Raw genomic sequence first — 128602 nt, forward strand, 5'->3', positions numbered from 1 at the left:
CCCACGAGACTTGCAACCAGGAGAGCAGCAGGCAGGAGCAGTTCATCCCAGGCTAAATCCCTGACTGCCTCCAAGGACCCTTCTTTTGCCTCTGCAACTTGTTCCCTGAGTCCACATAGCCCACCTGGCTCACTTCTTCTGTTTCTGCGACTTTCTTTTTAAAAGTAAAGACAGGTCTCTGAAACCCTGCTTGTTTCTTCTCTTCAAGTATACTTTTGCTTTGTATGCTAAATAAACTTCCTCTTTTAAAAATTGTTTTTATTTATTGATTAGAAAGAGAGAGATTTGGTGTTCTATCTATTTATGCATTCATTGCTTGCTTCTTGTACGTGCCTTGACTGGGGATTGAACTAACCAACTGAGCTGCCCAGCCAGGGCTTAATAAACATCCTCTTGCTCTAGAATTCTTGGCTTTGAATTCTTTCTTTGTCAAACTCAAAAATCAAGAGCCAACATTGCCAGTAACAGCTTTAATTCTGCATTTACCACTAACAATCCCAAGTCCCAGTAAAAAATTTTGGTGCCTGGTCCCTGCCTCAGTTTCCTGAGGTTCAGGTCACACATCGCATTTTGGATTTCATATTTTGAGGGGCTGGTGAGAAACAATGTCCCTGAAGTTGTTTGTTTCTTCAGAAAATGTAGTCCAGTTATGGAAGAGAAGGTCCCTACTTTTAAACAAAACAATAGAACAGGAGTGTTTTATCTTGCTTTCAACTTGTAGAATCGTCATGGGGGAAAAAACACAAAAAGAAAATATGAGAAATTATTGACTAAGTGATGTCAGTCCAATAAATGCATACTTTTTTTTAAAGCAGCTGTTTCTAACCTTTTCATTTGGGTTTCAGTCATTAACTTTCTTCATTTGGTATATTCCTCTCCCTTTTGCATTTAAGAGGGAAACAAAAGTAAAATGGTCACTGAACATTTTCTTTTCATCTTTTCTCAGGCATTTAAAATTCCACTGTTGAATCTACAACACTCTTCTGTGACCGAAACCCTATTATGAATGAATAAACTGGACTGTCTTCCTGAGAAGCCTCAGGAAGCCCTTCTGCTTTTTGATTCCTCGCAGAACAATGTAAACATCTCTCAAGTGAAACCCTCAATGAAAGCTCTTTATTGATTTTCATGAATCCATGTGGTTTTACAGGCAGTTAACTGGCAGTGGTTCTTTTAAAACCAATCACCTTTGAAGAGAGCCTACTTCAAAGAATGCTCGAATAAAATGAATTTAAAAGAAACATACAGAGTTCAATCCCTGGTCAGGGCACATATCAACCAATGAATGCACGAATAAGTGGAATAACAAATTGGTTTCCCTCTCTCTTTCCACTCTCCCCCTTATTCTCTCTCCATAAAATCAATAAAATCATTAAGTCAATCAATCAATCAATCAGTAAAATCAATAAGAAATAAAAAAACCCTGTAGGGGTAGTCTCTTCATACACATATTAAAAATATAAGACAACACAAAGTGCTCTTATTTGAAGAAATGAGCTCACGCCTTGCATTTCCCCTCAGGAAGTTAATTAAAATGGATTAACCAGGGAAACTGAAAAGGGTACCTGTTCTCTTTTGTATTTCTTTCTCCTTCTCCCCACCGCAAGCCTTTCTGAATGTGTTTACTTGAAATCAGGATATGAAAGGATTTTTGGGATCACGTTTTGAAACTGAAGTCAGAATAATTTTTCTTGGTGTGCACAAGTACAGAAATGAGCTGTTTTCAGAAATGTTTTTTAAAGTTCATAATAAAATTGAATAATAGTTACTGTAATGGTTATTTGCCTGATTTACCCAAATATTTATTTCTAAGAGAAGAAAATGAAGACTTTCAAATATCTCCTCAAAGACTATTGCATATTTTAATTAAGTTTGAGAGGCAAAACCTTTCTAATCATTTCCACTAAGTTTTCTTAACAGAAAGGTTAACTCAAAATATGAGTGTACATGATACAACTCAGGATGGAGGTGGAGGGGGGAATATATATCTTAGTATCAATTTTATATATTCTTGTGGAATATATATATATATATATATATATATATATATATTTCCTTTGATTCTAAGACTAGGCCTTTAATCCAAGAGGACTTAAAAAATTAATTTGTTCCCAGAAGGGTTGACTAATGATGAAAACCCTGTTGAATATTCCTCTAGTCTCTTCATTAATTTGGAATTTGTGTTCCCTGGGGTGTTATAAAGGAGTATTTTCCTTTGCATTGTGGGAGCTAAAAAATGTTAATACTTTTCCTTCTATCTTCTAAATTTTTCTAGGCTGGACTAATAACCAAATTAATAGAGACAGATTAACAGGGGAAAATCAAAGTTGAATACTGCCCATGAGGAATTCACATAGGCGTGACAAATTTCAGGAAAATTCCAAAGTCAGTGAGGCAACATTGGATATATAAGAAAGGTAGATAACGAGGTATTTAGATTTCACAAGGGAGAATGGGTTATTTACAGGTAGTTGAAGAAGAGCAGAACACACATGGCAGGAAAATTCTTTTTTTAAAAAAGAGTTTATCTTTAGGCACAGGGAAAGGAAGGGAGAAAGAGAACTAAGAAATATCAATGTGTGGTTGCCTCTTGTGTACCCCCAACTGGGAATCTGGCCACAACCCAGGCATGTGCCCTGACTGGGAATCAAACCAGTGACCCTTCGGTTCACAGGCCAGCGCCCAATCCACTGAGCCACACCAGCCAGGGCAGCAGGGAAATTCTTGCTAGGCAACTCAGAAACAATGCGACATGGAGTATCTAGCTAATAGGCATCTACTGCCTAAAGCCTTCTCATTTACCATTCTTAATTCAAATTAGGCTAAGGGGACATCTTAAGATCTTCCAGGTTTCTCTCTGAATCTTGTGGTCAGGAAAGTGGGGTGGGGGGGTGGAGTTAAAGTTTCTTTCTGGGTCTTGTTGCTTAATAAACAACTCAAAATCAATGATCACAAAAAGGCAGTTTCAGGGTGGCAAAACTTTGGTCCCTTCAGCATTATCTATACTCAAAGGACTTGACAAGTAAATTAATACTGTGAAATGGATTAGAGGGGGAATCTTTAAAATACTGAGGCCATATGGTTAAAGCACCATTTGAATGCTGAAGAATCATTAGCTTTTTGTACTTACAGAAGAACTGGTGATCATTACAAAAGATTTCTCCAGTTTTCTAAAGAGTATTTCCTTAAAAAATCTTAACCAGGTAATACATTATTAGCTTATTTGCAGTCATTAGGTAAATTTGGAAAAATAAGAGTACATTTCTTTAAAAATTCCCCTCAATAGGAATTAGTAGAATAATATTTAATTTTTTTGCCTTTGGATAAAGAGATAAAAAGGAAATTATTTTAAGGAGGAGTTATTACTCCAGTCCAAAATAAGAGGAGCAGGAGGGTGGAGGCAGCAGCTCCCTCCCTCCCATCCCCCGCCAAGGCAGATAATCAGTGGCTTGGAGGGGCATCAGCCAGCCAGAGAGGGTTATGGAGAGTGAAGCACCAACATTTGTTTTCTAAGTAGTTTTACTAAGGGAAAGAAAGGGGGAAAGGGTGATAGCTTAGTCAAAGAGAGGTTTTCATTTGTTGCTTAATTTAGGAGAAATTTGACCATGTTTGTAGCTTGAGAATGATTTAATAGAAAGTGAGGGGCCCTGGCTGGTAGTTCAGTTGGTTAGAGTGTAGTCCCAATACCCCAAGGTTTTGCGTTCAATCCCCAGTCAGGGCACATGTAAGAATCAACCAATGAATGCATAAATAAGTGCCATAACAAATCAGTTTCTCTCTCGCTCTTCCTTTCTCTCTCTCTCTCTAATAATAATAATAATAATAATAATAATAATAATAAAAGAATTGTATTGGAAAGTGAGGGGGAGCCAAGTTTTCCACCCCATAATATATTTTTAAGGATATTATTTTAAGCTGGTTATTTTTAAGAAACAAGAGACTCAAGAAGCTTTTTACTCCCCCCTTACTGGTCTAAAGGAAAATAGAAAAGAAAAAAAACTACTCCAGGAAGGCAGCTGTCACTCTAGCACAATATGAACTAAGTGTGGCAGACAGGGCAGAACCGAACAAATTCGTTTTGTTAGACTTGTCTCCGTGTCCCATTGTTTCTGGGTGGCCCAGGGAGAGTTCGTTCACCAAATGTTTATTCCTTTTTGGGTGTCTATGAAGTGACCTTCCCTCCTGCCCTTCTTTTTTTTTAAAGATTTTATGTATTTATTTTTTTAATAAGAGGGGAAGGGAGAGAGAAAGACAGGGAGAGAAACATCAATCAGTTGCCTGTCACTTGCCCCCAATCAGGGACCTGGCCTGCACCCCAGGCATGTGCCCTGACCAGGAGTCGAACTGAGGATGCTTCAGTTCTCAGGCCAGGGCTCAATCCACAGGGCCACATCAGCCGATGCTGCTCTCTCTCCCTCTGAAGTCCAAACCACCACCCACCCCTTTCTTCTTAGCTGAAGGTGACATATAAGCCTGAACTGCCCCATTTGCCTTTGGGTCCCATATTCTTATGGAACCCCCATGTGTACATAATAAATCCCCCTGTTAATCTGTCTCATGTCTATTTGACTGTTAGGTCAGCCAGAAGAACTAAGAGGGAAAAATTTCCCCTCCCCTTTAAAAGGAGAGATTGAAAATGTTTGGGAGACAGAAAATCAAGGCAACAGCATGTGAGTAGAAATAGACCTAGGATGAGGCACAATGGAAGGATTAGTGTTAAAAAGGAAGATGAGTAATTTTTAAATTGGCATCTCAAGGAAGGTCACTATAGGGCTAAGAGAAGGGGTCCTAGAGTCTGGAAGCTGCTGATGTGCTCACCAAAAGTAGCAGGTAAAGGGAGAAAGAGGACTCCAGAAGGCCAGATATCCAACAGAAGAGAGCGGTGAGGGGGTCTGCCAGGATGGCAGCGGTGCCGCACTGCCTGCAGGGATCCAGGCCGGAGCAGTTTGGAGAGCTCTGGCAGACAGGGAGGACTCTTCGGAAAATGGAATCGATAGATTATGTGACCGGGCTGATTATGCAGGGAAAAGAATTATGACAGGCTGAAAGGCAAATGGAGAAAATTCAAGATTAGGTACACAGCTAACCATGCAAATAGAACATAACACCTAAGATTTAACACATGTTAGGTGCTTTCATATATGTATAATTTATTAATCCCCCTCATTTTATAGAAGAGGAAACTGAAGTGCAGAGAGATGAAGTCACATCCTCAAAATCACAGACCTAGTAAGTGGCAAAGCAAAGATCTGATCCCAAGGTCTGACTCCAAGGACCCTACCCCTAACCACTTGAATATACTGCCTATAGTAGACTATCCTGTGTGGCATGGGCCCAGCTCCCACTTGGAGATGCACAGGACCCACGCCCACAGATAAATACTCCTGTGGGTAATCAGGCCTGCAATGTACCTAAGCCACTATGAGTCTTGCTTTTTGATCCCTCACCCTGAATTGAGGACATTTATTGCAAAGCAACTTCCTAAAAACCATGCTAAACCTTCCAAGGATGAGTGTAACCAGTCCAACTACTTTTGCCTTTTCAATTGCAAAATCCCTCTTCTGTGATGTGATTAGCAGCATTGGCTCCTTTATTTTCTATAAAAGGTAACCAACCACCTAAAGCGAACCTGGACCACCATGTAATGAGCAGAGAAACTCAATAAAGGCCTATCATGGTGGAGGCTGAGGCTTTTGCTCCCCTTGAGAGAAAAACCATGCTGTCCCTTTTCCTCCACCAGACTCAGTAGTCTGTGTGAATGTCTCATTTCATTCATAATGACGTGGACACTGTGGGCTAGTGTCTGCATCACTGCCTCTCTAGGAAAGAGGGATGGGACTGAAAATCAAAAGTTGTTAAGAAAGGAAATGCTGTCATTATGATGGGAAAATTCAAGAATTAGGAAATTTTAGTTTTAAATTATAGTTAATAAGCTTGGTCATGAATACTTATAAAGAGCTATTGCTTCGGGAACTTACCATATAACCCATGCTGACTCCAGAAGACCACAAGCAATTCCACCTTTGTGCCCAGGAGGACTGCAAGCAATCCAGGCGGTGCCTGAGTCATTGTGGCCCAGGGTGAGACATCACAGGACACAGGACACAGATAAAGAGAATTGCCCAGGACACAGATGCCTAGGACACAGATAAAGCCTCACTGGCTAAGAGATGAAAGGACATTAGGGAAATTGCTGGATGGCAGCTTTTATCTGATTAACATTTTTTCCTGAGTTCCAAATCCCTCACCTACACGTTTTTTTGCCCCTGAAATCCAAACCCTTACCTACACACTTTTTATATAATAAAAAAGGCTGGCTTGAAAGAAAATGTAAATGGTCTTTTAGGGTATATAACCCTCTGTCTTCTCAGCTCGCCAGCCATCTGAATAAAACATCCAATCCCTGTCTTTGCTTATTGGGTCTGGAGGTGGCAGGCAGCACCAATGCCGACTTCCCTGGTTTTATTCAAATGCTGTGTGGTTATGCAACAGTTAAGTTTTACTAGCCATAATTACAAAAATGCTGACTGTTAATTTTATGAAAGCTGTGATATAGATTGGCAAGATGGCAGGTGGGAGTGCTCAGTGGAATAAGCTTTCAGCCCACACGGAACATAACATAAAAGCTAATACACAGTAAACAGAGTCAACTGATCAGGAAAACACAGTATAAGAATACGATTTGAAAATATGAAAGAAAAACTGCCAAAATAATTGATAATGTTGCCTCTGGGGAGGGGACTGTAAGGTAGGTTGTAGAGAAGGGATATGCTATTTTTCATTTTACATTTTGTAAAGTTTTTTATATTTAAAAACATTGTGTATATATTAATTTAATAGAAATACAGAAGAATTCAGTAACCAGCAGGAGTGGAGTGGGGGCTCTATTGGGCTGTTTGTTGTTGTTTTGCCTGGGGCCCAAATTTATAGCTATTCATTTCTAAATGAATTCTTTGTTGTTTACTTGTAATTGAAATTAATTAAACTTCCACTACTAGATTGAAGTCTATAGAGACTTTATAAGTGAGCATTAGAGAAATTTCTTCTTTTATATTTAAAAACCAACAGAACATATCACTAGGCTTTTTTTAAAGTTGAGATTTCAGGAAAGTAGAATAATTAATTTTATTTGCTTTTAAGCCATTCTTGAATGGGAAATTAAATTTGTAATTAAGTTTTCTAAATTTGCTAAAGATAAAAATAAAGTGGGTATCTACGGTTATGTTTTTTTCTTTAACAACATATGTATACCCCTGTTGTTTTCTATTCAAGGTGTTGTGTTTTTAAATTCAACATTGAACTCTCCTTCCTGAAAAGGAAAAACCAAAAAACATCTTCAAATTAAGGAGGGGAAATAGCAAATTATAAGATGGTTATTTCTAATATGTCATATATGCATATATAATTACATTGTATAAAAGGAGCTAATTCAGTTAATTTAGGAAAAATTTTGTGGGGGAAATATTTCACATGGTCTGCCAAGAGCTATAGTCTTATTAAAATAGGTCTATTACTGATTGTTCCTGAAAAATCCACATCAAAAGAGATGAACTGAGAAATTACCTGCATGTTAAGAACACTATGTACAAGAGTCTTACTTGAAAAAGTCTGCAGAATACTGGCTCCAAAAGCTCAGGCTTCCATCACAATTTTCTTTTTTAAAAGATTTTACTTATTTATTTTTAGAGAAAGGGAGGGAGAAAGAGGAGAGAAACATCAATGTGTGGTTACCTCTCGTGCCCCGCCCCCACTCCCGCCCCACTGAGGACCTGACCTGGCCCACAACCTAGGGCATGTGCCCTGACTAGGAATCAAACCAGGGATCCTTTGGTTCACGGGCCAGCACTCAATCCACTGAACCACATCAGCCAGGGCCCCATTACTGCTTTTCTTATAACTTGGGGCAGAGTCTTGAAATCCCCAGGTTATGAAGACTTGTGTTCTCTTTCTATGCAAGGCTAACATTGACATAGTCACAGAATTCTCCCACACTGGCATTGATTTGGCCAACAGAGCCCAGGATTCAGGATCAGCAGGCCTGAATCGTACTACCAGCTCTACCTCTAGCTCAGTGTTCACTGGTGAGGTTCTCCACCTTCCTGGACCCCAGTTTCTGTCCAAGGCTATGAGGCTTTAGAGTCGCAGCCTGCTCAAACACATGCAGATTTCATACCTTCCCTTCCCAGGAAGTTGCCTGGCTCTTCTCATGCATGGGATAGAAACTCTAGGTGCCCAGTTAGTCTCCTCAGCTGAGAAGTTAGGCCAAAGTGACTGCAGTAGCCAACAGTGGAGCTCACTGAAATCCTGGGAAGATCTTTGCCTTTTCATGAGTCAGAGGCTGCCACCATGCAGGTGGCTACACTGGCCTGATACTATTTATGCTGTTTAAAAATTGTTATTGAATAAAAATTTTAGAGCCAACTCTCTTCATTACTATGACTCTGACTAGGGTCTGCTCCATTATTTCTCTTCCTCTAATTGCCTTTCCTTAGTCTCCACCTCCTAAACTGCCCAACCAATCGCATCCTTGCCAAAAGCTTTGTCTGAAAGTCACCCAAGATCAAGCCTTGAGCTAAGTGCCAGGGGATCAAACAGGTGGATTCCACTCCCAGTTTTGCTCCTTCAGTTTTGCTGTGAAGCTATGGGCAAATTATTTGACCTGACTGGGCTTCAGTTGCCTTATTTCTAAAATGGGTACAGTAATGCTGATTTTAAAAGTGTGGGAGAGGATAAGGGTCTCATGGTCTGGGTGGTTCTTTACTGAATGCTATTCTTGTTAAATGTTAAAATATAGCACAGTATTTTTGCAGACAGTAGCTGTAACAGGATGAGCAAGACAAGAACCCAACCCCATAAGTGTAACCAACTGCAATGAAGAAATCAACACGTAATTAACCAAATAGCACATATAAGCAATGGCTAAGCCTCCCTTTGGGGAGACAAGAGCAGAGCTTTGGATTTTTATTCCCTATCTCCTCTACTTGCTGCAAGTAAATAAAACTACCTAAGCACAACCATGACTAGTTCTTGAAAAGAACACTCCAAGCCGCGAACTCAAGTGGTCCGGTAACAAAAGGGATTGGGGCGAAGTGCCTTTAGTTGGAAATTTCTCTTCTTAGGGAAGTGGCTCTAAGATCATATTTGTGTAGGGAGAAAAACTACGGGCACGCTCTCTGCTTTCTGAGTGTAAGAAGGAATTATTAGGGACCCTATTTGTAGTGAGTTCGGGTGATAGAAAGCAGGGATGTAAACAGAGTCCCTGCGCCAAGACGCGTTCTCAGGTGGATAGGGGAGGCGAGGTTGGAAAATAGATGAATGTAGAGGGACAGAAGCAAAGGGCTCTCACTGGATCCCCCAAAGTGCCTTGGAAATCAGGGCTTAACAGCCTAGTGCCTGGGGACCCGAGGGAGCTCAGGCAGAGGGGACTTTCCCAAAAGTTGTTAAGTTTTCTTGGCAGCTGTGGAAGGAAAAGAGATGGGACTGGGACCCATGGATATCGCTGTAGGCACGAGGCAGAGCGCAGACCAACACCTGGCGGTCCCCTCAGCGCAGGCTGAATACAGGACACTGGAGAATCGCTCCACTAAGGCTCCAAGCTTTATTGGAGTCGACAGCCAGCATTTTCTCTGGGGCTAGGAAACCGGAGCACAGCCAAGCCTGCTCGGGAGCCTGGGAGAGTCGTACTGGCCTCTTACTGAGCGGCCTTCGGAGGCCGGTGCCGCACCGGGAAGTGATCGCCACTTGCAGCCGCCTGACGCCAGCGGAAGTACTAGCCTAGGGGGAGCCTGCTCCGCCGCCCGGCGCGGGTGGAAGGGGCGAGCGTGGGGTGGGGCTGTGGGCGGGCGAGGCTGGTGGGGGCGGGGCCTGCGGCGGTGGGGCGGGTTTTGGATAGGGCTGTTTTCGCCCGGGCGGTAGTACCTGGCGCTTAGCTGGGGCTGCCTGTCGTGGAGATTTGAGCTGGTGCAGGGAGGGGCGCTCGAGGCCTTAGGGAGCACGGCGAGTCGGAGGGGAGCTGGGAGCAAACGAGTGCGCCTGTGGTCCTCCGCCGCCGCGATGTCAGCGCAGTGCTGTGCGGGCCAGGTGAGCGAGGCTGGGTGCCACGCGGGAGCGAGGGATAGGGCGACGGGTCCGGGAGCCTAGGCACCACTGGGGCTTCACTGGGTGTGCTCCCCAGCTCGCGGACGAAAGTGGAGCAGGCGGTGGGTCGTTCGGCGTAGATCCCGCGCCCTCCGCGTCACTGCCTCGGGCCCTAGCACGGCGCTGGGCAATTGGGGAAATCCAGTGCGGCAGGCGAACGGGAAGGGACACGGGAAAGCCCGAGAGGCTACCCCGAGGTCTTCCCGTCCGACCTTAAGGACTTCGCTGGGGCAGGGTGGGCAGGACTTGGGCGGAAGATCCAGAGAGCCTGTCATCTCCCAGGGCACGAATTTTTTCCCCAGGGGTAGTGCTGAGCTCCGTATCCCACCCGGCTTTGCATACCGAATGAACCCAGCAAGAGACGAGGGTTTAGGCATCAGCTACTTTCCTGTGCTCTGAACAAAATTCGGGTCTTATGGCCCAAGCAGGTTGCCCTTGGCATTTCACAAGGCTAGAGCATTGGCTCTGTCCCTTCGGGAACGTCTCGAAGCCCGGTTTCCAAATTACAGTGCTCAGGTCGGGACGTAGGGAAGACAGCCCTACTTCCTGCGTTTCCCGACCCAGCCCTGGCGGGGCAGAAACACGACTGCCTGGGTAGTGTGCGAGCCTCCGTATCCCAGGTTTAAACTGAACTTGCCCGAACCTGTTTTGCAACTCTCGCCTGTTAAAACTTGTGGTATCTTAAAACATATATGTACATCAGGAATAGGAGTCTCCTACCGGTGAGTAGTGCATCAAGGCAGAATTTAACCCTTTAGTGCTAATTTCTCACTCCTTGTAGGGTTAGACAAAACGAAATACTGTAGCTAAAGCCTTCCGGACGTCCACCTTCCTCCCTGTTGTACTAATTATCAGCACGGTGTGTTCTCACAAATGAATTTAACTCCAGGGGCATTCAGGATCAGAGATGTTCTTGCTTCCTAATACATTCAACCTTTGACAACCGAGACCAGTTCCTAAATGATGTAGAAGTTAAATTTTAGGAGTTGCTGAAACTTGATGATTTTACTGGCGGGTAATTGGCAGATAATCCGACGTCCTTGGAGTGGCCTTTGGGGTTACCGCTTCTTGTTTGAGGTCTCATAGTGTACTTGGCATGTATTCATGCTGCCCTTTTCAGAGATGAGGAAATTGAGGTTTTTAACTTGAGGTGTAATAACTTGCCTTAAGTCAGGCAGAAAAGAGAGGATGCTTCCCACCTTTCCAGGGCTTCGAAAACCAACATGTACCCGGAAAAGTTATTTTCTGAATGGTCTGAATCTTAAGAAAGTTTTTCAAATATTTTATTGTTGTTTTGAGATACTTTTTAATTTGATGCAGCACTTTTCATTAATAGTAATTACAATACAGATATTTTGGGTCATCTCCAGTTCTTTGAAAGTCCCTTGAGGCTTTCTGTCACTCCATATAACTAATTTAGGAGTCTGAAAATTATCACCAGTACTCAAGTGGGTCTTATAAAAGAGTTATTGGTACAACTGATATTTTGGTAGGGTTTAATGACTTGTTTCTAAAACCCCCCTCTCTGGACTTTGGAAAGAACCCAATCCTGCCTATTCATCACAGAAAATTTAACTTCTGCTTTTCGGAACTGCTTCAGACATCATTGTGGTGGGTCTCAAGGCAATGAGTGGGTGATGACACTATGACTTCATATGGAGGGGCCCATGAGCTTGCATTAAAAAAACTCAGAGACCAGCAGAAGCTATCTGAGTCTTTTTTGTTTGCTTGAGCAAACAAAATTGAGCACCTACGAAATGTTCTTTACTCACAGCACTTCTGAATTGAAATGTATGAGCTACCACCTCCCACCCCAGCCAACCAATTACCCAACTCTGGACACAAACTGGATGTCCAGCAATTCATTTCAATTCTGACACTAACCACCTGGAGTTAGGAATAGTATCCCTCAGTGTAAGGGCTAGTCCCACAGGACTGGACTCTTCTCCCCTGCCCGCATTTCAGCTGCCATTCACAAGTCCTAGTCCTCCCATATGGGGGATGAAGATCAAACATAATTTCTTTTTATATCACAACAGGACAGCACCAGCTATGTGCCAGGAGCTGGAGATATGGCAGTGAGCCAGATAAACATCATCTCTCCCTGAAGTGGTCATTCCAGTTGCTTCTGGTTGCAGGGTGTGGGAATGAGATTCTGTTTTTGGCCTGAGCTACGGGATAGGTGATGGTGCCATTTATGGAGGTGACGCAAGAGGCTGGTAGGGAAAAGGACATTTGGCAAGAAAAACCCTTAGTTTTCTTTTGACTCTGCTACATTTGAGATGATGATTAATAATTAAATATCCTAGTCACTAGTTGGATATTTAAATTGGGAGAAGTTTGAGTTGGGAGATAGAAATTTGGGAGACTTTGCAGACCATTGGGAACAGTGTGTAACCTAGAAGGGAGCCTGGACTGTGGCTCATGTCTGGGTTAGATTTGGGAAATTTGGACAAGGGTTGGTGTGACCGCACATGTTACTCTCTGTTAACCTCAGTTTTTCTCAGCTGTAGAATGGGTATGATAATGTTTCCTGTGGCTCTGAAGATTGCATGTGATAACAGACAATCTCTAGTACAGGATTTGGCACAGTAAGGAACTCCCCAAATCTTAGTGGCCATTATCCATCAGTACCTGGATAGTCTTCAGGTCATCTTATTTAATTTATTTTTTCTTCTTATTTTATTTTTGCACTAACTGTGATAGACACTTAGGTTTTGATTAGGCTTTCAGCTGATGGATGCTGATGGAAGCAGAACTGAGAGGAGAGGGGTCAGTCCACACTGTTTGGGTACCCAGCACCATGGGAGGCCTCAGGGAACTGGGTGTTGAACCAAGACCTTCCTTGCTCCTTTGGAACTTCAGGGGTAATTGGGGAATGGAAGTGTGGGGAAAGCTAGCTATGAAAAATGACAGTACATACTGTCAGAGGGGAAATGAGAGGTATAATAAAATCTAGACAGTCCTTCCAAGGCAACTCAAGAATATGGCTTGGCAGGTTTTACTCCAGGTAAGTGTAAGCAGTAATGATAATAAGAATGATAGCTTAAGCTTATTTCATGCCTGCATGTGCTGTCTGTTTTTATCTCCATTGTATCGTTCATTCTTCACTACACTCCTATGGAGTGGGTAATATTCTTTTTTTTAATTGATTTTAGAAAGGAAGGGAGAAAGAGAGAAATATCCAATTTGTTGTTCCACTTAGTTATGCATTCATTGGTTGATTCTTGTATGTGCCTTGACTGGGGATCGAAACTGCAACCTTGGCAGATCGAGATGCTCTAACCAACAGAGCTACCCAGCCAGGACTCCGGGGTGTGTAATGTCCAAATTGGCCTCATTTTGCAGGTGAGGCAACTGAAGTACAGACAGATAAATGAACTGATTTTTGGTGGGGGAGCCCAGCCTTGAACACTAGTCCACTGACTCAAGTTGGGGCACTTGACTACTATCCTGATTATTTTTATTACAATATGAGTAAATGATAATAACACTTATTTGCTATTGTTGCTTATAGTGGACCTAAGTCATTTTTTAAGATGTTTTTTAAACCCTCACCTGAGAATATGCTTACTGGTTTTAGAGAGGGGGGAGAGAGAGAGAAACATCGATGTGAAAAATACTGATCTATTGCCTCCTTAATATGCCTTGACCAGGGATCAAACCCATGACCTAGGTATGTGCCATGACTGGGGATTGAACTCTCAACCTTTTGGTATACAGGACAATGATCCAACCAACTGAGCTGCCTGGTCAGGGCTGGACCTAAGTCAGTTTTCAATACACATTATTACACTGTTTTGTTAGATATGGGTAGTTGCCAGTAGTTATGGATAGATAAAGTTAGCTTCTTCCTCATCACCTGCTCAGGTTATAAAGAAAGCAAGACTCAGGTCAAATTCTGCCACACATGCAGACATAATTGGCAGGCAGCAGTTTGATCTGAGACTTCATTAAGTTCCAGCTCTTTGCCCCTCTTGGTGCACGGACACACACTTGCATGTTTACCTGACACAGATGGATCAACATTCTATTAGTTGGTAGAACTTGAGTGAGACTGCCAGACCAATCACATGGATGGATTGAGTCAATAGTGCCATTTTCAGAGTGAGGACTCGCTCTGCCCTGACAGCCAGCTCATGTAAGGGCAGGAATGCCCAGGCCAAGGTGTTTCCTGCTGGCTCATATTACTTGATCACTAGATTTTCCCCAATGAAAGCCTACTTCTGATGTCTGTTATGTTAATTACCAAAGCTATGAATGCCACTTGGGACTATCCACTGTCAAAGATAAATAAAGCCAGGCATTAGTTGAGGCACTGAAAACAGATTTTGCTCAGTAGCCACTGACTGTAGGGGGAAAAGCCTAGCTCCATTTTTATCTGCCTGATGGTGACTGAGAGTTTCAAAGAGAGAATGAGGTAATAGAGAATGAGGGAGGATAAGCCAGTGGGGGTCCAAGTAGTGTTCGGGAAGTGCGAAGTTACCAAGGGTTGTTGAGTGTACATGTTGCTAGGTCAGCTGTGTCTGCTAGCGGGCAAGTTAGGCTTCTCCCCTTCCACGGAGACTGGGAGACAGGTCCTATCCTCTTGATTACATTTCATAGGAACGGCTTTTGGGTCCTTGAGAAAGACACTCCTGCATTGTAGGAAATAGATTTAGTATCTGTTAAAGAGATGGGGTGGACTCACAATTGCAAGCCCCTTTGGATAAAGGCTCAGAGAAATGGAGGCCCACCTCATGTATTTACTAGAACAAACAGTAAATTTCTTGTGACAGCCCTGAACTTTTCCAGACAGGAGTCCGAAAGGCAAAAGATGATTGGGTTATCATCCCCAGGATGCAGTTCTGGGCTGCTAGAGGCCGTTATTAAAGCCTGGTCAAGTCTCCTTTCGCAGGGGTTTGGGCAGAGTTACTGTGTGCCAAGAGTTCTTGCAGTTCTCATGGGTTAACAAAACCTGGGGTCATCCATGTTGGAGGTACCTGAAGCCCATGCAGGAGACGACTTTGAGTGTGGCCTCTGAGTTAATGTTAAATGTTTGTTGGAAGGGGTTTTCCTTCTCAGGGCAACTGACCACCTCTGGACTGTAGCGTAAAATAGACACATGCACGTGTCTATTTTAAAGAAGTCCCTGGAGACTTCTTTAAAGATTGAAAATGACACGTCACGTAAGAATGATTTCCCTGAAATGTCTTTCCTCCTCAATAAAACCCAAATCTCTAGGTCAACCTCAAGAAGAACTTCCTCAGTATTGATCTTGGCTTTGCTTTGGCAGTTCTCTTGGAACTTGCACTCGGCCCTATCCACACCGCTCAGCACTTGTTACCTGAAACACTGGCATTGTTTCCTGGTCACTGCATTTGTATTTTCCTCTCTCAGACAGAGTATGTGGTACGGCCCAGTGGAAGGCCTTGTGGAAGGCCCTGTTGAGTGCTCTTGGTTACAAAGTGCTTTTTCCCTACAGATCTTTGTTTATAGTGATTGGTAATATGAGGTCCTCAGCATATCACGTGTTGCTTCTGTTCTTGGAAGGAGTCCAGGGTGGATACCACAACAAGTTCACTCTTTCCATGAGTGATACTTTTGTGAACAATTTAGGGAATTTATGAAGCACATAGGAAAAAAAAGTCACACATCACCCACAGAACCATATTTTGATATTTTATAATGCAGTCATGTATTTTTTAAAGCTTTTTTCGCAAAGACGAATATTTGTTGATTGATTGATTGATTTAGAGAGACAGAGAGAAAGACATCGATTTGTTGTTCCACTTACTGATGCATTCATTGGTGACTTCCTGTATGGGCCCTGATCAGGGAACGAACCTGCAACCTTGGCATATAGGGACTGTGCTGTAACTAATAGCTATCTGACCGGGGCAATCATATTTAATATATAAGATCACACTTTACAAAACTGGGATTATGTTGTAGATGCTATCTTCGATCCTAGTCTTTTTACTGAATTTTTATGGGGTGATCAAGGATGTTTTTAACATGCACTAGCTTATACTTTGCACCCATTAGTGTTTTCTGGGCTTGTGTTCAGGGAGTCCCTCTATCTTTGACCATGACCAGTTTCATCAGAGGTGTTAAATAAACTCAAATGTGTGAAAGTCAGTTTATAGGTTTATGTGTTAATAGGTTTGTCTGTTTTGTTTCCCAAAAGGCTAAAAGTAATGAAGAAAATCCCTAATTATACCTGCTTTTTAAAAAATGTAAGCCTTTGTTTTTATAGCAGTTTTAGGTTTACAGAAGAATTGAGCACAGAAGTACCACAGAGTTCCCATAGAGCTCCTCTCCCCGCCCCCCAGCACACAGTTTCCCGTCACCCTCTTGCTTCCGTGTGGTGTGTTTGTTACAGTGGGTGAAGCAATGTCGATATATTCTTATTAACTATATAAAGTCCATAGTTTATGTCAGGGATACTCTTTTTAACTTTAACATTTTTTGGCCCATTACAAGTTGACGTTCAATATTATTTTTTATTAGTTCAGGTGTACAGCATAGTGGTTAGACATTTATATAATTTATTTCACTGCTTTCAGGTGCCATCATTGGCAATATATTTCAACCATTTTCAAAATTATTTTTTTACCTTTGACCTTTTTCTTTTTTAATATTTAAAAAAGATTTTATTTATTTATTTTTAGAGAGGGGGAAGGGAGGGAGACAGGAGGGGAATATCAATGAGTGGTTGCCTCTTGTGCACCCCCTTACTGGAGACCTGGCCCACAACCCAGGCATGTGCCCTGCCTGGGAACTGAACCGGCAAACCTCACAGGCGGGCACTCAGTCCACTGAGCCTCACCAGCTGAGGCTTTTTTTTTTTTTTTTAAGATTTATGTATCTTTTAGAGAGAGAAGAATAGAGGGAGAAAGAGAGGGAAAGAAACATTGATGTGTGAGGGAAACATCAATCAGTTGCCTCTTGTATGCCCCCAATTGGCGACCTAGCCCACAACCCAGGCATTGTGCCCTGACCTGGAATCAAACTGGTGACCCTTTGGTTTGCGGGACAGCACTGAACCCACTGAGCCACACCAGTCAGGGCTGATCTTTTTCTTTATGGTTAAACAGATAGTATCTGTCTAGATGGTATTAGAGTCACTGTTTTTTTTTAGTAGGAAGGTGCCCATTTCTGTTTCAGTTACATTAAGTGTGAGTTCTGTGCTTTGCATCACTAGTATTGGCACTTCTATTTTTCTATTCATTTTTATAAAACAGTCAAAATGCAGTAAAATATGCACATAATTAGTTTCCCACACTTATGAAGGTGCGGATTCAGCTGGTGTTGTGCTGTTGAACTGGTGAGATAATGAAGAGTGGTTTGCAGATGTTTTTGTGTAGTTAGTAGTCAACTTCCAGTTGTTGGAAAGATGAGTCTCTCACTTACCTTAAACAGAGAGTGAGAGTTGCACTGTTAGGCAGAGAGTTTGCACGAAGGGTGCTCTTTCAGGTTTCTTTTCTTGGGCTGCTTTGTGGCTGCCCGGGGGAAGCTGACAAATAGCTCTGGGCTACAGCAAGTCGGAGTGGACTGACTTTGCTGGCAGGGCCCAGTAGGGTCAACCTGTAGGGAGTGGAAGGCAGCCCCTGACTCATCTCTGTTAATGAGCTAGAAGGCAACACCCCCTCCCCCACTGTTCGCTTTCATCCGTTTTCTGTGCAATGTCACCTGCAGATTTCCCACAGATAGGGAATATCTAGGAGTGAGTGCATCCTGAGACATGCAGGCATTTTAGTTTCCCAGGTGTTTTCATGTAAATCCCATTTGGAAGCCTCAGATTGTGTAGAGCTGTAATGATGGCATGGTCTCTTTATAGAGTAGTACATGGCCAATTCATCTATGATAATTTGGCGATAAAAAGGAAGCCTTCAAACCCTGGCTGGCGTAGCTCATTGGATTGAGCGCGGGCTGGGAACCAAAGTGTCCCAGGTTCAATTCCCAGTCAGGGTACATGCCTGGGTTGTAGGCCATAACCCCCAGCAACCACACATTGATGTTTCTCTCTCTATCTCCCTCCCTTCCCTCTCTAAAAATAAATAAATAAGATCTTAAAAAAAAAAAAGGAAGCCTTCATATAACTAAAACTAGCCATTGGATGCAATCCATTTTATCCTTTGACTAAGCAATTTTCAGTATTTTAAATTGCAATTATAAAGATCCTGTGTTCTCTTAGTGTCCTGAGCGGCATTGTTAGTAAATTTTCATTACATATTGTTATTATCAGTTAAATTTAGGGTTGAGATTAGATGCTGAGAGCAGTATTGATCAAGTTACTGAGCTAAACCACAGATTGTTCCTCACGATAGGTTTTTCCAGGTAGTCCAAAGTAAACCTTTGTGACTAGTTAAAATGTATTAAAATATTTCCAGTGGGGATATCCTTTTATCTTTTAGCCTATGTATTAATGATATTTTTTAAAATTTTAGAACATAATCTGAGAGTCAGTGGTGTAGTGCGTGCGTAGGAAATTCAAATACTGGATTGGTTTGATTACATAAAACATCTGTTTGAATTTTAAAGGAAACAGGATTTTACTTTTGGTTTTTCTTATGTAGTTTGCCTTGTGAGATTAAAGTTGAGCTAATGTTTAAGGAAAGCAGCTGTTGTGGAAAAACTTACAGTGGGTTTTTATCACAGAATAAATTTCAAAACAATTTGTGGGTTTGAAGTCCGTTTACACTGTATGGTGATTAGACAGTATGCCCCACCCCTTCCATGCAAACTTGTCTAGTCAAAACAAAAGGAGGAAAACTACATACACAAATCTGTGCAAAGATAACTAGGAGAGATGGAAAATCAGACTTCTGTTTACCGCTTTTAAGTAAACTGGCCAACTTCAGTTTGAAACAAAAGCCCACAAGATTTTTATGGGATTTATTGTCCATTTTTTTGTTCTCATTGTATTGCAGTAATGTTATGGAGGGCTGAGTCTCTTAATGCCCTGATCCTTGGCATGTGTGGTTCACCAAAATGGGGGAAGAATCCAGCCTTTGTTCCCCACGCCATGCCCATTGATCTCTTCCAGTAATGGTCTCAGAAACAATGGCAGTGTTTTGTAACCATAGTAATGAAACTGTTTTCTGCAGTAGCATTCTCTAACAATATGAATGTTTTTGGTTTGGTAGCATTATTCATAAGGATCCTAAGACATTGTTGACTTATTTCATTTGCTGTTTGGGGGAAAAAAATCATCGAACTACTGCTAAAGTGATAATGTCAATGGATAAATATTCATTGGGTACCTAGCATAATAGAATCCAAAGGGTGACTTTGATGCTTGAGAGCAACTAGTGAATTGATGCTGAATTTCCTTAGTATAAAATTTTTCCTGGGGCAGAGCTTCTTGGCAGACTCCATTGAATTTTATGTACCTCAGCTTTGAATCTTTTATGCCTGGGAAAGGGATGGAAGTGGAGTGTCTCTCGGGGGACATTCTCCTGGGAGTAAATGAACCTACTCAGAGGGGAATGTGGAGAGCTGGGTCCCCAGGAGTTCCACGCAGCCCTGCAGTTACACACACAGTTGTGTCTGGGTGTATTCTGAACACCTTTCTCTGGAAGAAGGTCCTTAACCATTTTTCAGCTTCTCAAAGAAATAGTATGACTGCAGGAATAAACCTGATACAAAACAAATTAAAACAAACCCCAATATAGAATGAGAAGGGAAGGATGAACAGTGGAGACATATTCATATGAAAGGCAGACAGTACCCCTTGCAAAGAAAGAAAGAGAAAATTGAGTGAGGGTACAGCTTGCCAGGAGAGAGAGAGCGAGCCTGCGGGGTAGGAGGTGGGGGAGGGATGTTGGCTTTGTGGACAAGGAGAAGTTAGTAAGAGGGAGACTAAATTCTGGGGGGTTGAGTAGGGGTGGTGGGGTTGAGTTGGGGTGGTGGTGGTTTGGCAGCCTTGGTTTCCAGGGTACAGAAGCTACAGTGCTCTGGGTTGGGGGCTACTGGGGAGCTGAGGAACTGAAGCCAGGGAGTGTATGTTATTATCTTTTAAGACTGTGACAATGGAGGGGAAGACCATTAACTAGCAGGAGATGGAGGGTTTTTGTGGAATGTGGTTTGGGGTTGATTTCAGGGAGGGATCTGTACAGGCTGCCAAAGTGAAGGAGGAACAGGTTACAGCCTGAGCAAGTTTGGGGCTGGCCCTTGTTGGGTTTTGGAGAATAGGCTTGGATACTTTTATTTATTTTTTCATTAGTCATTTATTTTTTTTAGAGAGAGGGGAAGGGAGGAAGAGACAGAGAGAAACAACAATGTGTAGTTGACTCTCACTCGCCCACCACCAGGGACCGGGTCTGCAACCCAGGCATGTGCCCTGACTAGAAATCAAAACCGGTGACCCTTTGGCTTACAGGCCGGCACTCAATCCGCTGAGCCACACAAGTCAGGGCTGCTTTAAGTCTGTTGAAGCCACTGGGATTTTATTTTTCTTTGGAAAATTCTGGAAAGGCATAACTAGTTCTGGAGAGATCCAGGTTTTGCTGTTTGTGTAGAAATTGTTGAGGCAGATTGTGGAATCAGAGAAACTTCTGGAAGAGACTTTTAAAAGCATCTCTTTTAACTCCTCATCTGAAGTTTAGATATCTTTTTTTCTTTTTTAACATCCCTCCTAAGTGTACATCAGATGTGTTAGAACCTCTCCAGGGTGGGGAGCCCACTACTGTTCCCAGTCTTAACTTTTCTGAGCTTTGGTTTCTTTGTTCATTGAAAGGGGGAGATTGTGTTTTGCCTACCTTATGTGGTTGTTGAAAGGGGCAATCCTAAATTACTATTCTTGTTATCTGTAAAGTGGGGTTAACAGAAGAGAAGCTGTAATAAAAACCAAAAGTATTTATTTGAGTAAAGGAGTTGTTGCATCCTGAGAGGGACACATTCAGGTAGCAACCTAAATTGTGCTCTTAGAGAACAAAGAAAAACAAGGTTTAGAAAGGCAAAAACAACAACTTCAGTTCATCCATGCAAATGAAGGATTGCTGGCTAGATACAGGCACTGTTTAGTTCCAATATGCACGTGAGAGAGGTGAAAACTACAAGGAAGGAAGTAAAGTCCATTTATGTCCACGCAATAGTTGTTCCAGGATGTTCATGGCTTAGCCTTGAGGTGAGTTTAACAACAGGCTAGCAATTTAATAGCAGCCCTGAGAACTGAGGCACAAGATGTTTCCAGGCCTCACTCTTAGTAGCCTCCCAGCTCTATCTTGATTGCCTTAGTAGTGCTTATTCCATTTTATTTTCTCCATTATCACTGGTGATGCAGGTGTGTGAGGGTTCCAGTGCAGGACACTGAGACCACTCTAGGTATTTTAAGCAAGAGGGGATTTAGTGTAGGGAATTAGCTGTTTCCTGGAGGTAGACACCACAGCAGGAGGGCGGTCCTCATCTTTTATTTCTCCTACCAAATATTGTGAGTGTTATGAATTGTCAGAATCCTAACAGCTAAGAGTCTGGGAAATGTGGTTTCACTTTCCAGAGTCTTCAGTACTGGAAGACTCATAGAAGGTAGGGATGGAGGCGGAGTGAGACAGTTGTCCATGTGGACCACAAGCTGTGAGAACTAGTATGATAAGCTCTACCTTCGTGAATACTGTACTTCTGGCCCGTTGTGGCTTCACCAAAGGGAAAATGACAGCCTCAGAAGGTAAGGCCCGGGTGCTGAGGGTTGACTTAGAGGCAGGAAGATGGAAATGTGCATCTTACACACTGGTTTTCCTCCCTCTAGTCCCTTCACTGCATGATCATTTTTCCACACCACCAGGCTGATCTTTTTGCTCAAGGATAGTTCAATAGTGTCATCCTCTGCCTGATTTTTCAACCCCTGATTGGAGTTAATGAATGGATTTTCTAAATGTAAGTCCTTTGTGGGAATCTGTTAGGGGTTTGTATGAAGATTACACATTCTAAACAGTGTAATACCTGTCCCCCAGTCAGACCTGATATCCATAACCTGTGTTCTTTTTTTAATTGACTGTAGCTAGGAGTTTATCAATTTTATTAATTTTGTGAAAGAAACAATTTTTAGTTGTCGGTTTGTCTTCTACCCTTTATTTCCCCCTTTTTACTTTCTTTGCATTTAATCAGTCCTATTGATTTTTAAGGCAGAAGCTGAGACCATTATTTTAAATCTTTCTTTTTAAAATAAGTATTTAAAGCCACATTTTACTTCCCATACATTGTGATATGTTTTATTTTTATTATTTAGTTCAAAGTATTTTCTAATTTTCCTTGTGATTTCTTTGACTTATGGGTTATTTAGAATGTATTGTTATTTTCCAAATCTTTGAGGATTTTTCAGGAATATTTTTGTTGTTAATTTCTAATTTACTTTAGTGGTGATCATAGAATATGTTCTGTATATATTCATTTCTTTAAAATCTATTTTTTATAAATATAGGTTTATATTGAGTATTGAATCACTCATTGAATATTTTTCAGCATTCTGTCTTCTCTACTGCCTTTTTATTTCTTAAAACGTAAGGATTACAGCGTGTAACATCTCAGAGAAAGGATAAGCATCAGAATTTCACCATCAGTGGTGGAAGCCCGTGATAAATTAAGTAACATTACGTGAAAACCGATTTTAAAAGTGTGTTCTGCTTTATAAAAGTAATTTATAGTTACATAAAATTTGGAAAATACAGAAAAGTATAAAAAAACAGAGATCATTGGTAATCCCACAGAGAACAAACCCTGTTAACACTGTTTTATTGCATCTCATTCATGTTAAAAATAAATTAGACCATACTCTGTGTACTGCTTTATATCCTAACTTATTTTCATGTAACAACATGAACAGTTTTACATATAAGAATTCTTAAAAGCAAACATTTTAGTGGTTTTATTACATTTAATTGATCATATCAACATTTATTTCACTGTTTTTCTTTTATTAGAAATTTAGTGTATTTCTTTTAAAAATAATCATAAATAACTCTTATGTAATCTTTCTCTATGTACATGCCTCTTACTTTAGGCAGGAATCTTGGAAATAGCCCTGCTATATAACACAGCATGAATACGTGTCCTAAAAATCGAACTATGCAAAATCACATGATATAAACCCCAGGCATTATTATGGGAAACATGGGGTTGGAGCACAGCTTTTAAAAACTTTGTCAGTGACATTTCTTTGAAAAGGAACCTGGTAAAAAATAGTATTATAGTTTTACATAAAAGATTGGCACTTGACCTTGAAAAAGACCCGAAGTTTGTTTGTGGACATGGACACTAGGAGGGTTGCAGCTTGTGAGTTGAGAAGTAGGGGAAGGATGGTCTCTCAGACTGGGTGGACAGCTGTAACGCCAGGTGCACCTCAGTGTGACTCACACAGAACGCGCATGTTGAGCTGAGGTTTGTGCATTTGTATATTCCTACGCAGCTCTGCTCAGCTGAGCTCAGTCTTCCACCATCAGTTACTGTTCCTCACAGACAAAACTGCACATCCTGTTATGCTTCAATTGTCCCCTGACGTGGTAGGGAGAGGAGACAGTTGTCCTTGACCCTCTTGGGGTCTCTGGCTTTGTTTGAAAATTAAACTGACAAGGACAGATCAACAGGAGAAAAGCATAAACATTTAGTTAATGTATGAGTTTTATGCGCTTTGGACACCCTCATAAGGGAATGAAGATCCAAAAGAAATGGTGAAACCTACTTGTTCTTATATGAGGTCAAACAAAGAAGCCGTTGTGGAAAAGTGACTAAACTATGTGGGGAGGTGAAAAGGGAAGATAAATATTATTTTAACAAGGTCTGTTTGTACAGAAGTCTCTCGGTGTCAACTTTTGTCCTTGATTATGTCTTTCTTTCTGATACAGGGAGGACTCCTTTCACATGGGAGTTTTATCTCTTGCTTTCAGGAAGAAAAAGGGAGGTCAGAGTGCCCTTCTTGCACCTGCTGTTTCTCAAGTGCCTTTAAGTCAAAATAATCAATTTGCGAAAGTGGCATATTTTGGGGTGAGATGCACTGAACTCTTTCAATGTCAATCCTGTTGAAACAAATTTACTCGTATGTTTTCAGAGCAAGTCCTGTATAGCAAAACCAACTATAGAATGAATAGCTCGGAAGCCTTAGACGTCCCAGACCTCCTTCAGAAAGGCTGACTGTTGCACACTCCTGTTAGCTGAGGGAGGCGCTGTTCCCCCCTCCTTTGGACCAACTCCCAGAAAGTTGTTGCTAGAAGTGGCTGGAAGGGTCTTCTGCCCCTGCTACTCAGTTGTGCTCAGATTTCTTGAACCATAATAATCGAACAACTCCAGAGACAGGTACTCCCTATCTTCAAAATCAGCTCTAAGCTCTACTTAGACTTTTCTGCCCTTGTCTTGGAGAGGGATACCATAGTTTGGTGTGGTAGTTAGAAGAGGCAGGCAGCCTCCCAGGTGGCTGGGGGCTGTGGCACCTGGGCCATCGAGGACCACCGTTGGGTTGAGGCTGCTGCTCCTGGTTGTGGGGATCACTAGCATCTACCTAAACGTACACTGAAAATTAAGACGTGCTGACAGAAACATTGTGCCTCTGGGATGAGAAAGGTCAGTTGGAAGCCCAAGTCTTAGAACTTTCAGTGTACTCAAATTGTCAGGCTGTTTGAAATGAAATCATCTTGGGAAGTTCTTGGTTGGGAGCAAGCCAGAGAAAGTCTCACTGCTGACTGTGAGGTTTCTGATGGGAACAATACCTCACTCCTGGTCGTGGGTTACCGTGATGGCTATGTGAGAGTGTGCAAACTCACACCGTGGTCTTCCGGAGCTAGAAGGATCCTCAAGAAAGCAGGATACCCACCTTCTGTTACTGGCGGGGAGGCAGGCCCCAGAGTCAGGGTCTCTTCTAAGACCACACAGCTAATCAGCCTCCAGCAGGGGTTGCCACCCTGCTCCCCCGGCCTGTGCGGTGTGCCCCAGTGCTTGGTACATGGCTGACTCTTGATAAATGTCAGGAGAGTGAATGGGTAGATATTGTGTTTTTTTGTGTTTTTTTTTGTTTTTGGTTTTTTTTTTTCGGAAGATACCTGCTATCTTTGCAGAGCAGTTCAACAAAAGAGCTCATGGCTGCAGATTTTAAACCTCATCTTATAATGGGAATCTCATTGTTTCCTTTTTTTACACTGTATTTTGCTGTCATACAATCAATGTAAACCTTCTGTCTCTGTAAACTCCCAAGCAATTGTTTAAAAATTTTTTTCCAGAAAGTTTTGCTCTGCTTGTGGATCATATGATTTAACCAAAAGCAGTTTTAAAGAATGTGCTTTCTTACCAAGTGAAGTAGTTTGTAAAAGTTGCAGGTTGCTGAGTAAGGGGTATTAGGCTATTTAGAACAAGCTAGTTAACCAATGAGCCGATCTATGCAAATTGTCATGCCCAGCATTGGCTTCTGGCTGCAGGCTTTGGGAAGCACGAAGCAGTAAATTATTTCCTTATGATGTGGGGAGAGGAGGGATGAGGGTTGTCATGGGATTGCATTTTCTTGGAAACAAGAGGTTCAGCAGAACTGAGTCTCTGCCTTTTTCTTGCTATGGTGTGGCAGAGAGAAAGCCCTGTTTGTTCAGAGTGCTGGAGAAGGCTGATGCCTTCGTTCCATTTGCCCTTCATTATGAGGAGTCTGAGGGTATTCCCTGATTTTTAGAGAGATGCCCCCTTCTCTCTTCTACTCAATATTGATTGCCCTTCCAGGTGTTTGTAAGACTTTGAGAGTAATAAAAATCAGATACTTTAAACAAAACACAGAGCTTCTGATCAAAAAGTAAAGCTACAAGCTTGTTCAGCGTGGCATTTGGGAGGCAGGAGTCCCAGGGGCAGTGCTGTTGGTGTTTTGGGTGCGGCAGCTCCTCCTCTTGAAGGAGTCCTGGGAGAGCTGATATTTAGCACGCTCGATAACCTCCAAATGTCAGTAGCACTCACAGGCCTTTGTGCAAACACTGCCCCCACCTTTGTGATCCCTGGTTCCACAAGGTTCCAGGGGATGGGCTGCCGCTGCCTAGACTGGGACCCCTGAGTCCTGTGGGATTGATAGTGCTTTCATTCATTTAGAACTCCTGCGAGATGGGCCGAATCCTACTTCTGGTAGTGCATAGCCAGAGAGATGAGAAAGGACACAAATAAGCAAAGTAGACGATTCCACCACGGCACCACCTTGACACGTACAACGTGCTTCCAAAACTTGACACAATGATGTAGGCTGTGCTTTCCACATAGTTTACTGTAAATGCTGTTCACAAGTATCACTAAGATTTTAGTGCTGACTGAGCTAAAGTTATGTGTTTGAAGGGAAAGAAAAAAACATGCTTCATAGAGAATTCATTTAGACATAGCTCTGATATGCATTCTTAGGGTTTTTTGTTTATGTTTTGGTTGTTATTGATAGTGTTGATGTAAGAAATATCCAAACCTGTAGAGAATTATTATGAGAGTTTATCTGAGCTAAACTGATGACTTATACTGGAGATTGAGATCTCAAATGCTCAGAGAATTACAGTTTTGCAGCTTTTATGCATTTGAAATTAAGGAGGCAACAAGGAAGATTAGATGGAGGTGGGGATTGGATTACAGGCTATTTAACAACATTATGTGCTCTCTTGAGGGTTAATACCCTCTTCTAGGGATATTACGTCTGGTATCTCAAGGGTGTGTTTACCTAGGTGCCCAAGAACAATGGACAAGGCTGGCTTAAAACTTTTTACTAAAGAAGTTACAGGCTTGGGGGGTGACTCTCCACCATGCCCTGCCCAGCTAGGGATTTATGATTGTTCACCTGCTGAGGTTACTTTCCACAGAACCCCTTTTTTCCATCCACCATCACATAGAAGCAGGGTAGTTGAGTAGTTAAGAGCTGGTTCTGGTGATGGGCAGCTAGAGTAGCCTCTGCCCTTTACCAGTAGTGTGCCTTCGATCTGTCTTTTACTTTTCTCATCCATAAAATGGGGTAATTACTAGCATCTTCTTAGGATTTTTCACCTGGAACAGTAGCTGCTGGCCCAGAATATGGAGGCATTCATGTTAGTTGTTATGGGGAGGGCTGGTACTGTGCCTTGGGTTAGCAGTGCCCACAGTGTAAGTTGTGAAGAAACTTCTTTTGAGGTTTGATCCATGCCCTTTACTTTAAAATAATGTGTAGCACTAATATTTAACAGCATTAAAATGGGTTAAACGTGGTCTATAAAAAGGATTATTGAGTTGGCCAAAGAGTCTGTTTAATTTTTTCCATAAAATAAAAAACATTTTTCATTTTCACCAATAACTTTGTTGATTTGGGTGTTTTGAGTATGTTGGCCCTTTCCTGCTATTGGCTTCTAGTGGGTAAAGACCACCAGAAGATGTTGCTAATCATTTTTCCAACGCATAAAACAGCCCCACAGAGAAGAATTATTTGGCCAAAAAGTCAATGATGCCAAGAAACTTCGCAAACCACTTTTGACATGTTCCATCAGTCACAGAACCTTCTCCATATACTGCACAGATCTTTCTTTGCATTTCAATTACACTTTTACCTTTTTTGAAATAATAAAGCATGATACACTGAAAATGTTGCCTGTTTTCTTCCGTGTTTAATATTAAAATGGCTGCACAAAAATTCACCAATTTTGATAAGGTTTTTAAAAAATGCACACTGATATGACAGCGGTCACAATTTAATCTAACAGAACTGTTCAAATGAAGTTAAAGACAGCTAAGTGTTACTAGAGCCATCATGGAAAGAATGTAATGAGCTTAACAGAAGGTATGAGTGAAAATTTTAAATAATTTGCAATGGCCAAGGTTTTTCTAATTGTGATGGAAGATGGGTAAGCCAAATTAATGAATTTGAATGCATAAAAGTTAGAAACTTGTCTGTAAGAAAATATAAACAAAATCAAAACACAAAGGATTCACAGCGATTCATAGGGCAGAACTATTTTTCTTAATTTACAAAAGGTGTTCTTATAAATCAACAGAAAAGGACACAATAAAAAAATGGACAAATGTCAGGGATGGATAGTTTAGGGGGGAAATGCAAATGGCCAATAAACACATGAGAGGATGCTTATGTAGTCCTACTCATAATTTAAAAATATGATTCAAAATGAGATATTTCTCATTAATCAGATTGGCAAAGTTGAAAAGTATAAAACCTAGAGTTGACAAGGTGATAGAAAAATCTGCCTTTGTGGATTCATGGTTTATCACCCTTCTAGGAGTATTTAACTCAGCATACTCTCTTTGAATCATAATTAAATATGTTTGTGGTCTTGGATCTAGCAATCTTACTATTTTTTGTATTAGAAGTAAATGCAAAATATCTTTATTGATCATTGATAGTGGAGACTATTTAAAATAAATCACTAGCCTTCTATACAATGGAGTACTATGTCATCATTAAAAAGAATGAAGAAAATTTGTGTGTGCAGAGGAGCGATTCCAATATACTGCATAGTGTTGAGTAGGGATTAAAGAACAGCATGAACCTATGTATAGCTTTCAGGAGGAATAGCCACATGTTGTATATGAAGATGCTTGTATATGCACAGATATCCAAGAGTTTTTAAGATATACTAGAAACTGTCAACAATGGCTGCTGTAGTGGAATAAGAACAGGAGACTGGGGGATGATGTTGGTGGCATTTGCTTTTCATTTGAAACCTTGCTGTGCTGTTTGAATTTATCATGAGCATGTGTTGGCTACTTCTTTTAAAAATTTCAAGCTTGTTTTAGTGAGCTTTAGGTTTTAACAAACCTGAATGTGTGAACTATACGTTATATAACTGCATTTTCTGGCACTGTGTTCGTTTTGATGTTACCCTGACAGAGGGGGAGGGGAAGAGGGAAGTGGTGGTGTGTGTGTGTGTTTTGTATTTAGGAAGTGGCTTTAGAGATAACAGATTTAACCCATTTTTGCATTAAGACAGGAAGCTGAGGTTATCATTTTGTTTGCACAGCTGATAGGTATTTGTGGTGTAATTTATTTTTATCTTTGTTATCCATAATTTACATATGTAAATGAAATTTTTTTTAGCTGAAGTGTACAGAACTGAATAGAACTAGAAAAAAGAGTGTGCCATCCATACAAGTGAGGGCTAAGATGATCAGTCTTTGTCAGAGGACTCCAGTGGGCTATAGACGGGGATTAGCAGGTATTAAACGGGCTGCTTCCGTACAGACAAGAACACGATTAGAGAAATGGTAGCCCTAGTACAAGATTCAGCTGTTTCAGTGTGTTGTCTCTTAAGGAAACTAAATGTTGAAAGATCCATGAAATATTTTATGTAAACTTTACAAAGCATTTTATAGCTGATCAATAATTTAAGAAACACATGAAACAATTTCAGCTCTTAAGTGCTGGCCATTTGCCCTTGGGGACACATTATTCCTGTTTAAATTAACAGGTGTTCAAAAACCTCACAGTGTTTTATTCTTAAAGTGGAACTGGAGAAATGCCCACCCTTTTACTTCTCTCTTGAACAGAAGTGTCCAACCTTTTAAAGTTATTGTCTGAAGTTTTATTTTTGACACTTGCTTTTATTTTTATTTTTTGACCTTGCTTATTTGTCCAAAAAGGACTATACTAGGTTGTTTTTTAATTAAAGAAATTCGTTATAAAGTTTATAAATTAGTTTTATCAATATAACTTACATACTGTTACAGCTCACACCTTTAAAGTATACAATCCAGCAGTTTTTAGTATACTTACAAAATTGTGCAGCTATCTCTGCAGTCTAATTTTAGGACATTTTTGTCACCTCTGTGGCCATTAGCAGTTGTTTTCCCCCCAGACTTCCTCAGAGCCCTGACATCCAACTGCTAATCTCCTTGCTGACTGTATGGATCAGCCTATTCTGGAAATTTCATGTGAATGGAACCTTACAGTATGTGATCTCTTATGACTTGTTTTCACTTTTTTTTCCATGCTTTTCAAGTTCATCCATGTCGTAGCATGGGTTGGTATTTCATTTCTTTTTTATGAATATACACATTTTACTCATCTATTTATTAGTTGATAGTTGTTGGGTTGTTGCCACTTTTTGGCTGTTTTAAATAATGCTGTTCTCAACATTTACTGCAAGTTTTTATGTGGACATGTTTTCATTTCTCTTGGGAGTGAAATTGCTGGATCGTATGGTAACTATATTTAACCTTTGAGGAACTGCCAGGTAATTTTCCAAAGAGGCTGCTGCATCTTGCATTCCCACCAGCAGGGTATGAGGGTTCTAATTTCTCCACATCCTCCCCAACATTTACAACTGTCTGTTTTTTTTTAAATGCAGCCATTCTATTGGGGGTGAAGTGGTAACTCATTTTGGTTTTTATTTGCATTTTCCTAACTGAGCAATGATGTTGAACATCTTTTCAGGTGCTTATTGTCTCTTCATATGCCTTGGAGAAAATGTCTATTCAGATACTTTGCCCATTTTTAAATAGGGCTTTTTTTTGTTCTTGAATTTTAAGAAGTCTTTCTATATTCTAAACACCAGCTCCTTGTATGATAGGTGCAAATATTTTTATCTCATTCTGAGTGATTTTTTCACTTTGATAGTATCATTTATAGTATAAAAGTTTTAAATATTGATGTAGTCCAATTTATTTTTTTCTTTTGTTTCTTGTATTTTTGTGTTTTGTTTCCACTTACAGTTTACATTCAATATTATTTTCTATTAGTTTCAGGTATAAATGTGCTCTTGGTCTTATATCTAACAACACTTTGCCTAACCTATGGTCATTAAGATTTAATCCTGTGTTTTCCTCTGAAAGTTTCATAGTTTCAGTTCACACATTTAGGTCTGATCCATTTTGAATTAATTTTTGTGTATGGCATAAGGAAAGGGGTTCAGCTTCATTCTTTTGCATTGGGATATCCAGTTCCAGGACCACATTTTGAAAATACTGTTTTTCTCCTTTGAAATTATCTTGGCCCACTTGTCAAAAATTAATTGACCATAAACATTAGGATTTATGTCTAGGCTCTCAATTGTATTAATTTTTTAAATTGACTGTACATTGGAGGAATTATTCATCTGGGATTTAGGCACAGTGGGACTGTTATAGAAGAAACTCGGTTTTTCTTGCTGATGCAGTAAAGAATTATAGATCAGCAAGTCTATCAGCATGCAAGCAGGGTTTGTTAGTGATACCTTAGAACTACAGGTGGGTCTTTCTGAGGTGGGGGAGAAAGGCCAGAGCATCAGGTCCTTTGTCTTGAGGACTTACGTAGCTTGTAGGATGAGGTGAAGAAGTTGCGTACTGATTGACTGGTAAAGGTGGTGCCAGCTCCCCCCACGGGGGCACGTGACTACCCAAATGAAGGGAGTGACTGCCCAAATGAAGGGACGTGTGGGGGTCTCTTAGCTCAGATCCTTATCTTGCTCCAGACCACACTTGGTCATCTTGTTATAAAACAGATATGTGACAAGAGGTAGTTAGTTAAAATTGAGGCAGTTACCCAAAGTTATTTATGGGCTGTTTCTGTAAGCTCTAGGGACTCCCTGGTAAAACAGATAGTGGCCAGAGGTAGGCAATTAACCAAAGGTGTTTTATGGGCTTTTTCTTTGAGCATGGTGGACTCTCTCCTTTCCCCCTCCTAGACCTTGGGATGAATAGGTAGTTTCAAAGGCTGTCTTTCCCAGGTAGTGGAAATGATGCATAGAGCTTCAAGGTGTTAGCATGGTGTTTCTTGTGATGTTGGAACACTTGGCAATCTTATCGGATCAGGCTAAGGACTGCTGAGTTAGTGGGTGAGACCTGTCTTCCTCCCCCTCCCTCCCTGCCGTGGTTTACTGTTTATCCCACTGGCAGGATTGTCAGTCAGGAGACTAGAGAATATGTTTTGGGGATTGGGGATTGGTCACTCTTAGTCATTCTTAGATGGTTGACTCATCTCTGTGTGATTGTGAGATTGAACAGGTTTACTTGGAAGCAACACAGAGTAGTAGTAGATGTTAGAGGTCTGAGAGATGATTTAGTTTATACAAATGACAAAATATAAACCCTGGCAGTAGAAACTGGAGCCATCCATCCATAGATCATTTAAACTGCTCCTGAGTAATGGGGTTGGCAGGACCAAAGTATACTTCCTTGTTGTATAGAGTGGTAGCTGGTTCTTTATTTAATATTTTCACTTATTAAGCAATAACTTAACTGAGAAGTGATTTTGATTTGGTTTTCCAAAGTAATTATTGTTTTAATGAAATGCTATTCCTTTTTTTCCCTTTTCCACACTCAGGTTGGTGAGGCAGTTAAGAAAGCTGGCTTTGAAATCACACCTGAGTTTGGGTCTTGTCCTCACCTCTAATAAGCTATGACTTTGGGCGACTTACTTCCCTTGTGCCCACGTTTTCCTTGCTCCAGTGGGCAGAATGGTAAAAGTAACTGCCTCCCAACTTGGGAGAATTTGCCCACGCAGAACAGAGTCCATCACAGCACTTGGAAGTAAGTGCTGGGAGCTCTCGCCTTTCTGTTGTTTGTGTAGGCTGTTATAAAACTCTCCCTCCCACCCCCAAGCCCTCTTTGGAAAACATTGGCCAACAGAAATACAAAAGGGAAAAGCTTTTCAGTCAGATGTGAGGGTTGGGTGATACCAGGCCCTGACAAGGCTAAAGGTTCAAGTTGTTGGAGCAGCCTGAGCTGCCAAGAGGAAGGGAGCCCTTGGGTCCCCTGTCCCCTGGGAAGTGCCTGGAGCAGTGGGAGGAGAGCCAGCAGCCAGGGAAGTCTTTCCAGCCAACAGCGCTGGGCTGACTGAGGAAATGCGGGGACAGCTGCTTTAGAACAACTAGGTGCTGACACTAGCCCCACAAGCCTATGTCTGAGCTTCCTTTTGGAGGGCCCTAGGAACAACATGGGTATCTAACATCGCTGTTCTGAGTGCTCTGAGTATACAGGGTCCAGCACAAATAACGCCACTTTTTCACCAACACCAGCACAAATACAAAATCATAAGCATGGAATTCTGTAACATAACAATATCACACTCAAGCACATCATAGGGCATTTTAGGTGAAATGTTCAAATTAAAACTATAAACTATTACACCCATATTATTACCCTACCAACTACACTCAAACAGGCGAACTTCTGCTGGACCCTGTATTTTCCATCCTGATGATCCTGTGATGTAGCAACTACTGTTATCTCTATTTTGTAGTTGAGGTGACTGAGGAGCAGAGTGTAATAACCCTGTATTGAATGGAATGAGCATTTAATACTACAAGCTATTGTAGAACATCTATTATGTACAAGTGGGCTACAAGCACTTTCCATGGCTGATCTCATGTAATCCTTACAGATGTTCATCATAACTTTGATATGGTGGGGGTGGGGTGGAGAAACTAGTCTCTGTTTTTGTATTGCTTCATAGGCCAAGAGATGTCAGCCTACATCAGGGAGCAAGTTTCTGTTATTTGTTTACTTACTCTTTCTTAGTGTTGACTTAAACAATGACTGTTTAATGTAGGTGAGTTCAAATTCTTGTTTGTTTCCATCGATCATTTTTCAGTTATTTGGTAACTTCAAAGGTTGGTTGTAAATTCATTTTGTTTTATACAGTCTCTGAAAAGAGATGATTCCAAGTTGTGAAATTAGCTTTAAAAAATATGTATATGTATAATAAAAGTATTGAAGTGATAATTTTAGGGAATAGAAATTTCCTGGATTGATCAATAGATTTGCTTGAAGCCTAAGTATAATGTCTGTTTTCTGCTTTTGCTTTGTATCTTGTTGTAATACCAATAGTTAGCTTCCAAGAGTTTTTTTGTATCTAGAATGAGTGGGAGGCATTCTAATACAAGCAGTGGGACAGATGTGAATTGTGGGACGTTTTCACAAGGCAGAGATTTTATGCCTGTTACCAGTGCCAAACCAACTTGAGTGCAAAATAATTGTTAGAAACGTCTAAACATCCTCCCTATCTGTACAAAATAATTTTATTGTGCGTGTACATCAGCAACTTGGGATGGTGGTACCAGTTTAGAGATGGCGGCATAGAATCTGGGTGAGAGTTTTAGGGCCCAGTAGGCTGAGCTTATATCTCAGAACCTTAGGGAAGTTACTTCCTTTCTTTCCACCCCAGCTTTCTCATTTGTGAAAAAATGGAATTGACATTCCTTTTTTCTCTTCTCTTCTATGTCTTTCTCTGCCTCTTATTTTGTCTTTTCATCACTTTTGAAAAGTCAGTATAGCTTATTAAATTTTTTCTGATTATAAAAGTAGTACATTTTCATGCCAAAAAATGAATACTTTTTCATTTGTGAAAAAAATTGCAAAAATACCAGTGAAGAATGGTAAATGAGTATTTATCTCAGGAAGTTGTAAGGAGGAGATAAACCTTTGCCAAGAACTTAGGACCCTACCTAATACCTAGAAAGTACAGTTGTGTATTTTCTAGGTATTCTCACAGCAAGCCTTTGGAATGGCTTCTGAGGGCAGGGGAGGAAGACATGGGTCCAACAAGCTCTTCTAACTGCATCCGGCCTCCACTGCACATGCCTGCTTATGTTTCTGTGTGGGGGCCGAGGGAGGAGCTTCAGAACAGTGTATTCCAGTCTCCTGGATATGTGGTCAAGTAACAGTTTTTGGAATTCTGATGAGCTGTGCACTCAGAAAATCAGGTTTCATCATCCATAGAATGGGGACTGTGATACTTACATCGCAGGGCCCTTTAGAAGATTAAATGAAGAATGTTTTGGAAGCACTTTGGTGTAGTGCTTTGATACAGAGGAAGTATTTGAGAATTGGTAGGTAACTATTATTTATAATGACTACTGGGTCGAAGGGCCTTCCTGGTTGCCTAAGACACTCCCATGTTTAATTTTTGGTGTTTTGATGGCAGTACAGCATATAATTTCCTGACCTCTTAAATTGTGGGGCTCTGCACAGCTTGACACTTTGAAGTAGGGCTGGGGTGCTGGGGCTTTGCTCTATCTCTTGGAGTTTTGTTTGCTTTTCTTGGGTGCACATGCATGTGCATACATGTATACACATGTACGTGTGTGCATATGTGTGCATATGACACTTGCATACAGCAATAACCCTGTGTTTTCAAAGCAGTGTCAAGGTAGCAAACCTGCTTTCCTTTTTAAAAAATTATTATTTTTTATCCTCACCTAAGGACGTGCTAATTACAAGGGGAAGGGAGGGAGAGAGTGAGGGAGAGAAACATCACTGTGAGAGAGAAACAATGATCAGTTTCTTGTGCCCCAACTGGGGACCAAACCTGCAACCCAGGTGTGTGCCCTGACTGGGAATCAAACCCACAATCTTTCAGCTTATGGGATGTTGCTTCACACTGAACCACACTGGCCAGGGCTGTCCTTGTCTTTTCTAGTGTTACCAGCCACCCCTCTCTTTACGCTGTCAAGGTTTTGCTCTCATTACTCTTAACCCTTGCAGGGTGCTATGTTAGAAATAACAAGTTCCAAAAATACAGTAACTTATCCGGGTTTCACATTCATCTCTATAACGGAAGGAATAATGCTGCTCTTCCTGCCGGTCACAAAGGGCAGTTACCGGTTAGACTGGCGGGAAGTTTGTGAAGGCGTGATCTAGGTGTTACACTTTGATGGGAATGTGAGAATGGAAGAGTGTTGTCTCCTGAGGGAAGTGCAGAGTTCCAGTCACATGTGAAGTTAGCTTACAGGCCTCCAGAACTTGGAACTCACACAATTTCCCTGATCCCATAACGGGCATACCTGCCGTTATAATCTTTAAAATGCAAAGAGAAGAACCAAGAAGCAAATGCCTCCTCTAGATGGTACAAATGATTTTATATTTGCTTTTGGTTTGTGCAGACATTGGGTTCTAACAAAAAAACAAACCACCAAGAAAACAAAACACCACTTCTTCCATGAGCATGCCCGGATGACCTCAGCTAGAAGTCACATCTCCCTCCTTGGGCTGCACCATGCACCATTGATTTAGCTCTGTGCCTGTCCATCCCCTGCCACAGTTATTTCAATAAGAGCCCTATCTTCCTTGGTAGACAATGAACCCCTCAGTTGGGCAACATATATTTATGTTACCCTGCTTTGTTGCAGGCACCAGGCTAGGCACCGGGGACACAGCCTAAAAGAAGATGGACAGTCTTTACCTTGATGGACTATAGAGTCTAATGCAGCGGACAGATTTTAAGTAAACCATTCCCAAAATACCTAATTCCGATTGTGATGAATTTGATAGAGTTGAGACAGTTTATAAAAGGAACTTAATCCAGGCAGGTGGATGAAGCTGGCCAGGGGAAGTGGGGGGAAGCACTAGCACTAGGACTGCCCAGTAAGCTGCACAGTTCGCACAGTTCGTGTGCTACACAGAGGTAACCAGCTGAGGGGCCGGCAGAGCGGAAATCTAGGTCCTGGGCCCTGACTCAAGCTCAGGCTTTTTCTAATTTGCAGGAAGGCATGTGGAGACTAGTAGGGGTGGTGTTTTACTTCCTGCCCCGCCCCACCTCCAAAAACAGGTATTGCACTGATCAGTAAACATTATACAGTAGGGGGAAAATGGGCTTAAGAGGCATCTGACTGAGGCAGAAATACCGGTTCTTCTATTTACTTGATATGTCTTTGTTATTTGATCACCTTTTAAAAAAATATCTATAATAGAGGTTAGTGATAACAACATAGGGTTATGATGAACATCAAATTCTATAATGTATTTAAAGAATCTAATAGGTTGAAAAAAATAGGTGCTCAATACATTGTGTTTCTATGAACTTGTTCATGTTGTTGCTTTGGTTACCGTTGTTTCCGCTATCTAATTTTGGCCCATCTTTCTACGCGTTTCCCTACTTACCCTCGTCTCTTCCTCGCCTTCTTTGGGAAGGCGGCATGGGCCTGCCCTCAGATCAGGCCTGCCTTACTTTCTGGTTGGTGAGAGGGGTGCTGCATCATCATTCGGCCTTAGTGCTTTTTGGGTTTTCTTGCTCTAGAATTTTAAATAATGACTTTATTTCGAGGTTTTCTGCATACCTAAGAGTACGAGGAATTTAGTCTGTAAGTTTAATTTGATTGGAATGTTGGCTCTCAAACTTGTCCCCTTTGTGAAGCATGGTGTTTCTCCTCAGCACCGTGAGAAGGTTAGTGATATGAAGTGGACACGATTTTATGGCAGAATATGATTATTACACATGTCCTGTAAAATCCCAAGCATATTTGTTCATGAAAAGGCAAGCTAAACACCATCTTCTGATTCCTAGTTTTCCATTAATATTGTGATGTGTTCTTTCTGTTTGCCGTCTGCCTCTATATAATTGGGAGCAGGTGGTGAAAGCATAAGGAAAATGTATGGGATTAAAAAATAAAAGTTGAGAAAATGAAGCCATTTTGGCAGTATGTTTTAAAACATAGGTTTTATTATCATCCAGGTATGGCAAAGCCAACAAATAGATCAGGGAACAACTGCCATTGAAAAAAGGGTTTGTTACTCAGAGTTTCCAAGACAAAGGAGGACCCAGGCCACGCAGGACAAGCACCCGGACTAGTGAGGAGTCAGAGGAACAAGGAGAAAGCAAGGGCGGGAGCCCTTAGTGTCATTTCCTTGGGGAAGGCAAGGCAAGGCAGGCAAGCAGCTTTAGGAGTGGCTAGTGTGAATAATTTCAGTGGGCCCTGGGGTATAGTGATGGTTTCTGGCTGTCTGGTATCTGGTCCTGAGAATTCTTACCTCTTGGAGTTTCAGAGCCAGGCAGAAGAGGTGGCCCGGAGTAAAGGCCCTGGATTGGTTGGTTTGCACGTGAAAGGTAGACTCACAGGAGAGTAATTTGCTATTTTTAGGAGTTGGCTAGTCCTGGGAGGGACAGTCCTTCCTGAGTCAGCCAGACCCAGATATCAGAGCCTCAAGAATACAGAAAATAACTATATTAGATTTTGTTCCTGCAAAGTAGGAGAAATTGACCATGATTTAATTTCAAAGATGGACCCTTTGGTCCAGCATGTGACATAAGAGTGATGAAACAGCAGGGTGTAAGAACTCCTGGGTCAGAGCAGATAAGGCCAAAGTTTGGGGTTTTGTTCCCGGGTGGCCCAGTTTTGTTCTTCCAGAGTAAAATCTCTGTCCAGGGACCACCGTGTCATAAATCATTAAGTCTCCCTGTAGACACTGAACTTGCTAGTGTTGATGAAAGGTAATGGCGAGAGACATTGGGTCCCCAAAGTGTTGCCTGGCCCCTGAGAAATCACCTGAAACAGGCCCATTGGTGGCTGGGTCCGTGATTCTTCTTCTAGAGGAAGGCACAGTAGGGCATTCCCCAGAGGGGCTCACCCCAGAGAGCGAGGCTGGGACCGCTTTCATTGAAGCTGTCCTTGAAACTCAATTCACAGTGTTTCTTCTCTTCTGATACCCTTTGATTTTGCCAAGGTTGCCTTACTATTTAATGTACCCCAATAAAGCGAATTTTATAAATAAAATAGCAAATCATAAAGCATGTGGAGGGTAGCAAATTAAATGGGCTTTTTACTGTTTTCAGGATCAGATTTCTACTCTTGGATTTTCACCTATTAAAGTTTTCTCTTAATTTAGAAGACTTATGAAATTGATGCTAATGTTGAAAATTTGGAAAAACCAGGACATGATAAAGAAAACAAAGAGATCATATAACTTCACAACTTTGGTTGATGTTTTAGTGTATTTATCTTTCCCCAAGGAAGTTTCTTTTAGCATTTTTCCATACTAAATTATTTAAAGATATCCTTTTCATTCTGTCATTCTCATATCTGCTGGCATTGAAGCAGTGTTTGATCCCACGGGAAACTTGCTTTTATCATTTGCCATCCTGAAGGGTCCGGAATGAGGAGCTGGACTGTCAGCTTTAAATGCAGGATTGTTTAAAAGTGCGATCTGAATCTGCACCTGCCATGGATTCGTTTCAGATGCTGGATCCTCAGAACAGAAGGCCCTGCCACTGCAGAAGGAAAATACTCACCATGGCCCCCGAGCTTGGGTGGAACATTGAACCAGCCGCAGATCACCTGGGGAGCTTATTAAAATGCAGGTTCCTGTTCTGAGTTAGTAGGCCTGGGGTGGGGCCTGACTGGCTCCCAGTGGTGCCCACGTGGCTGGCCCATGAATCACACTTGGGAAGGTTCTTTAGTGTCTGCCCTATACTTTCTACTTTTGCTATGAAGCAATTTCTGCTTTTGTTCTGCTCTGGGCTGGTCTTTTGGTGGCCTGGCTCCACCTTCTTTTTCCATCACCTCTTCCAGGCTGCTCCAGACTCCAGCTTTTTCTGGGCTCACACCCACATTCCTGCCAAACCTGTTCCACTCACTCCAGCAAGCTCTGAAGTTTCCCCCGGTCTCTCCTACTACTACCACCAAGTCAGGGGCCAGAAAGATTTTTTTAGTGACTTCCTACTGGATTGCCCTCCTCTCATCCCCCAGCTTCCTGTCTGGGAGATGAGGCCTAGTGCTGTGATTTTTTTTTTCTCCATGGAGGTGGATGCTGCCATTTCAGAAGCCCCATCTGCCTGTGAGCTCTGTCCTGGTCCCAACCTGCTTCCTGCCCCTTGGGGCTCTGGGGGAAGGAAAGAGGGGCAAGACAAACACAGAGTCATCAAAGGAACCCTCTGCTTAGTTCAACATCCACTCCACCAAGCTGAGAAATGCTAGGCTTGACTGAACAAATAACTATAATTAAGGCCCATTTCCTGAGGTGCCTGCCCCTTGGGCCTGTTTACTGATAGCAGTTCATTCAGCCTGGCTTTGTGGTCCACTGTGTTTGATTTTGATGCTGGGGTGCCGGTCTTCACAGTCTAGGGCAGAGTGAAGCATTTCCTTAAAAAGAATGCCACAGGGGAAACCTCTCTGTAGACTCCCCTCAGCCCACCCATGTTGCTTGCATAGGCAATGCCCTGACGACTAAAAAAGTTGAAAGTTGGGGTGGGGGCCCCTACATAAGAAAATATTCATTTCTGTTGGTATTTTAATAGAAAGAAATACAATTCATGGCTCCTTGATTTGGCCCTGGTTCCTTTTGCAAATGTATTTTGGGAATATTAACAGGAAGTTTCTCAAGTTGAGGGGACAGTTGCGGGGGGAGTTGCATGTGTATGGAGTTACCTGCTGTGTAGGCAGCCATACCTGCATCAGAGCATCCTCACGGGTGCCAGCCGGCCTTGTCCTGAGGACCTGGTTGGAGAAGGGTCGGGTGGGTGCTGGTGAAATCCACTGCGCGTCTGGCAGCGCTTCAGCTGAAAAGGCAATCACAGGCAGACATTGGCTGAGGAGAGGCACACACCTATCCATCCTTTCCTAGTCAGGCCAGCAGTGGGAGGAGGAGATAGATTTCAAGGATGAAAGGAGAAGAGGGCTAGAAAGAAGGCTTCCTACAGTTTTGAGGGACTGATGAATGGTGGAATTAACTGTGGGAAAGTGTTTCCTCAGCTGTAGGAAAACAGTGTGGTTGTTACTTCAGCTCCAAGCAAAAGCTGTTAAACCAGGGCCTTTCATGTGGCCACCAGGCTTTCATGCAGAAGGACAGAGTGTGTTGGAGGGAGGGCTGAGTGTTCCCAGGGAGAACAGGACTCGAAGAGGGCCTCCCCTCCATCCACGGCATCCACACAGGGCCATGGGTTTCCCAACCCAGCCCATTGTCTGACATTTGTTTCCAATTATCTATTCATTGACATGAAAACAAGTTTGAAGTGTCACCTTTTATCCAGCATTTTATGTACTATAAAGAATAGGATTACGTGCAGTCCTGACTGCTGGAAAAATCTAAGGTAGGTGGTGTGTGCCAGTTTTTCCATGCATAGAACCACTGGAGTTAGTCTGCGCTTCGGAGAGGCACCCTGTCACCAGGTAGTGGGTCAGAAGTGTCCTTTGAGGACTGGCTCTTTTCTGTGGTGTAGGGAGGAAGAGTGGCCAGCAATTGACCTTGTACGGTGGGGTTAGAGGAGGTATTTGGTTGCTCTTCGCTTTTTAGAAGTGGGGAGGTACATCAGGAAGCAGGGCATTTACCAACGTACCCTGGAGCTGCTCAAGAGCATTCAGTTTTATGGCCGGTCCCCCCAGGGTTAACTCATCTGTAGCAGCCAGCCTTTCATTTTAACTGTGTTGAGGTGGAAACCTTTCAAAAGCCATTAGACACTTAGACATTTACTGCCTTCTTCCTAGGGTCAACAGAGTACTGTTTAAACCTACTTATGGTGACTTCATGTACTTGTTTTGATTGTCTGTTAGTTTATTGCACTATAGATAACAGAAGCGTGAGACCCCATGCTGAGTTATCAGCTAGCTCATCCTTCCTCCAGATTGCTGAGTTGTTTAACTAAACTGGTGTATTTCTTACTGGCCCACTGATGCCCACCCTGGATTGTCCCTGAACCACGTCAACTAACCATTTTGAGCCTCAGATTTCACATCAGGAAAGTGAGAGGATTGGACTGGATCAGAGACTTTCAGCCTAGATGCTCTGACATGTTTCAGTTTGGGTAGAATTTTGGGATGCCGAGTTTTATGATATAAATTCACTAAATGCAAGTTTTTATGAGGACAGGGACTGTTCTATCTCTTAGAATAGGGTCTGGTCACCAGAAAACATTCAAGAAATAGTTGTTCTATGAATATATACATATATTCGTATTATTACAGTGCACCCATATGTTTTATGCATTGGAGCTGCACGTAGAATTTCACTTGGCTTTAGTGTGCTGCTAACCCCTTGAAGTTACTGGCCAACTGAGCTCTGAGATTCTCCCTGCTCAAACCGTCCGAGCTGGTGAGACAGCTCACATCCGTTCTCTGAAGGGGTTCAGAACAGGCCTCCCCAAGATGTGCTACTTTGGCACATGGATTTTTTCGAGCTGAAGGCAATTAAGGGGCCTGTGGTCCCAAGATCAACTTTTACCTCCCCCTTAAAGATTTAAAATGCGGTGGGGGTGGGGGGTGCTTGCTCATAACAGTTATTACCAGAAAATAACTTTTTATGAACTATCTGTGGGGCAGGGCAAACGTCTAAGTACTGAACATCTGCTCCTCCTGTCTTCCTGTGAACGACCTTCCTCCTCTCTGAAGCCTTGAGGTGCCTTACCTCACCCTTCCCTCAGAATGCCTTGCACACCTTGTTTTAACTCTCTGTCCCTGAACCTCTCGTGTGGGTGTGCACTAAATTGGGTTATTTTTTCTTGTTGATCTAATCTGTCTCCTGTCAATTCAATTATCAGACCGGCCGAAAGAACCCAGGAGGGTGGAGGACAGCTCCTTCCTCCCCCAGGTCCGCGTCCCAGAGCACGCTTGGATCTAGCTGGGGGTTGGTTCTGCGGTCTCCGCTACCCGGCTGCAGAGCAGGCTGTGGCTTGGAAGGGTCTGGGCGGTGGACTGGCATGGAGCACTGCCTGGAAGGGGCTTGGCAGATTTCTCCAGTGTCGCATAATCTCCATGACACAATCAGAGAGAATTTTGGGTTTTGTATTTCATTAACTGCTTGTTCATAAGCTCCTATAAAGTTAAACAAACAAGATTGTTTTCTTCCTTATTTTGATGAGGAGATTTAAAAGTAACTTTTAAAAATGACTTAAACCTCATAAGCACTTCTCTTCCCACATTCCACACTTTTCCATTTTGAATTTCCAGGTTTCATTTTCTTACACCATCTTTTTCCTACTCTACAACTTGCTCAGCTTCCCCCCTTTCCCAGCCCTGTCCTGTGGCAGGTATGTGTGGCTTTCGTGGGTGCAGGTGAGTGTTCCAGCTGCCTGGTTTGCCCCTCGGTGGAAGTGAAGGTGGCTCTGGCCTTCGGGCGTGTAGGAAGTGCTGGACACGGACAGCCATTCCCCAAGTGGCTAGGGTGCTCTCTTGGGTTCAGATCTTAGGAGTTTTATTTCTAAAAGTATTTTCCTTCAACATAATTCATTTATCATCCACATTAGAGCAGAAAAAGGAAAAACATTGTTATGAATCAGGGATTATTGGTTTGATTCCCTCCCCCTCCCATCTTTACTTCTTTCTTGTTGGTCTGACGGACTGAAGAGAACAGGCATCTGTGGGAAGGAGGGAGATGACGATGATGGTGGGGATGGACGGTGGTAACAGCTGGCTCTTGGGTGGGGGGAGGGTGTGCCCTGTGTCGGGCTCTGTGCTAAGAACTTTGCCTGAATTGTCTCATTTAATCCTCCTATCAGCCCTGTGAAGTAAGCATTTTTATTCCCATTTTACCATTAGGTAACTGAGACCTAGGAATTGGTCCAAGGCTGCCTCATCAGACTGTATTTGAGTATGGGTGTGAATCCAGACAACCTGACTCCATAGCTCTTGCTCTTAACCTCGAAATCAGTGGTTCTTCACAGACAGGGGGAGGGCAGCGGTCTGAGACATTGCTGATTGTCACCACTTGGGAGGCAGAAGGGGGTGGGGTAGAGGCATCTTGTGGGTAGAGGCCAAGGGTGTTGCTAAACATCCTACAGTGCACAGGATAGCCCCCAACAAAGATTTCTAGGGCCCCCGATGTCCTGGGGCTGAGATTGACAACCTTCTGTAAGTGATCTGCCTCCCAGGAATGTTTGTTTGCTGTTGAACTGCCAGAAAGTAGAGTTAGTTTACCTTTTAACCTTAAACCTACTAAAATATATCACATGTGGAGAGTGGTATGATGGAATAATTCAAAGAATCCAAGTGCTGTCTGAGAACAGAGAACTTGATCAACATTCTTTGGTGCCGAAAGTAACCCTAACCTCCTGAGAAAGGGACTCCCCGCCAGGAGAAGGGTTTGTCCCGTCCCACTGTCAGACATCCAGGGTGTCCACAGCCTGTCTCCGCCCCTTTCAGATTCGGACCCTGTGCGTGCTGAGTGTCCTTGAGGAAGGACGTTAACCCTTGCCTTTGCTTTTCATGGAAATGCCATTGATTGTGGAATCGAACAAGTCACTGTTGAAACCGGAGTGAGAAACCACCCAGCAGGAACTCCTTTCTGACAAACCCCCAGGATTCTGCTGCCACGGTTATGGGAAGGACTGTGGAAGCCTTGGCGTTTTTCAGGGATTCTTTAAACTCAAAAAAGAAAAAAATATAAGAAACTGAGATGAAGAAAATACGTATAAGAGCTAATTTCTGGACAGGGCAAATGTATAGCTTATTTAACTCCTTGAACTTATGAACTTACACATAGCTGTTCAATTTTTCTCATTTTTGTTTCAGATTCTACCAAGTAAAGGTTTATCTATGTAAATAAAACTCTAAAAAATATTACAAGGTTAAAGAATTTTTATTTTTATTGTGGTATAAAAAAACAGAAAATTTCCCATCTTAACCTTTTTTAAAGGTACACACAGTAAAAATATTCTTGTTTTATGCCTTAGTTACAGTGAGAATTCACTCTGGCTGTTTTCTACCAATCACAGCTGAAGTGGACTTCATTTACTTGCTGATTTATGTAACAAATATTTGAGTGCTTACCAAATAGATGGAACAAGAATGTGGCTTTGTTTTGTTACCAAATAGAAACGTTTACTGTTTTTCTCATTATAAGTGCTTGTTCAGAAAATATAGAAAAGCGTAGTCACTCGTGATCCTACAGCTGTGTTAACTACCGTCGACTTCCTGGTATACCCTTCCAGGTTGTTTTTTGTTGTTACTGCTGATCTCTGTCTTGTTATATTTGTGCCCCAAATGCTAGCCTTCTCTAGACTCTTGTGTTATGAACTATTTTCAGTTAAGGCCTTGTGGACATCTTTCCAAGGCAGTGAATGTTTCCATACAATCTGCAGTGTTTCCATAGGTTCATTGTATTCCGTGATCATTACTCTGTCCTTGAACATCCAGGTTCCCTTTCTGTCTTCTAATAACACACAGATGGTCATTCCCATGTACATCTTTGTATTCTGGTGTAGTGAGGGGAGAAATGAGGTGTGTTACTGATGCATTCCCAGGAGTTAGCACTGCACGCAGTAGGTACGTGATAGAATAATAGTTGAGTGAATGAATGGTCTGGTTGTTTTCACAGGATTAGGAACCAGGGCTTTTAATATGGGGTAGGACTTGATGGTGAGGTAGGGAGCTTGGTGACGGGGCGGCTCAGCAGCTTGGGGAAGGGCTTTCACAGAGGTCACCCAGGTCCACTGAGGCCACAGGCTGCCTGGGCAGGAGGAGGAAGGGGCCCAGCAAGGGAGGTGCCTTCTCCAGATAGTTGTTAACTGCTTGCTGTATGCCCAAGAACAGAAGAGAAAAACGGCTTTCTCTCTTGCCTCCTCTTCTGCACATAGCTAGTTTCCCTCCTGCAGGAAACCGAGGTTTCGGGTGAGCGTCGTCTGCCCTGGTCGCCACTTGCCAGCTTTTCTCCGATCTGCAGTTGCCTAACCTCTCTGAGCCTCTGTCTCAGCTCTGTTGAGTGGTGGTGATATAATAGCTAATGATGTTTGTTGCGGCTTGCAGAGAGTAAGAGGTTAATTACTGTGTTAATTGTTAGCTAATATAGTGGATTAAGTGAGCTTTAATAGGGGGCTCCATATTCTTTTGTAGGGAGAAATGCACTATAAACTCATACAAACCAACTTACCAACACAGTATATAATGTGTTGAGTTTTATGAAACAGTCATTTTATGAATTAGGGACTGCCTGCAACTCTGCTGGTGGTGTGGGAAGATAATCTTTTATCGAGCAGAGGAATTGTGTGTTCTTGTTCTCCTGGCTTTCAAGTCCCATCAGTCCCTTGCACCTTGCACAGTCACCAGAGAAGGACAGTACCTGGCACCATTGGGGGGTGGGATGGCAAGACTTGACTGCTTTTCCGTTGTGGTGGGAACAAAAGCCCACATAAGTCAATGGGAGGCTGTTTCTGGGCTTGGAGTAAGGAGAATGAGCTGCAAAATATTGGCTGTTGAATCGGGAACTTAAATGAACATTGCCATGGAAGTAGACCTGATTATTCGTTGCCTCTCTACTGACCACATGTGGTTCATGGGCAATCCGAGAGCCTCAAGGGCGAGAGAGGAAGAGTGGGCTGTGACATGGCATGGGCAGTGCTGTGTGTCACTGGACGGCATGGAAATCTAAATGCCATTAAAGTATAGAGAGCACCATTAAAGTAAAGAGAGCATCATTGAGTGAAAAGGTTCGAATCCAGTTTTATGTCTTTAATGTCTCTATTTCCTTGATGGTGTAACTGCCCAGCACACCCAGGAACACCTGGGTTCTGCTTCTGACAGCTTCAGCAGCCTTTATTTTGGAGGACCTTCCTTACTGCTGCGCCTCCCCTTGCTACATAGTAGGCAGCAGTGCTGAAATTGATGTAATTTAAAAACTGTCTTCTGTCTTTCCTCAGTTCTGCTAGTGATCCTGTTTTTCCAAGCCAGGAAAAGGGACTGGATGAGGGGCGGTGCTGGACTGAAAGGTTCTTTCCTTTTGAAGTGGGGACTTAAGTTTAGACATATTAACGCCAACTTGGCTCTTCGCAGCCCTCGAGGAATGAGTCTTTCAGAAGGAGTGTTTTCCACACTGCTGAGGGATTTACACATCCAAAATAAAAGCATTGAAACTAAAAAATTTGACCCACATTTGGGATGATTCTTGTGACAGAAGTATCCTGTGACTTTGCCACCTCTCTAGATGGAGTCAAGGGGACATGACTTCATGGGTGCCCGGGCTGTCATCACAGATGAGTCTCTCACTGCGGGGGGAGCTGTCCCTTGCAGAACATTGACCATGAAGCAGTTAGAGTGATGCTCACATTACCTATGAGGCGCTTGGAGAGCTTTTGGCTGCTGTACTGCTCAGTTCTTCTTTTTTGATTGACTTCTCTTCTCTCTTGCTTTGGGGTTAACTCAGTGTGTTTGCCTCTCACAGTTTGTTTTCAACATCTAAAAATTTATGGAGGGTAGGGATGTCAGATCATCCCTTGCAGGGATGACGGGAGTGAAGTGTAGATGCCACTGTGCCTCTGGAAGATGGCACTTGCTGTCCATTGCATTTCCTTGCCCAGACCTTCAGCTGTAGAGCCCCCCTCAGCACAGTATGCCAGGAGGCCACGACTACACGTAGTTAAATGTGAAATGAAACCTTTGTGCTTACTATCTATCGTCTGTCACCCAGGCTTCCTCAGTTTACAAGTGAGGGAAACCAAGACCCAGAGAGGGAAGGTGGCTTACCCAGAGCCACACAGAGTTAGAATCCAGGTCCTAGTGTTCTTGGACCTTTGTTCTTCCCACCAGTTAGTTCCTCCTAGTCCTTGTGGGCTTAACAACCTGGTCTCCATGCCTCTTAGGACGGTGAAAATAAGACTCGATGGAGAGAGGGGTCTCTTATGAGTAAGATAACATGGTGTGTGCGTGTGGTGTGTGCTCATACTGGTTAGGACATTGGGCTTTACTTTCTTCCTGGCTCTTCGCTCTTTCCCGTGGGTGTTGTTGGCAGCCGGGGCTTCTAGGTAATGAAGGAATTCTGCTTTTTAATTTGACAGAACAGGAGCCTGGACATTACTGCCAGCCCTAGCTCATGTTCCTGTGATTCTGTCTTCACATGCCTGGCATTGGTCCTTAGAACTGTCTGTGTCCATGGCTGGTGGGGAGGGCAGAGAGGGAGACTGATATTTATGTATTTACTGTGGGGTGTGTGTGAGCAAGAGCATGACTGTGTTGTGGGGACCCTTAAGTAGGAAGAGCAAAGTAACATTTGGGAGTGAGGCTCAGCTCCAGGTGGCAGCAGGCAGTGGGTGTCCTTTCATCCGGGCTCTGCCCTGGCAAGAACAAAGCGCCTTGTATTGGGAAAAGCCTTTGCTACTCATACTGTTGCTGTTTCAAAGGAAGTTGGCTGGGTCAGAGTATGAAGGGCTCTTTGAGATTTTTCTTTTTCACTGTGTTTGGGGAGGGGAAGGTTCTTCAGAAAGAAAAAAAGTCACATGAGTCAGTGCCACGTTTGCAAATGCTTTCCTATTAATATCTTCAAACTTTGTTGCTTTTCTTAGTCACTGTTCCTTTTTTATTAACAAAAATTGCAACAGCGATCAATGCACATAGTAAAAACACAGAGAGCAGAGCAGGGAGAAGTAGGCGTCTCCTTTCCTCCCCACACGGAGGCCCACTCTGTGGGTAATTGACGTGGGTAGCCATGGTGCACACAGCCCTGCACGTGAAGATACGCATATATCTATGAAACATCAGGTCATAACGACTGTGTTAGTTTGCCGGGGCTGCTGTGATAAAGCGCTATAGGCTGGGTGGCTTAGACAAATTTAATCTCTCACAGTTCTGGAGGCTAAAAGTCTGAAATAAAGGAGTCAAAGGGTTGGTCTCTTTTGAGGCCTCCCTCCGTGGCTTGCAGATGGCCATCTTTTGCCTGTGTCTACACACGGTCTTTCTGTGTATCTGTGTCCTCATCTTATCTTCCAAGGACAGCAGTCACACCGGATTAGGGGCCACTCCAGTGACCTTGTTTAACCTTCATTATGTTATTAAGGACCCTGTATCCAAATACTGTGAGATACTGGGGGTTAGGACTTCAATATGTAGACACTTTGGGTGTGGGGTAGAAAGAATAACTCAAATCAGCCCATAACACTGGCGTACTCTTTTTAACTACTGTGTATTGTATAGATAGCCCATGATTCATTTATCTAGTCCTTGTGTGTCTGGAGAATAAGACTCTCCACACCTGTAGTGAGCAACCTCACACCCGAGTCTCTGGGCCACTGTGTAAGTATACATGCAAGATGAGCTTCCAGAGGAATTTCAAGCATTGCCCTCCAAAGAGATTGTCTTGGGTCCTTCCTGAGCATATAAAAATTTCTTCTAGAAAAGGCGAGTGTGCAGTCTGTACAAATTAAAGCCCGAGTACTTTGTGGTACAGTGCTGGTGTGAGAGGTTCAGGGTGTGGCGCACAACTTGTGCCCATGGCCCCGTGGCCTGGGCTGCCGGCCCCTTGGAGGAACGTTGCCACTGTGACTTTACCACACATCATTCATTCAGCATCCATTTACTGAGCGGGTGATGGGCACCGTGTTATTCATTTCTCTGTAGTTTTGAATAGAATTTACTTTTTATTTTATGTTTAGTTGTTGTTTTTATCCTCACTGGAGGACATGCTTATTGACGTTAGAGAGAGGGGAAGGGAGGGAAAAAGAGAGGGAGGGAAACACAGATGTGAGAGAGAAGCATCGATTAGTTGCCCCTTGTACACGCCCCGACCAGGGACCAAACCCGCAACCCAGACATGAGCCCTGACCAGGAATCAAACCGTGACCTTTCGGTCTGTGGGACTATGCCACACCAGCCAGGGCAGTAGACTAGTTTTTAGAACAGTTCCAGGTTCACAGTAAAATTGAGAGGAAGGTGCAGAGATTCCCCACTCACCCTCTGCCCCACACATGGCAGATACACCCCTCACCAGAGTGGTACGTTTGTTACAATTGATGAACCTGTGGTGACTCCATATTATTATGCAAAGTCCATAGCTTATAATAGGGCTCATTCCTGGTGTTCTACATTCCCTGACTTGTTCAGTGAAAGGTTTTGGCCTTTTACTGAAGCCATGGGCTACAAGACACTGGCACTCCTCTTCAAGCGTGGGGCAGCCCTGGAAGTCAGGCTGGCCAGGAATTACTCCAGTGTCGAAGGTGGGGACCAGGGCAGTGACATACTCAGAGTAATAAAGTTGTGAGTGGCAGGGGCTGGGTGTGAACCTGTTTCATTCTAACTTTTACTTTTCCAGAAAGAAGTGAGATTTTCCTGGATGCTAATATAATAATTTCTTTTATGGATGCTGTTTTGAATTTCTACCTGTTGTTTAGGTCAACCTGTATTTAGCTAAAGATAATGCACTGCACCCTTGGTTGTTGGCATAGTTTGTTTGATAAATAACTTTTAGGCTACTAGGAAAACGGTATGGGATTTTATAGGCACGTGTGTGTGTATGTATGTCTATCTACTTATCTGTCTGTCTTATCTATCAATCATACTGTAATATACAGGGGCAGTGAAAGTAAAAAAAGCTTTGAAAAGTCGGATCCTTGGACTGCGACGTGACTTTAAAATAGAATAGGATTAAACCAGTATGATTCCTTTTCCACATTTTTCGTAGTTACATCTCCGTCACTGTTTGTGTCTTTAAAAGACCAGCTAGGCTCACATTATGTGTGTGTCAGTTCATTTTTCCCTCTGTGGAGATAATACATTTAAGTGTTGATTCTACTGTGGGAAGGGCCTATCATGGGAAACATTAACTGCTTTAAAAATTTTCTCAAATAGGATATTTCGTTTATCACATTTGAATTTAAAATACAGTAAGACTGGTGTTCTAAGAGCATAGAACTAAAGAGTCAGCCCCCAGTGAAGGAGGCAGTTGGAAAGGAACATGGAAGGCGAGGAGGAGGGAGGCGGGGCCCAGAGTTGGGGTGGAATGTGCGTGGGAAGCAAGTAGTGAAATCCGGGGGTAGAAAATCTGAGCGAATGAACTGTACAGGAAGGGGCCATACAACACCACACGGGCAGTAGTGTTAGGGTCCCACTTGTGTGAGCCGTTAGCTCAGCCCAAGTGGAATAACTAATCTTACTAAACAGTGGATAACTTTATGAAGCAAGAGGAGTCTTTGGAGGAAGATGGCTTGGAAAACTGAGTGAAGGAGAGAGAGTACATCAGCAAAAATTTAAAGTAATGAAACAGTACAAAATGACCAAGGCCTCAAGCAATGGCAGCTTCGTGAAGTAGATGCAATAGCTTGGGAAATGGTTACATTCCCAAGAGCCGCCATAACTTCCTTGTGATTACAGCCTGCCTTACACGTGTTGATCTATAATCTCTTCTCGTTCTAAGTGATGTTTATAGTGTGGCATTCTAATTAATGCTTGATTTGCAGCTCTGCAGGGTCTTGCACTTCCTTCCAAATCATTATCAAGAGACTGAATTGTTAGGTTGTAGGTTCAAATAGACTATAGTATAATACAGGTAGGTTTAGTAGTTATTTGCAGTTTATGATTATCTTGTAGAAATCCCTCCCCAACATGAGGTGTGTCTGATAAGGTCCAAGAGATCACAGCATAATCATCAATCCTGTTACCGCCCCCACTTTATAAATGAGGAGTCTTAAAAGGGTTAGTAACTTGCTCATGGTTCATAGCTCGTAGGTGGCAGACCCAATCCCCAAAGTCAGGCAGGGTGACTTTGAGCTTGAGCTTATAACACTACATTCTACTGCCCTGTGCTTTGATGAAGATGTAGTTTCTTATAGGACAGTGGAAGTACACTACATGATATTATAATGGTGGACATATGTCAGTATACATTTGTCCAAACCCATGGCATACACAGTGAACCCTTAGGTGAACCATGGTCTTTGGGTGATTGTGATATACCAATGCAGGTTCATCCATGGTTTAAAAAAGAAAAGTACGTTCTTGTGAGTAACACTGATAAATGGGGGTGCCTGTACATGTGGGAGTAGGAGTACATGGGAAATGTCTGCTGCCTTCTCAATTTATTGTAAACCTAAAACTACTCTAAAAAATAGTCTTTTAAAAGAAGAAAATTAACAACAGACCCACACCTGGAAACCTAATCGCTGCTTATTCAGTACCCCCAGATAGTGTCTAGTTGCATTGACCAATAAAATCCAAAGATTAAAAAAAAAGAGCTGCTTTCCCCAAATAAAAGGTGTGTGTGCTAGGAGAGGTACAGCCAGAGCTCTGAGTTCCTCTGCGCCCGGGCCCCACTCATTAGCCGAAAAGCCTACCATTAGGGGCACGAAGCTGTAGTAAACAATGCCAGGGTAAGAGGCATCTGTTCCTTTTGAGATCCAGGTTGGACGCGCCACTGTTTCCTGTGAAGGAGGATGGATGCCAGCACACCTACCTGTCCCCAGGTGTTCATACAGTTTACTCTTTTGCTTGTGGGTATTGACAGGTCCTTTTCTGGGGCCTGATCCCCTGTTTTCCATGTTCTTCTCACCTCACTTTGGCCTTTTTCTAGTTCTTGGCTTCTCTAGCTTTTAGCTGATCCCAGAAATCTTTATTTTGCTTAAAGTAATGATGATAATGCATCAGGTGAATTGTGCCTTTTATGTTTAATTACTGGGCTTCTCCCAGGCTTTAACACTTATCATCAAGACAACATTAGACCAATTCAGCGGACAGCTTTGCTCACATACTGAATTGTTCCAGCATGCTCCACGGGCGGGATGGCTCAGAAAAATGGTCGCCTGAAACATCGGTCTGCAGAGGGCTGGGTTAGCAGGTTTGTAAAGCAGTGGCTTTAAGACAGTGTTGTGTGTTCCTTTTCTAGCTGGCCTGCTGCTGCGGGTCTGCTGGCTGCTCCCTCTGCTGTGGCTGCTGCCCCAAGATCCGACAGTCCCGGAGTACCCGCTTCATGTATGCTCTCTACTTCATTCTCGTCGTCGTCCTCTGCTGCATCATGATGTCACCAACCGTGGCTAACAAGATGAAAGAGCATGTAAGTCTGCCCATTTCAAGTCTCCTCATTTCTGGTGGCTGATGAGGGTGTGTGGGAAACATCCATTTCAGCGGTTAGATGCACCCACCCCAGTGCGGCTTTGGCTCCGCTCACTCTCTCTGAACCTTCAGGGAGGCCTCTTCAGTGCTTTTCTGCCAAGCAGGCAAACCACTCAGCCTCTTGCTCTCTAGTAGTAGAGTGGAAGTAATCGATGGTTTTGGTGGAGAGGGTTGTGTGTTTTGTCTGAGCCTTGTTCATAGCTGTCTCTGATTAGATGTATAGGTTTTTCTTGTAGACTTTTGTGCCTTTCCCTTCTTGTAAGGATGGTTGCCAACATCTTAGGAAGCAGCTGTTATAAACACTTAATCTGGCCTATATGATAAAGCCTGTGATAATTCCATAGATAATCAGGTCGATTTTTACTTTTCTAGAGATGTTACTTGTAGGGTGACCTGTAGGGTGGGTGTCTCCAGAAGTGAGGATGGATTTCCAGCCATTTCTCAGGAAATGTCTGTAGAGGTAGGCCTGGTAAGTGATGCTGATGGAGACACATAGAGAGCCTTCTGGAATTGCCCCATAGTAGGCCTCTTAATCAACCAGGTTACAGGGGGAGGGGACGTGTTAGAATTTTTGAGGGAATTCAATAAATAACACCATCTTTCCCCTCCCAGGTCCTAAACAAATTGACAAAAAGACTCAGTGTCAGCAGGTACATGCCAAACATCACCTCTGTCCCTCTCAGAGTTATGAGACAGTGTGGCTTGTATCTGCGAGGAAGTGGGTTTCCTATTGCTGATCTGCAAATGAGTCAGACTTACCCACCCGGAGAGTGCACCCGGGTCAGGGCAGGCTTCATCTACAGTGGCAGAGTTTGCAGGGAAGAGGAACAGCCTGCTTCTTGGCAGCTCCCTTGTAAAGGGAAGGGAGAGAGGGAAGGCAAGCTTTGCAAGCCCTGTTTGCCTTGACATACTAAGTGCTCTGTGCTCTTGGAACCCCACCTCGAAGGGAGATGGCATTCCCAGGAGCAACTCCCAGGAAGTGCTTGTTTTCCCCAACCTCATTCTGAAACTACAGACCATTCTAAATACAATCAAGTGTGTCAAAACAACCATTTTCCTAAATGCACTTGACATATTCTTGTCCATTAGGTAAAGTAGGCCCTCTGAAACTTTCTGATGTAAAATGCAGGAATTTAAGTGCTGAGGTGAGGCACTTGACTGTGGACTGACTGATGGCAAATGGGAAGCCACTATAGATTCTTGAGTCAGGAGGCTGCCATCAGAGGGACAAGTGCAGACATTGGGGGGTGGTGAGCCCAGCAGTGGTGTGTGTGCAGGGTGATTTGGGCTCAGAGCAGGAGGATGAAGGGAAGGGAGAGAGAAGGGGTTCTTATAAATGAGAACCTCATAGAGGCTCTTAGAAAGGTTGCTTTGCCTATCCCCTGAATGTACTTATTTGAAAATGGTTTGGCTAAGCTTCCTGCATAGAGAATGAGGTCCCTGTGGGTGAAATCAATCCTTTTCCAACTTTAGGGCCTCACAGGAGGGCCGGCCAGCTGGTCACAAAGTCAGCTTGTTTTTGTGGCCTATAGAATAGAGTCTGATCTCATCCTCAGGCCGTGCTTGAGGGTGGGTGTTGAAAGGTCCCCTTAGCAGGAGGCACACTGGGCTCTGCTGCAGTCCTCACCCCCTCGTTGTTGGCCTCTGGAAATGTTTGGGGTTGTGCCGGGAAGAGGAGAAAGCATGTGTGCTTGTAACAGGCTGGACGGGAGTGTGCAACTGACTCCCACTCAGCATTCCTATGCAGTGTCCGGGGCTCTGTCCGGAGCCACACGGGCCTTCGCTTTGCCAGTTAAGAGCCCAAGGGAAGCAGCCCTTTTACATATTTTCAGTTTTTGCCTTGGTTTCAGAATGCGCCCTGTGTTTAAATCTGAACGAGAGGGAACTGCAGGGAGCGGCTGGGCCAAAGTTCGCCCTGCTTCTTTTCACTAGGGACACTCCTCTTTCCCACGAGAGCTTTGGCTCGGAGAAAGCTCTACTGTGCTGCTTAAACAGGGTGTGATTTTTGTCTTCTGGGGCATTTTCCCACATCAAACTGTGTAGGAGCCATTTGACTGCAAGTCGTTCGTGCCTGTAACCCACTCATTCAAGTGGGTATAGTCTTGAGATATTTGATGCCTGGAGGATAAAATCCATTTTAGACGTAGAATGCTAAAAAAAAAAATGGATGAGAGATTTAGGCCTCCTGACCTGTACCACTAAATCAAGATGTAACTTCTAGGTTTGGAGGCAGGTGATGCTTTGAGTTTTGGGCACCCAGGGAAGCTACAGAGGCATTTGAGGAGGGAGGAGAAAGGACTTCCTGTTTTCTGTGGAAGAGGGGTCTCTAAAACCAAGCCTGCTTTGGAAAAGGGAGGACAGGTGACCTAGGTGACCCTCAGGTCTTCTTCCCTGCGAGCTCAGTGTGCCAGGCCAAGGTGGGAAGAGCCTCACACGTCCCTAACCTGAAGCACTTGGATCCCCTTTCATCGTCCATGTTCCACTCGGTTCCTGGGCTGCTCTGATTCATCGAGATGGGTAGTAAATGGTGCCTGAGATGGCTGCAGCTTCACAATTCAATTTTTTCAGAACCAAAATACATCTTCCACAATGTGGAACATTGCGTTTTTTGTGTACTGTATGTTTGTTTTAAATTTAAGTGTTGAAAAATGATTCCTCCTATTAGGAAAAGAGGCCACTCAGATATTTATTTGGATAACCGTCTTCTTGTTCCTTCATTTGTTTTAAAAAGCATTCTGCTTTGTTGCTAAGCTTACTTGATCTCTTTAGGAAACGTTTCATTTGACACTGTTTTCTGGCCGGGACTGAGTTGGTTTTCCTTTGAGTGAGTAGTAATGCGGAACTGCCCTCCTGTGATGGTTATTCTCTCCCTGGATGAAAGAGCTTTCTGGTTCTTTTCAGCCAGGGTGCTAATGTTGCGGGGTGGAGTGGTCTTCAAAGGGACACTGGACAAGACCTAACAGGATCCGGACAGGAGGGGACTGACTCGTGGCTGCAGCTTCCTCTGTGTCTTGAAAGCAGCTCCTGAATTCCATTCTCTCCCTGGACTTGATGAAAGTGGTCCCTTGTTTAGAGTCCTGGCCCCTAGCCCCACCCCTTAGCCCTTGCCTCACCCGAGCTCTCCTAGCCTAGGAGCTATAAATTGGCCTACAGGCTTTTGTCTGGGCGATTAAAAATAAACACATACATACATAAATAAATAAATTTGGCGGCCCTTAGAAGGGCTGGCGTGCTCTCGTTCTCCAAAGGCCCCACTCCTGGATGTGCACTTACAGCCTGTCTCACTCCTTTCCCCTTACTCCTTCAGCCCTTCCCCAAGGCATTTGGATTTGCAACTCCCAACACAGTTTAAATCCTTTGAGTCCACGAGTTTCTGAAAGGGCTGTAAATGTCAAAATGGGCGGAGGGCTCTCTTATCTCACTCGTTCTGGTGGGCAGTGGGGAAGCTGCTGAGTGTGCCGGGCCGGTGTGTGCAACTCTACATGCAGAGCCCAGGCCCAGACCGCAGCAGCCCTTCCCTGCAGTGACTCGTCTACCCCTTTGCATCCTGGAATCTGGCATTTTTATCCACCTAACTATTTAGGACTTGTCCCGATCACTGTGGTCCACTAGGCGCTCTGGACCGCTCAAGCTCAGGATTCATGTAGGGTGGAGGTGGGACCCCGACTTTTTTCTAAGCTGGACCCCTCCTTCCCCAGGTTAAACCTATCACATACCCCTCTTCCCTTTAAAATCTTAAGTACATATTCTAATCTACATTTATCCTGAAGTCTGAAGTTGTCCAGGAGGTGGAAAAAGGGTTGAAGTAGAGCCGCTGATTGAATTTAGGCCCTTTGAACAAAGGTAGCAGGTGGGCTTAAAGGATTTTTCTCTGTTTATTCAGAAAATCCAGTCTGTCACAACAGGTTCCCTGGAGGTGATATATCAACTTTCTTTTGGTCAGTATTTCTCAGTCATCTTCACTCTTCATTGTCTCCATCAGAAGGAGGAAGGAGGAGATGCAGTGATGGGAAATTCATGTCTATGAGCAGTATGAATGTAAGATTATGTGGAAGTAAATGAAAGTGAAACAATCAAAAGATTACTTGTAGCCAGTCTAATTCCAAGGCCATGTCCTCATCTTGGTGCCCATCACTCAGAATGACGCGGTCGTCTCCTCTGTGCCTGAGCCTTAGACATCCCGCCCCCTTTCTCGTGCTCATGCTTCCTGCAGGGCAGTGCCTTGTTTCTGGCTTTGACTGTCCTGCACGTCCATATGTCTGCATTGGAGCAAGTATTGTCTGGGGAAGCCTTCCCTGTGCTCGTCCAGGAGGGTTAAAAAAAAATGGAACAGACCTACCACAGGATCTAGCTAAGAGGTAAGAAATGGGAAAAAGGGATGCAGCTCACATTTACGCTAAGTGTATTGCTCTGTGAAAGGATAGCTAATATCGTGCAGTGTTAAGCAAAGAAAATAATGATCTCTTTTAGAGCATAATTTGAATGGAACATTATAATTTTTTTTAAAGTGGAAGAATCTTTTTTTTTTAATTTTTAGAGAGAGGGGAAGGGAGAGAGGGGGAGAGGGAGAAAGAGAGAGAGAAACATCAATGTGTGGTTGCCTCTCACATGGCTCTCACCCACTGGGGCCCTGGCCCACAACCCAGGCACGTGCCCTGACTGGGAATCAAACTGGCAACCCTTTGGTTTGTAGCCCGTGCTCAATCCACTGAGCTACACCAGCCAGGGCCTAAAGTGGAAGAATCTTAAGTCATAATCTGAACCAAACCTCTTATTTGACAGGTAAGGGGAAGTGGCTTGGCTAAAGCTAGAAGTGACACTAGCCAAGTGCCACTACTGGGTAGAAGTGGCACTAGAACCAGGACTGCTGACTGCCTGGCAGGTGCTTTATCAGCCTCTATGATTAGGTTTGGTTGTGCAGACATTTACAGAAGTAACAGGAAAAGGCTTAGCAAGCTTATCCTTCCACCTGCTTGCTAATCTTTCTTCTGGAGTTTGTGGTGTGAGAGAAGTATTTCTTCTGGAAACAGCACCACCTGGCGCCTTTGGCAGCTTTCTTAGCTTATCTTTCCCACCTGTCTCCTTGTCGTGAAGGCCGGAGCTGGGCTCCAGGGACTACTGAGAGTCTGGTAGAAAACGGAGGCAACCACAAATCTGGAGTTTATTTATTCAGTGGCTTTGCATGTAAACTAGAACCTGCCTTCAAGTTGTGTTTGGTATAACCACCTTTTTAAAGTAAACAAACATCAGCAGTGAAAAATATTCCACTTTGATTTGAACTACCCTGTGTAGTTTGTCCCAGCACAGAATGGCAGGTATTGAGGCTGAAGCTGGCAAGCTGGGCTCTTGTTTTGATTTTGGTGTTTACCGGTTGAATGTTAAGAGAACTATGTACCTGAGACCTGGCATCAGGTGTTGCTATAAAGTGTTGAACTATTAGAGTAGAACTCTCCATTCTTAGCTGGTGTTCTATGTTCTCATGTTACAGCAAGTGTCGAATTAGCAAATGCATATATTACTGACTCAGTTCTTTGATTCTGGGGCATTGTTTTAAAATTCAGCTGAGATAGAGTGCTTTTCAAAAGTTCTCGTTCTGAACAGCAGCGGAGTTCACTGTGCCGTTGTTCCTTACATGTGTCAGGTTTATCAGTGAGTACGTTTCTGAGGTTAAAGATGGGTTCAGGCCATCAAACTTGAAGGTCTTTGTAGAACATGGAGGGAAAGTTCTCATTATGGCCTAATCAGAGTTTCCCTGTGGGGAAGTTCCATCCCTTAAATCCTCCAGGGTTTCCAAACAGCTTTATCTTTGGTGAATCACCATTCAGGGTGGGAGAAAGCAGAGTCCCTGCAACCCTCCTATCCTTGGCTTCTCTCATTGCTGGGCCTCACCCTCCACACAAGTGAATGCTGGGAAATAATGCTGGGAAATCGTTTTAGGCAGGGATTTGAACTAAATGATATCCCGCTGAGAGTCTTTTTTTTTTTTGAGTCTGAACCAAAGACAAAGAGGTTTGATCCTTGTCCAGCAATAATGAGCTTTCCAGGAGCCAGAAAACAAGAAACAATAGTTATTGTCCTTGGTCTGCAGGATCCGTTACCCAGAAGCTTTTGGGGGTGGGGGTGGGGCATCAGACATTAACAGGATCTCTGTTTCAGGATGGGCCTGGCTGGGAGGGGAGAAAGATAAGATGTGAGAACTTAAGTTTTCCTAACCCTTTTTATTCTGTCATCATCAAAAGCATCTGTTCAGCAACTGTCCGCAGATGGGGCCTGGGAGCAGTCTGCAGATAAACAGGACCGACAGGAGCTTACAGTTAGAAACGAACTGTTCTGTCGTTGCAGACGCTGGCCAGAGGGAATGGAGAAGCGGCACAACACATAATGAACCCAGAGACAGTAGCCTCAGAAAGCTTGGTAGCAGGAAACATAAATATTGTGAATAGTTGAATCTTGATTCTTTACACAGAATTTAAAAGTATTTGATAGTGTTACTTGGGTACACTGTAATCCCAGTTCATGTTTTAAAAAATCTTCTAAGTCATGTAATTCATTCCTCCTTCCTTCCTTCCCTCCCTTCCTTCCTTCCTTCCTTCCTTCCTTCCTTCCTTGGCCGGTGCCAAGCACCCTGTGAGATGCTGGGAATGGAACTGATAGCAAATTATAAAAATTACTCAAATTTAACTTTTAGTTAAAAATGTTACATTAGCTCTCTAAAGAGCCATAGCTCCACTGTGAAGGGGGAAGCAGCTTTTGCCACTCCCAAAATATGCCTTTTAGGATATTGATTTCAAGCTGTTTGATTGCTGGGAAATAAAAGACTCGGAAACAAACCTTTCACCTCCCCCCTTCACAGCCTAGAAGTTCAGATGGAGGATCTCTCCCACGAGGGCCAGAGGTGAGCAAACACTTGTTTGCCAGAGATTTGCTTTCCCATCTCCTTGGATATGCCCTTCCTGCCCTTTGGAGTCTCTTCACCGCCTAGCTGTCTTCTCAGCTTGGAAATGGCATGTACACCTCAGCTACTCTGTACCTCTGTGGTCACTGTTCTTACGGCCCCCAAATAGATATTCATATAACAGACTCTGTACACTTTCTGCTGTTAATCTGCGTCTGTTGATTTGATTATTAGCCCAGCTAGAAGAACTTAACCCATGAGAGGAAAAACACCTTTGCGCGCACAGCTGGCTGTCACGATTTCTGTTCAAAGATTACGAAAGAATACGGCCGTCTCCAGGAACCTAGAGATGTGCCTGTGAAGCAGGTTTCAAGCGACATATTGCTTGACATAAGGAAAGGATGTGGCCTTTTAAATCCAAGAGGGATAGATTTGTTTTTCTGCTCTGAAGGTAACGTAACTGACTCACAATCTCAAGATGGGTTGCAGAACTCTGGTTTGTTTGGAAATGGGTAGACCTCTTGACCCCAGTGATGAAGACCCCAAACAGGATGACAAGATGACACCAGGGGAGAAATAAATCAGATTAGGAAAACCTTGGAAACTTACATCATAACGGACCAATCAGCACAGCCATGACCCCAAATTCCTTACTGGTGACTTTTACCTGTAAAAGACCCCGTTTGCATATTATCGGGGGATTTGGGTCTTTGAGCATCAGCTGCCCATTCCCCTTTCACCAGTACCTTTGAAATATATGCTGTCTTTCCTTTTACTACAACCTGGTGTCAGCCTATTTGGCTGTGTCGGTGCTAGGTGAATGGATCCCACTTCTGGGTGGACCACAGAGATGTGGTATGAGTAGCATACAGTCTTTGTTCTTAGAGGACTGGACCTCAGGTAGGGGCAAATGGGAACAGTATGGTAAGTATAGGGCGGAGCAGAAGTAGATTACAGTTTGTGTGGAAAATAATCCAGCAATTAGTAAATAACAGTACAAGAATAAACTGTTTTACTTACAACTGTAAAACTACTTTTGCCTCACCCTGTATGTACAGAAAAGAGCCCCCAACATGAGACCGGGTGTGTATGCAGGTGTGTTTGAAAACTAGAAATATGAGAACTTCGTTAGTGACTATAAGAGATGGTAGTGTCCGCGACCATTGGGTTGACCATTGGGCTGCATTAGACCTCAAGAATGCTCTCTTCCCTTCCTCATCTGGAGACTGGGGGCTGCGGTGAGGTAGGAGGTCTGTGAAAGGGAACTGGAGTGTGTTACAATCCCTTTAAAGCAGGGCTGAACTTAATCACAAGGGTGTTGGTTATTTTGGGGGTGTGGTTTTTAAATCTCAATGAAGCTGTTTCTATCGTCTTAAAATAAGTCTAAAATTATCTTTTGACATGCTGGCTTTCATCACTATGGGTTTTATTTTTGGTTCCACGGGCTGTTTGCATAATAACAGATGTGAGGAATTTTTTCTGTTCGAGCCATTGAGGGCTCTGACCCACAGGAAAATGCACTGCACTCACAGGCATGCCCACCCCCCACTCTCTCCACTGCTCCTCCAAAAAAACTTACCATGCAGGCAGGTAAATTAAAATACCTAATTTGCTGCACTCGCAATGACAGGGGAGATGTACAGTTGGATTCGCTGAAAGTACAAGTTCCATTTGGGGAGAACAGTGAGCCCTGTGGAGAAGGGAAAGCGTGTGAGAGAGGCGAGAAGGCAGGACAAAGTGCTGGCACCCTCAGATGTCATCCAAATGAGCACTGTGCTCTGTGCTGGTCCTTTGGCCTTTGATCTGCAGAGTAAGTTATCACCAGTTGTCATTTGCCTTTGAGATGTTAATTTATACTTCAGCAGTTCTGCACAACTTCTCAGCTATTCTTCCTGGTGGTCCAGGGGTGGGCGAACTGGTCCTGTGAAGCGCCAGCTAGGAAAACATTTTCGGCTTTGAGGGCCATGTGGTCTCTAGCAACTGCTAAACTCTGCCATTATAGCACATAAACAGCTCAAACAATATGCCAACAAATGAGCATGGCTGTGTTCCAATAAAACTTTATTTACATAAGCAGAAGCTAGCTGGATGTGACCCGCAGGCTGACACTTGCTGACTCCTGTGTTAGAACTTCGTGGCTCTGTGCATGTCATATGCTGTTAAATTCTCCTCTCTAAAGGGGACACTTCAGTGGCCTGAACTTTGTGCCAAGGACACCAGCGTACTTGCTTGCACTGCAGATCCCTGGGCCGTGTGAACCACATACTGGGTTGACTAGGGAAAAATAAATTGAGCATATGCTTAACAGTATATATGCCTTGTTCTGTGTAGCCCTTTGAGATCATTCTCAGGTAAAGATAATTAGTATTCTATTTATGTAGCCAAACCAAGCATGTTGGTGATTGGGAAGAAGTAGGAATGGAGAAAATAAATGCGTGTGTACCCTAGTTTACTTGCTGCTGGTGGTGCCCACATTCAGGTTCAATAAATGGTAAAATGGGAAGGACGCTGGGCCGGAAACCTAAACGTCTGACGTGTCCTGGTCCTCAGCACTAGAATTGGGGAACAAGTAAGTAGGGGCCCTCAGAACATGAGATTGTAGGTGTGGTGGAGTCCAGACTTTGGGGGATGTTAGACTCTCATGTCCCACCTCAGGTAAAAATCATAAATAACAAAATTAACCGTGAAAATGCTTGAAATATCCATGAAGTAGAGCACATAGTTTTGTGGATATGGCATTTCACCAAAAACTAGCTCCTTATTAGCATGGATTTTCCTGACCTGTTTTATTCACTGGGAACAGTTCCTGTACATAGTAGGTGTAAGTGAATGAGAGAGCAAAGTCTGTGCGACAGTGTATGTTTACGTGTATCATGTAATGTGTAGTGTGGAATGAAGAAGAGTACACATGCAAACTAATCTCACTGGGTTTTAAAAAATTATTTATAGAAGACAGCTGTGCACATAGTTGAATTTGCATATGACACGTCACCACTGCATGCCAGGTTGAGACATTCAGGAAGAAAGCTGATTTGGGGCTCACTGTCTTCTGCCTGACTAAGTGGTCCAAATCGACAGCTTTGCCTGTGTAGACTTCTAGTCCTCTTGTTATAGAAACCTCAACGTCCCTGCGTTTAAGGGTATCCTTCCGTCGGCCTTCTTCCTTTCCGGGCAGGACAAAGTCTTCCATCAGACCCTATGGTCTGGGGGTGGGGAGGGGTGGAAAAACTAATTTCTGGCTAAAACAAAGTCCATACCTCCATAGGCCACATCAAATCAGCAGGCAGGATGTATCCATTCCATGGCCCCTAACCCCCACTGCTTTTGCCTCACTGAAAAGTTCCACAAGTTTTCACTTCAAGATTGTTAACTGGTTAACTGGTGTGCTTCTTATATTTGCACATTCTGCCCTCGATGTTACCTGATTCTTTAAACAGATTGACATTAGCTGATCCCTGCCCCCTTCTGTGGAAGAGCCCTTCATACCATCATAATGAGTCAGTCCTCTGTGAGTCGTCTTTAGAATGAAAGCCTGTTGTTTAAAGTTTGATTAGAATTGTTTTCTAATTGTCTAATCATATTTGTGGCTGTTGGATCCTGATGAAATGCATGTGGTGGAGGAGCTGTGAGTGTGCATCCGAGATTGTGAGGACTGTTTGGGGTGGGGGGTGTGGGGACGGGCATTACGTTCCTGATTTCAGAGGTGGCAGGGTCAAACAAAACCAGCCTGAGGAATTTTTGTTCCTCTTGTGGGTTTTAATAATGACGCAGTGTAGACTTTTCTCTTAAAAATGTTTAGAAACCCAAACAAAAGAGAAGCAATTATTGGTTGTTTCCCACAAAGGGCCTCAAAGATAGTAACTTACTGAGAAGTGAGCCTTGGCAGCCTAGAGGCTGTCCGCGGAGTATGGAAGCTGATTTTAGCAGTCGCATTCCTCAGCTTCTGTCCATTGGTGGGTAACAGGCAGGCATCGCTGTCATGACCCGCAGAGAAAAATGAATTGTTTAGAAGGTTTGAGGACAAGTTAGAATACCAGGAAGGGGAGAGGCAGACTGAGAAAGACTCTCAGTACTGAAAGTCATTTTCAAGTAAGGGTTATTAAACAGTACGTGCAGATCTAGTTCTTCTGGTTTTCATGACATCACTCGTGCTGAGCTGCCCAAAGCCTTCTTTGCATCTTACTTTCATTTCCTGCCCTAGAAATTTGATGTAAGGAATGTAAAATCATTAGCTTTGTTAATATGCCATGTTTTCATCTCTCCCAAATAATCCTTTGATATTATAGAAACAAGACTCTCATCTTCCTCCTCTCCATTTCCATAAGAATTACTCCCAAAGCCTATACTTTATTTCTAAGTTCACAGCATCTGGGCTCCTGGCCAACTAGATCTGTAGGTCTTTCTATAGCTCTGTATATTTATTGTTTTTGTGTATTTGTTTGCCTCAGATGGAAGTTGTTTGGGGGCATAACTAACATTTCTCCTATGTAGACAGAATTATGTAGATTTTCTCCTAGGCCCCATCTTTTTGAATTTAATACTTGTGTTGATGTTTTGAACATCTCTTCCATGATTTGGGAGTTCAGATATATTCTTCTGGGTGGTGACTAGGTCTTTGAAAGACAGGTAAGTGTATACTGTATCTTTCACAGTGATTCCTTTGGGAAGGTGAGCAGAGCATCTCTGCGTCCTGAGATGCCCATTTTCCACCATGTTTAAATCAGAATGCATCAGCCAGTGAGTGGTTCATGTCATAGGCCCACTCCCTTCCCCAAAAGTTCTTTTCATAAAGAAGGTAATACCCCAGAATTAAGGAAGTTTATTTAATGGATATTATGGATTAGGAGCGATGCCAAGTACTTTACAAGCACTAACTTATTTAATTCTCAGAAGAACATGAGGTGAGAGGCTGTAGTAAAAATTTTTTTTTAACTTTTCAAATACAGTTAATGCTCGATATTATTTTATATTAGTTTCAGGTGTACAGGGTGGCAGTATTATTTTGTTGTATGAGAAGGGACATTGAGGCTCAGGGAGGGTGCGTAATTTGCCCACTTTAGTGGTGGAGTTAGAGTTGGGAGTGAGCTGTTTATTCTTACTGATAATTCGTGACTTTCAGTTCGATGGCCTGGAGGGTTGGGAGGAAGCCCCTGGCCCTGGGTCTGTACAGAACCAACACAGGCGCAGTGTCCTTGGATGCCCAGAGCCAGGTTTTAGAGGCAACACCCTTAGCAGGCCAGTTCCCTTCACCCCACAGTGTGGAATCTGTGTGTGATGTATGTTTTCTTTTTCCAAAACTGGGATGGAGTTTGGAACAACAAATATTTAATCAGAGCAAATTCCCTTTGCTAAATCCTGCCAGCTTGTTCAACTCGAGGTTCGTTGCCTAAAAATACTCACTACTTACTGAAAGCCATTGATAAATGACTAAGTCACCCGCAGAGCATAAAGCAGGTCTTAGTATTGGGAGCAGGGGGTTGTTTGCCTACTTTTATTTTGGGTGAAAGGTGCCAGGCCACATACTCACTCTTTGAGGAGTCTAAGGGCCTCTGGGAGTCAACAGGGGAAGACCTTTGTGGGGGATGATTGCATAGGAGCTGAGGCCTAACTGGCATTATTAGCATTCTTCTTCCAATGGGTTTTAGAAGAAGGAGGAGAGTGGGTTTGGGACAGGAGGCCGAGAAGAGCCTGAAGGTGAAAGCTGGGCTGGGGGTGGGGTGTATGTGTGAGAAATGAGCTTTGCTGGTGCGTAGAAGAGAGAAAGGAGGGAAGAAAAGATATGAATGAATATTATAGAGAAATTAATCTCCTATAAATAAAACAGCCTGTTAGGTGAAGTGGAGTGAATGTAGCTGTCACAGATTGAAAGCAATATTACTTTTTTGTTACTGGTACCACTCATTGCTGTAGCTTTTTTTTTTCTCTCGTTAGAGGCTCTGAAACTTGCACTTTGTGTGGGTTCCAACATACTTCAATATCTGGAGATTTTTAACCCTGTGAAAAATTTAGACTCCTTCAGGAAGCACTGGCTGGCATCTTTCTCTCAGTACCTGCCTGGGGTCACTTCCTGCTATCCGTCTGTTTAGTCCTAATTGCTGCTCTGAAGCAGTTTCCGGACCAGGCATCCTCACTGGGAAGATCCAGGATGCGCTGAACTCTGTTTGCTAAACACAAACTGCTGATCACTTCTTCCAGTTCCACTCTTTGCCCTCTGCCCACCCTTCCCCCACCCCTGCCCCCACAAACAGCAAAAAATTAAAGCAGACGAGAACCCTCCCCTAATCCTTGACTTCATTCTTGTTGTCTGTAAGGTCCAACCAACTATGACTTCTACCTACAGAATTTTTATTATCCCCAGTTTTATTTTTACTTTTATTATTGACTGGTTTACCTTCACGCATTACCCGGGCAGTGAACCAGCTGCCTTCCAACTTACCCCCGCCTCAGACCTGTCCCCTTTGCAGTGCCCTCCACTTTGCAGCCAAAGACTTTCCAGTTTAAAAAACCAAAACATGAGGAAAATAAAAATAAAGAAGAAAAAAAGAGAAAAAAGAGAAAACAAACAAAGGCATTCCAACTCAAATAGTTGTTTCTCTTTGCCCACAAGACAGGGCCTGAGTTCTTAGCATGACAGACACCTGACCCCTCCTCTTCTGAGCTTCATCTCTTGTGAAGGAATGTGTTTTTGGTATAGGTATGTCCCATGCAATACTTCGTCTGAGTATGCTCCAAATACTGTATGGAACATACTTATTCTAAAAAATTAGTCATTGTTTGTCTGGAATTTAAATTTAACTAGACATTTTGTATTTTATCTGGCAACCCTACATGTGTGTTAATTGGTTTGGTAGCCTGGTCAGAAGTACAGTAGTGTCTTTATGCGTTCACATCTTTCCCTGATCTAAGAAAAACAAAGCTGCCGTTGCAGAATGTGCTGACTACAAAACATCTGACATTTCTTCGTGAAACTGTTATGTGAATAGGGCCTTGGTAACAGTGCATTTTTGCCCAAGGCAGTAAATTTGAAAAACACGTTTTGTTTAGGAAAACCATGTTTGAGATTCAGGTGTAGTAATGACTGCAGACCTTTTCTGAGGAGAAGGAATCCACATTTAGGAAGATGAGTCCAATTAATTTAGTCTTCCTTTTGTTTAGGGAAATCTTAATAGTCTCAGTTATTATTGTTACTTTAATGTCTGTTCTGGAGAAGAAACTAAATTATCATGCTTCATTTTTATCTCAATTGTGTCATTTTCCACCCTCTGTGTTATCTTTTCTTTGTCTTGTGAATTATAGCTATAATGTGATTTTCCACTTTTTTCCTGTTCTGAAGAATGTCCGGCTTCAATGTGGATAAACAAGTTTTTAAATCACTAAATCCTTATCTTCTGTGTTCATAGAAATGTACTGCCTATTCTCATTGTGTAAAATTTTAATTATGCTGATAATATAGGTGTTACATTGAAACCTTCTAACTGGACTAGAATACCCATTGTCAGTATTTATCAGAAGATTAAGATACATGAATAAAGAGCTCCAGTGATCAAGGAAAAAATTAGTTAATAGCCAATTCACAAAGAAAAATATAGATAGCCATAAATTTAAGAAAAGAAGTGAACCTTACTAGTAATGACGGAAACGGACATTGAAACAAGATAGTGCTGTTTATCTTTCAGTTGGGTGTTCAGGTTGGGACCATGAGCAGTCTCAGAAATTCTGGTGAGATAAACTGGGACAGCCTTTGATGGTGCGATTTGACTTTATGTCTTGAAATTTTAAAATGTAGATACTACCTGACTCAGTGATTCTATTTCTGGGTCTGGAGTCTGCTCCACATAAATAATGGCAGTGGTACAATGAGGCTCGCACAACAGTGTTATTGCATCAGTGTTTGTAATAGCAAAACCAAATGCACAAAACAAAACACCTCCCTAAGAACATCAGTGTGGAAGTGCTTATCAATTCTAATCTAGTCCACTCTAAAATACATAGTGGTTAAAAAGGGTGGGGTGAGATTTTATGTATTAATAGGGAAAGATATCCACAACTTATTGTTAATTGGAGAAAAGTATTACAGAACAATATATATACTCTTTTACTTAATAAAGCTGTGTGTGTGTATAATGTATATGGTACTATACAAGTGCATGTACATGTGTGTTGTATGTAAGTATGGGGCTGTGTATACATACTTATACACATACATATTGATACATATAAGCTAATAAAAATATTCACCAAACTGTTAACTCTCCTGAATAGAGGTCAGTGGACATTTTGGGGTGGAGGTGAAGTAAGTCTCTCACTTTTTATTCTATACATTTGTGCATTTCAAGAAAAATATATCCATGACAGCAAGTGTAATTTAAAAAAATTCTAGCCCTGGCTAGCGTAGCTGAGTGGATTGAGCGCGGACTGCGAACCAAAGTGTCGCAGGTTCGATTCCCAGTCAGGGTACATGCCTGGGTTGCAGGCCATGACCCCCAGCAACTGCACATTGATGTTTCTCTCTCTCTCTCTTTCTCCCTCCCTTTCCTCTCTAAAAATAAATAAATAAAATCTTTTTTAAAAATTCTGATGGTGGACTTCAGAATTCATTTGGGGTCAGTATAGGCTGAGTGGCACATTCTGAGCACCATAACTTTACAAAAGATTCAGAGGCAATTAAGAAACAGCCTTCGGAAAAGGGCTCTCTTCTCAGTGTTTGTTCTCTATGTGCATGGCGCACGTCCATGCTGGGCTGGGACTTGCAGGCTGAAGGGGCACTGCCCGACAGCCCCTCTTTACCCAGGTGTGACATGACTTTTTTTTTCGCTTTTTCCTCAGATTCCTTTTTACGAGGACATTTGTAAAGGCATTAAAGCTGGTGACACGTGTGAGAAGCTGGTGGGGTATTCTGCGGTGTATAGAGTCTGTTTTGGAATGGCCTGTTTCTTCTTTATCTTCTGCCTCCTGACCCTCAATGTCAGCAACAGCAGAAGCTGCCGAGCCTACATTCACAACGGGTGAGTCCTCGGGCTTCGTTTCCCCTTGCCTTGTGCTCAGAACAGCCACCCAGGGCCACTTCCAATCATCAGACTCTGTAACTGCTCCCCTCCAGGTGAAATTGCTGACACTGATTTTAGGGAAGGAAGGTGGTACTTAATACTTGTCACCACACAGTGGCTAAAGAACTAGAAGAATCCTCCTTGTAACCGTGGTACCATAATGAGAAACGCAGTGAAGACAAGAATTAATTTCTTGTACCAAGACCTTTCCCCAGGTCATTTCCAGTCCTGCAACAAAATGGTGTTTTGCACAATCAGAGGCTACGCTGAGTCTGTCTAATTATGGGAAAAGGCAGTCTCTAGTCACTTAATTACTTCCCCTCGATTTGGAGAGAACAGTACCAATGGCGGAATCATGGAGTGACATGCTTCCCTTCTAAGAGGTCTTTTGTCCTTCCTTGAATATCATTTAAATACATTTCCTTTTTTTTTTTCTTTCTAGCTTTTGGTTCTTCAAGCTTTTGCTGTTGGGGGCCATGTGTTCAGGAGCTTTCTTCATTCCAGACCAGGAGACCTTCCTGAATGGTACATACATATGGGTTCTCATGTATTTTGTTTTTACCCATTTTGTAAAATGATTCAAAAGCATAGTCCACAGTGCCTTTGATAGTTTGAATTACTGACTTTCTTGTGGCTTAAAAAAAATTCCTGGCCTGCCCATACTTTATCCACTGTCTCTACTCCCCACCCCCCTCTGTTCCCCTCACTCCCTCCCTTCCTGGCAGGCTGTGGGAGGGCCTTTACTTCCTCAACAAGCTGAAGAAGTAAAATAATTTTAAGGTTATTGGCCTGAAGGGAAAATGAAGCACTTAAAATTTGCTTGAAAATCAGTTTAGCATGTCAGCTTGACACTACCAGCCCCGTTTGAAGAGGCCCTGGAGACCTTGTTCTCACTGAGCACTGCACCGAGCACTGGGCTGCTCAGCAGCTTTAAGTCTGCAGCCGAATGGGACAAGAGAGGCATCCTCCATTGTATGTCTAAACTTACCTTATGTGAAACTGTGTAACACTGAATTGTGTTCCTTGTTGATAGAACCTACCAGAATTAATTTAATATGAAGCCTTTCATCATAGCTGAAACTGGAAGTCCTTCTTCATATGAGCTAAGGGGGTGTGTGGGGGAATATCAAAATTTCAGTGATTCAAAACCCTGTTTAACCCAAATGAATTCACTATGCTAAGTAAGATAGTAAAAGTATTCACATTATGTCAGTCCATATGGAACAGATGTAGACCCCTAATAGTCCCGTATAAAGGTCCAGCTAGTTTTTCAAGATTGCACTAATTTTATGTACTCCTTAAGGAGGTTATATCCATGTCTTGCTTTTACCTAAAATGCTATTAGCTGGTTTTCTGTTCCCCACAGGCATACCTTTATTCATTAGCATAGTATCTTTAGAACAGGAAGGGACGTAGACATCCTCTAGTCTAGCTCAGTCATTTTTATAGACAAGCTGAGCCCAGGGATGTGACACGGCTCATCCAATGTTAGAGCTTCTTTGTGACTGAGCCCCAGGGAGAACCTGAGTCCTTGGCCCCCAAGTCTAAACCTCGTTTCCTTACTAGACACTGGTGGCTCCCTGTCCAATAAAATTACAGCCCTTGATTTTTCTGGCAATGGGTGTTTTTACTTTTAATTTGTGGGCCGTGTTGACTTTATGAATTAGTACGTCTGTTAGCATAGCTGGCATTGGTAGCATGGAGGTTAAGCTTGGATGCTCCAGAGCCAGACTGTCTGTGTTTACACCCCAGCTACACCCGTTACTGAGTAAGGCACTGTGTCAACTTAGGTAGACTCAGTGTTTGTCATCTATAAAGTGGGTCTAATAGTAGTACAGCTGTGTGGGAATTAAATGTGTTGCAGGTACAGAGAGCATGCAGTAAAAATGGACTGTAGTCATTCCTGTTTGGAACTAACACTTGGAACAGTCATGTCATCTCCTTTTGTGTGGTCTTTTGCAGCCTGGCGCTATGTGGGAGCCGTCGGAGCCTTCCTCTTTATAGGCATCCAGCTCATCCTGCTCGTGGAGTTTGCACATAAATGGAACAAGAACTGGTATGAGCCTTTATGGAAAGCTTCCAAGTGAACTCACTCGGTGACTCAGAGGCACTGCCCACAGTGTGTGTTGCTAAAGGCTCTCCGCTGCCGGCGGCATCAGCAGCCCGCTTCCAACAACAGTTTTTGCCGGCATTCTCTCTTCTCCCTTGCTCTTTGGACCTCTTCATTTGCTTTCCTCCCAAACTATTTTCCAATTCTTTCTACTTTTCCTTCTGTCACTGCATTTCTTTTCCCCTTTTGGCTCTCTTTTTCCCTGCTCTCTCTCATTTGGTCTTTGAGTCAGCCAATGGTGTGATGTGGCCAGAGTCTTTCTAAGTGCCTTGAAAGCAGAATTTCATGTCACAGGATAAGTGGGAACTGCCCGACTGTTAATGGTTAGTCTTTATTCTTGTTGATCTACATTGAGGAAATGACAGCCAGACAAGTGTCCAGCCTCTTGAGGCCTAAGGCCAAGCTGACTCTTGTTGTGACTCTAGACAAAGCACTTAGCTGCTCTCTGTCTTACTTTACCTATAAAATATGAATGAAAATTATTGCCTTTGTATCCAGTAAGGTTTTTATTGTTTTATAGGTTTTCTAGGCATCAGGTTATTTTATACATTTTTTTCTTTTTTGGTGGAGGTGATTAGAAAGTTTTCCGTGAATGTGAATTTTATTTTTTATTTTGGAAAAAACAAAATATACTGTTCAAATTCTCTCAAAATATCTTTCATTCTGATTATATTTCTCAGCTTGGTAGTAGTTGTTGCTATTTTATTCTGGTATTAATTTTTAAAGATCAAACTGTGAGATGCATGAGTGTAAAGATAGTGTTAATCATTTTATCATTTGGTAAATACTGGAGTAAGCACCCAAGTGCTTATGGCTAGTTCTAAAATGTTTACAGCACACTGACTGCATAGCCATATAAGCAGCACTACGGATGTGTTTTGGTATTATTTCCAGTCAGTATCTACGATGATACAGATTTCTAGGTCTGAGAAGTGCTCACATGTAGGCTCGTGCATACTGTCCTGCTGTTTTGAGTCATCCCTGAAACCTAGTTATTCATGTTCGGGGTCTCCACTACATCTTATTTTGAAGCAGCAAAATTTTCCTAAAGATAAGTTAAATGGGCGACTATAGTTTTATGTGACCCTGTTTTCTCAGTTGTGCACAATAAATTGGAAACACATTTTAATGTAAATTATATGTCACTCTTTCCATGATAATGCTTAATGTATTTTCACTCTGAATTTTTTCTGAGATTTTATTTACTTATCTTTAAGGAGAAAGGAAGGGAGGGAGAAAGTGAGGGAGAGAAACATTGATGGGAGAGATACATCAATTGGTTACCTCTCCCACACCCCTCAACTGGGGACCTGGCCCTTAACCCAAGCATGTGCCCTGACTGGGAACCGAACTGACGACCTTTTGATTCACAGGCCGGCACTCAGTCTGCTGAGCCACACCAGCCATGGCTCACTCTGAATTTTTTATTAGACAAAGTAAATACGTCATCCTAAATTTTCCCTAAAATGTTCACAAATATACTCAGATAAGAAATTTCCTGGTAAAATATTAACCTCTTTGATACTGAGTGCCTAATTTGTCCATTAAATCGTGTGTTCTCCTGAGACTACTTGTGCCTCTTCACTCTGACTTTAATGTTTTGATTGATTCTGAGGCCATTTTCTGAGACTAAGTATTGATGCCAACTGTCAACAGGCCTTTTGGAAGAGTTTGGTTGCTTTAAAAACTTTCCAGAAGCCACTCAGTAAGAATGGCTTAAGAGCTTTGCAGCAGATAATGTTGCTGTTGTCCTGGCTTGGAGGCCAATATCCCAACAAAATCCCTTTTATCAACATATTTATAGTTGGTTGGTTGGTTTGTCTAAAATTAGGATTAAGCTAGGAAGCTCACTAATATTGTTATTGTTATTTTTTTAAATCCTCACTGAGGATATGTTTACTGATTTTAGAGAGAGAGGAAGGGAGGTAGGAAGGGAGGGAAGGAGGGGGAGAGAGAGAAACAGAGAGAGACACATTGATGTGAGAGAGAAATATCGATTGGTTACCTCCTATACGCCCCCAGACCCAGGATTGAACCTGAAACCTAGGTGTGTGCCCTGACTAGGGATTGAACCCACAACCTTTTGGTGTACAGGACAATGCTCCAACCAACTGAACCACCTGGCCAGGACACTAATATTGTTGTTTTTATGTAAATTAGTATAATTTAGAGTTTTTGCTGTGTTTTTAAACAGTTTCTTGCTTACAAGGTTAGTCTAGAAAATGTAATACTTATATCACTCTTCATGGAACAACCACAGTACTTTTCCTTTTTTTTTTTTTTTTCTTCATTTTGTAAAGATCTTGAGAAGAAGATCCCAAAGGCAGTGGGGCAGAAAGATCAAGGGCCAGGAGGGTGCAGATGCTAAAGCCCCTCGCTCTCTAGCTTGCCGTTCCCGTCAGGGACATCACGTGACCTTTCCGACCTCCATTCTTACACCTGTAAAATGCTGTGTTTGGACTAGATGTTTAATGCGTTTTTTTAAAACATAAACTGAGACATATTAAACATTTTTAGAGTTTATTTGAACAAAAAGTCAATCCAGTTGGGCAGCATCCAATGTAGCAGATAAAAAGGAGCTCTAAGGAGCTGTACAAAGTGAGGCTTTTGTAGGCTGAAGGGAGCAGGGACAGTGAAGTTACACTAGGGGAAGAGTGGGCTGGTTACTGCAAGGTTACTCTCCTTTAAGGGATGGCAGGGGTCTATTGGGCAGATTCCCTAATAGTGCTAATCAGAGGATTCCTGGTTGGCTGGTTTAAGATTCTATTTCTGGACTATGGTGGTGGGAGGTGGGGTGCACAGTGGAGGGGAATAAAGGGGAGAAAAAAATGGGACAACTAATAGCATCAGTAATCAAGTATACTTTAAAGAAAAGAAGGTTGTATTTCTGTACTGTAATACAATTTCTGTACTGAGCTGAAACTGTAATTAGGTTGTCTTGGTTTGGTGTTTAGCATAAAGTACTCCATTTGAGGCCTGTTGTCTTGTTTTTAATACTTCCTAGCTGAAATTTTGTGATTTGAAGGGTCAGTTTTATATCAAAACTGAAATAAAGAATAGATAGTGTATTCAGGTCTAATGAGCACCCTTTTCCTAGACTTTCAATTTATGTTGTTTTGGGGTGTTGTTTCCTGAGCCAACCCTCACCCCCAGCCTGGGCCCAGCTACTCCCAGCCTGGGCCCTGCCAGCTGCTATGTCTGTGTGCTCTGCCCTGTTGCCTGGTCCTTTTCTAATCTCCATTCAGGTGCTTCCCATGTAGCATGTATTCACAGTGGGGTGCTACTGTGTGGCAGGCCTCAAGACTGTAAACATAAGTCATGGCACTTATTTGGGATGTCTGTAAAAGCGAGATGGCATCAGGAAGACCGACTGAATCTGGAGCAGCAGGACTAGCAGTCACTCTGTTAACATTGCCACATGAAGTTATTATTTGGCAGCCGACAGTGCTTACATCAGTATTCATGAAGTGCCTATTATTTGCCAGCCCTTCCAGAGCATAACAGCAGCGAACACAACTTTGTCTTGTTTTGTGGAGCTTGCATTCTTCAGGAAGGGTGGGGGAGATAATCAACTTGATTGATCAAGTGAAGAATTAATAGGTTCAGTTGGTGAGAAGTGCTCTGGGAGGAAAGAATACAGGGTGCGGCAGCTGGAGAGAGCAGGGAAGGGAACGGCTTCCTGGTAAAGTGTGAGGGAGATGAAAGAAGGAGGGGGAGAGCCGAGGCAGGACTGCTGGGTCTGTGCTGTGCTTGTTTAAGGAGCAAAGGAGTGTCCGTGTGGCTGGACTGCAGTGGTGAGGGAATGGTGTAAGATGTGAAGTCAAGAGACAGCACTGGGCCACATCACGTGGGGCTTCTGGGGCCGTTGTGTGAAACAGGAGGGCACTAGATGGATGTTATCTAGTGTAGCAGTCCCCAACTTTTTGGGCACCAGGGACAGGTTTCATGGGAGGTGTTGGGAGTGGAGGGAAGGAGGCAGAGCTTAGGTGAGCTTTGCTGGCTAGCCCATTGTGAATGGATTGTGGGGGAGGGTGGGTGGAACGCTGGTGGGGGGCGGGTGTTGAGGACCCCTGTGGAGAAAAGATTAGAGGGAGTTGGAGGCACCAGCAAGGAGGCCTATAGGAGATAATCCAGGTGAGAGATGAGGTCGCTTGGAGCCAGATGTTAGCAGCAGTCAGACTCAGATATATTCTGACCCCAAACCCAGCAGAATTTGCTGACAGTGCAGTTCTTCCCTTTATTCCACCCCCCCACCCCCACCCCCCAGAGGTAGAATGGAATTGTCACTTTCTGAGGTTGGGAAGATCAGAGAAGAGCAGGTTTAGGGGATGGAGGTTTGAATGTTGGGAAGTTACTCTGGACTTGTTAAACTGGGCACGCTGAGTAGACCCTCAAGTAAGTATGCGGAGCAGTTGGATATTATGAGTCTGGAGTGGAGCTGAGCAGTTAGGGTTGAAGATTTAACTTTGGGACTATGTGCATAAATTAACTGTAAGGAAGCCCTTTATATTGTAATAAAATAATCCAAAAGACTAGCGGAGAAATACTCGGACCCCACCTGTACACTAGTCAGCAGTGTTTACCTTTTTCTACATAATTCATTCTCTCTGTGTCATGAATTACTATTTGATCCTTAGATTCCCTCCCCTCCTTTCTCGAGTCTCATTTTTGTCTTTACTTCCTTTGTGTGCCTTCTATGTTGGAATAATTCTGTGGTCATTGGAGAGCCTGGCTCCATTTCAAGAATATAATGGTCATTGTCATTTTGGCCTTTCCTTCCCTGTTTCCTTTGTTTCTAGCTGCAGTAAGTTTCTCATCATTAAAACATTTTAGCTGGGTCTCTTGAACACTTTCCAGTTCTGCGAAAACATTAAGCAAGATGCTTTTTCTGAAGGTTTGTGAGAATGTGGTTACAGAGAGCAATGTAATCAGAAGGCAGATGACAGTGATTCAAGCCATTCTTCTGTTGCTCTGTCCTCTTCATTTAGCATTTAGAAGCACTCTTTCCTTTGTTCTGAACAATGTCTATAGATCGTTAAACCACCACTTATGTCTCCCATCCCTTTATTAATAGTTATATAAACTAGAAAGCACATTAATCCCCTCTTTTACATTTTTCACTGTAAACCCCCTTAAAATGTTTACTTTTTCCCTGGCTGATTTTATCCTCCACTTTTATTTACTGTCACATTTTCCCTTCATTGTACTTGGCGTTGCTGTGGAGAAGCAGAACTGTTGCAGATGCGCCCGTCCAGGGCCGGGGTGGAAGGGCTGAGGCCGGCCCATCTTTCCCTGCATGGAGTTAATTTGCTTCTCTCTCTAAAGAGAACATGAGCTTCAGCAGGAGCTGCTGTCAGCACTGGGAGTAACAGCTGTGGCACCTCCAGTCTCTGTGTGTATAGGGATGTCTGGAAGTGAGCTCCAGCAAAGAGCCACTTTTTATTACTCCCCAAAACTGTCCCTGGCTAATTCACCTTCAGGGAGGGGAAGCTGCAGTAAAGCCTGTGGGTACTGATTGTAGGTGAGGGATACACTGAAGTCAAAAGCAATTCTTTCAGTATTTAGAAAGGATTCTAAGCTTGAACCTGTAAGTTTTTTTCATATTGACTGGTACCTTCTAGCTTTGATGGAGCATAAGTGCTGGTAGTCTCTGGGACAGCTCGGTTATGATAGGCCCAAGGCTTGACAGCATTAGTGAATGCTGGAGACGGTGGATGTCAGAACCCCTCATGACCCTCGCTGACTTGTCTTCTCTCCCTTCCCTCTTACCTCTCCCCGCAAAAACAGGACTGCAGGCACAGCTCACAACAAGCTGTGGTACGCCGCCCTGGCCCTGGTGACCCTCACCATGTACTCCATTGCCGCCGGAGGCCTGATTTTGATGGCAGTGTTTTACACACAGCAAGATGGTTGCCTGCAAAACAAAATCCTCCTGGGGGTAAACGGAGGCCTGTGTCTGCTGATTTCACTGGTAGCCATCTCGCCCTGTGTCCAAAATCGTAAGCAGTTTTTTGTTGTTGTTGTTCTGCCTTATTTATTGTATAAGTGTCTTTGAGCAAACCTGATTTTAAAAAATTAGGGTCATTTCTTAACATACCAGGGATGAGTCAGCAATAGGAAAGGGGGGACTCCAGTCTCTGCTTCATATCCCACACTTGGGCTGAATGTGACCATCACACATGCCTCATGTCAAGAAAGATCTGAACATAATGAAGTCAATAAAATGAGATAGATTTTGCCATTATTAAATAATGTACCACAAGGACCCTTTAATTGGAAATGCCCTTAGTGTATATTGAGCTCTAATCTATAATCTCCGTGTAAAACTTGAAGAGAAGACTCTGGAAAGAGCTCTTTCTGGGCTCGTCTCTCACTCAAGGCCTCTGGACCAGAAATCAGGGACAGTGTGGTCTAGCAGTTAGGAAGCAGGAAATCCGATCTCTGCAGCCGGCCGCTGGCCCCCGAGCCACCTTCCCCAGACCCAAGTCCTTCCTCGGCAAAGCCAACAGAAACCTCTGAACCTGACCTTGCTCTGGTCCTTTCCATGCTGAAAGGAAGAGATAAGGGATTTGAAAGTGCTTTAGAAAGTATAGGCATGAATGGTCTTTTGTAAATGACTTCTAATACCTTAGGCCAGTATGCTCTCTTTGATTAAAGAGAGAATTGTCTCTGGTTTCATGTTGCTTGTAGGTGCTTTACTGTACAGGTGATTGATTACAAAAAAAATACATGGCATTCAGGTTTCTAGATGGGAAAAGGAAAATACGTCAAGTAAATTTATAGCCCCTCGAATCCTTTCTAAAGTGATGCTTTAAAAAAGAGCAGGTATTGAATAATTTAAAGTTTTTCTGTACTAAAAATTTCAAGTCCATTATTGATATTGAGAGTATCATTCTTCCATTCTCTTTAATTGGTCAGATAAGAATTTCCTAAAGCATTACTGGTGTCCAGATTAAAACAACTTTGAAATAGTTACAGTATTTTTAAATGTTTAGTTTAATGTTGTTAGTTGTTAAGTTAAATCTTACTCCTGTGCCAAAAGAGCAACATTATAAAAGGGCCTATTTCTATACCTTTATTGGTCATTGTAATTTAATAGATATAATTCTAGAAACAAATTTAACCAGACAGAAAAATAAATGAAACTAAATCCTTTTATGCCAGCAGGTAGTCGAAAATTTTACCCCCCAAAATATGAATCTCTTTTATTATACCCTGGTTACTCTTAGTGATCTAAACACTGAGTTTAGTATAAATGCCGCAACATTTTAGCCCGTCTCCCAATGAATGGTGAGCCCCATAGTCTTCCACTTGGGCTGGGACCAGCTCAGGTGTTGTGAAGGGTTTCTTGCTCATTCATTGATGGATAAGAGCTTTTTTCCACTGTCACAGACTCTAAGCGTCTGCTGGCCTTGTAGGATCCAGAGGAGTCCGTCCATGGTCTGTCTGTTGTTTTCTCCACTAAGCCATGTGATCTCACAAATAATGATGGTAAATGTTCTTCTGAGATCTTGTGATTTAAGAACTAATGTTATGAACTTCAAGTGGACCAGGCAATATGTTTAAGTACAGCTGTAGTTATTATCAAAATAAGGTGTTGGTAGAGAGCTTGGCAGAACTTGGCTCTCTAAAGTAGCAGTTAGGCTGTCTAACTGCCCCCACCGCCAAATCTTTTTTGGTGTTACCTGAGAAACACATTAGGTACCTCTTCTTTCCTTTAAAGGTGGGAGTCCAAGTTTGAGGAATATCATTGGGGGGATGGGAAGTCCTGTGTTTTTAAGCACATGCTTTCTTATTGTTGAAATTTGAACACTGTTTGAAAATCTGTCTCTTGCCATGTTCCAGGACAGCCACACTCTGGGTTGCTGCAGTCGGGTCTCATCAGCTGCTATGTCACGTATCTGACCTTCTCAGCTCTGTCCAGCAAACCTGAAGAAGTAGGTAAGCTGGCCTTGTTAGGGAGCACATGTCTGTGGTATGAATATTTTATTTGTGGAGGAAGAAATTTGTCTTTGGGAGCTATTGTTTAAGTATCAGGGATCAGGGCTGCAGTAAATCAAGCTGAGCCTGTGTTTCTTTAGGAGCGCTGTTGCAGGCCGAGTTGCAGGTGGAGGTGCTGGGAGTTGAACCCAGGGTCTCATGCATGCCAAGCACGTGCTGTTCCACAGAGCTACACCCTCTTACTCGAAATAAATCAAATTAGAGAAATGATGTAGACTTTTCATTAAATAAAGTCTTAAGGTGGGATATGAACATGAAAATTCCTTCTCTTTGGTCTTCCTGCTGTGTAGGAAAGGCGTGAACAAAGAAGACTGTTGAGTTTGCTTTGAGGCCTGATCTGCCTCCGTCCCCCCCACCCCCCCACCCCCCCCCTCCCCGCTCTGTTTTCAAGGAACCTTTCTGTTTTGCTTTGTTTTTTTTTAGTTGGGTATTAATGTACTTTTCTTCAGGTGGTCGTTTCTCTGACTGAAACAGGGTGAGTGGAAAAAACATGGGAGTGGGAAACAAGAAGATATTTGAGCCCAGCCGCACCCTTTGCTGGCTGTGTGGCCTTGAAATGCTCATCTTAAATAACAGTTACTGAGAGAGACAACACACCGTGAGTGAGCTCCAGGCTTGGACTGCCTGGGGAGCCTGGTTTTGCCACTCAAGTAATTGTACAAAGTTAGCTACTTTTCTCTGCCTAGCCGTCTTGACTTTAGAATCTAAATTTTAATTCATAACTTAACAAGATAATTAAATAAGGTTACTACTTTAAGGTTACTACTGCGGGCCAGGTCCCCAGTAGGGGGTGCTGCAGAGGCAACCACACATTGTTTCTCCCCCTCTCTCCCTTTCCTTCTCTAAAAATAAAATAAATAAAATCTTTTTTAAAAATGAAAATGAGTACATTTCTAAAAACTAGTACTTGAGAGCTGTTTTCACCTAGATATTCCTAGAATTTCTCTTAAGCCATTACATTTATTAATACTTTGTAGAATGAATATGTGACCTGATTTTTACAGCTCATTTATATATGAGACTCTATTCATAAATTTTAAGTATGCATTATCATTATCATGCTATCATTAACCTTATTCAACTGCAAAAATATTTGAAATTGTTTTTCTATTTTCTAAATTTAGGGAGCAAAGGTAAAGATAATTTGAAAGGTTTAACATATGCACATACTATGTATGCATCTCATTTTTATAGCTATTTCTAGAGCAAAGTGATATAATTGTTGGCCTTATATAAAGTATAGTCTATCCTGGATATAATTTTTTTTAAGATTTTTATTCATTTTCAGAGGGAAAGGGAGAGGGAGGGAGAAATGGAGGGGAACAGTAATGTGTGGTTGCCTCCTGCTCACCTCATACTGGGGACCTAGCCCGAAACCCAGGCATGTGCCCTGACTGGAAATCAAACCAGCGACCCTTTGGTCTGCAGGCCGGCGTTCAGTCCACTGAGCCACACCAGCCAGGGCTGTATATAATTATTTTATTAAAACAAGCTCTGTCTTGACTCTAAGTTTACTTAAATCTAGTCTCTTCAAGACTTTATGTATTAATCTCTGGTTTTAACTTAGTGTGGGTTTTGATTAATAGTAATTTTCTTTTTAATGGTAGGTATCACTTAAAAACAACAACAACAAAAACTTTTAGTTTTAATTCTAGGTGTTAACTACTTAAATAGCAAAGTTCATGTTTGGTCAGTTTTTTAAAAAACATTTTTCATTGACCTAAGAAACCACATAACACACAGTTATGTTTACTGTTTCAAGTGCGAGTACCAGTGGTAATTTTAGTCCAACTTCAAACACTGAGAATACACATGTTTGTAAAATGGTTTCTTTTCTTTGTGTTCCTTATTTTTGGGCAGAGTTGGCAATCAGACGTAGATCCAGGGTTCAAAATTGAAAACTCTGTGTTGATGAAAAATAACCTGTCGCTGGGCCCTGACTGGTTAGAGCGTCCTCTTGGTGCACCCAGGCTGCAGGTCCTATCTCTGGTCAGGATACATGCAAGAAGCAACCAGTGAATATGTGAATAAGATGAACACAGATCGATGTTTCTCTCTCTCAAATCAATAAATGAAAACATAACAATGACAAAACTACCACCAATGATAATGCTACAGAAATCTTTGTTAATGTAGCCTCTCAAAATGTTTAAAAAAATCCAGCCACCCCAGGCAGTTTCCAGGTTACAGCTGGAAAGATGTCACAGCCACCCTATTACTGTCAGTGAAATGACTCTCATCTGGGTGGTGGCTGTGGGCAGGTAGGTGGCTGTGGGCAGGTGGCTGTTACACTGCTGGCACACGGTGGGGAGTTGGGTGCTCTGATTACACCTCCAGAGAGGGTGGACATCGAGGGAGCACTCCATTATCCACACACTGTCTCTGTTCAGAGGCTGCCAAATCAGCTGAAAAATGAATGTAAGCTTACTTTTACTATTTGAATAGTACTGAAAAAGAGCAAGACTTTTATGAGGTCCTGAACTGAAAAATCCTAATTTAGCATTGGGCTAGAATTTGAGGGTCTTGTTCTCAGAGGGTGGTGAGATGGGAGAGCGGTGCTTTGAAATAGCAACAGGCTAGTCTGAGTTGAGTAGGACTAGGCGTCAGTTCCCAGGGATAAGTCTCACTCTTTTGAGCTACCTGAATTTTCCCAGAATGAATGAGTCTGAGTTACAACAGGTTTTTCTGATTTAACTGTGGTTGCTTTGTTTTTTAGTGCTGGATAAACACGGGAAGAACATTACAATCTGTGCGCCTGACTTTGGTCAGGACCTGTACAGAGACGAAAACTTGGTTACTGGACTGGGTACCTTCCTCTTGTTTGCGTGCATCTTATATTCATGGTAAGTTTCAGGAGTACCTGCGGCCTTCTCTACAGATTTGAAATGTGCAGGAGAAGAATTTCAATAAGTTTTAGCAGCTGCGAGGCAGCAAAACAAACACCCTCTGAGGAGGAAGGAAAATAGAAATAATAGGTGTTTGGACTTTATTTGCCTTACTTGTATTTATATGAGGTAAATAAGTATAGGGTGTTTGCAACCCTTTAAAAGACTATTATCTGCTAAAGCTTTATTGGAGAGCAAGGGAACACAAAGTTAGGAAGACATGGTTTGTGCCAGAATGTTTGGGAAACTTTCTAATCCAAGGGATATAATATTCGTTCTTCTGTGGATGCAGAGTTCAAAGCACTGCATACACAGTCATTTCATTTTGTACCTGGTCCAGGAAAGACAGGAAACTCCCCTCTTCTTTTTATGCTAAAACCCACAGTGCTGTTAAGGAGGCCAGATAGTCTCCAAAAGTAGGTGTGATATATGAGCAGGCTGCATTTCAGATGCTTATGATGGGGTTTGTTCCACCATAAAAATGTTTAAAAGATTGCCAGGTGGAGAGAAGTAAAGGATGGAAACGGTCCGTTTCTTTTTTCAGGTAGTTATTTCACTGATAATTAAGTTTCCCTTTGACGGTAACCTTTTCATGTTTAGGTTTTACTTCTGTGTTTTAGGTTTTATTTGTTGTGTTTCAGTATATAAAAACTTCAACTTGTCCTAAGCACATTATAATCTTCCTCTGGCTGAAACAAAACAATGCTGATGGTGATACCTTGTCTAAATAAAATGTCTTTCTGAGCAAGCTGGCATTTTCTCGTATAGCTTCTCACTTGGTTCCCCTCTGGCATTACAGGGACCAATTACTTGTTTTGAATCACGCATCTAGCTGTAAAACGCTTGCTTGTGTTGCAAGTGGTTGTTACGATGAAGGATGTGTGACATTGATGCTCACTCTGGTTTCGACATAGTGACAGAATATCCCTGTCGCACCAGCAGGGACCATGGTGTTAGTACCCAGAGACCCAGGGAAAAGCCCCAAGACTGAAAATCTACCTCTGTAAATGGAGGGCAGGGCAAGAGGAAAGAAAGAGGCTGGCCACTTCAGTCTGGTAATTAGTAGAGTTTTTAAGGGAAACTCACATCTGAGGCACGTGTTGGGTGGTTGTAAGACAGAATGGATCCTTGTGTCTCTTGGCAGGTGCCGGAGAATCATAAAGGGTAAAGGGGGGATAGTGCACGAATGCCACCAGGCACGGAAATGATTTTACATGCATGACCAGGTCAGGAGAACGACCGGTTCCAGGGACCAGCACATAGCAGGAGGCAAAGGAGGGCTCTGATTTATGTCAGAATGAAGATTAATTATAATCAGACAGTCTCTAAGGGGGGTTTGCACAAAACAAACTCCATTCTGGCCCGGGTCCGGAGTTCGGAATAGATAGTGGCCATGTCCAGAACAGCGTCTCCTTCACACACGGTGGCCACTTTCTGCCCTTTGGTTCTTATTGGTTCCATAATGGCTCACTGAGTACCTACAACATAAAAAGAAATAGATTGGCTTCAGGCCCAAGTCTGTGAATGTTTTCAGGGAAAACATAAAGGCACCCACATTTTAAATCCTAATTCTCAGCTCTTCCTTTTTTGAGCAAGCTTTTTCTTCCTGAGTCTGTTCTTGTTGGGGTTTAGGGGACAATGGCAGCAACATGGTGAATTTTATTTCTCACTCAGTTTTTTTCTGAACTGGCATAAAAATATTGGTAAGTCAAGTGAGGATAAAGTGAATTACTAAACTGTAAGTATAGAGTATTCCATTTAAAAAAATAAAATATAGTTGTGTTTACATATATAGGAAAAGTCTTGGAAAATAAACAAAACTTATAATGTTGGTAAGGTAATTTTTTTCTTATTCTTCTAATTCCTTTAAAAATATGTATTTTTACAGTGATCTAGCATTTTATTATTTAATTATAATAATAATAATAATTATTAGAAAAGAACTGCCCTGGCTGGGTAGTTCAGCTGGTTAGGGCTTTGTCCCAGTACACCAAGGTTGTTAGTTCAATCCCCCGTCAGGGCACATACAGGAATCAAACAATGAATGCATAAATAAGTGGAACAACAAATCAGTGTTGCTCTCTCTCTCTGAAATCAATTTTTTTTAAAGGAAAAAACTGTAAAGATATTTAATAGAGTAAAATCATGTGTTTCGTGGGTTGCTAGATGCCTAAAAGGAATGTTTGCCCCTCAGATAAAAGCAGGCTTGGATTTGCTTTAAACCTACCAATGGAAAGTTGGCAAAAAAATTCTACTTAGTGTGCTGATAGAATTGCCGCAAATGGTATTATTTTGCAGCACGGAATTTTTACCCTGTCAGGTTTCCACCACCACCCTTGAGTGAGTGATGATAAGTAAAACATCCCCTTACAGCTGCTACTTAAAATCTGTATAAATGCCAGTAGTAAATGTTATCGAGTGCTAGTAATTAAACTGCAAAACCATAGTGCCCAGTGGAGGAGGAGATAGGACACAGCAGCCATGCACCAAGTGGGGAAGCCGGGTAACCCCGTGGTGCCTGAGTGTTTGTGTAACACACTCTCTGTGTGAAGCACCACACCAGGGCAGGGCGGGTGATGAATGTTTGCTGCAATTATCCACGACAGCTCAAGGGGAGTCAGTTCATTGGGAAGTGAGTTCAGGCCAACTAAGGCCTTGAAAAAGGGGGAAATTCTGCTAGGGGTGGGAGGCGGTCCAATCAGGAGGTTTTCAAATCTTGGCTTTTAGAGTTTATGTTTTCCTCCCAGACTGGGAGGAATGAAGGTTTGGAAGACGTTACAAAAAGAGGCTGGGTAGAAACTGTCATTTGAACACAACTGCAAGAATTTCTAGAATTCTTGATAGAAATTGTAGAAAGCCAAAAGACTGGGTAGTGTGTACATTAACAGGAGAAGAAATCACCTGTTTTCAATGAAAGTCCAGGATTGCTGGGAAAGATTTTTCTGTGAGGCCATAGAAGGCTCACTGTACTGGCTTCTCCCCTGTATGAGTACAGGAGCCCCCTAAGGATGACATGCTCCCCCCACATACCACCTTAAGGTTCTCATGATCACCTCCAGCCTCAGTTTCTGTTCCAAATCCTGCTTCTGACACACTCACCAGGAATATATTTTTACTTTTTTGTTGTCTCAGCTTGGAAGAAGGGTTCAGCCAAAACTCACTCCCTGGCTTCCTGCCTGAGGCTGCTCTTTCTCCAGAACCCCCTTCTGCTGCACCCAGGCACCATTGTGGTAAAGAAGTGTCGCAACCTGGACCCCGTGCAGGAGTGCCCCAGTGGCTCATTCTGCAGGCCGATCCCCACCCCCTCCTAGGCCTGGATTCTTGCTGCGACAGGCCCCTGGTTCTCCCAGCTGTTCCTTAATTTCCTCCTTGGTCTCTGGATTTTGAAATTATTGTTCAGTTTGTTTCAAGTTCAAGCTGTCAGACTGGACAGGATCCTGGGGTCAATCAAGTCCAATCCCTTCAAGGTACATAAAAGGAAACTGAGGCATGGAGCCTATTCCTGTACTCTCCACCCCCAATTTTTGGGCACTTTTCCTTGAGTCTTTTGCTGGGGTATTTGGAGAGACGGGTTACTTTTTCCTCTGTGTTGGCTTGGAATAATAGGTCTGTTCTTCACTGAGGTAGAAAGATAAGCTAGATGACTAGCATAGTTATGTTATCAGGAGGCACTTGTGCTATGAAATGTTCCCTGGCTACTTCAAGTTCCTAGACAACTTACATAACAAATGATTATATTTTTCTTTAAGCATAACTAAAAAATTGGAAAGGCTAAGAATCTTTATAAAATATCAAACTTGCTGGTTCAAAATGGAACATTCACAGCAATGTGGTACACACAAGGTAGGTAAGTTGCATTACAGAGAGACTGGCTTAAAAAGAAAAAAGTTGGTAAATCAAGAGGGGTATCTATTCTTGTGGTGTGTTATAGGCCTGATGTTCTAACTTAAGGGACAAAAGACGGCTGGTTTTGTATCTTTATTTTGGGAACCCTGGCACTTTCTAACCTACCAGCTAGGAATTTCCATGTCTCTGCATCAGGGGCATGTTGAGGCCTGCCCCCAGTGCACACAGGACTCTGGTCTCCTTTGGGAGCTATGAGTCACCAGTTCTACGGTACAATGGGAACATAACTGAACTTCCTCACACAAAGGCTGGGAAATAGTACGGGATCTATCAAAGGCCTGCCCTGTAAGTTTGTCAGGGAAGCAGAATCTATGGTCTTCAATAGGAAAGTCTGGACTTAGTTTTTAGAGATTTTCTGTAATCAGGGGGCGTTTGGCCAGTTCCAAAAGGTACTGAAGTGGGTGCAGAAGGCACCTGTGTTTGGAAGCCCCCTGCCAATGTGGAAGAGGTGGTGGGCATGGCAGTGGCTCCTGGGCAGGAGCACAGGAGGTGTCTTACCTTTTTGAGTGTCACACTGACTGTAAGCCACTGCTGGCTTTTTGTGACCAGGGGCCAATGCTATGGTGTAGTAGATGTTCTCTGTAGGTCAGGCATTGTCCCAACAAATCTCTTAGTCTCCTTCATGCCCCTCGGGAAGGCCTGGTTAACATCTCTCATGCCTTAGGTCTAGGAGACAGGAGGTTATGGATAATCCAGGAATTATTGTACAACAGCTTGTCTTGTGCTGCTGGGTCAGTTAAGGCTAGAGTTCAGACAGTAAGAGTTTCCTATGCTTTTTAGGAGCTTGTAAAAACAATATTTTCTTGATAATTCCAATAAGAGTGTTTTACAGGGGAAGGCCATGACTGAATAAAGGCCTTATTTTACAGTAATACAGAGGTCACATGTCACTAATGCACTGAACATAGGTATTTTTAGAAGTAAGGGTAAACGTTTCCCTGTTTATTAGTACTGTCCAATGGAGGCAATGAAGCGTGAAAGTGCCAGAGTCAAAAGCTTTATTTCTCTGAAACCATTTATTACAAAGAATTTATGAAATGGAATGTTTATCCTACCCCCTTTGAAGTATGAATATCTTTCTGGTGAAAATTTCATGCAGTGGTCTCTTCTTAAAGTTGAAAGTTTTATTTCTCCCCATGGAAAATGTGTACTGTATTACATCATAATTCACAGCACAAAATACAGCACACTCTTACAAGTATGTATCGGTTTCTTTTCTTCTCTTTTTTTTCTCTTCTTTTCTTTTCAGAGAGAGAGAAAGGGAGGGAGAAAAAGAGGGAGAGAAACATCAGTTAGTTGCCTCTTGTGCATGGGCAGATGGGCACTGAACCCATAATCCAGGCATGTGCCCTGACCTGGAATCGAACTGGTGAGCTTTCACTTTGCAGGATGACACTCAACTAACAGAGTCACACCAGTCAGGGCAAGATGTATCACACTCTTAGATGCGGGAGCAAGGTGTATGTGTTTTGTGGGTGTACAGCCATTAAAATGTGTCTGTCATTCCTCTGGCCAAGCTCACAGTCAGGAAGTGGGAGTGGAGTGGTCCTCAATTAACATCCATCTGTTCAAAGGAGAAATGAAAGTGATGTGATTCACCCTGGCTGGTGTAGCTCAGTGGATTGAGCGCCAGCCTGCGAACCAAAAGGTCACTGGTTTGATTCCCAGTCAGGACACATGCCTCAGGCTCCCAGGACCTGGGGGCCAGGTCCCCAGTGGGAGCCTGTGAGAGGCAACCATGTAAGAGGCAACTGATTGATGTATCTCTCGCATGTTTCTCTCCCTCTCTCATTCCCTTGCCTCTCTGTAAAAGTAAATAAATAAATCTTAAAAAAGAAAAGAAAAGAAACTGATGTTATTGGACTTGAATGGACCACAAAAGAAGCAATATGCTGGGATCCCAGAGGACCTTTTATGACTACGTCTTTTTATTGTTTATTTGCATTTCCTTGATCTCCCCTTGGGGAAGAGGTTGAGAGTGAAAAGAGAAGGTAGTGTTGCCTCCTATGGTTCATTTGATTGAAAAGAGCCTGTCAACTCCTGCCTCTCCACTAGCCAACGCCCCCCAACACTCACACAAACAGATATGCACCCACCTCCGTGCTAGCACGGAAGCTGTGTGAGAACCGGGGTTGTCCTTTTCACTGAGTCTTCAGAGCTTAGAACAGGGCCTGACAGATGGCAGACCTTCAATAAATATTAGCTCAATGAATTTATACACTTCGATGGAACTCTAAGTATTGCATATATTTCTATTTGCTTAAAATGTTCCCTTCTTTTTCCCAGGAAAAATAAATACCCTTTTTACTCCTGCAAGTCAAACTTTATAACATTTTACCTCTCAGGGTGTAAGGAAAGTGGCTGGAGATTTTTTTTTTTAATCTCACTGACAACTACTCTATATTACATTTGTAAACAGAGAATCTTGTTCTGCTCTAGGTGGATTATCTCAGTAAGTAACTGGGGCCTGTGCTTTTCACACCCTTGATTTTCATTGCCATCGCAATGTTCTTTCATTGCTATTGCAACGTTCTTTCATTGCTCTAGATCCCTTCTAAGCAAGACTAGTCAAAGGCAAGGGAACAGTAAAAGTGAAATCAGAAATTTTTTTTGGCATTTAAGGGAGAAAAGGTGAAAACCAAGATTGTGGGGCCAGAAGCCACTTTATTTCTTTACAAACCTTTCTTTGCACAAAGTGGTCCGACACAATTCGTGTACAACATCATCTGTAGACTCTGTCAGCCAGAGTGGGACTAAAGTGGACATTGAGGTAGACTGCGTTTTTCCAAGCAGTGGGAACTGAGGGTTAGCGAGCCTCACTGGCGTACTGGCCAGGTGGCCCTGCCCTCCTGCGATGTGGTACAACACACTGACCTGCTCTGTGGACCTCTGTGCTTGTCTCCTAGTCTGACATCGACCACGAGATCGAGTTCCGATGCTCTGCAGGGACGATATGCAGCTCCCGAACTGGAAGTAAGTTCACTTCCTTTCCTTGTCCTGCTTTATCTCAGAAGACCCATTTTTCCAGAAATGCTTTTTATGTTTATTTTGCATCTTTATTGATCTGCATCCCTGAATCTCAAGAATACAAATTTTGTACAATATGTGTCCTGTATAGATTATGGAATTAAAACCCTTGATTTTCCCCCAACAATACAGGCCTCCTGTGTGGCTTCCTGCCACCCACCTCCCACCAGAGTCCTGAGTGGCTTTGTTCTTTTCATAAATGGAATGTGTGTGCGTGTGTATGTGTGTGTGTGTGTGTGTGTGTGTGTGTGTGTTTAACTTCTAGTCCCTTCCTCTATCTTATACCTACCTGTCTGTGCCCTCCATGTGTAGCACAGCCGAGAGGTTACCTAATAGCTGTTCCGAGGGAGGAGAGAACGCTGGATAAGGGCAGGGACAAACATCTGCCGTGTACCACTTGGCTGAGCAGTGGCTGTGCATTAGCTCATTTAAGCGCATCAGCTCCATCAGGTGGGCATTTTATCGGGTATTGTGAATAGGTGTCCAAAGAATCATGGTGGTTGGCAGATGTTAGCAGTAGAGTGTCTTATTTTATTACTTGTGCAAAAGTCTTTCTGGGGCCCTCAATGGGACGCCCATCAGGGTCTAAAAACGCCCAACCAGATGGAGGCAACCCGGAGAAGCCTCAGCCCTGACCCCAAGAATGGGAAGAATGGGAAGTTCCAGTGATGGCTAAGATTTGTGGCACTTGCTATGTTCCGGGCACTGTTCTAGGCGCTTCACAGGCCATTTCATTTAATTCTCATAGAAAACCAATAAGGGTTTTATCTCCATTTTACAAAGTCATTTAAACTGTTGATTTGCCTGCATGTAAACCATGTGTTCTGGCTCCAGAGCCCGAGTTGCTAACTACTGCTACCCTGGAGCTCGACTGCTGTGTCCTGGCCTGGTGTCCTGCCCTGGCTGCATCCTAATGGCTTTTCATGGGCTTAAGAGCCCTGGTATATCTGATGGGCGCTTGCTTCTGCAGCTGCGTCTCTGGGGATGGTCTTTCCCACACCTGACCTGGAGAGAGTGAACCATTATGAAGGGTTGTCAGTCTGCCAGTTGTCCCCCAGCTCTTTCTGCCACTTAAAAACAAAGGAGAAAACTGCTGAGTCTGAATAGCTTACTGCCTGTCATACAGAGGAGACTGGTCTCTAGGAGGCGGGCATTTGTTCTCTCCACTGACTGGGCGACCACCTGCGGAGGCGGTACCTCATGGTTTCAATATCCCTATTGTGCACTGAGTTAAATAAAGTGCAAAGAACAGCACGTTCTCTAAGTAAGATTTAAGAGAGGATGTTTTTCTTATTCTGAGGGAAAAGGCCCAGTGTTTCCTTCGGAAATGGAGAGCATGCAGAGTGGAAGTTGGTTTGCTCTTTTTTGCATCACGTTTCACAGGATACACCTTTGAGAGAGTTACTTTCTTGTGGTAACTTAAGCTTCAAAAGAACGAGGACCTCAGCAGTCATCTGTTGGGTCCCCTGAAGGAATTAGTGAGTCTGTGTCCCATCATCCAAGATCCTGTCAAGGTTAACCCCTCTATCACAAATTCCCTTTAGGAGGGAAAAGAGGACATGGCCTTGAGGTGTATAAATGGGACAAAGACTCAAGCTCCCAGGTCCTTGTCCCTGGCTCAGGGACTGTTCTTTGTACTAAAAATATTATCAGCCAGAAAGTGCCAAGAACCCAGCCTTTCCAGACTGTCTTGGTACATGTAGTGTTTCTTATTTGTTTACTAGAGTCCTTCTGGAATCACGTAATTATTTTTTATACCCTGATTTTTGTTAAATTATGTGTATTATTTTGAGCAGGTTAGACACATGGTACGAAATTTGAAAGACAGCAAAGACTCTTCAGAGGAAAGCATCCCACCCATTCCTGTCCCCTGCCAGGAAGGCAGCCAGTGGAGCAGGCTGAATTTTACAGGAACTGTGGGTGGGCCTCCTGCCCGATACCTTAGCTTCCCTGCTTCTGAGGCCAAGTCAGCTCCACCATCTCCTAGATATCACGTGCTACCTGCTGCCTCTTGTGAATCATGGACCTTGCAGTTCCCATCGTGCATTCATGTCCCAGCTCCATCCCTAAGCTAGTGGCGTAACTGCAGGCCAATTATTTAACCTGCCTGACCTCAGTTTCCTCAACTGTAAATGGAAAACACAGGGGCCAACGGCTGCTCCCTTGCATTCCTGCTGTGAGCACTCACTCCTGCGGGTTGCCCAGAAAGGGCTTGCCCCCTGGTAGGGTGGCTCTGCCTCTGGACAAAGCCTGGGAGCTGCAATCTAGAGACTGTCGGCTCACAGCAGCCACAGGAACTGCGTGCACACCTTTGAGGGGGATCTTCACCTCCATGTCCTTTGTATTTCCTAGCACCAGCACCCAGAGCATCTGGGAAGAACAGGTGCTTAGACAAAACCTTCTGTAGGGATAATGTGTGCAGTTCCGGGCCTGGGGTGTGACTCAGATGGGGAAGGCTTGGCAGGCAGTGGCCTTTAGTTCCTCACTGGTGTCGAGAGAGGAAAGCAGAAAGCAAGCCACCTGACTGTTGGTTTTGCTCTCTCAGGTAGCTCGGTGTTGCTTCTGCTTCGGTCCCTATGGAGAAGGTGAGTAGAGAACTTTCCCCTGCATATCTGTGTGGCCCTCCGTACCTGTAGCTCCAGTCTGTAGGCATTTGGGATTCAGGTACAAATAATTGAACGGTGAGGGGAAACTTTTCTTCCAAAGCCCATTTACTGTGTGCGTACTTTCCACATTCTTCTCAAAGGGTTGCTGGGCTTTGCTTGTTTGTATTGGTGTTCTGGCAGGTGAGAAATCAGTCTAATATTTTGGTGCATGTTTAAGGTGTACAGTGAGATTTAGAGAAGCAGAAAGTATAGTTTTTAAAGTAATAAACGTTTGGAAAATACTAAGAGGTCCTGACATCTTGTTTGGACCATCTCTTTCCCTCACCATCACTTTTCTTCTTGGATTGGAGCACCCAGGGGCTGGAGAATTCCTGGTCTGCTCTCTCTCCCTTTCTTCTGAGCTTATAACAAGTTTTGTGTTTCTAATGGCTCTCTTCTGCTCTATTCAATAAGGGGAATGTCAGGTAACCAATCCCATTCAGGAAGATCCTAGGGTGGGCTGGGGGTGTGTCCTGAGGGCACAGATGAAAATTGCCTGAGGGTACAAGTGGCTCCTGACATCTTTTCCTCCGAACCACGCCTGGGATGGAGCAGAGTGTGTCTTTCAGCGTGCACACACACGTTCGCTCATTGAACTCGCACTGGTTTTATGGTTCGCAGACACCGAAGAGCAGCGGAACATGAAAGAAGGACCGGGCGTCATTTATGATGAAAAGAAAAGCACCGTCTATAGCTATTCCTATTTCCACTGTGTGTTCTTTTTGGCTTCGCTCTACGTGATGATGACCGTTACCAACTGGTTCAAGTGAGTGGCCCATTTTCTTAGATGTTTCAGAAGGGACAGTCTGAAAATCAGTGTAAGTCCTATTCTTTTATTTTTCAATGATTTTATTTATTTAGTTTTAGAGAGAGGAGAAGGGAGAGGGAGAGGGAGACACATCAACATGTGGTTGCCTCTCACACGCCCCCTACTGGGGACCTAACCTACAACCTAGTCATGTGCCCTGACTAGGAATCGAACAGGCAACCTTTTAGTTCATAGTCCAGCACTCAATCCATGAGCCACACTAGCCAGGGTGAAGTCCTATTCTTTAAGATGCTGAAACACAGATCAGATCTGGAGTCAACTAAACTCCTTTCCAAGTCAAGCAGCATAACAGTCTAGCAGCATGCTTTACCCTGGAACTTGCCACAGTTACTGCAAGTTAAAAAAAAAAGGAAGGTTAACTCCTTATGGGCAGTCTTGAAGAACACAGTATTAATAATAGTAATGGAATTCTCAAGTAATCATCTGCTTTTTAAAAATGTTATTAAATTTATTGGGGTGACACTGGTTAATAAGATTATACAGGTTATATATTATATGATACATCTGACTTTCCCTGTCACAGTACAGATTCTTTCCGGATTATTCTTTGACTGATCCAAAGTTTCTGCTGGGTCATAGTTTGTTATAAATTGGGATATACATGGGATAGACATTTAGGCTCATTGTGCTTTCTTTTATTCATTCATTCAACCAATACTGGGTGGCTCCTATGTGCCACACTGCTCTAGGTGGCAGGGCTTACATTCTAGTGGGGGAGACTTGATCCTAATGAGACACAGTGTGTCAGATAGTGGTGAGTCCAGGGGAGAAAAATGAAATGAGGAAGAGGAATAAGGAATACCTTGTTGGGCTGGGGATCGAGGGGTTGGCAGTTTCAAACAGAGGGGTGGGGGAATTCTTGCCAGCCATGCTCTTGAGGGAGAAAATAGGGAGGAAGCTTCTGATGCTTCCCAGTGATACTTTGAGAATTCCTGGAAATTTTTGGCTTGAGAAGCTTAGAAAAAATGGAGGGAGCTGTACTCAATCAGGCAGATGCTAACACATGTTGTTGAGGATGTGGAGAATTTGGAACCTTCTTACATTCCTGGTAGGATTGTAAAATGGTTCAGCTGCTTTGGAAAGCAGTTTGGCAGTTCCTCAAAATGTTAAACAAAGAGTTACGATATGATCTGGCAACTCTATTCCTAAGTGTATACCCAAGTGAAGAAAAAGCACGTTTGTGTCCACACAAAAACTTGGACACAACGTGCACAGCAGCATCATTGATGAAAAGTGGAAACAACACAAATGTGCATCAACGGATGATGGGTGAACAAAATGCACTGTATCCAGACAATGGAATATTACTCAGCAATAAAAAGGAATAAAGTGCTGACAAGTGCTACAGCATGAAAAAACCTTGAAAAAATTATGCTGAGTGGGAAGAGCCAGTCCCAAGAGGCCCCATGATTCTTTATGAAAATGAAAACATTTCAAATAGGCAACTTCATAAAGACCAAAAGTAGAGGAGTGAATGCTGGGGGCTGGGGTGAGGGGAGGAAACGGGAGGGTGGCTGAAGGGTGCAGTGTTGCTTTTTGGGCAATGAGAATGTTCTAAAATGGATTGTGGTGGTGGTTACACAAGTCTATGGCATAATAAAAGCCATAGAGTTGTACACGGGAGTTGTTTAAACGGGAGTGAATTGTATATGAAGTCAGTGGTTAGGAAAAAGGAAAGGCTAGAGGGGCAGAAGCAGGGACATGTTTGGTGGAAGAGACCTTCTCCCCACCTGTTCTCTTCCAGCTCTGACCATGGATGCTCTCTTGTTTCCACAGCTACGAAAGCGCCAACATCGAAACCTTCTTCAGCGGGAGCTGGTCCATCTTCTGGGTCAAGATGGCCTCCTGCTGGATGTGTGTCCTCCTGTACCTGTGGACGCTGGTCGCCCCCCTCTGCTGTCCTACTCGGCAGTTCTACGTGTGAGGAGCTGAGCCGCCCCCTTGGTTCGGCGGGCCTGCAGGCTGGAAGCGACGTCCTCTGAACAAGTGTCCCAGGGGTCTGAGCAGTTGCTGGTGCTTTTCGAAAAGCTGGCATCCCCTCGCTGAAGTGTGCTCGAAAAGGCTTTCAAAAAAAATTCACCTGATTAGCTTTTTAATTCTAAAATTTGAAAAGAAACTACAGGATTACCCCAAAAGAATTGAAATTTTCAACTAGGCTGATCCTCAGTGATCATATATTTTGTTTGTGTCTTGCCCCTAAAAACTGGAATAGTAGTTAGGCTAGTATTTTTCTTCTGCATGTTTTTACTGAAACAGAGTTTGGAGTATGACATCTTCTCACAGGGACAGACATTTCCCTTGTGTGGCCTGTCATTCTTACTCTTGGAATAGAAAACATGGCCAAATCTTGAGCCCTCAGCCCCTGACAGAATGCAGACCCCTCCCCACACCTCGGCCTGCAGGAGCCTGCTCACAAGCCCCTGGTAAGTATAGGGCGCAAGAGGAAGCCCCTGATTTTACCTCCCCCTCTGCTGCTTCCTCCCGGCCCCCCTTGAAGTTGTGATGCTGGGAATCACTTCTACCCTCATCCTTCCGTATCCCTTCCCAGAGGTCTCCTCGTCCTTTCTGGGTTCAGCATCTTCGTTCTAATGTGAAAAAGCACAGTTTGCTACCACCACCTGTGTCATCCCCCACCGTGTTATCACCACCCAATCCAGGTTCCTGTAGTAATTATGACTCTTGTTTGTGCAATTATTCACATGGTTATGGAAAAATATTCATGTTGTTTTCTTTGTCTAAATGATGGAGAGCTATAGTTCTTACTTGTTTGTGCTGTTAATAGTAATAATACCATAAGACCTTACCTGAAAGGTTGCTTCCAGGCTGAAGCCCGCTGCGCCCTCCTTCAGTTGTTAAGGTCGGCCCCCCGGTTTCTCTTCCACCTTGAGGCCTTCGGAATGGCAGAAGCAGAGGGCTTTTGATGTCCGGATCTGTAACGAGACCGCCCTGTTCATGTCCATGGCGGCTGCCGGAGTAGATGTGCTGAGGTGAAGACGACAGCATCACAGGCAGCAGCTCAACCAGGCGGGCCGGGTGAGGCCTGTTGTACAAGTTGTAGACGTGACCAGACATCCTTAGAAGGAAAGTTGGGTTGCGAGGGTATTTAATTAAGTCATAAATAACATCCACAGCAATTTTTTAAATACGTACCGATAAAGTAATACTCCTGAGATGTTAGACTTTGGGCGGCTGCCTGAGAAGATGTCTGTTTTCAGTGCTGATGTTCTGAGTCAGGAAGGAGCTGACTTCGTGGAAAGTCCATTAGAGACTCCAGTGGAGACATCACAGGGACGCCCCTGGTGGTGTTTTCCTGTGGGATGGAGAGACTCCTCGACCTCCCTGCCAGAGAGGGTCTGAGGCTGAGACTGCCCTGCCCCCTACAGTACGTTTGAGTTGGGCAGAACTGGGCTCCCTGTAAGCTGAGCTTCCATGTGCCAAAAGGCTGGCTTTGGAAATTAGTCAAATTCTTCATTTCCCCTTTTTTGCCTTCCTCCCACAAAAACAAGGAAGGAAAACAAATGCAACTGCTGAATCCTCTAGGAACTTGCCTTAATGACAGTGTCTTGAGATTCAGTTACTGAAAGCACTTGTGAGAAAAAGAGCCTTGTTTTCAGTCCAGGCGTTCTTTGGGCTGAGCGGTTGAAGGATGACCTGGAGCCACACAATGAATGGCTGAGGCAGGCCTGCAGCAAGCCAGTGGGAGAGTGAGCTAGCTCTGTGGGTGGGGACCAGCTGACAGAGAGGGGCTGTCTGTAGCAGCAGCTCCCTGGCAGAGGCCCCTGCAGTGGCCACCAGGTGCAGTGACAAAGGGCTCCAAGGAAGTGAGATTGGCTTTAGGAAGACCACAAGGAGAGGCAGATCAAGAGCTGGCGTTGTGTCAGCAACTACTTTTGTTATGCTTTCTTTCTGTTAGTGGGGTCTGGCAGCCAGCTGTGTGACTTCAGAACTGGTCCTTACAGCAGGTCAAGGTCAAGCTGACAAAGCCATGTCTTCTTTGGCTGGTTTTTGTTGACCCCCTCTCCCTGCAGAAAGAAGCTCAGGGAGACACAAAAGAAAGGATGTTGCCAGTGGCAGGGCCCTGGGAGCTCCCTTCCTTAGCCTGCCCACCCTTTCCAGATGCTTAAAACTTGGTTTGTGGCCTGAAGTTAGTTCCTGTCTAAAATTTGGTCCAATACAAGAAGACTAGTTATAGTCACCTGGTTTCTATTCTCACGCAAGATTATCTGAATGATCAAGACAGATGTGGACATACTCTGAAGACTGTGGGCACGTAAGTTGACTTTAGTGATTATTAATTGTAATAAACAATACTCAGGTGATGAGTCAACATTCAAATGCAGGTTTAAAGAACCTGCATTTTTGTGCTATTGTGGTTTAAGAAACTGGAAAAATTATGCCAATTGCTTTGAGTCGCTATGATGATGCTGTTATTTGATAAATTCTTTTTTTTAAATAATAGACTTTGGCTTCCTACAACTTTTTGTACATGATTTAAAAAAATAAAAGGTGTTCCTAGAAGCTGCTGGTCAGATTCCTTTAGTGATGAAAGCTGAAAAAGTTTTTAAAACTCTGTATGTTTCTTCTGTGCCATTTATCTGATGTGGAAAAAATTTCCCCTTTCATTTCCATGAGTAAAAAGACCAAGTAGGGGAAGGGGTTCTTTTTGGGAGTGTTGCTCAATGTACCTAGACACATCACCTGACTGAAGACCAGAGACTTTTCTAGCAAAGCTTTCTGACACTTAACTTTGTCCTTATGGATTTTGCTTTTGTCGATTTTGTCCTCACAGTCTCTTGGGAAATGGCTTGAAGGCATTGGTCACCAGAAGTATTTGGAGCTCTGCGCTTCTGCAGTGCGGGGAAATGTGGGAGCTGAGGGCAGATAGGGTTCCTGGGACTTGGGGCTCCGGTGCCCATCAGCAGTGGCCAGCAGGGGCCTCCCACACCGAATAGTTCATTTCTAGCTCCTCAGAGGCTCCTTCATTGTGAAAGACCTCCGTGCAGCGCTGACTCCACTGACCCCGGTTGCCACCCTCTGCCTTTTAAAATTATGTGCTTCGTTTTGGCCAGAAGTTTACTACCATTGGTGCTTCATTTATCTGCAAAAAAGGGACTTCCAGAGCCTGTATTTAAGATGCCTGGGTTTTTTTCTCCTTTGACTGCCTTTCTAAATAGCCTCTCATTTTGGTGCCCATTCGTGTTCTACCTACCCCTCTTTGAAATGAAAAAGGGTTTATTTTATAACTAAAAAGGGTGTGGCCTTGGGCTGAGACCCTGTATGCCCAGAGAGAACACTGGGCTTTCTTTAACCAGAGAAAGTAGAGTAGCCACTTGGTTCACGGAATTCTCTGTAGGGCATTCTTCTTAATTTGCCAAGAGCACTAACTCCCTATGGCTTTGTTCTTAAGGCCTCCATGTTTCCTGCCATCTTTAATATAACTGTAAAGACTCAGGCGTTCTAATACAATGTTGCATTTCAGGCAGACATGGACTCTCTAATGTTAGACCTACTTCACAGGACTAGGAAGCTATTTATTTACACAGATCTTCTGAATTAAGGCTAGACATTCTCAAGATCTTTCTCTCCTTTCTTCCTTAATAAATCATTTGCAGAGGTGTTCATTGGAAATATGTAACTTTTACCAAAGAGGTTTCTTTCTTTTTAAAGTAAAATCCTTTCAGCAAAAACTTAATTGGGGAAGGGTAGATTAAGAATGCATATGTCTAAATTCACTTTTACAGGAGTTTATTCATATTTATGTGAGTAAAATGATGGAAGAATTCTTAAAGGTAGTCCTTTGGTGTGAAGGATCCTGGGAAATTCAGATAAAGAAAGCTTGTAGCAGATCTGTAATATATGTCTTGAGAGCTATTTATAAGAAATTTAAGAGGATTGTCTGTTTTCCTTAATTAAAGATTTAAGGATTTTTTTTACTTTACAGAAAAATCTCTACAAAAATTTTATAGCCATAACTTTGTTAATTTTTTAAACTTTCCTGAAACAATTAGCTGTAGCCAAATTACATGGTTGTTTTGCAATATTAGAATTTTGAAAATGTAATATATGTGGTAAATCTACTGTTTGAAATTTATAATAGTGTCAGATGTGGTTAGAGTTTTGGTAACTTTTAAAGTAGTTTTTCTCCGTTAGTCACAGAAGCAACTATGGATTTATATTTGTTTTGTGAATGCTAATTTTTCTATGAAGTGTCTGAGTTGACCAGTCTTTTCCTATGTAGAACACTCAAAACTTGTTAACTCTGTATTGTAATAAAACTTGCCATGGAAAACCATGTTGTTTTTTCTCCTTTCTGTTGGATACATTTGTAATTAAAGTCCTTTAGGTGGTGTTTTCCAAGATGTTGCCTTCAAATGTTAATCAGCTCTCTCTTAAGCTTTTTAGAGTCTCCTTGTGGTTCTTGAGAACAAAAATGCAAAAGGAAAGCCCAAGCTTTTTAGCTTCTCTCTGGTTGAAAGCTCCCGTGTCCTGCTTCCTTTAATATTCTTATGCTAGTGACAAGCTGTCTTAAATATGAGAATTAGAGTAAGATTTTTTTATATAAAGAGTTCTTTTTTAAGATTTTTATTTGTTTAGAGAGAGGAGGGAAGGGAGGAAGAAAGAGAGGGAGAGAAACATCGATCAATCAGTTGCTCAAAAAGCCCCCAGCTGGGGACCCGGCCCGGCCCGGTACCCTGAGTAGGAAGCAAACCAGCAACATTCCCATTTGCAGGCCGGTGCCCAATGCACTGGGACACATGGAGCCAATGTTAAGAGTAAGTCTTTAAAGAAGGTAATATGAGTCCTCCAATGTGGTTCTTTTTCAGTATTTGGGTATTCTAGGTCTTCTGCATTTCCCTTTAAAGTTTAGAATCAATTTGTCAATTCCCTTGATTGGGATGTCATTGAGTCCCTCGATCAGTTTATAAAGAATTGACGTCATAACAACAGTAGATATATCTTTCATGTATATAGATCTTTTAAATTTTCTTTACTAGTATTGTATAATACTTCTGTTTTTATTAAAATATCTTTATAGGATTTAATCTTGATAATTCTAATCATTTTTATGAGATTAGTTTCCTGAATTTTTTTGTGTATCACATACCCAGGATTTACTGTCTTAACTGTTTTTAAGTGTACAGTCAGTATTATTAAGTACATTCATACTGTGTGACCCATCTCCAGTACTGGTTTGTCTCTCAGAACTGAGACTCTGTCCCATTGAACAGCAATCCCTCATTCTCCTCTCCCACCAGCTCCTGGAAACTACCATTCTGCTTTCTGTTTCTCTGAACTTGTATTTGCTCCATTCTCGCCCCCTCTCCGCAACCCCTGCCCCCCCATTCCCCTGTGTTTCTTCCCAGATGCATACTGTTGGCTTTTCATGTTTCACTTATCCTAGATGTGCTTTAGGGTTCACCTTTTTTGTTGTTGTTGTAACCGTTATCCATGGGTTTTTGGTTGTGCTGCCTATTTGCTTTCTTTTAACATGGGAATTCAGGAAGGTCCAGACTATGTTCTACTATCACCATCATTTTTCCATTCACTCTCGAATTAAGCTGCAATACGCCTTTCATACACACCTTTTCTCAGAAACTGCCTTTCAAGGTCATTGGTAATCTCCATGGTGCTATATCCATTGTCCTCATCTTACTTGACCTATTGGAAGCACTTGACACTGTTAACTAAATTATAAATAAACGTTATTCATACTTAACTGATTTTTACATCTAGTCATCCCCACATTTTGAAAGTGATTATTGTAGTTATTCTTTTTCTAGTCACATTGCACTTAAGATCATGGAAGACAGATCCTTTTTTGTCTCAAGTCTCTGTACCCACAGAACCACACCCAGGGGTCCCTCCCTGGAAACATCAGCCATCTGTGACTGAGTGACTGAAGCTGGTGTGGTTCTTAACTCCACCTTCTGGATCATCCTCACTACATGTTACAATGCCTGATTTGCAGCTGAATAGTTTGCTCAGCCTGCTTCCCAGCCATACGTGGTTGGGAGCCCAGTGACTTCATCTTGAACCATTGGTTTTAGTGCAAGTGGGCTGTGTTTTTGTTAGTTCAGTTCTCTTAAAAACCCTGTGTTTTCTCTGAATCTTCACTAAATTAGATAAAAACCATTCCACCAGCCTTTTCCAGATACAGCCCCCCTCTACTTTGGATGACAGGTTGGCGTGTGATAACACCCTGGTTCTTGCCCACATTCTCTTGTCTAGCTGAGAAGACCAGGAGGCACACTTTTAAGATTCTTAGAAAACTCTTTTCTAGTCAGGAGTATTTGAGAAGCATTTCTTTAAAAATTCCTGAGAGTTTAAGAAGGGGCTTTATCTTGACCCTGACATTGCATTATTTAAAAAAATTTAATCCAATATATGCAAATTATTATTTTAACCTCTGAAGTCACATTTTACTTGTGGCATCTCAGCAGTGATAAGTAGTTAATAAAAGTGTTGAAAAATACTTCATTGAATATTTTAGATGTATTGTTAAATTGTTTAGAAAACTGTATACTATGTGATCCAAATCCTATGTATATGAACTATTAAAATTATTCTGACGGCTTTTACAATGGTAAGACTTTATGTGATACTATTGCAATAGGGGTTTTGTAATAGGGCAGAGAGCTCAGGTTCAACTTGGAATACAAGGACAAGTGGGGATTTACAGGTAATGAGCAGAGGGAGGGAGGCCCGCAGATGGAAAATTGAAAGAGGAGACATCAGGATAAGGGGATTCTTGCTAAAGGGAGGCCAAGAATTTCTATATCAAAGGTGAGGCATAAGGAACTTGATCAGATTTTTAGGGTGGAGCGGGTGGGAATCTCGCTAAGACCAGGCTGTTCAGGTGCATGGTAAGTGAAAGGGTGAAGCCAGTGCCCTCTGCTGTCATGGCACCATTTGCCAAGCAGGCCTGTGACCTTGTTGAACATGACTGCCATTTTCTCTTCTGAGCTTTTGTGCCTAGGACTGGAAAATACCAGAAGAACAGACCTCACAGCTCCCTGCAGCCACAGGCAGAAAGTACCGCTGGAACAAACTGCAGCCTGTGTTACAATGCCCCAGCAGCCCACGGGCCACATGACAGCAACCCCCCTCATCCTTTTTTAATCCAAGTATAATCCAATAGGGGTTCAAAGCCCTCACCCATCAAGGCTGGTGTATCTCTCCACACCATGCCCCTCTTCTTTCTTGGATAGTGAGTAAAATTTTACACTTTGTGAAATCTCTGTGTGAATTCTTTCACAGCCCATGTCACCAGCCACCCTAACAGTAAAGATAGGATAGACATGGAAGGGCCAAGGTCAAGGTCTAGTCAAGATGAGTGCTCAGAGGAGCCTGACTAAAGTTTGGTCAGGGTGAGGGTCTTGGTCAGAACACACGCACACTTGCCCACTCAGAGAAAATGTACTGAAGCTTTAGCCTACCGTATTGTCTGTACAGCAGCACCCTTATCCTGCCCTTCCCCCTCCATACTTTGGGGATTGTGCTCCTGGTTATAGCAGGAGCAGCTATGTTCTTTCCCCCAAATTGTCACAGCTACAGTAATTGATCCAGAGGCTGACCCATCAAAGCTGGGCATTCAGCCTCTCTGGAACTTTGGACTTGGAACTGAAAGAAAGTACAGCTGTAGACTGGCTGTTGTCTTGAACCAAGGATTTGGGAAACTTTAAAGATGGCGTTAGTGACCGCTTTAGGTTTTATGGACACAGGGGAAAAGTCAATTTGCAGCCAGATACAGGATTAGAGCAGTTGTATAGAGCAGTTGTGAAAGCAAAAAGGAGGACAGAGAGAGAGAGAACAAATTTCTGAAGGTGTTCCAGTCCCCAGTTCTATTCTATTTCAGAAGCCCAGTTTAAATAATGATGATAGTTAATGTTTATTGAGCACTTGATGTGTATCTGGCATAATTCTCACAAATGATTCTATAGACCAGGGATCCCCAACCTCTGGGCTGCGGGGCGGACTGGTTAGGGACTGTTTAGGGGCTGGTTAGGCACCAGGCCACACAGCGGGAGGTGAGCTTGCATGTAATGTGCTTGGCTCATCCCTAACCCATCCCCCCAACCCTGGTCCATGGAAAAATTGTCTTACAGGAAACCAGTCCCTGGTGCCAAAAAGTTTGGGGACCGCTGCTATAGACATTACTGTTCTTTCTGATACTCAAATTTTTACATGAGAGAGAAAAGCAAGCGTCTTAAAATCCTTACTTAAATGCAATTGTTTTCAGAGTTTGCCAAATCCCACCACTCTCTCTACCTCTTTCCCATCTCCTTTCTTTACCACCTCCACCAACCCCTTTAGTTCAATAATCCCTTTTCCTTTGTAGAGCTTTCTATTGGCTTCTCTGTTTGGATAACGATTTGTATCAGTAAGGAACTGCATTTGAGTAACAAGAGACTGGACCTCAGTAACTTAAACACTCTGGTTCTTAAGGATGTGAACCAAAGTTTATTGTGAATTACTGGCTCTTCTTCTGTGGCCCCAGGGGCTGCTTTGCAGACTCATCTGGTGTGTATTCCGGGCAGAAGACCCAGGAAGGCCTGAGGGCTCCCTGGGGAGGAGCACATTGTATTTCCAGGCAGGAAATAGGAGGGTCTGGGATATCTTGTTATTTCTGGAAAATAATACTTTCAAAGTTTCTTTGATGACAAACATTTCTAGTAATGAATTTTCATTTAGAAATAAGGTTTGTGGTTGTTATAGTATTTTTTGTGTGTTTTTCTGCCTTTTAAGGTGAGTGAAGAGACTGATGAATATGACATAATATTAATAAAAATTCAGAAGTTAAGGTAATTACATTTGAAACCAATGTTTAAATGTTTAAGTTATAATTTATTAATTATAAGGTTAAACTTTAGATTTAATGTGTTTTAACTGTTTAGAAAGATTTTGTCTACAGAACTTTGTTGGGTGTTTGAAGGGCTTGAAAAAATTAAATGTATATATTAGATTGTATTTTAAAATTTACAAAATTTATTATTTAAAAAATACTTTATTGTTTGTGCTATTACCATTGTCCCAATTTTTCCTCCTTTGCCCTCTCCACTCAGGGATCCCCTCTTTCCCACAGTCAGTCCCCACACCATTTTGTCCATGTCCTGTGTAACTGGGTACACAGCTTGGGTCCACTGATAATAGAACATCCTCACAACCCTGCCTACAGCAGGATTGGAGGCAGGGAGAATGGATGGTACAGTGTTTAAGATATTGCATAGCAAAGGCAAGTTAATAGCCGTGCCTTTCTGAAAGGAAGATTTTGGAAGCTGCAGAATTATATACCTGACTGTGAGAATGCACAGTGACTTGTGAGATAGCCAGGGGGGAAGATGACCTCACTGAATACCCATGCATCCCTGGGAACTTTTGCCCTGACTAAAGATGGGCAGCAGGAAGAGGGTCAAAGACAAAGGCAATCTGATAAAATGGCGGACACTAATGCACCATCAGAAAGGCCGGATATGAGGTCACATAGGAAATTCCCAGTTGAGCATTTAAATTGGGGCAGGCCGAAGGTCAAAGGGGAGTCACAAGGTCAGGAGGTCTGCTGGAAGTCTGCCTGGAAAGGACGGTTGCAGAGCTGGCAGTGCTGCACAGACCTGCCTAGCCACCCAGACTCGTGATAGATGCTTGGAGCTGAACTGTGACCTGGAATGCTGAGCTGCAGACTTCTGCTTTTCTGAGAGACCATACCTCTGAACGGCACATTCTGAAATTGGCCTGGTTTGGCAGAGGGAGGCAGGAGTGTGTGTGGTGGGGTGTTTTTTAAGGGAGCAGGACTTGCCCTGGCTGGTGTGGTCCCCAGTAGGGAGTGTGCAAGAGGCAACCACACATTGATGTTTCTCTCCCTCTTTCTCCTTCCCTTCCCCTCTCTCTAAAATAAATAAATAAAATATTTTAATAAATAAATAAATAAATATAAAATATAAGTTGAAACAACTTATGTCAGTGCATAAAAGTGCTCTTCAAACATAAGGAAAATTCAGATGACATGGTGTATCAGTCAGTGTACACTAAGCTACAGTTATACTACCTTACAAGCAACTCCAAAAGCCTCAGTGGTTTACGGTGACTAAAGTTCAGTTCTTGCTCGTGTCACATGTCTATTGTAGTCTGTCTGTAGCTCTGCTCTTAGTTTTCTTCACTCTGAGAGCCAGACTGATGCTGATAAAGTGTTGCATATAGGCCACTTTGACAGAGGGATTATTGAAGGCGATTGAGAAGAAGCAGATACATGAAAAGCTCTCTGCTTTCCCCCTATTTTGCCTAAAAGCAAAAAGAACATAAGTTTACAAAGGTGGCCACTCCTCTTCTCTCTATGGGAAGGACAGAAGTTGATCCCTGGAGGCAACTTTAAACCCTTATCAATGGAGAAGGCATTACGTCAAATCTGCATAACAACCCTTATTTTTGTTGACCTTACTTTCCCTGGTTACCACTCCATAACTGGCCACCCCACAACTTTTGTCTTTAGCTAAAGATGATATAAGCCTGAGTCCTAAACCACGCCTAAGAGTTACTCTTTTTCCCTGGGTACCTCCCATGTGTACATGAGATGCACATGTTAATAAACTCTTGTTTGTTTTTCTTTTTAATTTTTTAATTTGTTTTTTAGAGAGAGGGGATGGGAGAGAGAGAGGGAAAGAAACATTGACTGATTGCATCTCACACACTCCCTACTGGGAACCTGGCCCACAACCCAGGCATGTGCCCTGACTGGAAATAAAACCAGTGACCTTTCAGTTTATAGGCCATTGCTCGACCCACTAAGCCACACCAGCCAGGGCTGTTTGTTTTTCTTTTGTTGAAGTCTTTTATCATAGGGGTCTTGGCTAAAAACTCAGAAAGGTAGTGGTACTGGTAGAATGACAAGATCTGTTCTTGTCTTCTTGAAGGAAGAAGGATTTCAGTCAAGAGACCAAGTTCAGTAAAACAAGAATTTATTGGCTACACCAAGAGCATACTCAGGGCAGTGAAGCCAGGAAGGGCTTAGCATAGAAGAGACAACAGGAGAGCCTAGGCTGGGCTGCTTCAGCTCATGGGAAGTCAGAGAAAAGGGGGGCTTGGAGACAGGTTCAGGGGTTAGTCTGGGATGAGCTGTCACTGCCCATTACTCCCCTGGTTACCAGTCTCACGGGGCCCCTTCGAGGTTAGGAGATGCACACCTGTGGGGGGAAAAGGGGGTGAAGGCAGAGGCACGGGCATGCTCCCCAGTGGCAGAATGTGGCCTGGATCCGTTGTCCTTCAGGTTTCAGCTCTCTCTCACAGGTGAGAATCTTAAGGGAGGTCTCAGGGGAGGGTTTAATGAGACGATTCATCAGCTTCCCAGGTGTGTCTTTTCAGGGTCTTGGTCTCCACTGATTGGTCAGTGTCAGGCAAGGGTGTCGTTAGTCAATGCAGCTGGTCCTAAGGCAGCCTTGGTGTCGTTTGTCTGGTTTGGCTGCTTTTCTGGCCCCCAAACTAAAACACACTGAGGCCTAGATGTTATCTCTAGATCAGGAATTCTAAACTACGGGAACAGTGATATGGGAACAGTGATATGAAACGTCAGGAAGTCCAAACCACGTGACCAGCAATATGCTTGGAGAGGAAAGTTTACCCGGGGCCAACGTCCTGGCTTCCCCAGTTTTGGCCCTTGGTAGGCACCTGGGGCTTTCCACCCTGGTGACCTCCTGTACCTGGCCCATCATCCTTGTCTCTCGTGTCTAGGAAGCTACCACAGGAGAGGAAAATTACCTTTCCTCCCCCACAGCATGCCAATATGTTTTGTTTGTACTGTTTTTCTTTTCTCAATCTTTTTTGTTGGGCAGGTCCCAGCCTAGAACTTAGAAAGATGAAGGAAAATTATTTTTCTCTCCTACACTGTTAGAGAACATGGCTGAACCACATGGACTCCTGAAGCTTCAGCTTAAGGGTGGCACACATTCTGTTATCATCACATTGAATCAAGCAAGTGTCATGGACAATCTTGAGGTCAAAAGGGGGAAGATATGTATCCTCCCATGAGGAGTTTGGCATGGTCACATAACCAAGGCTGATACAAGGAGGCAGGAAGGTGTTACCCTCCCTCAGGACACAGCATCAATTATTTTGAACAATAATATACCATAATGGAAATTGAAATTTTTAAAAATTCTAGCCGTTTACTCTTTTTCCCTGTCACATACATTGTCAATGTGTCCTAGCATAGAGAAGTGATTGTTTTTGGATGTTAGAATTGTGATGATTTCAATTCCATCCTTTAAAAATTTCTATAATGCATATACTGGTATATTTCTTTTATAGCTAGATTAAAATTTATAAATTTCATTTGGACAAAAAGGGCAATGAACAACTAATTTTTAAGAAGATTTTATTTATTTATTTATTTTTAGAGAGAGGGAGAAAGAGGGAGAGAAACATCAGTGTGTGGTTGCCTCTCATGTGCCCCCACCAGGGACCTGGACCACAACCCAAGCATGTGCCCTGACTGGGAATCAAACTGGTGACCCTTTGGTTCACAGGCTGGCCCTCAATCCACTGAGCCATACCAGACAGGGCTAAAACAGTTTTTTAGAAAGGTACATCTCATAACATTGAAGGAAAATAATATACATTGGAGAGCTTGTGTTTTATTTTATTTTATTTTTTAATATTTTATTTATTTTTTAGAGAGAGAGGGAGAAAGAGAGGGTGAGAAATCTCTAATGTGAGAAAGGCATCAATTGGCTGCTTCCTGCCTGGACTGGCTTGGACTGGGAATTGAACCCAAAACCTAGGCATGTGCCCTGACCAGGAATTGAATCAGTGACCTTTTGCTTTGTGGGATGACACCCAACCAACTGAGCCACACCACTGAGCTTGTATTTTAGGTATATCTCTATTCAACCTGTCTGCTTTAAAAAAGCGTGGCTATGAAATGGAATGTGTTTGTTAAATCGGTAAGTGATGAATGTTGGTTAGTTGGCTGGGGAGAGCATAGTCTCACAATAGCTTAGAGACAGCCTGTATTACAAGATACATTCTTTTGTGGTTATCTGGCTGATGTAATGAAATTCTGACTTTTGCCAGTAGGGAAGATTGTATTTCTCCTTGGCAGGAAACTTCCTATTTAATACATTTGGATCTCATTGCATATTGTTACAGCAAAACTTTTGTGCTTAATTGACTCTTCATTTGCTTCTGATTTTTATAGTCGGTACTGATCTTACTGATTAACTAGCTTTTTATAATCCAAACTGGATCTCTGCCTAGTTTTTCTGTCCCAATTCTACTTGGTGGTCAAGATTAACTCAGATATTCAGTCCTCTTACACCCCCACCATTTTGGCTTTTCAGTGTATTCAACTGAATTTTGATAATAATGAGCCTGAAGCATTCTTTTCTTTGTTCTTTGAAAAATGCGTATGGTGGAAGGAAATGAAGACTATCTAAACGAGAACAGTAAAGGCTGTCCAGGGCTTTCTACATAGCAGGGGATCTGCCACCATCCCTTGCACTTGGCAGACTCCAAGTCAGGGAGAAGCGTGGAAAAGCTTTATAGTAGGAAAGAAGGGAGACTTCAGTGATGTTCTGATTGGATGTTGTTGGCACAGGGAAGCTATCGGCGGGTTAAATAGCAGTGGAGCACCCCATACGATTGGCTAGAATGTATATTTGGCTTTATCCAGTTAGTCCTAAATTGAAAGTGGGGGCAAAAATTAGGAAGCTATCACTTATTAGTCAAGTCCTGGCTATTTTGGATTGATCACTGCAAAGGTTATTACTTGGCGTTCTGGACTTGTTAATATAGGTTGTGGATCAAAGTTCTATTTTTATGTATAGGCTGGCCATTGTCCATTTGTATATTCCATAGCTCATAATGATACCTGTATCTCTCTCCCTTACTGGGAGCTTTTAAAAAACTTAAATTCATCTGGTTAAGGAAGGAGGGTCAGTTGGCGCTATGCAATTACCAGTTAGTAACTTTTCTTTTCTCTTGTTTGTGTCAGATTTACATCATCATCACCATCATCGTTTCTTACACTGCCAAGCTCCTACCATGTGCTAGGTACCAGGCTCAGTGCTTTACTTGCATTGCCTCAGTGAGACCTTCCACCACTTCTCTGAGGTAGGCACAGCCACACCTCGGTTCTCAAACATCTCCCCTCTTGAACAGTTTGGTTCTCCAACAGCTTTCAAGAGCAAATTAAGTTTGAGAGCCGAGATTCTACTGTACTAGTAGAATCTACTAGTAGAATACTACTAGCTTTAGTATGTACAGTAGAATACTACTATATTATAAGCCTATTTTACAAATGAGGAAACTGAGGCTCAGAGGTGATTTCCCACACTGTTTGTACAGCAAGTAAGTGACAGAGTCAGAACTAGAACTCAGGTTGAGGCAGGATAAAAGGAAGAGAGGGGAAAACCCCAGATATGTGCACTGACCAGGAATTGAACTGGCGACCTTTCACTTGCAGGAGGATGCTCAACCAACTCAGCCACACCAGTCCGGCCCCACAAAGATTTTTAAAACATGCAATACCAGACTATTTAGTCAGGGGCACTGATCTCTTTTCCCTTACTTAGATTTTTTAATTAAAAAAAAAGACAATAGCCATCAAAACAATAGCTGTTTGGTGTAAAAAAAATAAAAATCATACCTATTTTTTTGTCAGATTGGCAAAAATATACGTTTTGGTGTGCTGCAGAATTTTAGTAATTAGCTTATGTGCGCCAGGAGATGAAAAAGGTTGAAAATCGCTGTTCTAGTAGAGGGAACCCCCCTCCCCACCAGGCCAGAGGGAGCCTGGCTCTGCGATGTTTGTTAATGAGTGAGCGAATGGCTGGGATGGGATGCCAGCTGAGCCCTGGCTGCTTTGGGGCCACCAGAGGAGTGTGTGACATCCTCTTGGAGGTAAGCCACCAGTTTCTGAGTTCTGTGGCTAAGCTTCTGCCTACAGTATTGGAGAAAGCAGGTGAGTACTCTCTTGCACTCCCTGCCTCATCCACAGGGCGTGGACATATGGCATGTGAGTCCCAGAAACAGAAATGAGGAAAATGGACTGGAGTTTCCTATGACATTTATAGTGATCTGGACTGGCTGGGCCTGTTTGCCCTCCATTCCATTAGTGGAGGGGTACGCAGGGCTGGATAATCTATTTCTATCCCTTTCCCAGAAACTATCAATGTTATAGATGGAAGGCCTAGAGAAAATATCCTCAGCGCAAGGGGGAATGGAAAATCTCTGGCCCTCATTCTGAAAGAAAGCCTGATTCTAAAGTTGGTAAAGGTGATGGAATTGAATTTGCTTTGTCCAAGAAGGAGAGAGCGTGCAAAGGCAAGGGGCCTGGTATTGCCTTGCTGCGGCAAAGAGGAGGCTTTCTGCCCTGTCCCGCGCCCTCTGCCCCCAGGCCCCAGTCCGTTTCCCAGATGAGGCCAGATCAATGATTTCTATTGCATTTGTATGGAACTGACATCTTCTATCCCTTCCTATGTTGAATTAACATTGTGACCATCCTGTTAAGCACCCTAATCAAGAAATTCCTCTTTTTAAGAAGAATTCAGCCCATTTGTCAGCAGGGGCAGGTATCCCCCCGAAGGTTTTAAAGAGCCATCGAGGAGTTCCAGATGGCCTTGCTTGCAGAGAGTAACTGCACCTGCCCTCTACTGGTATTTTTTGTTACACCCATGCCAAACCTTCAGAGATTCAACTGGGATTGAAGTTATGTTTATCAAATCTCAGCACACTGATACATTAAAAGAAGTAAATGTAAAACAGCAAAAATGTAGTCTTTTATGAACTAAATTGTAAGCTTAGGAAATTTTCATATATTCAACAAACTTTTGTTGGGCACCTACTGTTTGTCAAATTCTAGAAACATAAAATGAGTAAGTCCTGCTCTCAATCTGCTCACAGTCTATTTGGGAACACTGTCGTGCCTTCAAAGAATTTGGGGAGCCCAGCATGGAACTGTATACCAATTGAACTTGGCACATAAGAGATCAAAAGAATATTTTTCAAAATGTTAAAAGAGATTACTTCTGAGTGGTAGAATTGCAGAATCATTTCCTTCTTTATACTTTTCAACATTTTCTTAATTCTCTAAAGTGAGTTGCACGACTTTGATAACTGGGGGACAGGGAAAGATATCATTAAGAAGTGATTGCACCCGATTAGCTGCAGCCTGGTGCTTTCTGTTGCCTGCTGATCCTCTCCCCCTTGGGCAAAAGATGAATTTCATGAACCTGAAAACCTTGCCAGGAAAAGTGCAATTAACCAGAATGAATCCTCCCTGGGACCCGGCCAGCCAGGGCTGGAGGGAAGGAAGGTGCAAAGAAGCCCATCTGGAGAGGGGCTGCGTTGTTTTTCAGGACAGTCCAAAATCAAGCTGCACACACCTCTGGATTCTCAGGGCCCTAACTTAAAGGTTAATTGCAGGTGCCGTACTGAAAGCCTGCTAACCCATGCCCATTACTCTGGGGCTCTGCGCCTACCTTGAAATGTGAGGAAATGTGGCTGGCCAGACAGAACCCTGGGGGATCGGCATCCCCATCTAAGCCCCCAGGAAGAGCATCACACTTCCCTTCAAACAACCGTCAAGCTGCTTGCTTGGGAGTCCAGGTTTCTGCCAAAGCGCATTTGACACAAAGTTCCCTCCTGCTGTATGTCTAGCGCCTTTTCACTCTGACCAGTAGTATTTGCATCACCTGGGGAAACGCAGAAGCCCAGGACGTTGGCCCAGACGAGCTGAATTAGAATCTGCATGTTAACAAACCCCCAGGTAACTCAAGAGCTCTCTGAGCCTGCGTAGCACTGCCCACTCACCTCTCAGGTGAGTGAACCTGAGGCTGCGGCAGCGGTTGCCGTGGCAGCTTACCATCAGTCGGGTGGGCTAGAAGTAGAAATAGCTCCTGAGGCCAGACCAGGGCAGCCACAGGGAACACTAATTGACTTGTGTCTTGGTTCTTCTGTGTAGTGAAAATGAGGCCCAACCATAGCCGATTCCAGGGCAAACGTCTCTAGGAATGTGGGGGGCTTAGTTGGTAATCTCTCCCTGTTCCTCACAGTGTCCCTGGAGCTTGGTAGGATGCAGAAGGTATTATTTTCATTTTCCAGATGGTTTTATGGGGGTTGGGAGGAGGGAAGCTGGGATGTTGCCAGCCTAATGAGAATGCTCAGAGCCTTCTTTGTCTAATGGTGCCAGCTGGCTCTCAGGCCGAGCCAAAGGCTGTGACTCCAGCTCTCCGAGGGCTGCCAGTTGGCCAATGGAGTTTGTCATGGCAAGGCCCTTCACTGGGACTGCTCACAGGTACAGAGACACCTTGGCCATTTTCTGAGGTTGTGATGGTTGTTTCCCAATAGATTAAAAATGCAGAAATGTTAAAACAGGCTGAAATGTCATAGTCTGTAAAATATTTACATTAAAAATTAATGTTTATATGAAAGGATGCTTAGCATCACTAGCCATCAGAGAGATGCAAATTAAAACCACAGTGAGATACCTTCACAATAGTCAGAATGGCCATCATTAAGAAATCAACAAACAACAAGTGCTGGCGAGCATGTGGGAGAAAAGGGAACCCTAGTGCACTGTTGGTGGGAATGCAGACTGGTGCTGCTGCTGTGGAAAACAGTATGGAATTTCCTCAAAAAACTAAAAATGGAACTGTCTTTTGATCCAGTGATCCCACTGCTGGGCTTATACCTTAAAAATTCTGAAACACAAATTCAAAAGAACCTATGCACCCCAATGTTCATAGCAGCACAATTTACAATAGCCCAGTGCTGAAAACAGTCCAAGTACCCACCAGTAAATGAGTGGATTAAAAAACTGGTACATTTACACAATGGAATACTACACGGCAGAAAGAAAGAAGGAGCTTCTATCCTTTACAACAGCGTGGATGAAACTGGAGAGCATTATGCTAAGTTAAATAAGCCAGGCGGTGAAAGACAAATACCATATGATCTCACCTATAAGTGGAACCTAATCAAGAAAACAAACAGGCAAGTAAGATATAACCAGAGACATGGAAATAAAGAACAAAATGACAGTAACCAGAGGGGAGGAAGGAAGGGGATAATGGGCCAAGAAAGGGAAGAGTCATCAAGGAACACGTATAAAGGACCCATGGACAAAGACAATGGGGTGGAGGGAGGACTGAATGTGCGAGGTGGAGGTGGGTAGGGCAGGGGAGAGTAATGGGGGGAAAATGGGGACAACTGTACTTGAACAACAAAAAAAGTAATGTTTAAAACTACATACGATGTGGATATAAATTTAACATTGAATTAGTTTGCTAGGGCAGCCATAACAGAGCACCACAGACTCCATAGGGAGTGAAGGGAAAGAGAGGCTGCGTAGAGAGGCGACCTCCGAGTTAGGCTTGGGAGAGTGAACAGGAGACGGACAAGCTGGGTGCAGGCCTCAGAGCTGCGCACAGCCCTCTCTGTCTGGCCCTTCAGAAGTAAAGCCTGGGCAGAGAGATGCCAGCCCTAGCTTAGTCACCAAGGGCAGAAGCAAGGGATGGATTAAACATCAAGGACATTTTAAAGACTAGGGCAGGTCAGGAGAGTGGCAGGAAAATATGTTTGAAATATTAATTCAAAATTTCCCTGCTTTTGCCTCTCACCCCCACCCTTGAACCTTAAAGCAGCTGATGCCCAGGGCCTTAGCCTTGGGTGAGGAATGTGACAGAGAGGGAAGCACCTGGCCTCTGACACTGAAAGCCTAATACCTCTGCCCCTCCCCCCATCCACCCTGCCCCAAGGGTCAGGACTGGCCAAAAGTATTTGGACATGTGGGGTTAGATCAGTCAGTGATTTCCTCTGGACACGAAAATGATTCTGCTGAGGTGGGGGAAGGGAGGAAGAAGGAAAACCCAAGACAACACAGAAATGCTGGTTCCTAGGTTGACAGGGGCAAGAATATTATGCCCTGAGACTGGGGAGAGCCTGGGAGACCCTAGGAGGGAATGGTTTGTGCGGTGTGTTCAGGCAGAGATGACCCCTGGGCCTCTAGTGGTTCCCATCCCAGTGTGATTCCAGAGACAGCCCCTGTAGTGGCAGCCAAGCTTCTCCTTTAAGAAGACCATGACCTTGAAGGTAATTGATGTCTCACTGGGGGTGCTGGGCAGTTGCGCTTTACCCCCATGGGGAGCATTCATAGGAGGGTCTATGGGGTAGGCTGAATTTCAAAATCCCTTCTCTTCCCTCCACCATTCTCCCATCCTCCATTTATTCAATGACCACCAATTTAACACAGGTGGGAAGGAACTTTGTAGGTAGAATTAAGGTGGTTAACCAGCTGACCTAAAATAGGGACATTGGCCTGACTATCCAGGTGGGCCCAATGGAACCAGAAGAAGAGGGAGGCAGAAGGAGCAGCCAGAGGTCTTCCAAGTGTGGAAAGGATTTGCTGCCTCGTTGCTGGTGCTGAGAGGCCCTTTTGTGTGCAAGGCCCAGAGAGAGAGCTCCAGCGGCCAAGGGTGACCTGGATGACAGCCAGCAAGGGACTGGGGACCTCAGTCCCTGAGCTACGAAAAACTGAACTGAACTGGACAAAAAGCCTGAATGCTCTTGGAAGACGAGAGAAGTTTTGCTGGGCCAGCACCTGGTTTTAGTCCTGGGCAACCTGTGCTGGACTTGTGGCCTACAGGAACCGTGAGCTAGTTTATTCGTGTGTTAAGCAGCTGAGTTTGTGGTGATTTGTTACAGCAGAAATAGCCAAGTTTTGGATGGTGCACCTGAGGTTGTACAGGGCACAAAGTGACAATGGTGACACCCTCCAGACACCTAGGTAAGTAGGAGACATTGAAGACCCCATCCTGCAAGGCCTAGGGGGTGGTTCGGGGGGTGAGTAAATTCCAAACTGAGATTGCATTTCTGCTAAGTCAGTGGCACAGGGGTCAAAACAAATTAAAGTCTGTGATAGAAAAAGTTTGTTTCCTGAGCACCTGAATTTGTGACCTGGAATCGGGACCCACTTCAGGAACATTTATAGAGCTCTCACATTAGTTGGAGTTAGAATGAATGTTTCCTATGGGCTGAAAACTTCTCTGTCCAGGTCAGCGTTTTTTTAAAAAAAGAAGTAAGGGAAAGAGACAGAAAAGGCAGAGGAGGGTGCTTCATGGCACAGCCCAAGCACAGCCTGAGCCCATGGAACCTCCCAGCAGCCCAGCTACTCTTTGTGTTGGGTTGGCCAAAAAGTCTGTTTAGTTTTTCCTGTAAAATAAAAGACATATTTTTCATTTTCACCAATACCTTTATTGATTTAAATATTTTGAGTATGTCTGCTATCTCCTGCTATCATCTTCTAGTGGGTAGAGGCCAGGGGTGCTGCTAAACATCCTCCAGTGCATAAGACAGCCCCACAGCAAAGTATTGTTTGGCCAAAATGTCAATAGTACCAAGAAACTTTGCAAACCACTTTTGACATGTTCATTCAGTCACAGCACCTTCTCCGTACACTGCACCGATATTTTTTTGCATTTCAGTTGCATTTTTACCTTTCTTAAAATAATAAAGCGTAATACACTGAAAATGTTGTATATTTTTCTTCCATCTTCAATATTAAAATGGCTGCACAAAAGTTCACCAATTTTGAAAAAGTTTTTTAAAACACACGCTGATATGACAGCTGTCACAATACAAGCTAACAAAATGGTTTCAGGTGAAGACAACTAAGTACTACTAGAGCCATCATATAGAAGGAACATAATGAACTTTTTGGCCAACTCAATATACCTGCTCTCATTGTGGGAATGCATTGGAGTCCTGTCTGTTGCTGCTTCCCACGAAGTACCAGTTGTATAGGGTTCTCAAAACTGCATGAGCTTCTGCTTTGTCTGGCTTCCCAGCAGGGAAAGTGTGGGTTCCTCTTCCACAGCCTGAGCAAACCTGCAGGCAGCCCCTGGGCGCCAGGTGAGAAGAGAAGGAGGGGCGAGATTGGTGGTTGCCAGAGGTGGGGGTTGAGCAAGGAGGGTGGACAAAATTGTTGAAGGGGGTCAAAACAAACTTGCATGCTGTAGGTCATGGGGTATAATGGAAAGCGTGGCAACTATAGTTAACAATACAGTATCACATGTTTGAAAGTTGCTAAGTGAGTAGTAAATCTTAAAATTTCTCACCATAAAAACACTTATAAACCACATATAGTGATGGATGGAAACTAGACTGATTGTGGTGATCACTTAAGAATATATACAAATAGTGAATCATGGTTTACACCTGAAATTAATATAATCTTATATATCAATAAAAAAATGGCCCTGGCTGGTGTGGCTCAGTGGATTGAGTGTTGGCCTGTGAACCTAAATGTCACTGGTTCGATTCCCAGGCAGGGCACATGCCTGGGTTGCGGGCCAGGTCCCCAGTAGGTGGCGTGTGAGAGGCAACCACACATTGATGTTTCCCTCCTTCTCTTTCTCCCTTCCCCTCTCTCTAAAAGTACATAAATGAAATCTTTAAAAAAAATGATGACAGGGATGCTGAAGGCCCTCCTGTGGGTGACCAGGGATTCTGGGGGCCTGAGGCCAGTTGCTGAGCTAGGTGCTCCTGGCACACAGCTCTGCTTAGGCTCTCACAGCCATTTAATGACCCACCTTGGGTTTTCTTTAGGGTGCCCAGTCTGGTCGGGCCCCTGGGTCTCTGGGTATACTGGGAAGTCCCCAGGCAGGAGCATGTGAAGTCCTGTGGTGTAGGTACCAGCTGGAGGCAAGCTCCATGGGCAGACGAACTTGTGCAAACCCTAGCTTTCCTCCTTATTAGTTGGGGGAACTTGCTTCTTAACCTCTCTAGGTGGTAGTTTCCTCATTTGTAAAATGGGGTAGTAAGAGTATTTCTTTTTTTGCTCTGTTGTAAGGGTTTGAGGAGGTAACCCATGTGCAGCAACTGGCATGAAGGGCGTCCATAAGAAATCTTCCCTACGATGATGCGCAGAAGGTCTAGATGGTGAGGTTTTACATGTAAGGTGTTGTATCAGTAGGTAGGGGTGAGTGTTTGTTTACTAGGAGTCACATGTATTCCTTATACTGATATTTGCAGTTTTAGGCTGTTCATTATCTAACCCTCACTTCTCAATAGCATCTGTCACTTTACCTTTTGGGGACCACACTCCCAGGTGTGATCATGTTGGAGATAGTGTCCTTACCCTATAGAACCCAAAGGGGCCAAATCCTCCCCCACAACCCAAATGTGGGGTGGGCCTTTAAACTCTCTGTCCTGGAAACTGTCTGGGGTGGGACCTCTCTTTCTGGACTCCTATTAGGTAGATACTGAGCCTTCTAGTTGGCCATTTTTTTGCACCCCCACTTTTTATCTTGTTTCCTTCACTGGATTGGGTCCTCAATCTTGTAGAGTTTCTGGTGAATTTATTATTTTAGTTATCATACTTCTAACTCCCGAGCGTTCTTTTCTGTTTTCTGATGATTCCTTTCCCTCCCTAAATACAATATTCCATTGTTGTTTCATGGATGTGTATTGTCTTAGTCTCTCCCAGCAGCTGTACCAAAATACCACAGACTGGGTGGCTTTTATCAAGGCGTCCGTGTAGTTGCCTTCTGGTGAGGACCTTCCTCTTGGTTCGGCACTGGTGTCTTCTCTCTGTGTCTGCCCTCACTCAGTAGAAGAGGCCAGGGCTCTCACTGGATCCATTTTATTTATGTATTTACTTACTTACAAGGCACAAATCCCATTGATGGGGGCTCCACTCTTATGACCTAAGTACTCCTTGGGCGTCCCACGTTCTAAGACCATCTCACACTTGGGGGTGGTTAGAATTTCAACATATGAATTGGGGGAGAGGTACAAATATTCAAACCATAGCACATATCTTCTTGTATTTCATAGGGAATATTTTTTTTTTCTTTTAGGTGTTCCTCTGACCCCTTTACAGACTCTCTCCCTTCTGAGCTGCTTTTGTTCTGATTGTTTGATCACTCGTCTTTTAGAATGAGGCACTAAAAAGCAGGCTGAAGTGCACTGGGCATTCCCACCTTGTCACCCTTCATTAACAACAGTCCTGAAGCCGCTTTCTCTGTCCCACGTGTTTCTCTGAATATTATTGTAACACTTTCCATTGTTTGGTGTGTTCCATTATCTTAATGACTATATTTACTTTTGACTTCCCCATTGTTTTGCTGGGTGTAAAGTTTTTTCCTTTTTTCCCTTAGAAGTAAGTTTGCCATAGTATCTTTCCACGTATGGCTTTTATTTCCATCCATCCATTGACTTGGAATCTGGGAATGGAATTATCAGGTTGAAAGCTCGTGGGCACTTTCACCACTCTTTCCTGTGTGTTGCCAAACTTCTCTCTAAAGTCAGGGATACAGGTCCAATGTCAGCAGCAACAAATGAGGGCAACCCTTCCAGCAGGCAATTTTTGAGTCTTTATGGTTGCTAGCTTCGAAAGGACAGAACAGCACTCACTGTCGTTTGAATCTCATTGCTGTTTAATTTTCCTTTTCGTGCATTGCTAGTGAGGTTGAACATTCTTTCAGGTGGAACTGCAAACATTTTTTGTGGAGAAACGTGAGGATATAGAGAGGGTCTGCCGAGTACATGCAAAAGCAACATTGTCCGGGTCGGTGTGAGGCAGTGCTTCTCGGCCTGTGTGTCATCTGCTGGAGTCGGCTGACTCCCTGAAACTGTATGCAAAATGCTGTCCGTGTGCACATTAGTAAGGGTGAGATGGGGTACAGAGCGTGTTCCCCCACAGCTCATGGTCGGGAGTAGGAGAGAAGCTGCTGTTATGGCTTCAGGTACTTTTCATAACAGTGGCAAGTGGATGGTGTGTCTTCCCCGAGGGGATGCTGAGGCAGGAGACAGCACAGGAGGAACTCTGAGACTGCAATACTGTCACTGGCCAGCACCTAGCACCCTGGTTGTCAGGAAACACCTTTTACCAATTAGGTGGATTAAATAGTAAACCGAGGCAGGGAGGAGGAAGGAGACATATCTCACATGCTAACTCAGCAGTCCTGAGCCTGGTCTGATAATATCACCAGGTGCTCTAACATCACAAGAAACACTATGTTAGCAAGAAAGAAGGAAAGTCCTTGAAATTCTATGTAGCATTTCCACTATCTGAGAAAGAAGGCCTTGAAACTGTGCTTTCATCCCAAGGCCTGAATGTGGGAGAGGGTTCCCAGTGCCCAAAGAAAGAGCCCATAAAACAGCTTTGGTTAATTGCCTACCTCTGGTCACTACCTGTCTTAGGAGGGAGTCCCTGATGCTTACAGAAAGAGCCCATAAATAACTTTGGAAAGTGCCCCAATTTTAATTAAGTGCCTCCTGTCACGTATTTGCTTTACAAGATGAACAAATGGGGTCTGGAGCAAGATGAGGATTTGGGCTAACAGACCCCCACACATCCCTAAGTTTGGGTAGTCACATTCCCCCAGGGAAGCTGGCACCACATTTACCTGTTAATCAACATGTAACTTTTTCCCTCCTATCCCACCAACCATATAAGTCCTCAGAACAAAGGACTCTCTCTCTCTCTCTCTCTCTCTCTCTCTCTCTCTCTCTCTCTCTCTCAGGGGCTCAGGGCGCTCTTGATGTTCTTGGCTCTGGGGCCACAGGGCCTCTGGCCACCCCACCTCAGGCTGCCTGGGGGCTTGCCACCCTGGTCTTCAGCTGCTCTTTTGTCGCCCTGCTTTGCCTTGAGACTTTGCCTTTCACCCCCTACTCTACCCAGTCCTGTTCTCTTCCATAGGAATGGGCCACTAATAAACTGATTACATGTTAATAGATTTGCTGATCTGTAATTCTTTACATGCATCAGCAAGAAGAACCAGGTCTCTCCCATCAACAGAGCTGTGCTACCATCCCGGGCAAAAGGTACAAGAAGCATGTATGTGACTTTAAGGGTGTATCTTGACTGGTGGCATAGCCAGGGGAGGCAGGTTCCCCCTGGATCACTGAGTCACTCTTGCCCTGACGAGGGAGGGCAGCCACGAGGAGATTCAGCCAGGTGGCTTGGAAGGGAGTAGAAGAGCCATGAGGGAGGAGTGAGGTAGCAGCCGTGTGAGAGGGAGAAGCCAGCAAGCACCTATGGAGTTTGTAGTCAGCGTCTGCCTGTGCAGCCAGGGGTAATGAGAAAGCAGGTGTGCTGCTCTGATCGAGCCTGCCCTAGCTGATCCCAGAGCCACCGAGGACTTTGCCTTACGAGACACTGCCCTGCTGCCCTGCAAACCCGGACTCCATCTGGACTCTTGAGACTTGTGCCCTTCCTAGACTCCACCATTATCCAGTGCCCCTTGGCATGTGCTTTCCTAAACTATTACATGGAGGCTGACGACAACAACATACCCCAGGTCCTGAAGGGGAGGGCTGCTGAGAGACTGTATGTGCAGCCTGCTGAAGATAGAAATGGGGAACTACTGGGTTTACAACCTTTTGGGGAGCAAGGGAAGTGCTGGGTCTTGTGGAAAAGGAGGGCTCTGAGCATAAGTGCTCAGGGCACCCCCACCCCCCCCCCCCGCCATGGTTGGAATATTGCACATAAAGACCTGTTTCTTCCAGCATTAATTGTTGGGTCATTCAGTTACAAGGGGAGGATCCTTTACTTTCTGCACTGTCTCGCAAGAATCTGGACCTAAAAAGGCTAAGGTATGTGGTGGGAGATTTCTGCCCTAAATAAGAAAAGGGTAATACAAGAAGACTCCAGAGTGAGACTGCCTTTGTTCGAAATCTCTTTCTGCCACTTGTCAGCTCTGTGATCTTGGGTAAGCTATTCATGGTCCTGTGCTGGCGATGACAATAGCAGCTGTTTCACGGGGCTGGTGTGTGGATTAAATGCATCCACGCAGCTAAAGGACTGTTGATAGTGCCTGACACATGGCAAATGTTTAATAAATGTCTATTATTTAAAAACTATGATAATTATAACCTTGGATGATATGATGGGATACTTCATGTAGTAGTGAGTTCCCTGTCACTTGTTCATGAAATATATGCCAAGTCTCAGGGAGACTCCTGAGAGGATCCCTGAATCAGGAGGGAGTTTCTGTGGGTTAAATTTTCCCATTGGGCAAATGGCAGGGGTGAGAGCAGCTGCTCTTAATAAGCCATCAGGCCACCAGCAGGAGTGACAGCTGCACATGTTAAATGAAGCTGTACTTATGAACAATCAGGCTGTTTCACGAGCGCATTCCTGGCCCACTCTCCCAAAGACTTAGAAGAACAGTCTGAGGAAACCAAGTGCAGTTTCTGCACCTTTACACGTGGAGAGAGTAGGGGTCGGGGAGTCACCTCTGGTGACCAGGAAGACAATGTACGGAGCTGGGGGTGGGGCGTTGAGGAGCAGAGGCTGCCTGCTCCTCTGTACTTGATCTTAGCCGAAGGGTGGGGATGAACGGGTATTTAATGAGCACCTGCTAAGATCCATGGGCCTTTCTACCATATTTCCTCTTCGTTCTCATTTCCTTTTTACTTGTTGGACTTCTGGGCTACTCGTGGAGGGGCAATAAAGCCCAGCAAAGTGGTTGAGCGATACGGACGCCTTTGGGATGGTCAGTTCAGAGAGAAGTTGGGAGCGTCTGTGTGTACGTGTGTGTGCAGGCATGCACAGAGTCCATTCAAACCTCAGATTCCTGAACTCTGGAGAAGCTAAACTCTGGGTGGCCTAGTGCTGAGGGAGGTTGACTTCTGCTCGGTTTACCCAGAAGGAGACCCTGAGACAAGGATTTGTGTGTACCGTGTTTACTTGGAAGGAGCCCTCGGTAGGTAGGGGTGTGGAGAGGGAGGCAGGAAGGTGGGGGGTAATGACCACTGAGGCCATCGGGCTGGGGTGATATACAGTACATGACTCAGAGGCATCCCCCACGAGGCGAGGGGCCCGTTAAGGACATTCCTGAGGGCTCTCAATTCCCTTGCACTTGCAGCTTGCTACTGGGGCTGAAGAAGTGGCGTCAGTGCCAGAGAACACTCTGAAACAACTGCAGGTGCTGGCAGTGTGACGGCAGTGGGTGGTGACCAGTGGTAAGAGGCCCCTGGTAACGGTAAGAACAGACCACCAAAAGCACCTGTCAGTGTTTTTCAGTAGAAACAAAAGTCTCCTTGATGTGAGCAAGGCCACACTGGGAAGCAAGATGGAGCTCTCTTCTGGCCTGAGGTTAACCATGGCCTCTGTGCAAAGCTGTCAGCTCTGTGGGCTTCATCGAGGCAGCTGGCCCAGGGGCTTTGTGGGAGCTAGCAGTCTCAGGCCTGCCATGTTGACTCTTTCTCACACAACTGATGAATATTGTCTATGACTATAGGGTAATTTCAGAGCCAGTGACACGGGTTTGAGTCTTGTCTCTACAATTTACAAAGTAGGTGTTATTTGGCAAGTCCCTCTGTTTCTGTGCCTCAACTTCTTCTGTTATAAACAGGGAATCCTCTTTCTCTTCCTTCCCTAACCCCTCCCACCCCATACCCCCTTCCCTGCTCTTACAGCAGGGGTGTCAAACTCATTTTCATGGGGGCCACATCAGCCTCACGGTTGCCTTCAAAGGGCCGAATGTAACCTTAGGACTGTATAAACGTAACTACCCATTAACAGTTAAGTGAGAGCTTGGCACTGCCTCTGGGTAGAAATAAGGTGCCAGGCCAGATAAAACAAGGTGGAGAGCTGGATTTGGCCCGTGGGCCTTGTGTTTGCCACGTGTACCTTACAGGATTGTTGTCAGGATTAGTGTAATGCGGACAAAGTGTCTGGGCCATTATTTTTGTCTTTTTCCTCCCTATCTTGGTTGGCAATGTGATGGATTTGTATTTGGTGGGTTTTTTTTTTGTTTGTTTTTTTTTTTGCCTGGTGCCTGAGGCAGAGAGCCATATGGTAGAGCCTAATTAAGGTGCCATGGTTCTTCCCTCTGTCCAGGGGCAGAAGCGGGCCCGCTCCTCACCTGCTTGCACTGTGCTTTCTGTCAGTGTGGAGGGGCTGGCACAAAGGTTCTGCGTCAGTGGATTCCCTTGCATCTGGCCCTGGCTGAGTTTGAGTGGTGGGGGAGGCAAGAGGTGTGAGGTGGGGCTACTAGTCTACGGGGTTTTGCAGGGTGGCTGTGTCCCTCTACCCACAGCTGCAGCTTTGCTGGCTGGCCCGCCCTCACTGTACCCCTGCCCTCTCTGGAACAGTGACACTGTTTCCACTTGCCCTTTCAAAGGTGGTGGGGAAGAGGGTGAGGACAGCTCCCCTGCTGTGCTCCGAAACCTGCCCCCACCTTCTTAATAGCCCCTTTGTTAAGCTCTTCTCAGTTGCCCAATCTGAGCACACTGTTTCTGTCTTGTGGGGTTAGGACAGCTGCGTTAGAGTCCAGTCCCTACCATTCAGTAGCTCGGCCAGGGAGGAGTTAGCTAGCAGGCTGTCAGCCAGAGGGCTGCTCCCACAGACAGCCTTGGGCATCTGGGGAAGAGGGTCTGAGACTCAGCCACCTACAGGGGCCAGGCAGGAGGTCAGTGAGTGTGGGAGGTTGAAAGGGGACTTGGGCACATAAATGACACAGCTCTCTCCGAAGGCCCTGTGCAGGAGTGCAGACAGTGTGGCCAGAGCTTTGAATTTTTAGAGAGAATTTGGAAATCCAGATTTTTATGCAAACTTTATCAGATTTTACATGTTTGTTCAAGTTAGCAAAACAAACAATGAGAATAAAACAATGAACTGTGCAGGCCAAACAGTTTTTGTCCAGCACTGTGCTGGTCTGGGGCTCTGCCCTCTGCTCCTTGGAAAATGATTCTTCCTGGTGGGGTGTTAGGATGGGCTCTTCTGACCCAGCTGAAAACTCGGGATTATGTAAGTGGGGGTTCTTCCCAACAGACAAATGCTTTATGAATAGAGCCAGAGAGCAGGGTGTCTAGAGATACAATTCTAAAATAAATGATACCTTTGCAATTATACCCCAATATTAGAATGAAAATGGCATTCACTCACACAGGAGCCTGGCCTAAGCCAACTGAACCTGTATACTGCCTGTGTCCCTCACAGCACCCAGCACAGTGCCCGGCACGTAGTGATTGATCAGTGGGTGTTTCAGGGATGAGTGAGTAAGTAGTGAGTGGATGATGAGCAGATGGATGAGCAGCCCTTTGCCTGACTCACGGAGAAGACCAGCATGTGAATTTAGGTTGAAGGACGAGGAAGAAGTCTTTTCTAGGCATTCTCTGAAAGAAAACAAAGGAAATGAGGTTTCAGTGTTCATTTAGAGAATAATTCACAATAATTGAAATTTAGGTGGTTTTGTGGGTGGTGGTGATTTTTTGTTTAGTTGCATATTTTGGTAAATAAGAGTTCTTAAAACATTGAACCATTAGCAGTTAGCATAATGCTAGGAGTAGAGTAAGGGTTTAATAAATTCTACTTGTTATTTTACTTTTAATAAACTTTAGTAATCATCTCAGTGAGGAAAAAAGCAGCTTGTTTAGAATAGGGATGTTTTTTCCCTCATTAAACTCTGTTTTAAAGGGTTTCATAATTCTGTGACAGATTTTTGGTTATGTTGTTTCCATTAAAAAGTGCTGATTTCGCCCTGGCTGGGTAGCTCAGTTGGCGAGAGTGTTGTCCTGATGCGCCGAGGTTGTGGGTTCAGGGCACATGCAAGGACCAACGCATGCATGCAGACACAAGTGGGACAGATCCATGTTTCTCTCTCCCCCCTTCCCCCCTAAAATTAATAAGTAAAAAAAAAAGTATTGATTTAAATAACTAGTAACTTAAAAATTGCCACACACACATACACAAAAGACCCAAATGGTCCACAAAACATTCTCCTTTCCTTCTGAAGGTTTTACAATGCATCCTAATCATTAACCAGACTTTTCCTATTAAACAGCCAGTTGTGATAAACGGTTCTGAGACTGTTCTATTACTGATTAAGACTGGGGCAGAAGGTATTGGAAATGACATTCATTTAACCTTCAGAGCTTTCTGGGCTGTCTTGGTGACTTTGAGACTAGGGCTATTTTTAAGGGATTTCTGCCCCCTAGTGGATTCTTTGGAGAATTAGAAGCCTTCTATTGGTCTTATGCAGTGGTTTTCCCAATTCAACAACTACTTGATTTAATTAAGGGGATGCAGGTGGGGTACAGAGATGAACATCGCATAACCCTCATCCTCTAGGATCTCGTAGAACTCACAAGGCTAAAGAGACTTTCAAGATGTTAGTTCTCAACCCTTGACCCTCAGAATGAGACCCGCTCATTCTGGTGGGTGCGGGGTGGGAGCGGGATGGACTTGTGTGAGGATAACTCATTAAAAATAAGCTAGTGAATAAAGTTTGTAATGAAAATTTTCTTTCCATACATTTTTCTTTGACATCAGTGATCTGCTACTGTTTACTCTGGTGGGTGCTGTAAAATAAGCGTTTAATGAATGACCATTTAGAAAAAACCCCAAATGTGGCAAGAGATGTTCATGCTTGGACAACTCTTTTTTTTTGACACATATGCTCCTGACAGTGATTTCCTGTTGTGCTTTTTAAATTTTTATTTATTGATTTTAGAGAGAGAGAGGAAGTGGAGCAGAGATATTGAGAGAAAGAAGCATCGATTTGTTGTTTCACTGATGTATGCATTCATTGTGGGGTTTTTTTGTTTATTTTTTATGTGTCCTGATGTGGTATCAAATCTGCAACCTTGGCGTATGGGGTCAATGCTCTAACCAACTGGGCTACCTGGTCAGGGCCCTACTGAGCTTTATAATGTATAAATTTGATGTTACTTAGCAAGTTAAGCTCAGTGAAGGGGAGACTTGTGTGCTGGACCACAGACTGGATAACAGAGTACCGTCTTTTCAGGGTCCTTTGAACTGAAGCTGTGACTTTCCAGGGCAGGGCTGGGACCCAGGCTCTGCCCCCATCTGGAGCATTCAGCTGTGGAGTTTCTTTTTTTGTTTTCTTTTCTTTTAAAATAATTTTTAACTTATTTTTTTACTCATCCTCCACCTCCAACAACCGTCAGCTTGTTCTTTATGTCTATAGGTCTGTTTGTGTTTTGTTTTAAAATTCTACATATAAGTGAAACACGATATTTGTCTTTCTGTTACTTATTTCACTCAGCACAATACCCTCTAGGCCCCTCCATGTTGTTGCAAATGGAAAGATTTCATTCTTTTTTACAGCTGAGTAATATTCCATTGTCTGTATGTACCATACCCTCTTTATCCACTCATCAGTTGATGGACACTGAGGTTGCTCCCACATCTTGGCTGTTGTGAATAATGATGCAGTGACCTAGGGGTGCACACACCTTTTTGTATTAGTGTTTTTTTAGGGGAGAGTAAATACCCAGAAGTGGAATTTTGGGATCAGTTGGTAGCTCTAGTTTTAATTTTTTGAGGAATCTCTACACTGTTTTCCACTGTGCTGCACCAATTCCAATCCCACCAGCAGTGAATGAGTGCTCAGCTTTCTCTGTATCCTTGCCAATACTGGTTGTCTGTTGATTTTTTGATGTCGTGTGAATTTCTTGTATATTTTGGATATTAACCTTTTATTGGATATCATTTGCAAATATCTTCTATTCAGTAGGCTGTCTTTTTGTTTTTCTGATGGTTTCCTTTGCTGTGCAAAAACTTTTTAGTTTGGTGTAGTCCCATTTGTCTCCTCTTGCCTGAGGAGACATATCCAAGAAGATACTGCTAAGGCCGATGTCAAAGCGCTCACTGCCCGTGTTTCCTTCCAGGGGTCTCATGGCTTCAGGTCTTACATTTAAGTCTTTAATCCATTTTGAGCTTATTTTTGTGTATGGTGTAAGAAAGTGGTCACATTACAATTTTTTATGTGTCTATCGGTCCAATTTTCCCAATACTTACTGAAGAGACTGTCTTTACCCCATTGTGTAAACTTGCATCTTTTGTCATAGATTAATTGACTGTAGAAGTGAGAATTTATTTCTGGGTTCTTTAGTCTATTCCATTGATCTATATTTGGGTTTTTATGTCAGTACTATACTGTTTTTAAATTTGGGAGCATGATATGTCCTACTTTGTTCTTTCTCAAATTTCTTTGCCTTTTCAGGGCCGTTCATGAAATTCTAGAGTGAAGTACATGAGATCTTTTACTTTTAAGAACAAATCCAGACAGGAGGAGCTGAATAGTCCAGGTCCAAGTTGTAGTGGCTCAGGAAGCTGAGGTGTAGGGCCCAGCCTTGGGGGTGTGAGTTGGAAGACAAAGCCAGGGCTGCTTGCTCTGTTTCCATTTTAATTTTCCTCACTTGTATCATTTAATCACCCATACTTCTTTTAGCGAATAGTCTGCTGAACCAATTTAAATTGCTCATTGGTTTCTTAACTTTGGTTTTCTCTCATTGGTCACTTTCTTAACTTTGAGACTACTGTATTCCTTCTTACAGAAACAGCACAAGTGTCTATGTTCCTGTGCCCCCTGTCTCTACGCACCCCGTTTCTGCATGTGGGTCTGGGGCTGCCCGCTTCTACCTCTGGGGGCTGGTGGTTGGATGAGGGGCGTCACCGGAAACACCTTCTGGAGTTGGGCGTGCAGGGCCTGGAGCTGGTCCTCGCTCCCCTGTGGCCACTCCCCCTCCCTGAGTGCAGGTCCCTTTGGCCCTGGCTCTCATGTCCTCCCTTCCTTGACTTTTCTCCCATCCGCTCCCCTCTACGGTCACTCCGTCCTTCTGCTGTCTCCCTCAGCCAGCCTCCTAAGTCAGCCCTTACTGGGGCAACTTCTTTGACCCCATCCCCCTAATCAGAATCCCTGGGCTTATATGGCTTCAGAATATGAGACTAGGGCCCTATCTTTGGCGGTTACCACCTCTGTCCTTGCTCTTTGTCTACTGGATGTCTCTGTGGGGATCTGGTCCCCCAGAGCACAGGGGAGAGGGCTTTTTCAGGATGGATGCAGTGGTGTTCCTCATGATGGGCCTGCCTGCCATTGTGGACTTGGCTGCTGGGAGCCCTGGCCTCCGCTCCAGGGTGTGGGCTCAGGGTCCAGTCCACAGTTGCCAATAGGTGCCCCATTAGAGGCTCCGCCCACTTTCTCACCGCATGTGGGGCTACACCAGACCCCGCCACCCTTCTGTTCCACTCACCTTGGGGAATCCCCCAATCCTTCCTCCCACCGTCTCCCCCTGCCTCTTGAGCAACTCCATTTTCATCCTAAGTCTGACTTTTCCACACAGTGTTCCTTGTGGCTATTTTAATTTTTCAGGTAACCCCCACCCCCACCCAGATATGATCGTATACTTTCGATCGCCATCTGAGGTTGTTCAGAATGTGGTGGGGTGGTGCCTTGACACTCCCATTTCCCTGTCCTGGTCCCTTTCCCAATCCTCCCATTCAGGTAGGGGGTAAGGTCTGAGCTCATTGCCTCAGAGGGGATGTGGCAGATGCCCGAAAATGCAGCCTTAGGGGAGGGTGGAGCTTGGGAAGTGAGTGAGGGAAGACTGGAAGCAGACAGAATTCCTTGGCCAAGCAAGGAGGGGGAGGAGAAGGAGGAGGCTGCCCTCCTCAGACCAGGGAAAGATTCTCCCACACCCAGAGGGAGATGGAGAAAGGGGGAGGGGAGCCCTGAGGGCGTCCTGTGGCCCCTCAGTGGGGGCCAGCAAAGAAATGGCTGCACAGGTGCAGACAGATTTGGGGGTGCAGTTATGGTACTTCAGCCTCAGAGAATGGGGGGGTGGGTGCTGACTGTGGTCATGTCGGGAGGATCTGTGTGGATAGATGTGCCTCCCACTCCCCAACTTCATACTGAGAAGGCATCCCAGAGTCTCCATCCTGGGAGAAGGCGGCAAACCCCAAGGAAGACTGGACTCATGTTTCTCTTGAGTCTGGCAGAATGAGCTCTCAAAATAAACACAAGTTGAAATTTGGGAAATAAAGTTGTTTTCTCACAAACCTGAATTCAAGGTCTGGTTCATGTCCACCACATGGCCGAGGAGGTGGGCTGTGTGAGGAAAATACTTTTCATTCTTTTTTAGGATGAGCTAAGGAATGGGTTGTAATTACTCCTCAGTCAGGTGTCCAGCCAGAAAAGAGCAGTTTTTGTTCTGCAGGCCTCAGGCACCTGCACCCCTCCAGAAAACAAGGCGTGCTCAGGCATCCTTCCAAGGTCAGCAGAAGGCAGGGAGGGAAAGGGAGGCGCTCCTTGCCACGTGCCCACACACGGCCCCCTTGGGGCCAGTGCGATCCTGGGGCCCGTGGGTGCCCGTGAGGGCTCTGAGGGCAGGAGCGCCCGCTGGGGCTGCAGCCGGCCTGCAGCGAGGGGAGGGGCACCCAGGTCCTTGTCCCCTCTTCACCTCGACAGTCCCCATTGCCAAATCGGGCTGTGCTTTGCAACAGTTGTCACTCACTGATTCAGAGTTGAGGGTGCGTTTCCCCAGGCTCCTCTGAAATAAGATAATCCTATAGGTGTTGTCTGTCGGTCACTGGACTGTTTTTGGTTGGCTCTGATTTTGCTTATGAGGACAGCTTTGGTATACAGAAAATGACGTATGGCTATACTAGTTTTTTAAAAATTAGTATTTGATTAATTGGAGATACGTATTGTAAAACCTTGTGTTTATAAGTTCAATTTAAAATATTACTCTACTATACTCTATAAATATACAAGTTTACTTGTTACTCTGTAACAAAGTTTCTAATCACTTTTGATTAATGTTTAGTCTCATTTGCAAACTTCAGTTTCCTTAAGCATTTAAAATTATATTTATAAATGTAATATATTAATCTATAACAATAAGATACTATATTAATTTGTAATATATTACACATGTTTAAATCTCATTTATAAATTTAATTTTTCTGTCATTTGTGTGAGAAAACCTACTGAGGTACCCAAATG

The 128602-nt window shown here is 43.5% G+C and overlaps 1 protein-coding gene across 1 annotated transcript; it reads left to right on the forward strand.

Moving 5' to 3' along the window:
- Positions 1–9888: 9888 nt before the first annotated feature.
- Positions 9889–98148, forward strand: SERINC5 (serine incorporator 5). The gene is made up of 12 exons (XM_045847898.1): positions 9889–10080; positions 52285–52452; positions 68233–68411; positions 68896–68978; positions 70416–70509; positions 76351–76562; positions 78409–78504; positions 81281–81407; positions 88262–88328; positions 90928–90967; positions 91649–91793; positions 93633–98148. The coding sequence occupies exons 1-12, from the start codon at positions 10054–10056 to the stop codon at positions 93778–93780; spliced, it is 1386 nt and encodes a 461-aa protein (XP_045703854.1). The 5' UTR covers positions 9889–10053; the 3' UTR covers positions 93781–98148.
- The last annotated feature ends 30454 nt before the right edge of the window (positions 98149–128602 follow it).

This window comes from Phyllostomus hastatus, unplaced genomic scaffold (assembly GCF_019186645.2).
Source record: "Phyllostomus hastatus isolate PE091 unplaced genomic scaffold, TTU_PhHast_1.1 phas_contig_58, whole genome shotgun sequence".
Taxonomy (NCBI): domain Eukaryota; kingdom Metazoa; phylum Chordata; class Mammalia; order Chiroptera; family Phyllostomidae; genus Phyllostomus; species Phyllostomus hastatus.

Excerpts from the sequence above, each read along its gene's own strand:
- SERINC5 (XM_045847898.1), top strand. The coding sequence starts at position 10,054 with ATGTCAGCGCAGTGCTGTGCGGGCCAG. Across the intron at positions 10,081-52,284 it reads CGCAGTGCTGTGCGGGCCAG|CTGGCCTGCTGCTGCGGGTC; the intron begins GTGAGCGAGGCT and ends TTCCTTTTCTAG. Across the intron at positions 91,794-93,632 it reads ACCGTTACCAACTGGTTCAA|CTACGAAAGCGCCAACATCG; the intron begins GTGAGTGGCCCA and ends TTGTTTCCACAG.